The sequence below is a fragment of the Thamnophis sirtalis genome, unplaced genomic scaffold, assembly GCF_051295495.1.
Source record: "Thamnophis sirtalis isolate CommonGarterSnake01/CBP01778 unplaced genomic scaffold, rThaSir2_p1.2 scaffold_11, whole genome shotgun sequence".
Taxonomy (NCBI): domain Eukaryota; kingdom Metazoa; phylum Chordata; class Lepidosauria; order Squamata; family Natricidae; genus Thamnophis; species Thamnophis sirtalis.
Window position 1 is genome coordinate 32,205,275 of NW_028261391.1, and position 144,179 is coordinate 32,349,453.

Below are 144,179 nucleotides of genomic sequence, written 5' to 3' on the forward strand. Positions count from 1 at the left end.
TTTGGGTGGTTCCTCAGAGACTTTCCAGGACCTTCAAGGTCCCCTGAGGTAATTGTACCATCTGAACATATGTTTCTTCAAGGCAACGATCAAAATTATTGAATTCATGATCACCAAAAGGTGCTTTCAAAAGACAATTGGACATCCTTAATTTTTTTCTTGAAAACATTTCACTTTTCATCCAGAAAGCCTTTTCAGGTCTGGCTTGGTTCTACCTCTCTCTGCCTTTAGAAGATCTAAAACAAATGTGTGGTGTCCAACTTTGGCAACTTTAAGACTTGTGGACTTCAGTTCCCAAAATTCCCCAGCCAGCAGAGAAATTAATCCTGATGTTAAAAGAAGCATCACTTCAACCAAACTTTAAATATTAATGATTTTATTATTCAAGTATTAATGTATTTTTTTCATTCTGTTTCTTTGTATAATTTAAAATTGTAAGCTGCTTTGAGTTATCATTTTAAACAGAGGAGTGACATATACATCCCATAAGTAAATGCAACTGTCACTTTTTAAAGTTTTTAATCTAATTATTTTATCCACAACATTCATCTCTAAAAACTACTACAGAATTTTAGAAAACCCAGTAAAATGTAAGTATTATAACCTTTTTTACATTAAAGGAAGACAAGTCCCTTTATGATATACATAAACCTTCTGATGAAACACTGAAATGGTGTAGCAAAAGTTATAATAAAATAACACTGAAAAGCAAAGTGTATTTGACCTTGGAAAAGTTACAAGATTGAAAACCAATTCAGTTTAAAAGTAGGGCACTATCTATAGAGAATGAGATAAATGGAAGCTCAAGATCTAGAACCAAAAGTAGCAAATCTACTGGAAGGTTAACAATTCTGTGCAAAGTCAAAATAATTCTTAATTAAATGTTTTATCAAGCAGTGAGGAACAATTGAACAGTATAATTCATTGTTATATACCATTAGCTAAATTTTGCTATAATATATATAATAAGTGCCAGTTACATAGAAGTAACATTATAATGAGCATGTGGGTTTTCAGAAGCAAAATCAAAAACTATAGTTCAATAATTTCTGGCATCTCCACTGCTGGTCATAATTTGACTTCATTATGGAATCATTACATTGCCTGTGAATAAGGAGGCATACATTATGCAATAATGGTGGGACTGATCTCATGTGAGGTAGGAAGTTACAAGGTGGAAGTTAAGTCAGAAACAGGATGTGGTTTTAGAGATGCTGCTTCCATTAGAGATGCCTGTTAGCATTAGAGGTCTTGAGGTCCATTAATTATTGGGACTGTTTAAGATATGTCACTTGTTACATGTTGCACTAAATTGCAGCTTGTAAATGGCTGCATCTACTGCAATGACTACTGCAATGCGCTCTACATGGGGCAGCCCTTGAAGAGCATTCGGAGACTTCAACTTGTCCAGAATGCAGCCGCGTGAGCAACTGTGGGTGTACCTCGATACACCCACATTACACCTATCCTCCGTGAGCTGCACTGGCTTCCAATCGGTCTCTGGATACGCTTCAAGGTGCTAGTTATTACTTATAAAGCCCTTCATGGTATTGGACCTGGGTACTTGAGAGACTGCCTGCTGCCAATTACCTCCCAAAGACCCATTAGATCGCACAGGGTTGGCCTCCTCCGGGTTCCATCCACCAGCCAATGCCATCTGGCTACGACCCAGGGGAGGGCCTTCTCTGTTGCAGCTCCGGCCCTTTGGAACGAACTCCCCACGGAGATTCGGACCCTCACCTCTCTCCTGACTTTCCGAAAAGCCGTTAAGACCTGGCTATGTCGGCAGGCCTGGGGTTGATGAGCTCCCTTCCCCTCTCGACAGGTGTGGTTGTTGGTTATTTTAAATGTTTATTTTGTATTTGTATGTTTCCCTTCCCTTTGGAGTTGTTCGCCGCCCTGAGTCCCTTTTAGGGAATAGGGCAGCATATAAATAAAATAAAACTTCAAACTTCAAACTTCAAACTGCATCTGTACAACATACAAACCATGGTTTATAAACTATTCATGCAATATGTTTAATCAACCATATGGCTTTAACACCATGTGTGAACCCAATATTTGTGTAACATAAAGTTCTTATACTGATTTCCTCATATTGGGGAGGAGTACATAGAAAATACTATGACCAATAAAAGATTTTTATTCATAACTTTTTTTTTCAGACATAGCATTATGTCAGGTTTAAGACGAGCACAAATACTTGAATAAACATATTGTTCTGGTTAAGTCTGTTCTGGAGATCATCCTTCAGTAAACAGTTTCAAAATACTCTAATATGGTATAGTGTAGTGTAGTGTAGTTTAGTTTAGTTTAGTGTAGTGTAATATAATATAGAATGGAATAGAATAGAATAGAATAGAATTCTTTATTGGACACACAAGGAATTTGTCTTTGGTGCATATGCTCTCAGTGTACATAAAGAAAAAGTAAAATATATTCATCAAGAATCATAAGATACAACACTTAGTGATAGTAATAAGCAATCAAATCATACTCGGAAACAATAAAACAATATAAATTGTAAAGATACAAACAACATGGATTTAGCCCAAGTGGGAAGAGATAGGTACTAGGAAGGATCAGAAAAATAATAGTAATTCAGTCTTAGTAGCTAATTTGACAGTGTTGTGGGAATTAGTTGTTTAGTAGAGTGATGGCATTCAGTAAAACTGTCCTTGTGTCTTGTGGTTCTGGTGTGCAGTGCCATATAGTGTCATTTTGAGGGTAGAGGTTGAGGATATCCGGGATATTAGAGGTATATAGATATTTTCACAGTCCTCTTTTTGACTCCTGCAGTATACAGCAATTTTTATAGCATATATAGCAATTTGACTTCAGGGGCTTCAACTGGATTTCCCTCTGTCAGTTCTCCTTGTGGAGAGAGGGGCTGAAATTGTCCATGCAGGTCACTGGAGCCTTTTGAGTGTTTTTGTTCTCGTGGGAGAGGAAGGTCTTGAGTATAAGCAACATGTTATAGACAGGAACCTTAATTTAATCAATTGAATTTTATTTGCAATGAATACATTTAGCAATTTTATCAGTATTTCTTATTAGTCTCCCATCCAACTACTAACCAAATCCAAACCTGTTTTTTTGCTGAGATCAACTAAGGTTGACTAGAAACAAGTACACGGAAATGTATGACCCCTAACAAGCCTAACCCTTACCCACTGCACGGAAAGGAACAGCAAACTCAGAGGATAATTGCTAATGAGCTCCTGGCCAGGGAATGAACCTTAGTGCACGGCTGACATTGCAGGTCCCTGAGATTAGCTTTGATGTGGTAGAACACATACCTTGCACTCAGCATGTCCTAAATTTAATATCCGGCATTTTCAGCTAATTGTGAAAATAAGGTTCTTGAAACTCTAAAGGGGCCGGGCCACTTGAGGTAGATAAATTTGAGATGAACTAACAAAAAGGTTATAAGACAATTCCTATGTTTCTAAAAATGTAGCTATTAGCGTCACTTATTAACTTCAACATTGCAATACTGAATTAAATTGAGCCAACAAATGATTTGATATCATTTCAAAGCAACACAAATCAGCAGAGCTTCATACAACCAATATGTTGATTCTGCCATCAGGGTAACTAAACATTCTGAAATGCCTCTTTCAGTATGTTCCCAGCCCAGAGTTCCTTTACTCCCACATCAGAACAAATTTCTTTGGGGGTTTTCATGACAGTTGTTCCTGAACAATTGGCATTGATTGACTTCAGTTCCTGCTTTAAAATAGAAGAAACTCAACAATTCTGTAGTTCATCACAGCAGATGAATATCCAGTCTCTATTTCTGCTCAGTAAGGTGCAGTTTAACACAGTAAAATCACATCTTGCCAGATCTTAAATTGTCTCTTAAAATGTCAACCAAAACTCTTTTGTTGCTAATGTAAATACGGGTAGGAAAGATTGCAGGGTCTTTTTGCCAATAACATTTTTGTGCAATAGTAATTTTTCTCTGCCTTAAATTTCTTCCTTGTTCCCTTTTATACCAAAAGATTAAGCTAATGCCACCCCATTGCTGCACTTCTTGAATTTAAAGACATGCTGGCCAAGTGACTATAGAATAGGATTATGCCCTTCAATGGGGTGTTTTTCTTTAACAAAGGGGTGAACAAAGCATCCTTATAAGGCTGCTCTATGATTCATGGGGCCCTAACTTTTAACAGAAAAATGATACATTTGTTGCCTCTCTTTTTTGGGTTTACTTTTCTTCATTATTTGCAAAGGCTACATACAAGGCTCTTGCAGGGTCCCCAAACTTGGCAACTTTAAGACTTGTGGACTTCAACTCCCAGAATTTTCCAGCCAGCATAGCTCATATGAGATCATGGGAGTTGAAGTCCACAAGTCTTAAAGTTGCCAAGTTTGAAGACCTCTGCAAGTTTTAGGGCTGTTCTAAATAATGGAGGACATGGTACGGAGGCTGCAAAACATCTTCTCAAGAAGGAACACGGTTCTGCTTCATCTCAACAAAAACAAAATCAAAGTCACCTTATCCTGTATATATATGGATGCTATTTTAAAAAGTATATAAAACCAGGCCAAAAGATGGGCCTTTGTGCAGCAATGCAGAATCAGTTCCAAACATGTATCACTGCACAGCATTAACTGGGTTTGAGAGCTAAGTTGATTTTTTTCTCTGGCTCCTCATGGCTAATTTAATGCCAGAGGAAAGCTAATTTTCTCCCTTTTGCAATGTTGCAATTCTGCTGACCTTGTTGATGGCTTATTCTCCTTTGGTAGGAACTCTTGAATCACCCTGTGTCTGGGTGTCAAGGCAACCATTATCATTGGGGTTCAGGGCCCTCATTCTGGTGATTGGTGGTAGCATTGTTTCTCCCTCGGTCCTCTTTCTAGCTGCCATAGCAGTTGGCAACTATGGTTACAATACAGAGAAAAGTGCTTGATTACTAAAATGCTGACATGTTATTTTTTTCATTTGTTGCAGTTATCAAGCTCTTCATAGCAACCTTTCTGGGGAAGGGAGGCAGTGGAGTGGCTGGTTGAACGTGTCGGAAAAAATGTATGCAACATGGGTGCTGTATTTTTTGCATCTTGGAACGAAGGGAAAGGACGCGACAAACGGGTACGCAACAGCAACCTTTATTGAGAACAGAGTGACTACGATTCAACGTGGCGTGGTTCGCGCCAAACATTTATACCTCCGGGTTTGAACGAGGAGCCAATGGGGCGTCGAGTAGCTCGACCAATCAGGGCGAGGATTGAACCGGCTCCGCCCGGGAACCAATCAGAAGGGAGTCCTTTATTCCCGCGCTTGTATTTCCCGCGCTAGTATTCAACACCCCTCCCCCCCTAGTCAAAGAGTTCCCTTAGGAAGGGCAAACATAGTCTTGTAAGTAGGTGGGACGGTGACGTTCTCGTCCCGACCTTCGTGGCTCCCCGGCGGTTGTCGTCGGGGGGGGAACCGCCGGCGGAGGTGTGTCCGTGGCGGGGCGGTGAATCTGCGACGCGGCCCCGTGAGATGGCGCTGGCCCCGGGCCCCGTGCCCGATGTCCATTTGTCCGGGGTGGCGTCTCCGTGGCAACAGGAGTGTCCAACAGTGGCCCCGTGCAGTCTGGTTGGGGTGTAGGCTCAGAGTCTCGATAAGGGCTTCGAGGAAGGGAGTAGCCGGGTGAGGCGCGTTTGTCCGAAAGGTTCGCATCGGCTTGTCCCCCGTTCCCCGGGTGGAGGCGGTCCGTTGGGAGGAAGGTCATCGAGGGTGGCTCATGCTGAGAGCGGGTGTCTGAGAGGCTCGGGCCGTCTGTTTCCGCGGGGAGGCGTCGCCTTAACTGGTCCACGTGGCGCCTCCATTGTGTTCCGTCGGCCAGGCCGACCCTGAAGGAACAGGGGCCCGTCAGAGCTGTGATGGTTGCGGGAACCCACCGTGGATCCCCAGAAAAGGAGCGGGCCCATACAGGATCCCCTAACTTAAACGCGTGGGAAGGGAGGGCCCCCAGGTTGCTCGGCAGATCCCCTGCGTAAAGTGGATGGAGCCTGTCTAGGGGGGTTCGCAATCTCCTACCCATCAAGAGCTCCGCGGGGCTTTTATTAGTCGTTGGGCAGGGTATGGAGTGCTGGCTCAAGAGGTAAGCCGCCACTCTTTCTTGCCAGTCGCCCTGGTCCATGCGGCCCAAAGCTTCTTTGGCTGAGCGAACTGCGCGCTCCGCCCGGCCGTTACTAGCTGGGTGATAAGGGGCTGTGGCTGCGTGTCTGATTCCTTGTTCGGCCAGGAATTCTTGGAACGTGGTGGAGGTAAACTGGGGCCCATTATCTGAGACTATCACGTCCGGTAACCCATGGGTGGCGAACATCTTACGAAGGGCCCTCACTGTACTCTCTGCTGTGGTGGAGGTCATGATTACCAGCTCCACCCACTTGGAGTAAGCATCGACTACTATCATGAAGTTTCGGCCGTGGAAGGGGCCGGCAAAGTCAATGTGTAAACGGGACCATGGGCCTCTAGGGATTTCCCACTCACGAGGGGCGGCTGTGGGGGGATTCGGCCTAGAGTTTTGGCAGATCCTGCATCGGCCTACGTAGTCTGCAATTTCCGAATCTAGCAAGGGCCACCACACATAGCTACGGGCTAAGGCTTTCATTCGCGCTATGCCTGGGTGGTTTTTGTGGAGTGCGGGCAGGATTCGTGCCCGCAGGGCTGTGGGGATCACTACCCTATCCCCCCAGACAAGACAACCCCCGTGAAGGGCGAGTTCGGCTTGTCGTGCCTTAAATGGTCGGAATCCTTCCGCTACCTTTTCCGCGGGCCAACCCCTCAAAACCCATGAAGCTACTTGGGATAGGACGGGGTCAGCCTTTGTGCAAGCTGCGACGTCCGCGGCAGAGACGGGGAGGTCGGATTCGGCGATGGACAAAATAGAGAGAGTGGGCACGTGGGCTGTGTCCGTCTCTGGCAAAGGGCAACGGCTCAGGGCGTCTGCGTGCCCTAGCTGCTTACCCGGACGGTATAACAGCGTATACGAATACGCCGTTAGGAACTCCGTCCAGCGTGTCATGCGGGGAGACAAAATGGGGGGGGTTGGCTTGTCGCCTGCCAGTAGCCCCAGGAGCGGCTTGTGATCCGTGACAAGGGTGAAATTCCTACCATAGAGGTAGTCATGGAATCGCTTAATGCCGGACACTGCAGCCAGGGCTTCTTTATCGATTTGGCTGTAGTTCCGCTCCGTGGAGGAGAGTATCCGGGAATAGAAAGCTATGGGGGCCTCTGAGCCGTTCGGGAGGGCATGGCTCAGGACCGCCCCTATGCCATAGGGAGAGGCGTCGCAAGTCAGGACTAGGGGCATCCTATCGCTATATTGAATTAGGACTGCCGACGAGGTCAAAATGTCTTTTATAGCCGCGAACGCGTGCGCTTCACGGCTACCCCATTGCCAGGCCGCTGACCGGTCAAGCAGTCGGTGTAGCGGCTCAGCTAGCGACGCCTTGTGGGGAATAAAAGGGGCGTAGAAGTTTAAAAGCCCCAGGAACGCCTGCAATTCCGCCCTAGAGGTGGGTGCAGGTGCGTTTTTGATGGCGGCAACTTTGGAAGGAGTGGGGTGGATGCCTTGGGCATCGATGAGGAACCCCAAGAATTCTACTTTGGGAACAGCAATTTCGCATTTGCTGCGCTTTAGTTTCAGTCCTGCCTCCCTAAAACGTGTGAGAACCTCCCGCAGTATTTTCAGGAGTTCCGAGTGGCTGGGGGCTGCGACCAGGACGTCGTCGAAGTAGGGGACGACGCCTGGGAGCCCGTGGAGCAACCGCTCCATGAGGCTCTGAAAAATCCCCGGGGCAACCGAAACGCCGAATTGGAGGCGGCGGCAACGGAAGGCCCCGCGGTGGGTGACGATGGTCTGGGCTGTAGCCGCATCGTCGTCTACGGGAAGCTGCTGGTAGGCCTGTGCCATATCTAGCTTGGCGAAAATGCGGCCTTGCCCTAAGGAGTGGAGTAGGTGTTGCACTACGGGAACCGGATATGGATTTGCCTGCAGGGCCAAATTGATGGTCGACTTATAGTCGGCACATATTCTCACCGATCCGTCGGGTTTGACCGGGAGGACTATGGGGGTTTCCCAACGGGCGTGATCTACGGGCTCGATTACCCCCTGCTCTATAAGCTTATCAAGTTCGGCGTCTACCTTTGCTCTCAATGCGAAGGGGACCCTGCGTGCCTTCAGCCTAATGGGAGCGACCTGGGGATCGAGGCAGAGGGAAATGGGGGTGCCCTTATAACAGCCCAGTTTCCCATCGAACACATCTGCGAACTCATCTAGAACGCTATCTACGGTGAGGGGGACTACCCTGTGCACCCCCTCTATGGTGAGGCCCAAAGCGGGAAACCAATCCAACCCGAGGAGAGCGGGCAGATCGTTCCTGACGATTAGAACTGGGAGTTTCCCCTTAAAGTCTCCGTATTCCACCTGGATGTGGAATATTCCTGCCGTGGGAATCCCATTTCCCTGGTAGTCTAGGAGGGAGACCCCGACGGGGCGCAAATGGCTCTGGGGAACCCCGGGACAAAGGCGGGAAAACAGGGCCCAAGATAGGAGAGAACGGGAAGACCCGGAGTCCACCTCCATTCGACAAGGCTGACCTTCGAGTCGGACGGCGGTGCTGATTTTGCGATCGCCGGCGGGAACGTGGGAAGCCTGGTAGACCGCGCAGTCGGCGCTGGAGGGCTGGTAGGTTGAGTGGCAGTCCTCAGCTCGCCTCGCAGGACGTGGCTGTTGGCGGCGTTGCGGTGCCTGGCGCTGGTCGCTGGGCTGCATGAACGAAGGGGCTGGCACGAGAGCCCGGCAGACCCTGGCGAGGTGTCCTTCTCCTCGGCAGCGGCGGCAGACGGCGGAACGGAACGGGCAGGATGCGCGGCTGTGGCGGCCGCCGCATCCGCGGCAAGGTGCGTTTGAGACCGGCTGAGCGGGCGTTGGTGGTTGCTGGTGTGGCCTCCGCTTCGGCTGCGTCCTCATTTGTCCGACGGTTTCCTCCTCCTCGTCTTCAGCAGGAGAGAGGTCGTCGACGAGGTTCGTCTGGGTGGAAGGCCCCGCGGCGGTTTGCGCGGGGGTTTTCAGCTGGAGGCGTTCGATGTCGGCCGTGGATTGTTCGGAGAGCTCCGCTGCTCGCGCGGTCTCCACGGCTTGCACCAAGGTGATTTTGTGGTTCCGGAGCATGCGGCTGCGCAAATGCACGTCGCGGACCCCGCATACAAACTGCTCCACGAGGTTCTCCTCCAGGTCTGCAAAATCGCACTGGGCGGCCACTGTGCGCAAAACCTCTAGAAACTGGCTGATGGATTCGTTGGGCTTCTGCACTCGGCGGCGGAAGGTGAAGCGGCGTGCGATCAGAGAGGGTGAGGGAGCGTAGTGGTTCCTCAGCCTGGACATCAGCTCGTCCCACCCAAGTTTGTAGGCTGGCCTCGGGGCGGCCAGGGCTCTCGCAGAGGCGAACATGGAAGGCTCACAGCAGGACAAGAAGAAGCTGCATTTCTCCTCGTCGGTCTGTGCCTGGTTCTTCGATGCGATTAAGTAGCACTCGAAGCGCTCCATGAAGCCGTCCCATGATTCTCCGGCGGATCCGAATGGCGCGAAAGGAGGAAGCGCTGATGCCATCGTGGTGTGGGGCCAGAGAGGGGGAGGAAGAGGGCGGAGAAAATTTTGCGTTCGCTGCCGGAGTTCTCAGCCTGAGGATAGCGTTCGTGCTGGTTCAGACGCGGTGGCAGCTGGCTTGTTCTTCTCCATGGTCGCGGGAATCGGCATCCCACCTTCGTCGCCAGTTTTGCATCTTGGAACGAAGGGAAAGGACGCGACAAACGGGTACGCAACAGCAACCTTTATTGAGAACAGAGTGACTACGATTCAACGTGGCGTGGTTCGCGCCAAACATTTATACCTCCGGGTTTGAACGAGGAGCCAATGGGGCGTCGAGTAGCTCGACCAATCAGGGCGAGGATTGAACCAGCTCCGCCTGGGAACCAATCAGAAGGGAGTCCTTTATTCCCGCGCTTGTATTTCCTGCGCTAGTATTCAACAGTATTGAAACAAGTATTGTGGCGTGGAGGTCTTAGAGGCCTTACGTGGTTCATTTTAAGTGAACAACGATGGTTACTTGTTGCATTAATGAATTGCAACCAGCCTGGGAATCCTGTAGTTAGCAACTTTTTCCTTCTGTTTTGCATATCAGAGAAGGAATCTCAGCTTCATGCAATGTACTTTAAATTCTGCTTGGTAAGAACAAATGAAAATACAAGGTATAATTTTAGGTCTGATTTTTTTTTAAAAATGAACTCAAATAATGAGAATTTTTATTTTTTTATTTGTTGTGGGAAGCGCAACACTTCTTCAAACAGATAGAAGATGGGACGGAATTTTGCATTAAAATATAAACTGAACAAATTTCTTTCTTGTTTGTGCTAGTAAAGGATATAGAAATTAAGTCTGAAAGTGCATTTGCAATCCAACACATTTAGCAATGCGATGCAGTATGCACAGAAATGTAGAACATTTTAATTTGAAAATATTTTTCAGACGGTTACCTATTAATATTTGATTAGAAGATTAAGAATTGTAGTGGATGAAGCTAGAGTCAAAAGTGGGTAGTCTCTATTTCTTCTATGACAATCTTATTTCCCTAGTCTAGCTAAACCTGAATATCATATTATGACATATGCATGACATATGCATGACTTTGCATGTCTTAGTGTGCTGGTTTCTTTTGTTTCTGCTTAATGTGACTGCAGATGTTCCCTGTATAGCCAAACGATATTGTTCATACGCACCAGGGAAGTTTATCTCTGATCAGCCTATTTCTACTTTCACTAGGGATGTTTACCAATTGCGGAGTCAACCCAACCCAACAAAAACCTCAACAGGAAAATCTTTTTAACAGTTACTCAGGGAGACTGAGCAACTGGCCAAGTTATGCGGCTCCGGGGGAGAAAAGGGAAATCGGGAGAGGCTGGAAGAAACGGCGTATGCAAGATACGTCTTTCATCTTGGACAGGTGTAGGACATAACTACAACATTTTCTGGCTGTACGGGAGGGCCGGGGTTCAAATTTTTTTTTACTACTGGTTCTGTGGGCGTGGTTTGGTGAGCGTGGTATGGCTTGGTGGGCGTGACAGGGAAAGGATACTGTAAAATCTCCATTCCTTCCCCACTCCAGGGAAGATTACTGCAAAATCCCCATTCCCTCCCGATCAGCTGGGACTCGAGAGGCAGATAATAGATGGAGGCAGGGGCAGCCAGAGGTGGTATTTACCGGTTCTCCAAAGTACTCACAATTTCCGCTACTAGTTGTCCAGAACTAGCCAGAACCTGCTGAATACCACTTTTGCTGTAGGGCTATTAATTTAAAACGAAGGTCTTCCAACTTGTCAACTTTAAGACTTGTGGACTTCAACTCCCAGAATCCTCCAGCCAGCAGACATGGCTGGAGAATTCTGGGAATTGAAGTCCACAAGTCTTAAAGTTGACAAGTTTGGGGGGGGGGGGCTGATTTAAACCGTCATTCAGATCACTTGAGGTTTTTGTTTCTCCCTTTGGTATTTTTTTTAAAGATACGGCTGCTATCTGTTTATTTTTTTAAAAACAGATATAGTTGCTATCGGTGAAAGCAACTACAATTCTCTCTCAAGCCCACCCTGAGGCAATGAGGCAAGAATTCCGCCTGTAAGCGAAACAGAGCAGGAGCCACACCGACAGAGCTAAGTGGCTTTGGCGCCGGAGCCCGAAGACGCCCTCCTGCTTTCTCTCTTGGGTGAAGTGGGGGAGGCGGCGGCGAAGAAAGAGCCAGCGGCGACCGGGCTTTCCTGACGGGGAGGGCTGCTCGCTTGGAAAGGGATCAGGACCAGCGAGTTCCCCCTCCCTTTTTTCTCTCTCTCTCTATCTCTCTCTCTTCGTTTTCTGGCGGCTCGGAAGAAAGTGAAAGCTTGGAACGCGGCGGAGAAAGTGGAAGCGAGGAGGCGGATGTTGCGGAGAGGGGCGAGAGAGAGAGAGAGAGAGAGAGAGAGAGAAGTGGGCGCCGCCTGGTCGCTTCTGCGCGCTCTCGACCGCGGCGGGATAAATGCTGGATTCGGGGCGGCTCGCTTTAGTCGCTGAGCCGAGCGGTGGGAGGACGAGGCGGAGCTGCAGCCGTTTTTTTTCGGCCGCTTTCGAGGGGAGGTACGTCTCAAGCGGGAGCCTTTTGCCTTTCCCAGGGATGAGTTCTCCGGGGAAGCGAGTTTCCAAAGCGCGCGCCCTTTTTTCCCCCTTCTTCTCCCTTCTTTTGTTTCTCCCTCTGGTTTGAATTGGGTTTCTCTCCTCCCTTCGGCTTCTTCCATATGGACGTGATTGGCTTGCTCTCTTTCCCTTTTCTTCCTTTCCATCCCACCCTCCCTCGGGGTCTCCCCAAGCGTCCCCCCCCCCACACCCGCGCCCTCACTGCTCTTCCTTTGCCCCCGACTGCCCGCGGCTGGGAGAGAGAGGTTGGTTCAAATTCTTGCATGCCGGATGACAGCCCGGGAGTTTGTTAAGACTGGCCCGCCAGCAAATGGGCTGAAATGTAATTGCTGGGGAGAAAATTGAGTTTGCGGAACAGAAATAACTCTGGGGCTTGAAAAGTTTGTGTGTGTGTGTGTGTGTGTGTGCAGCGAAGTGTGTTTCTCACGAATTTGATGAGTTAAATTTGCAATTTTCGAACAAGGCAGTTCGCCTCCCTCTGATGGAACAGAGGATGTTGGCTACTGCGAACCGTTTGAGGATGGTAAGCAAGCAAGCGAGCGAGCAATTCTTAATTTTGGCCAAGGGTCAGGATAAAAGCAAGAATAAAAACAAAGCAAAACCGAAACGATTTAGACAGCAGCACAGAAAACGTCTATGTTCTGATTACTTTCTGCCTATGGGGGTAATGTGCTATGGTTAATTCTAAACTCAAAACAAGTAGAAGTTGAGCTAAGAATAATCTAAAAATGAAGAGTAAAATCCTGGTATTTTTTTAAAACGATCCGTATTTTTTTTAAACTGTCCCATCCATAGGCAGAGCTACATGGCAGGCGTATGGAAAATATTATCCTTGGAAGTTGTTAGTTCCTGTCTAGATTTAGTATCTGTATGGCAGAATTTAGCAGCAGCCAAAAGAAGTAGAGTTGTCTGGTCCAAGAGGAGGATTTGCATGTAAAAAGCTTCTGTGTGCCAGGAGTATTTGTTGTATCAGGATAAATAAAAGGAGCCCTGGAATCCCTGTAAAAGCTGTATGTATCTCCAGCAGCATCTACATGACAAAGACACAGTGTCCAATGGGTTCTGGGTACCTTTTTGGCAAGTTTTAAATCTAGGAATAGGAGAACTTCTTCAGACTCTATACACGAGTAGCTTCTCAGATAGATCCCTTCTCCATATAGCATTAAAATTATCTGCTAGTGACAGAGGTCAAGTCTGTGAGCAGAAATTTACCTACAATCAATAGATGAAAAGCTGAATATTTCTTTCAATCTTATTTACACCAGCCTTCTGGAGAACTATATTTGAGACACCGGGTGGAAATTTGATACTTTGTAGAACCTTAAACAGAATAGAATAGAATTCTTTATTGGCCAAGTGTGATTGGACACATAAGGAATTTGTCTATGGTGCATATGCTGTCAGTGCACATAAAAAGACAAGATACATTTATCAAGAATCATAAGGTACAACACTTAATGATAGTCATAGGGTACAAATAAGCAATCAGGAAATATCAATATAAATCGTAAGGATAACAACCAACATGTTACAATCCTGTAGGCATAAGTGGGAGGAGATGGATGATAGGAACAATGAGAAGACTAATAGTAATAGTAATATTACTATAGTAGTTTAGATAGCAGTTTTTGAGTAGTTACCATAGGGCCTAGTGGACAACCATTGAGGAGCTGAGACCACACCTGGACATAGAATAACTTTAAAGCATCAAGGATTAGTATGGCATCCCTTGATCAATAGAAAATTTGATATGGCTGCATTCTAGACTACATGGTCTGAATGAGCCCTTCTCTCATCAGAGACTTGAAAATTGATTCTAAGGTATTTTAAAATATTGGTTTCGTCAATTCTGTGATCATTTAACTAGGCACCTGTAAATTCTGGGATGTTTAGCAAATACTGGGACTTTCTCTTTTTTACACAATTATTCCTAATTCTTCGATAAATGCTTTTGGCCAGTCAAACAATTTTGTCTTCAGATGTTTGGTGTACAGATGATCCTTCTATAAATTAATTGGATGGTCATTCAATTTTCTTCCTACTGTTATAGCAAATATTACTGCTGTGCCCCAATGTTCTGGCAATTAGAAAGGGTGAGTGATACTGGGGTTTACCATTCTAAGGTCTTACAGTTCTGCTATTAGGTAATCCTTGCCTGGTGCGTTTTCTGGTTTAGGTTTCTAAGCTTAATTTTTAATTTCTGGAGTTGTTACTGGTAGCTATCGGGAAGAGGCATTCAGATCAATTTGATTTGGCTTTTATTTATGTGTTAAGAGAACTAAAATGTGCCTCTCAGATGTTAGCTGGTGTTGTAAAAGTGGGGCAAAGTGGATGTTTTAATGATAGAGTTGCCAGAGTGGAGTTGAGTTTCTGGCTTCAGTGGCTACTGTCAGAAAGCCATTTCCCTTGTCTTCCCACAAAGCAATTGCTTCTAATGCCTTCTCTGCATTCTTAAATTGCTAATAGGACATGGCTGCAGAATATTTCTGATATTTATTAAAAAGCCAAATCAAACCTTTCTTGGCTTCCAGGCAATGTACATCAAAATACCTTTTGGGACTGAGGATGATCCAAGAACAGGTTGGAGTCACTGAAGTAGATTAGAGCAGTGGCAAATAATTGACTCACCTGAACTGTTAGTTCTTATAATTTTGATTTGCTGACTCAGAATTTCAGATTTTAGTAAGTGTTTCTTCCTGTTATAATAATCCACTTAATCCAAGTAGAGCAGAGTCCATCTCATCCCATAGTTACAATTCTTAGGACAAGCAGTTTGTCAGGCACCTGCAAGATTAAAATTCCCAGGAAATGATCACCGTCAGGCCAGCTCAGTATAGAAGAGCTCTGTATGAAGGGAATTGCAGTTTGTGAAACTCCATAGTCTATTAGGAAAGGTCTCAATGCCAGTCCTGTGGGAAAATTTTGTGGGATAGTCAATAGGAGTTGAGCAAGTCATCAAGGTTAAATTCAGTTTGTAGAAAACCTAAAGCAAGCAGAGCCTACAGAATCTTTGGACTGATGAATAAGTGGAAAAACTAGAGTCAGTAATTGCTATCAATGCATCCCATTTGGCAAATGGAAAAATACATTGCTTTATTCAATTGAAAAATAAGGTAACATATGAATATAAGCAGTGCCCTGTTGGATTGGATGGCCGGCCCATCTACTCTATCTGTCTGTTCTCAGAGTGGCCAACCAATTGCACAAGGAAACCCACAAATCTCCCAGCACATGATCTTCAAAGGTAGCAACAGTGACATCAAGGCTTGCTTTCCTGTGACTTTTAGGAATTGGTCCAACTCTTTTTTTTTTTTTTTTTTTTTTTGCAGCCAGCCAGGCTTAATAGCTCTACATCTCATGGTAGCAGATTCCAAGTTTATTTATATATTGTTTTAAATGTTTTGTTCTCCCAGATTCAATTTTATTGGTTTACCTCAATTTTACTAATCCAGGAAGGGAAAATTAACTTCTCCTTTGCTATTCTATCCATACCATGCAAACTTTTGTACTTTTTAATTCTCTCATTCACTTGCTTTCTATATTAAAAAGTCTCAGATATTACACTCTTTCCTCTTATGGAGGTTGCATTAGCCCCCTGGTCATCTTTGTTGAAGTCCAAACCCACTCTAATTCAGCAAACTTCTTTAACTCTGCAAACAAATCCAATAAATAAATAAATTTCCACCACATCCTTTTTGAGACGCAGTGAAAGAACTGCCCACAATATTCCAGCTGTGACCTAACAATTCATTAGGTAGAAATTGACTGCATTCACAAGTAATGCTGAACCATAATTTGGTTAACCACTATGAAAGTATAAAAAAATGATTGTATGGATCATATAGACAGGAGCTTAAACTGTGTACCAAATCTTGGTGTTGCCATTGTATTTATTAGATGTTATCTGTATGTTTTGCCTTCTCTCAATTTGATCCTGGCATCTCTTCACTTTGCTGAGTCAGAACATTCTTGAAAATAAATACAAATTATTCATTTCTACAATAATAGCATTAACACTTAGACTTATATATCACTTCACAATGCTTTAAAGTCCTCTCTAAGCAGTTTACAGAATCAGCATATTTCCCCCAACAATCTGGGTCCTCATTTTACTGACCTTGGAAGGATGGAAGGCTGAGTCAAACCTTGAACCGGTGGGAACTGAACTCCTGGAGTGAGCAGTTAGGTAGCCTGAAGTACTGCATTCTAACCACTAGGCCAGCACGGCTTTTATTTGTAACCTCATTTTCCCATGTGTATTTACTTGCAGTGCTCTATTTTTCTTACATTTCTACTGTTGGGAAGAATTTATCCTCATCTGGTAGGAGTTTGCCTATTTTCTCATCTGAAGACTCCTATGATTTGCTGTAACTGAGGAACATGAAGGATCTATGCATGTTCATGTGGGACACAGGTTATGATTATCAGCATTCTAAAAGTCATAATTCCTAGTGCAACAATGAATCTCCCATATTGCAGCAATTTTTCCTGACTGAGGTATTGTCATGCTGCTTGCTGGTTTTTAATAGTGGTAGCAATAGCACTTAGAGTTCTATATCACAGCCTCTATACAGTGCTTTACAGCCTTCTTTAAGTGGTTTACAGTGCATATTGCCCCCAATAGTCTAGATCCTCATTTTACCCACCTCAGAAGGATGGAAGGCTGTGTCAACCTTGAGCTGGTCAGGATCGGAGGAATTGAACTCTTGGCAGTGAGCAGAATTAGCCTGCAATATAGCATTCTAACCACTGTGTTTCTCCAAATGACTCCAATTTCCAGTGGAAATCCTATTGCATACTTAAACTTGTTTTAATAAACTAATGAATAAAGCTTTTACATGGAAGACTTGGTTTATCCCAATTCCGCTAACACCACCTCTAAATACAGAGTAGTTTTCTTGGTATAGGACTTTCTTAAGACAGTTTTAGAATAAAACAGATGTTTGTAGCCTTAATATTATTATGCCTCTGGAAGTTCCTTGTGATACTTAGTATCACAGAATGAAAAATGCATTGTAATTATATAGCTTAATCAGTACATAGTTTATATAGGCATCTTTGTATAAATTTAAAACATCATAAAAAGGCATGTTAAAAATGACATGCAATGTTAAGTAATTGGGAAATTACTTGCAAATAGCTTTATTAGTTGTAGTGTTTGAGTTTGATAATAAGCATTGTATTGCTGAATTTAATATTTTATTTTATTTAGTTAGTTAAACATGTACGAGATAACAGGTATAAGTATAAACATGGACATGAGCACATGAAATGAATACAAATAAATAGGGACAGTAGTGCAGGGACGGTAGGCACGCTGGTGCACTTATGCATGCCCCCTTACAGACCTCTTAGGAATGGTGTGAGATCCACGGTAGACAGTTTAAGGTTAAAGCTATGAGGTTAGAGGAGGTAACAACGGAGTCAGGTAGAGCATTCCAGGCATTGACCACTCTATTGCTGAAGTCATATTTTCTGCAATCGAGTTTGGAGCGATTTACCTTGAGTTTGTATCTATTGTTTGCCTGTGTATTATTGAGGTTGAAGCTGAAGTAGTTGTTGACAGGTAGGATGTTGTAGCAGACAATTTTGTGTACTATGCTTAGGTCAGACTGTAGGCGACGTAGTTCAAGGTTGTCCAAGCCCAAAATTTCAAGTCTAGTGGCATAAGGTTAGGGTTATTGTGAGCAGAAGAGTATTCTTTTCATGAAATACCTCTGAACCTGCTTGATGTCCAATACACAGTATGGATTCCAGGCAGAAGAGCTGTACTCAAGGATTGGTCTGGCAAAAGTTTTGTATGCCCTAGTTAGCAGTGCAGTGTTACTGGAGAAAAATTAGGTTAACAATTCTTAATGCATTTTTGGCAATGCTGTTACAATGAACTCTGAGGCTTAGATCATTTGAGATGAGTACTCATAGGTCCTTGACAGAGTGAGGGTCATCTATGAGGTCTTATCCGCCCAGCTTGTATTTGGTGTTCTGATTTTTGTTGCCAATGTGTAAGACAGAGCATTTATTGGTTGAGATTTGGAGTTGCCAATAGTTGGAAAAATTATCTGTTGAAAAAATTATCAACTTGAGTGAACAGAAAGTAATACTTGACCTGAGGTTTGAAATATTTATTTTATTTATTTTAAATAAATAAAATAAATATTTTCTAAAAGAACATGCCAATAATTTGTGTGTGTGTTCACTTTTCACAAACAGAAAAGCACAAGCTAATTATGTTGCAGTTCACTTAAGCTTACCTAAAATGTAATACTTGAAAACAACATCCTGAAGGCACAGCAAATGCAGACACATGTCAGTATGGGTTGAATGCACTTTTCTTAAATCAGGTGTGGAATTACATTTGTGCCAAATGGAGTCACTTTTTTTCTACTTGTCTCTTTATATTCTCACCTATACTGAACTGAGTGACTTTTCTACTAGTGGAAATTTAAACAACCGGAAATGGAAGTGAACCTTTTGTTCACTCCATTCTGGAAGTGGAATGTCTATCCCAGTTAAAGCTTGCCAAAGCATTTGGCTCTCTAATGAGTAGTTGCTGACAACATCCTTTCAGAAACTGCTCAGAATGAAGAATTAGGTCAGTGGCAAAATGCATGCTCTGGAAACAGAACACCCCCCACCCCAAAGAGGTTTAGAGACTATTTGAATAATTCAAGATAATATGAACAAATGATAGGCATGGAATAAAACAAGTAAAACTTATTTACAACTTGTCCAGAACTTTGGCTGTGTATATTCTGGCCCCAAAATAAAGGTTTAAGCAAATTTGTTGAACTTTATAGATGCAATATTGTCATACCTCTTGTATTTGTGGGCAGTAACGTATTAACTTTGATAGCCTAACAGAACTCTGGGTGAATGTTTTGGAAGTTTCAGTAATGTTAAATGAGGCTCATATAAATACACTGGAATACCTTGAGAACTAAAAATGTAGCTTTCCTAAAATATAAAGTATTATGTACAGTGTTGTTCTAAGTTCTGGTTTTTACTCTGTACTCATTAATTTTTAATTAAGTATATTACATTGTAGGTAACTGTGTCTTATAAAACATAATCCTATACTCTTGATGTGCTAAACACAAAGTCCTGTAACTATTATATTAGTGATAATCAATGAATTCTCATAGGTAGCAAATAGATGACTACAGTATATTAATTAAATAAGTATGGTATTCTCACTAGTTAATTCTAAATTATCATTAACAGCTCACTGCCATTAAAACTGTATTTCATAGGATAGTACACAATTAAATAGGCGAATATATGTGTCCCAGGATAATGTTGCAGCATACATTTGGATTGGCTACCAGGACCAGAGGTTTAGTCTTCTGAGCTTTCAGACAGCCACATATAAATATCACACAGAATAGCCCAAAGCACACACTCTGCCAGAGGGAAGTTCCTGAGGATGGGCTCCAGCACAAGTCCGAAAGCTCAGAAGACTAAACCTCTGGTTCCAGCGACCAACCCAGATTGGATCCTGAAGCAATTAAACAGTATGATGATAGTGGACCATGTTTGAGGAAGTGAAGACTTAAGTGATTAATATTTCTTAATATGTAAAAGGGATATAGTTTGTGCTACAACAGCGATGCTGCACATATTCAAGTACAATTTAGGTTGGCAACTTTTTCATCTCTTCCTAAAAAAACATGTTGGGACCTCTGTATTACCTGTGACTACATGCTAACCCCATTCTGATGTTCTGCTGCATATCTTAAAAATACTGGGCCAAGTTGTCCATGATTATGCTGGCTGGGGATGATAATAGCCTTTTATTGACCCTTCTGGAGAATAGTAGAGTAGAGAAGACTGGGTTGAATGGATTTTTTTTTGTAAGAAGTAAATGAGGCCTTTAGAATATTTTGGATAAAATAATTTATCACTAATAAACCAGAACAGTGGAATTTGTTCTAATAAATGGAGAAACAATCATTTTTTTATTTTAAAAGATTCTAATCTTTAATAGGTGTCTTTATCTGCAAGTAAGTGCCCCCTCTGCTGTCTATAAATTGAATAAAAGAAGAAATCTTAGCTCTTTTGATCTGTTCTAACTTGTCTATTTCAAAGCCAATTACAATGAGAAGAGAGAAAAGCTTATGACTTCCAGGGAGAGAGGGGAGATTGTTACACCACCACCACCACCCCAAAAAACCCACAAAGACTGTAGAAAGTGTGTGTAAAGGTTTCAGGCAGCTATAAAAAAGAAAGGAAGAGGAACACAATCAGACTTGGAAGATAATGTTCCTACAGCCAGCCAAATAAAAGGAGTCTCTAGTCTCCTTTTTAAAAAATAATGAAGAATGCAAAAGTAAGATGTTTGAATATGGGACAGACTATTATTTGATATTGTCAAGAGTGAATTCTGGGGGAAAATGTTCCGGGGGAAAAAGGAAAGTAGTGAAAAAATTATTTGGACACTAGAATGACTTAAGAAAAGAAGGTGCAGGTTATACATGAAAAATATTTAAAGATAAAGTAATTTCCAAATTGAATGACAGGGTCGTAAAAAGGAAGAGATGCCAGCAGCCATGACAAAAAGGATACCATTAGCACTCTAATTCTCCCATTTACTTTGGAGACCTAGCATTTATATATATTGTGTCTTTCCCAATATTGTGTCCATTGGCTTTCTTTTTTGCAATCATTTATTAAAGTTTGTAAATGCACAGATAAAACATTAATACAAACTAAAAAAATGTAAACAGTTCAGATAGAGAAAAAGAAGATATATAAAAAAAATATTCCCCCTATTTCTACACAAGTCTACAATTTACAAGTTTACAAAGTAAACAATTTCAGTAATTTAACACCTCTAGTGTAGGTAGTCCTCAAGATAGGACAGGTCAGTTAATGACCAATGTTATGACAACTCCCCCCCCCCAACTATATACAATCATACATCATGTTTCAAAGTTAGGAGACACCCTGAAGCACCACAGTCATTTGCCCTTATAATTCCCTCTCTCTTTAGGTATTGAAAATAAATTATACCTCTGCCTTCCAATCTCGATCCTTTTTGACCATTTAATTTGTTAAGTTTTCTGCATACCTAGAAAGAGAATAACAAGATCTGTAAGTTACTTAGAGATGACTCACTGCCAGGCTGAAGATACAGGAAAGGAAGCGAGCAAGCAAGCAAAGAAAATCTTCCTGAAGCTTTTATCTTTGAGAGTCCAAGAAAAAGTTCTTTAAAAAAGAGAAGGATGCCAGGGTAGAAGTTGGGTCCTAAAGGAGTCAAGATAGGCAAGCAAATAGCTTGGAAACCTGAAACCTCTTTCCAAAGGTTTCTAAGCTTTCTGCTATCTAACTGCCTTTAGGACCCAGCTTCTGCCTTGAACGTTCGCTGCGTGTTTGTGCTTTACACGCTTATGCACTTTTTCTTCATTTCCTCCGCACACACTGCAGAAGGTTTTTCTTTGCTTGCTTGCTTCCTTTCCTCTACTCTTCAACCTGCAGTCAAGGTAAGTACAGATTCTGGCATCTTTTTCCAGACGTGGAGTAAATTTAACAAATGAGAGATAGAGATTGGAGCTCAGAGGTGGAAAGTTTACTTTTAGCACCTAATGGATGGAGGGGAGAAGTCACAGTGGTGGGATTCAAATTTTTTTACTATTGGTTCTGTGGGCGTGGCGTGACATGACTTTGTGGGTGTGGCTTTGTGGGCCTGGCAGGGGGTGGATACTGCAAAATCCCCATTCCCTCCCCACTCCTGGGGGAAGGTTTCTGCAAAATCCCCATTTTCTCCCTCCCCCACTTACCTGCTTTCCAGCTCCTTTCCACTGTTCAGAGCAACAAATGCCCAAAAGAAGATCAGTTGGGAGGCAGCGGGGGCGGGGCCAGCCTATTTGCCCATTCTCCGAACTACTCAAAATTTCTGCTACTGGTTCTCCAGAACCTATCAGAAACTGGCTGAATACCACCCCTGGGGGAAGATCAACAAGTCTATCCCTCCCAACTATTTGTTTTTCTTTATAGAAGAAATGTGGGTTTTTGAAGGAGGAAGGGGATTAAGTAAGGGAAAGGCTTTGGGAAACTTGTCCTGAACCTGATGACTTTCCATAGAGTAGGCTGGCATCACCAAAGCTAGCAAGAGCCAGGAGAGGTTTTCAATCTCCCAATGGCCAGTGGATTGGGGCTGAGGTACAGTCCACAAAAAGGGTTTCAATGTGTTGCATATTCAATATGCAAATACCAGCTGCGACCTGATTGGTTGGTCGTTTTGACAGTTGGTCTGAGTGCTAGTATAAATACCCTGACAGTTGCAGGGAACGTTTGAATCGCTTGTCACCTACTAATAAACATCTTACTCTCTGATCCATGGCTCCTGCGTCTTTCCCTCACACAACACACAATATACAACACAATGTCCAAGGATGAAGGCTTCTTTGGAAGCCTCTCTGGCATTGGAACATGGTGCTGTGCCCAAATCTATCTGAGCTCTTATTTTTGCTGTCCTGTTTTGGGGTTTGCAAAACTTTCTGCTCCTTGTCTACCTCCTTTATGGATCTATTTGGATGGTGGGCCTCCCAAGGCTTTCCTCATCCACAAGGTACCTCATATTCACTTAATGTCCCTGGGGTTAGATTTAGATTTAGATTTTAGATTTTACTTTATTTGTATGCTGCCCTTTTCCCTGAGGGGACTCAGGGTGGCTCACAATTCAAGGGAGGGGAAGAACAGACAAGTTACAAACATAACATGAAGATCATACACCGTTAAAAAGAACAACAGTCATACCATTCGAGTGGGGCTTTAGTCTTTAGCCCCAGGCCTGTCGGAACAGCCAGGTTTTAAGGGCTATGCGGAAGGCCTGGAGGGTGGTGAGGGTACGAATCTCCACGGGGAGTTCGTTCCAGAGGGTCGGAGCAGCCACCGAGAAGGCCCTCCTCCGGGTAGTTGCCAGTCGGCACTGACCGGCTGATGGAATTCGGAGGAGGCCTAGTCTATGGGATCTTATTGGTCTAGTGGAGGTAATTGGCAGTAGGCGGTCTCTCAAGTACCCAGATCCAATACCATGAAGGGCTTTGTAGGTGACAACTAGCACCTTGAAGCGCACCCGGAGATCAACAGGCAGCCAGTGCAGCTCGCGGAGGATAGGTGTTACGTGGGTGAATCGAGGTGCACCCACGATCGCTCGCGCGGCTGCATTCTGGACAAGCTGAAGTCGCCGAATGCTCTTCAAGGGGAGCCCCATGTAGAGCACGCTGCAGTACAGTCCTGTAACAGTAGTAATCAGGGAGAGCAGAGGCTGGGGATTATGAAGAAGGCTATCTCAATGATTGTCACTACTTGTAATGGCCAGGCTCCATTATCGTCATAGATTGAGGGTGACCTGTATTTCAATTTTAAAAAAATACTCTTCTTCCTATACAGTATCTCATACTTTTATCATACTTCACCATTCAGTCCTAATTAGCAAATGTGTTAATAGCTGTGAGAAATAGTAATCTGTATTTTAACCTTATTTTTTTAAAAATGAATTTTATAATCCAATTTATCACTTCCTTTAATAAATAAAGCAAGAGAAATCTCTCCCCACTTACAAACAAATCCTTAAAACCTCATCACTGTCCTGATCAAAAGGAAATCCTGCTGACAGTTATCAGAAACCACAAAATACATATACTAACCTTGATTAAGCTCATTTTGAAGACCACTTTACTTTTAAAAACCTTTGACCCATCAAAAAATATCCCACAACTGAATTTCCTAATCAATTTTCTACATTTTCATTTAGTAAGAGCAGAATAGTTTTTCTTTGTTTTCTCTCAAAAACTGTTTCCTTGATTTCACATATTCCTTTTGTAAATTCAAGATAAGAAAGCTTTCCAAGTCACTCTTCTGATTTATTATTTGTATAATTATTAAGGCACCATCTGGTTTTATCTGTAAATCTGTTTTGGCATCTTTTTCCATAGCAGTCTTATACTTGGCATTTTAAAGTCTATCTTCAGACCTTTTTTTCACGTTATTTTTGTGATTTAAACTCCAATTTGAATCCACATTCAAATCAATCTCAGTCTCCGTTTTATCCAACAAAATCTGTTATTCTTCCATGTCCTGCATTATAGTATCAGACAATCTTGTAAGTAATTTCAGTGTACATTGTTCTTCTTCTATAGTCAATAATATAGTGTTCCATTGTATTAATTGGTCTCTTCTCCTTTAATTAGAATTTAAGTATAATTGTTCCTCCCTCTAGGATAGCCTTCAAGTCTGCTCTTATCATCTGTTTATTTTTCCAATCAACAAAACTTTCCCATGGGAGAATTTCATACAATTAAATTTAGAAACTTTATAAATTATTATATAAACTTTTAAACAGCCCACAAGAAATATTCTTTCAACTTCATCTAGCCTGTTGACTTTTCAAAATCAACATTTTAATTTCCATTTTGTTGTTTCTCAAAAAAAAAGTTTTTCTTTTTAATACTTAAAGTTGTACTAAAATACTTAATACATGGTACTTCTTTCATTGGGATAAAAAGAGATTTCCACAGCAACTTAATGAAACCTGCCCTTTGAAGGTTTAATAAGCAGCTTTCTAAAATAGTTAAGAAAAAAAGTAGGTTGGAACAATTGGAGTTCTCAAACTTGCTGGTAATTTGCTGGTTCTTGACTGAATAAATAAATATTTAAACATGTTAGAAAGTGTTATTTTACTATCTCCTTGCAAGACATTATGTATGGAGCAAATTTATGGGTGATCCATAGCAATAGCAATAACAGTTAGATTTATATACCGCTTCATAGGGCTTTCAGCCCTCTCTAAGCGGTTTACAGAGTCAGCATATCGCCCTCACAGTCTGGGTCCTCGTTTCACCCACCTCGGAAGGATGGAAGGCTGAGTCAACCTTGAGCCGGTGAGATTAGAACCACCGAACTGCAGATAGCAGTCAGCTGAAGTGGCCTGCAGTACTGCACTCTAACCACTGCGCCACCTCAGCTCTCCATGACATCTCCTTAATCTGGAGATGAGTACCGAGAAGCTGATTGGCTCTTAACTTCACCAGTTGTTGGCTCTGTAAAAAGCAGAGCTGTGTCCAGTTCGCCATTGCTCTCCCTGGTAGTCCTTTCACCTTACATACATGATTGGGCCTTCTTTCTTGTTTTTTTTACATCTAGATGTACATTATTGTTATTTTAACAATTAGAATTGGTTGTATCTTCTGGGGATGAGATTTGTTGGACCAGGATTAATTTGAAAACTGCTCTGCCATTTTGTTGTTAATTGCTAATAGATTATATAACATTACTGAGCTGCAGTGGCGCAGTGGTTAAAGAGCAGTACTGCTACTTCTGCTGATCACTGGCTGCCAGCAGTTTGGCAGATCGAATCTCACCAGGCTCAAGGTTGACTCCGCCTTCCATCCTTCTGAAGTAGGTAAAATGAGGGCCCAGCATATTGGGGGCAATATGCTGACTCTATAAACTGCTTAGGGAGGGCTGTAAAGCACTATGAAGCATTATATAAGTCTAAGTGCTATTGCTATTGCTACATTCTGGTTCAAGTAGAATTCATACTTTTGTACAGGTCTGTATTACTTTAAAATATTATACAATGTTTCACAAATTTACTTCCCCTTGATGTAGGTTCATTAACAGCCATGCATAAGTACTATTTAGCCCTGCCTATTAATCGACGCTGAGGAAGAAATAGATAGAATTTTAATGAAAGCCATGTTTTATTATAAGATGTAGGAAAGTTTTCTAAAAGATACATTTTTAAGAGTAAATATTCTTGACTCTGTCCTGTTAGGTGCTTATGTGAAACAAATTGTTGCATTGCCATCTAGTCCTGGAAAGCAGCTATCCATTTATAGTCCCAAAAGGCAGCCTGTTCTAGAACCTTCTTCAGCCTGGTGCTTCAGTGTTGGATTACATTTCCCATCATTCCAGGCTGAGTGAAGGTGTTTCATTGTACATTTGAATTATTTTATTATTTTGTGTCTGTTTTATTTTAAAACTAAAAGTAATTAGGAATTTTAAAATTTTAGGATAAGAAAAACAATTCCAAGAATATTTTTATGGCTGTTACATAATTGTTTGTGAAAGGCATTTAGACATTGCTGCCTTTTTAAAAAGAAAAGCTGATCCAGGGACTTTTACGAAAGCTTAAATGTTGAAATCTTTTCTCAGTAAGCTATGGACCAATTTTATTTTTTCCAGAATGTGGACTACTGAAATTTTGTTAAAACTTCATAGTTATATCTCCCAGTAAGTTAGCTCTATGAAAGAACATAATGGGACAAATTTGATAAGGCAGGAGGAAGAGTTTGAAAATGGACCAGATCCATGTGGAGGCTGTAGAGAAAAACACTGCTTCCCCCATGCTTATATGAGAGGCGTTTGGGCAGCTGCTTAAAATGTTTGCAGCTGCTCCTTTCTAAGCCCTCCCACCTGGAAGACATGTGACTCAGATAAGACCATATGCAGCCTGCCCTCTGCTTCCCAGTGCACACTATTATGTAAATGCACAGAGAAACAACACAAAGGAAAAGAAGAAACACTACCACAGGTGCAACACATTTTCCCCTCATACAGAAGAAAGAGCAGATGCTTTTGTGGCCATTGCAGATAGAGGGATTGGAAAATGTTCTAGAAGATATGCACTATGTGCTTACCCTACTTTATTTATCTTTTCCAACCAACTGAATTCTGGGAAGAAATTATCCAAAAAGCATTAGAATGCTGTCTAACTGCCTCTATGTAGAATAGAATAGAATAGAATAGAACAACAGAGTTGGAAAGGACTTCTAGTCCAACCCCCTAAACCTAGGCAGGAAACCCTAAACCCTAAACTACTTAATATGTGGTATATTATCAGTGGAGATAATATCCTGCCATTATCTCCACTGTAAACTCCCCTTTTTAATCATATGACTCAGAAAGAACTAAACACCTTCCCCCTCCATGATTCCCAAGGTACACTTGTACAAACACACATAGATGCAACGGGAAGGCAGTGAAGGAATATATGCATATACACAGTAGCATACATATACCACCTTCACATACAAATAAGCAGGCAATGACAACATATGTGTACATCATGAATTTGCATGCTCAAACTTTTCTGTTAACTCTATTATTTTGAATGAAAACGTTTACTTCTAATGATTGTGTTATAGCCCAGCAACAGCCTGTGCTGCGTTCTAATTGGTCGGGCGAAGCACAGCCTGTGATTGGAGGTTCTAATGACAGTTGGTGACCTGAGGGTATAAATACCGGACAGTTGTAACGGATTTCTGAATCGCTTGTCATCTTGTCATCTGGTACTAATAAACATCATTATTCTCATGATCCATGGCTCCTGCGTTCCTTTCACTCAATCTTTAAAACTGGCGATGAGGATGGGATTGAATGCGATTCCGCAGAGCCTGGAAAACAACAACGAACACTAAGCCACTCGCAACGCAACCAAGCAAACGCGAATGGAAAATACTTTGAAGACCTGTCAGAGCTGCAGCAGCAGTTGCCACCGCCTCAGGTTTCGCCTCCGATAAAGCCAACCTGAGTAGATCCACAGGCACGGACTCCTTCAGTCAAAGGGACGGGCAACCTATGCTTAACCTTGGCTGGAGCCGTCGCCTCTGCTCAGGGACGAGCTACGAATCACGTGGGTTCAACCGTGGCTGAAGCTGCCTGTCTGCCTGCCTCTCTGCCACGAAGATCTACCAGACACAACTCTAGAGTCTATCCGGTCTACTGTTAGCTACTGTTACAAACGTTCGTGTTGCAATAAACGGTTACTGTTGCCTAAGAAGCCTCTGATTCTAGCATACAGCTTTCCAGCCTGCTCTACTGCCTCCCGAGAAGCCATAGACATAGACGCTGCAGTCTTTCTTTCTACAGAGCCAACCGCTGCTCCACCTGGGTTTTCCACAGCTGCCAGCCTTCCAAGGCCATTTGCATTACAAAGCTGCTTGCCTCCCAAGGAGCAACGCTAGTAACTCTGGCCACTCAAAAGCCTGCCTGCCTGCTGCCTTCCAAACGATCTCCGCTCTCTAACAGAAGCCTCCACAGCCGTTTCAGAAGCCCACAATTCTCTGCAGCAAAAGTCAGCAGAAATCCTGTCAGCTAAATCCTTCCAGCAACAGGGAACCTGCCTGCATGCCGTTCGAGCAAAGCCAATCCACAAAGCGGATAATCTCTTCATACACAAACTTACAAGTTATACTGCCTCCCTGCCGCTGCTGGCCGCTGTTAGATTCAGGAGCGAGCCAAAAAGACTTGATTGAAGGTCCTGAACCAGTTAACTGGTGGGGGGGGGGGAATGCAAATGTGTATATGTAAATTGTGTATTTGCAAATAGGATGGAGTGTCTGGTTAACTGGGGGGAAGGAGAGAACACAAATTTGTAGGTGTTGAACATAAACACAAGAACACAAAAATGCAAATAAATTGTAAATGTTAAACATGAACACAAGAACACAAAAATGCAAATAAATTGTAAATGTTGAACATGACACAAAAAAAATGCCATTAAAATTTAAAATGCAATAAATAAATAAATAGATTAAAAAAATGCAAACAAATAACACGCTAATTGACATGTATGTAAATAACTGGGGGGAAGGAGTGTTATAGCCCAGCAACAGCCTGTGCTGCGTTCTAATTGGTCGGGCGAAGCACAGCCTGTGATTGGAGGTTCTAATGACAGTTGGTGACCTGAGGGTATAAATACCGGACAGTTGTAACGGATTTCTGAATCGCTTGTCATCTTGTCATCTGGTACTAATAAACATCATTACTCTCATGATCCATGGCTCCTGCGTTCCTTTCACTCAATCTTTAAAAGATTGAACTGATAGATGCCTTCTGATTGATTGGGCATAACTGATGATAAGGTTGGAAACAGTTCTAGATGCCATGTTCTGCATACTTGAGTTTTCTTTTTTTTAACTTTGGAGAACTGGATATTGCTTTAGAAATACCCATCTGCCATCTTTTAACGAAATATTAGCATATGCACTGAAAAAGAGATAAAGCGTTATTGTTTTGCATAGCATGAGCTTGCTTTAGACAAATGTCGCTCTCCACAGGAGATGGGTAATTCAAAAATGTGAAAAGTAAATAAAATCTGAGCAGTATTTCAATAGTATAGTATTTCATTGTATTAATGGGCATAAGCTTAGTTACATTAATATTCTAAATACGTAATTATATTTGAATTGCATTTGTAAAATTATCAATCATTGTTCACTGAAATGCAAATGAAAAAGCAGGAAAGCAAGAGCTAAACTGTGAAGTCGGCACAGTTCTTCCTATTCTGCTAAAAGTATTGTGAACTAGTTAATTGAATAATTGTTCCAGCTTATTAAAAAGCTGTGATTTTTTTTCTAGATCAGTGGTTCTCAACCTTCCCAATGCCGTGACCCTTTAATACAGTTCCTCATGTTGTGGTGACCCCCAACCATAAATTTATTTTTGTTGCTACCTCAAAACTGTAATTTTGCTACTGTTATGAATCATAATGTAAATATCTGATATGCAGGATATATTTTCATTATTACAAATTTAACATAATTAAAGCATAGAGATTAAAAAGAATATGTAATTATATATTGTGAGAACTACTATTCTAGATGAATTAAAAACCTGTATTTACTGAAAAAGAATACTTTTTGTGCTATGCTAAGCCCCTTCTGATCAAATGCATTGGTGGCTTTCTAATTTCTAGGTTGCTTTATTCTTATAAAATTAAAATATAAGGATGAAAAAGTACATATTATAACTAAAGGAGGTGCTTTTTGGAACATATTAGTACCAAGAAAACTTTTCTTTTTGAAGTATTAAGACATGTTCCTTGTGAGACTTGTGCACTATGTTAAAAACTATCTCTACCTTTATTCTGATTTTTCATCGACTTCCAGGTCCTAATCAAAGTCCTAGTCCTTTAAATCCAGTACAGCACTTACATCAGGAATTTTCCCATAAAATAAATCACTCCATATATTGGATTCAATTGTCCTGAGAGTTCCTGCTTAGAAACCTTCCTTCTGTAATTAATGGGAGTTAGTCAAAACTAGTTGGCCTTGTCCATGGTAGCCTCTATACTATTGAACAAGTTTACCATAGAGATTCAAACAGTGCCCTCCATACTCACTTTCTGGAAGTTTGTAATTATTGGGATGATATTGTACAACAGTGTTTTCTCAACCTCAAAAACTTTCCCATCCAACATGCCTCTGGAGAATTCAGGGAGTTGAAGTCTACATATCTTAAAGTTGCTGAGATTGAGAAAATACTATTGTAGACTGACTGCCAGTGAAAGAAATTGCTGTGGGGAATGACCATATTTTTTGCAGTATAAGACGCACTGGAGTATAAGATGTGTCAAGATTTTGAAGAGGCAAATTTTAAAAAAAGTTTTTGCACTCTGCAGACCTCTGCAAAAACGGTCCCATTTTTTGTTCAAAAAAGGGGCATGCATAGCCTTTAGGAGGCATATAGAGTGCTCCTGGGGACTGGGGGAGGCAAAACTGAGCAGAAATGGCCCATTTTTCACTCATTTCTGCCCTTCCAGCCCTCAGCAGCACCCTAGAAGCTGCTAAGGCTATGCATGGCCATTTTGGTGAAAGCGGTGGGGTTTCGGGAGGCCAAAAATGCTGTGTTCAGTGTATAAGATGTGTCCAGATTTTCACCCTCATTTTGAAGGAAAACGTTGTGTCTTATACTCTGAAAAATATGTTACATTTCAGAGCAGCTTTGAAAATGTGGTGTTTGCCTTAACATTTCAGACAGAGGAGCTGTGTTTGCACAGCAGTTAGATTATTCGCTTATCCTATTAGAATACTCAAGGTGTTATTTCTGTTAGGATACTTATAGCAATTTTTATGCCTACTAAAGCATGATGTGAATGAATAAGTCTTTAAACAAAAGATCTTAAGTTTTTCTCCTGCTCTAAATTATTCATTTTGTTTCAATTTCTTACTGTCTCCTGTTCTGAGAACATACACAAATTGATGCCTGTCCTTGATCAGTGTTGCTTATTGACTGAAAAATAAAATTTTATCCTTTGAACAATGCCCAGAAAAGCAAGAGAAGATGATTAAAGAATGCACAGTGTTTGTGTAACCAGCATCCCCAAAGATAACCCACAGTGTTTCCAGTGCATTCAAGCTAAAGGGGTGAAAGTGCTTCAACATTTGATTTATTCTGTATCAACTTGAAGTTCAGAAGTAAAATAAGATTTTCTCAGATTTTATTCTAGGGAACAAAAAATGAATAGAATTAAGATGCAATTAAATTAATAGGCAAATTATGGCTTCAGAACTATAAACATGCTTTTCCTGTAAAAGGCTATTCTTAGAAGCAAGTATAAAAAGTTAGCAAACTTTAAAATATATTGTCATTAAAGCTGCTGCATTGCTCAGCATGGGATCATGGAGATAGTGACACAATAGCATAAATAATCATGCACTGAATCTGGATTTATTTTACTTCCATTAACAATTATCTGCAAATAACTGGAAGCTTCTCCTCTTCTGATAGTGTAGTTTATATGAGTGAGGGGTACTGATTTAAAATTTGAATCCATGAAGCTGGGTAAAGTGCTATGAGCCCTAGTAGTTAGGAGTTTTAGAAGAGGTATCTGCACACCACACTCACATGCTTCGGGTCATTTCATGTCATATACATTCTTTGTTCTCTTTCAGGTTATTCTAGATTGGAACCATGTACTGGCATTTCCCTCTCCTCTTTGCTGCCTTGACGTCCACCTATGTATGCTTTCCTCAAAACCATTTGTCATTGGAGGAATTGGGATCGGACATTGGAATCCAAGTTTTCAATCAGCTGGTCAAAACCAGAGCTGGTGATAATGTTGTGGTTTCTCCACATGGAATTGCATCGGTGCTTGGGATGCTTCAGCTAGGAGCCGACGGCAAGACAAAGAAGGAGCTGACTACAGTGATGAGATACAGTGTAAATGGTCAGTGATTTGGATCTATGATTTCAAGATTCATCCAAGCTTTTTGTATTGATTTCTGAAATAAATTCATCTGTGCCCTAATTCTTCCATAAACACACAAAGAAATCTGTAGGAAAACAGTGGTTACTGTTGCTCAGTACATTAAGCAGTTATCATGTCCTAATGCATACTAAGTAGATGACAGTGAAGCATTATCTGTCATACCAGAAGGCATTCTTGGCTCCGGTGTTTGGCACGAATGCTAAGCACAGTAAATATAACAAGAACTGATTTCTTGGTTCCAGAGTAAGCAGGATTGAATTTCATTGCCAAAAATGTGCCGAAAGCACAAAATACCACCTGCCTCTTGCTCCTGATGCAGGATGCATACATATCCGTGTGAGCATTTACATGATATTTATAAAATATTATTGTGCTTCCTGGTAATTTAATGGTATAATCTGCCTGTTGGGGAGAGGAGGAGAGCAGTTGCTATATCATTTGTTCTTGCCATATCAAACTTTATGGAGTTTTACTTTTCTAATCAGCTGAGTGCTTTTTTCAGCCCACTTCCTTGTTGTTTTTCCCATCCAGAAACTTTGCCTTTAATTGCATTGCAGCTTACCAAAAAAAATCACCAGCATGTCAGAGATTGCTTCAATGACTAGTTGAACTAGTCTTTTTGTTTACTATGGAATGCCCTTTTCAAACTTGAGGACTTTATTACCTATGAAATATGTGAGCAGGGAAATAGAACCATGGTTTAAGTAGTCAATATATGTAGGCTTGACAAAGCTTTGATTATCACATTTGCATTAGATTTTTCCTAGGTATGTTCTAGGATGTATAATCCTCAGTTAGCCTTGAAATTTCCGAAATCAGTCTTCCTGAAACAATAAATCTTCAGATGTTTTAGGACTACCACTTCTAGTATTTCTATTTCCAGCATAGCCATTGGCCCCAAGAATTCTAGATTGTATAGTATGCAACATACTAAGGCATAAGTTGGATAAGACTTTTAAAAACAATTTTTTTTGAGATAGAACCCATGGAAACTATTAGAGCTGCTTTTGTTTGTGATTTAAGGCTTTCCCCTGAAGAGAGTGCTAGTCATAATAAATAAGCCTGTAGTATGCAACAAAAACCTTTGTTTTTGTTTCAACTGACCTGTTTGAGTCTATAAAATCATGAGTGAACAGCAGCAAATTGGCATTACTGATGGATGATGAGCTATAATAGATCACGAAGAATTCCTGCTTCCTAGATTTGTTTTTAAGCATTGTCAAAACTCAGAAAGTTCTTCCATAGATTCTTAATTGGGAAGAAAGCTACCATTATCAGGTTTATAATGGTCAACTTATAGGGGAAGATGGACAGCACAAAAATGAAATAAATAAATAATAACAAATAAAATTATGATTTTATTTACTAATAAAATTTAATGTTTGAACATTTGCTTAGATGTTCCTTCATTGCTGATCCCCTTCTGATCCACTATTGGAGAATTCTAGAGTTCTAGTTTCACCTTAGGCATTAAAGCCTGCTGGATGACTTTGGTCCAATCACCTTTTTTCAGCTCAACCCACCTCACAGGGTCATTGTTGTGGGGAAAATAGAAGGAAAAAAAGATGATTATGTATGTTCACTGCCTTGAGTTATTTATAAAGTAATAAAGGTGGGATAAGCTAGATTCTGAAAACCAAGTGTGCTTACCTTTCTCTTAATTGACTTCTCTAACCCCCCCAAATTATTGGTTTTATATATCTCACTTATTAATAACTAGTTCATTTATGAAGTTAAAATAAAACCAAAACAATCAGTACAACAAAACAGATCAGGAGCGAAATCTCACATAAAGAGAAGTGAAAACTTAAGTGATATCACTGTACCACATAATCTTCTAACAAGGCTGAGCAAACGATTTATAAATGAGAAGGCCTTTTAGCCACTGAATGCTTTCAATTGTTTAAAGTGTCTATGTATATATGTGTCTACATACTCTCTTCATTTGTCTTTCAATTAGGAGTTGGTAAAGTATTGAAGAAGATAAACAAAGCTATCGTGTCAAGGAGGAATAAAGATATTGTTAAAATTGCAAACATAGTTTTTGCAAACAGCGGGCTGAAAATGGAAACACCTTTTGTTTCTAGAAACAGTGAGGTGTTTCAGTGCCCTGTTAAAAATATAAATTTCAAGGATCCAAATGCTGCTTCTGACACTATAAACCTGTGGGTCAAAAATAAAACTGAGGGTATGTGATAATTTTCTTTTTCTTACTTTCCTGTTTCTTCTCTAGTATAGTATAGCCTTTATTGCCATTGTACATCATGTTTACAACGCAATTGGTTTTAGCCTCACTGGTGCAATCCATGACAAAAATATAAACAATATAAATAGCAAAAAGAATAATCCCGATGCATGTAATTAGGAAAAAAGAAAAAAGAAAAGAAAGACTAATCATTGGTTTCCACATGTACTTGGAGTGGTTGTGTTTAAGAGTCTGACAGCCCAAGGATAGAAACTATTTTTAAACCTATCTGTTTGGCTGGCTATGCATCAATGTCTTCTGCCCAATGGTAGAAGTGCGAAGAGACACTGACCACTGACACTTCTCTACTTTAATTTCTTGTCTCTTTTCCCCAATGGCTAAAATTTTGGTTTTTGAGCATCATGTAGTGGCATACGAATATAGCTCACCATGTGATTCAGTGGTGGGATTCAAATAATTTACCAATCAGTTCTCTGCCCTAATGACCAGCTGGGTAGGCGGGGCTCGGTGGTCATGTGATCATGTGGGCGTGACCAAGTCAATGTCACTCACGTTGATGGGCACTTCGCCTTAGTTGTTACAATGGTAACAAGGGTTAATTGGAGAGGCAGTTTCTGTAAGCAGGGCAATAAAGATTAGGCTAGAAACAACACCAGAATGTTTCCTTCCTGCCTCCCGTACAGGATTAGCCCTGTAAAGGAGATTTCTTCCAACAACCAATTCTCCAAACTGCTTAGAAAGTTACCAACCGGTTCTCCCGAACAGGTGTGAACTGGCTGAATCCCACCACTGATGTGATTCCTCTTAAGTTGCTTCAGTGTTTACTTAATATAATAACATGTCAAAATACTGTATGTCCTTTATTTTCTACTTTTGAATTGAGGTTGGGTTTTGTTTTTTGTTTTTGTTTAGGTATGATTGACAGTGTCCTAACCCCAGGTGATATTGACAGTGTTCTGACCAGACTAGTAGTGATAAATGCAGTATATTTTAAGGGATTATGGAGATCCCGATTTCAACCTGAAAACACAAAAATGCGAACGTTCAATGAAGGTGATGGAAAGGCTTACCAAGTACCTATGCTGGCTCAGTTGTCAGTGTTCCGATGTGGTATGTTCAATAGCATTTTAAAATTCTGAAATTTACCCTTCTTTACAATTCTGTAGACTAAGATTAAGTAAAATATTTAGTAGAATTATGCAGATCATTTAGAAAATACTTTCATAAAGCTACCCAAGAAAGTGTTCCTCAAAAAAATCAAAGTTTGGTTTGGTTTGGTTTATTAGATTTATATGCTGCCCTTCTCCCAAGGACTCAGGGCGGTGTACAACATTAAAAGAAACACATAATACAAAAATTTAAAAAATATTGAATAGAATATCCCAAACAAACCCAATTAGAATTGACAATAACATTTTTTTAAAAAATTCAAATTCAAATTAACAATGATCAATAATTTATTTTGTTTTGTTCAAGCCAGGCTGGCTTGCTGGAAAAGCCAACATTTTAGGGCGTGTCGGAAGGACCGGAGGTCGGGGATTATACGAAGCTCCGGGGGCAGCTTATTCCAGAGGGAAGACGCTCCCACAGAGAAGGCTCTCCCCCTGGGGGTCACTAGCCGACACTGTCTGGCTGACGGCACCCTGAGGAGGCCAACTCTGTGGGATCGCACTGGACGGTGGGAGGCTAACGGTGGCAGTAGATGGTCTCGCAGGTAGCGCTTTAAAGGTCATAATTAGTACCTTGAATCGCACCCGGAAGACAACCGACAACCAGTGCAGGCCGCCTAAAAGGGGTGCAACATGGGAGCACCTAGGTGCCCCCATGATAACCCGTGCAGCCGCATTCTGGACCAGTTGAAGCCCCCGGGTGTTCTTTAAGGGCAGCCCCATGTAGAGAGTGTTACAGTAGTCCAGGCGAGAAAGGACGAGGGCATGAGTGACTGTGCACAGAGCATCCCGATCCAGGAAGGTAATCACATTCTCTTGAGGTTTACACGTCCATTCGGAGTCTTCTCTTATCTCCTCAGCATCTTTGAACATTATAAAGATACTGTCATTGCCTTTGTTATGAAACATGTATTCCTGACATCAAATCCTGTATACTTTGTAATGAAAGAATGGACAATGTATAAGTTAATATTTTTGGTAGGGGATCCAATGCTAAAGCTTTTTCCAGTTGCACAATCATATCAAACTTTTGACTAAAGTCATACTGAATATTATAGCAATACAGGTAGTCCTCAACTTACAACAGCTCATTTAGTGACTGTTCAAGGTTTATGAACATTTATGACACTTACAACCATTGCAGCATCCCTGTGGTAATGTGATCAAGATCCAGACACTTGGTAACTGAGTCATATTTATGACGGTTGCTGTGTCCTGGGGTCATGAGATTACCTTTTGTGACCTGACAAGCAAAGTCAATGGGGAACCCAGATTCACTTAACTATCCTGTTACAACTGCAATGGTTCACTTAACAACTGTGGCAAGAAAAGTGATAAATCGGGGCAAAGTTCACTTAACAAATGTCTCGCTTAGTAACAGAAATTGTGGGCTCAATTGTGGTCGTAAGTTGAAAGCTACCTGTAGTCTAATTCTGTAAATATCTGGGTTCTTCCTGGTGGTAGCTTTTGTTTCTGATCATGGAAGCAAATTTGAAGAGTAAATTGATCTTGATTAGCATAGTTCACATGTTAGTCTGTGGTGTTGAAACCAATAAATCATTCTGACATTGCTGATTTAAATGTCCCAATTAGGTTCTCTTAGGCCAGTGTTTCTCAACCTTGGCGACTTTAAGTCCTGTGGACTTCAACTCCCAGAATTCCCCAGCCAGCGCTGGCTGGGGGATTCTGGGAGTTGTAGTCCACAGGACTTAAAGTCGCCAAGGTTGAGAAACACTGTCTTAGGCTTTCTCCTCCATTCTATTCTTAGATTTTACCACCTGCATTTCATATCCATTTGATCTTGTCAAAATACGTTTTTGTACAAAAGTAGCATTTATATTGCCTCCCCCACGTGTCCACATCTGTGGGCTGACTGAGAATAACACTACATGATTCCAATCCATATGTATTTTAAAGTATTTTTATTTACTTCCTATTTTATAGGCACAACAAGCACTCCTAATGACTTGTGGTATAATACTATAGAATTGCCATATCACGGTGAAAGTATAAGCATGTTGATTGCTTTGCCTGCACAAAGTTCAACTCCCTTGTCTGCTATTATTCCTCACATTAGCACAAAAACTATACAGAGCTGGATGACAACTATGGTTCAAAAGAGGGTACAGGTCATTTTGCCCAAGTATGTAATTTTTTCTAATTTTAATGGAAAAAACCACGATTGCTAGTTTTGCAGGCATTCTCATACATTTCATATGGCTCCCCTAGGTTTACAGCAGAAGCAGAAACAGATTTAAAAGGACCTCTCAAGGAGCTTGGCATTCGAGATATGTTTCATAAATCAAAGGCAAACTTTGCAAAAATAACAAGTGAGTCACCATCTATTGCTCTTGTTTATGCCTTCGGGAATTACAGATAAATAGAACATTGATGCTTTGACTTTATGCATATTATTCTTGAATATGAATCTGAAAAGCAAAGCTGGGGTGCTACATTATTTCCCAGTACATACTGTAGGTCTCCATATATTGAACCACAGCCCTTGTTTTTATTGACTATTGGCTGTGTTGATTGGGGCTAGTGAGAATTATACTTCAACAGTCTGAAGAACATCAGGCTACATAAGACTGATGTATGGTCAAAGGTGTATGTTTTGCTATGTTCTATGTTTTGTTTTCATCAGTAATGTGAAAATACATGTATATATATATGGCACTGTGTGTGTGTGTGTGTGTGTGTGTGTAATGCCTCAAGCAATTTCAACCAAACTTAGTAAACAGATGACTTACTCTATGGAAACAAATACTGTGGGGTAAGACACTCCTAACACCTCTTGGGGTGTGGTTTCTGTTATGATACAACCTATTGAATTGGCTTAAAATGACTTCTATTGTACAGCGCAGTGGAGTTGCCATGGTAATGGCTTCACAGTACTCCACAAGAGGGCTCCCTCTGGTAAAGGGGAAAATCCAACATTTAGAAATTACGTTTGGTCCAGACATTTTCCCCCTATAAATAAATCCCAGGCAATGCCAGGTTATCACCTAATCTGATACATTAAAAAAAAATAGCAGAACATACCAGCTTTGTGTACTTGACTATTGAGACAAAAAACTAGGGAACTCCATTTTAGCCTAGTCCAGTTCTCAGATCCATATATTTTTTATTTATCTATCAAATTTGTGTAACCTCCCACCTCACCTGTGGGTGGTACATAATAATGTTGTAATTTTGAGCAAAAATAGTTTCTCAACAATGCATGAACCCAAAAAGATGGGTTGAATATGCTATGGTTGGAAAGCTGATACTGGTTTCTGCTACATGTGTATATTTCTTTAATTCTGAATTTGAATATATGTCAAAATTGTAGTCATGTAACATATTATGATAATTCTTAATGGCAATGGTAAAAAGGAGCCATGAATGTAGTATATTGCACGTTAACTCTGCCTACTGTTAGGAGTTTCATCCTGATAAAGGAGAATATTTGTAGCTCAGAGCACATGAGGGATCTCTTTACTAGCATTGATGATGTTACCTAGTTTGGGTAATGAAACATCTGCAAGAAAACAAGCAAGAGAAACACACATGGGCCCCTCAGTTCAATCCTGACTGACTCAACATTGACCCAGTCTTCTTCCAATGTAGATAAAATAAGGAGCCAGATTGTTGGAAGCAATATGCTGACTCTGTAAACTGCTCAACAAGTGCTGTAAAGCAGTGGTCCTCAATCTTTCTGGCTCCTTTTGCTAGTAATGGGGTGGTGGTGGTGGGGAGGGTGGAATGGGACAACTTGCCATAGCCAACTTGCTGTGGCCAACTCACCACAACCAACTTGCTGTAGGACAATTAGCTGTGGGATAATTTAGCAATTCTATTTAATTATTTAAAATAAATAAAATAAATATTTTAATTTTTGCAATTCACATTTAATTCTGTCCCTCCATTTCTTTAATGATTCTATTCCACGATTTCTTTGATATTAATGTAACTCTTGTCCCTCAGCAAGTTGTCCTGCAGCAAGTTGGCCATGGTGAGCTGGCCAAGGGAAGTCAGTCATGGCAAGTTGGCCATGGGAAATTTTCATAAACCCTGGGGAGGAATGGTTTTGTTAATGCTCATTTGCATTCGTTTTCCCTTTATAAAAGAATAAAAAATAAAGCTTGTGTACTGAATAATTTTGAAAAAAAAAACACAATTCATTCTGCCTGGAACTTGGATCCATTCATACAGACTTTTGGAGTGTTTGAATAAACAAATATAGTAAGTGGTTAATACCTCTTGGTCACTGTTTGCATGTAATTGCTTTGTCTTGTCCTGCAATAATTGTTTTAATTTGTACTAATTCATATCACATAAACATCATCCTTTGAACTTTTCATTACATAAGAAGATAACAATATCTGTAATGAATAAAATCAAAACAACGTAGGAAGTATTTCAATATCAATGGAAGTCACCTGTATGGAATCAGATTTTCATTAACCTCTGTTGCTCTAGGTTTTCTTATCATTGAAAATGAATTTGCTTTTTGAAGGAATGAAACAATGATACATTCACACATGTATATTATGATTGACCCCGTAGGATCAGAAAATATTCATGTATCTCAGCTCTTGCAAAAAGCAAAAATTGAAGTAACTGAAGATGGAACCAAAGCTTCTGCAGCAACAAGTAAGTATTCGTTTGATCTAAATCATTCAAAAGTATACCGAAATAGCATTAAGAATCTATATTTTAATCTATTCCAAAAAGCTCCCTTCATTTTCTTTAAAAGCCTGGTGAATTTATTCATATATAAAGAAAAAAAATTAATAAAGAGGCATTTGGAATTTGGCCTGAACAATATAACATAGCATATTATTTCCGAAATATTACAATCGGTCCAAAATACAATTTAAGGATTCCATGTTTAATGCTGCTAACAAAATAAACTTTGCTGCATCCTGGCCAACAACCCTGATTTAAACGATTCTCCACAGAGCTCTTATATAACCATGTATGCAGATCTGAGCACTTAAATATAGGAATTTAGAATTTAATACTGCATTTCATAACATTTCTACTTGTAATCCTTTTTCAAGTAATGATGTATATTGATTTAGAAAACATTTTACTGTCTAACTTGGCACATGTAACTTAATTATATGTACAAACAATATGGTTGGTATATTGTACTGAAATCTTAAATGTGACATTTTTGCTTCATATTTTAAAAAAAACATTGGTTGTGCTTACAATATAATCTTTTTAAAATATCCATTCTTAAAAGATCTGTATTCAGTATCAAAAGTATGTATGACACTGTCCTGTTTTTCCTGTTAAAATTTTCATGTTCTTCCTTGGAGCCTTTTGGAATACATGAATTTTATCCATTTATAATTAAATATTGATATTTGAATTTGAATATGGTCCTTAGAACACTGTACAAAATTAAATAAATGTGACTGGCAGGGGGAAAAACCCGTTTTTGCTAAAACTAGACCATTTGCATTATTCTCTTTGTTGTTTTTCTTCCATAATAGAAAGTTGCACATTTTTAAGATCTGTTTTAACTGAGAAAAATTCATTTATTTTTTATAAAGTATTTTTCCAACTCATCGAATGTTTTTATCTAGCGTGTAAAAAGATAAATTAAGTTCATATGGTAGCGATTCAGAGGAAAGAGCAAGTAATCATTCAAGTTTTTGTTCTGCTTTGTCTAGCTGCAATTGTAACAGCTCGGTCATCACCTCCTTGGTTTGTGGTGGATCGACCATTTTTATTCTTCATACGACACAACCCTACAGGTAATTCTATGTCAAACTTTATATAAATATATTTATGTATGTATGTATGTATGCATGCTGGATTGTTGTATTTGGGTATTTTCCCATGTAAGATTGAGATTGTCTTGGCAACATTTCGGTGAAATAGAGAAACACTCCTACAACATGAATAAACATGACGATACCTCCCACCTACCAGACATCTGGAAAACAGCCCTAGTCAACAAACGAGCCCTACCCACCACCCAGGCCGTTACAACACAAAACAACAACGGAAACACAGCCAGCACCAATCAGCACCAATCTACCAATCATGATACAACTATACAGCCAATCAATCCACTTACTGAAACAAAGCCAGCACTCCCCACTCCCCCCCCAAGATTTATAGAAAGACGGCAGCTCTGACCACGCTTTACTCACACAAACATGAAGTCGAAAATACCAGCCTAAAGATGGCGAGTGAGACCTCGCCGAAACATTGCCAAGACAATCTCAATCTTACACGGGAAAAGTCCCGAAAAAAATAATACCAGCATACCTACACCCATGAAAATCTACTAAAACATATATGTGTGTGTGTGCGTGTATGTATGTATATATGTATATATATGTATGTATGTATGTGTGTATGTGTATATATATATATAAATTCAGACAGCTTTCCTCCATAGAAAGAACTGAAGCTCAAAAACATTTCAGACTTCCTTCCGTATCTTTCAAAATAAGGTTCCCAAACTCCCTTCTTCTTTATTGTTAATAAGAAATGTCTTTTCTTGACAGCAACAGAGTAATCTGCAGCTGTGCAGGATTTAAACACTTAGGAGTTGTTGCCAGGAACAAATAGATTCTGTGTTTCATTAGTGTATTTCTTAGCTAATCTACATATTATGATGCATGCTTTGAAATAAAATGCCAACTCTTTGGAAGAGCTGAGTTCTGGCATCGATTCCCAGATATGGGCAGCTTAGGACATCAAAGGCACATTATGCAACTCTGAAGATGCACAGTGGCCAATTGTCAGCCACACATCTCAGAGCTTTGATCCATTTCTCATTGATATTCTAAACTAAACATAAGCCAGCTGGTAGGGAAGCCACCATTTTCTCCTCCAAATATGACTCGGAAGGTGATTCAAATAATGGTACATTTTAACAACCACCACAAAAAAATACATTGTTTTTTATCGTTCTTTCTTCCTCTCTACCACAAATTCATATAAAGACCAAATAAAATTAAATCTTTAAAGTAATATTTTAATTATGATATGATTAGGCATATTTAGGGGCATACTATACTTATTCAACAATGACAGAAAATTTGTGAACTCTAGTGCTATCCATGCTCATAGTGCATATTCATACCCATAATCTGATCTACAAAGCAACAAGTTTCATCTTAATTCTCTTAATAGATATAGATTTAAAAAACTGGAGTGTGATGTGTGAATTGAATGCACTAAGCCAATATCCAGTGTCGTTGTTGAAAAAAGGAAAAGGAAGTTTAAAAAAAGTTTAAAGTAAATGAGAACCACTCTGAGACCACATTGTGTAAAGCATTGTTGTTGGGTGTCTCAGTGTCACTCTATTACTTTCACAAGTTCTTTGTGATGTAGTGTTTTTAAGTGGCTAATCATAAAAGCTCTTGGATCCCTATACCATACTCTATAGGGGTGTGTGTGTGTGTGTGTGTGTGTGTGTGTGTGTATAAGAGAGAGAGAGAGAGAGAGAGAGAGAGAGAGAGAGAGAGATGAATTAGAAATTAATTAATGAGAATGAATCAATAGAGGAATTACAAATTAATTAACAGTTCCACCTTGCTTACCTTGTAGAAAAATTACTCCCCTCCTATATCTTCTGTCTTTAAGATCTAACTGTTTCTTAATATTACCTTTGTATTAATAAAGACAAATAGAAAAATACTGTTTATAAGTACAAGATAAAAGTTAATTATCCTTATTCGTATTGCCATTATCAGGATATTAAAGATGAGTTTGTAATGCTTTCAGTTCTTATTCATTCCTGTTTATTTATCACCAATTCTCGTTAATATGAATCATCCAAGTCCTTAATAAATCTGCAAAGTTTATTTATTACGAAGTTGTTGAGAAATGTAATTTGCCAGCAGGAAGGAAAGAGCATGAAGCATTAAGAATGTTTACATATGGACAAATTAGCATCATAGTACAGTTTAAAGAGTGAAGAAAGCAAAAGAGACATAACACTAAAAACTTGGATAGTAAGTTAGTGATAGTAAGATAACCAAATGGCCATATTACTACCCACAAAATGTCATACATTTGGAAAGTGAAGATACAAAAAAACAAGAGATTATAATATAATGAGTAGTCACATGCCTAGACACAGCTGTGATAGGACTGATTTTGTGCTATTAAGTCAGCTTCAACTCTCAGTAACCACATAGATTTTTCCAATGACAGTATGTCACTAACCTGGTTCCACAAGTACACCAGAACATCCTTTAGTTTATTATACAACTAAACTACTTTTCTTACCTCTTCAAGTCTAGGCTTCTGCTCTTACATTGTCACAGCGTTTGTTCTTGAATGTTTCTCTATTCATTCACAGTCATTTTTTTTTCTTGTTCCAACTGCTCCATTGTTGGAACAGATTCTCCATGACGTTGTGGCCCACCAGGGGCCTGCGGAGCTGGCAGCAGATTCGGACAGTGAGGAGGTTGGGGAGGAACATGGGCCAGTCCAGGCTCTGATGAGGGCTCTGAATTGGAGGCGGGGGGGGGGGAGGGACAGAACCGTATGCCAGTTATCAGCTGTTGTCAGAGTCAGACAGCAGTGAGGCAGACAAACAGCTGAAGCCTTTTTCCAGTGTGCGCATGTGCAGAGTTGCCAGACAAAGGGAACAACTAAAGAGCAGGGGTCAACTTGGGAGTAAGGCCAGATGATGTATGGCCCCTCCAAGAGGAAATAAAAGAGGAGTGAAAGGGGAGTGGAGTTTGCAGGAGACAGTTAGTTTGCTAATTGGTTAGTGACTCTCCGAGAGTTCTTGCCATGTTCTGCAGATATAAGCCTGTCAGCTCCCCAAGCCAGATCAGGTGTGTGACTGTAATTCCTCCTTTGAAAAACTTTGCTGGCTGTGAATGAGCAGAATTCACTGTAAATTAATAAAAGGATCTTTTGCCGGGACAAGGAGTTTGTTTCATGCTCTTGGGAAGCCTCAGTTAGAACATAGGAAGTGTCCGACCTTAACATGAAACTGAAGTGAGGCATAGCAGCCTCCTATCTGTAGTTGTGTCCTTATTTACAGACTGTTTCTTTAGCCATTTTATTATTGTGAACAAACTGAATTCCATTTGTCCACTTTGTACATTTTTCTACTAATGCTGCATGTATTCAATAAATCTTAATACAAGAACAAGGCATAGAAAAAGACTAAAAATAAAGTATCCTATTAATATAACGCTTATGCTCCAAAAAAGCCAGCTTGGTCTAGTGGTTAAGGAGCTGGGCTAGAAAGCAAGAGACCATGAGTTCAAATCCTGACTTGGCCCTGAAAACTAGCTGAGTGACCTTCGGCCAGTCACACTCTTTGTTAGCCTAACCCACATCACAGGCTTGTTGTTGTGGTGAAAATAGGAGGAAAATGTATGGGTGAATATGCTTTGAATTATTTGTACAAATAATACAGGTGGAATATATAAATAAATAATAAAGTCAAATTCAAGAAATAAATTCCTGCAGCATTAGCATAAATGGGATATTTAATAATTCTTAATCACAGTTTTGTATTCTGATAAATGTAAAATAAAGATTTATTGAATTGTGCATTTTACATTGGTTTTAGACAAATATTGATGAGATTTTCAGCAACTATGTTAATATAACAGATCTAAACATTAAAAAGATATTTGAGCCCTCAAGTAACTTATTAAAAACATCTAAACCTAGTAAGAAGTAGTGTCCTTATTTTCCATCTGCAAACTTTTATGAGAAATAAAAGATTCGTCAGCTATTTTATTAATGGTCTTTTTTTCCCCCTCTATGGTGAGCAGACACAAAAGTTAATTAATTTCCATGCCCTTGCAGAACATTTAGAAAAATATGTCCCTGAAAATATGATTTTGACATAAGCAAATTTTTAAAAAAATATCAAGTATCATTAGAAAATAGAATCTTACTGGGATATTTGTTTTTAAATAAATGTTCATTGAATTAAAAATATTTTACATGGTTTAAGGGCTTTTTAAATGAAATAAACTTAACAGTTTGAAATATTACAGTATTACAAGTATTTTATAAGTATTACAGACCGGTGGTGGCACAGTGTTAGAAGGCAGTACTGCAGGCTAACTCACTGCTCACTGCAGGAGTTCGATTCTAAGCAGCTCACGGTTGACTCAGCCTTTCATCCCTCCGAGGTCGATAAAATGAGGACCCACATGAGGACTCTGTAAACAGTTTAGAGACATCGGTAAAGCACTGTGAAGTAGTGCTTTAAATCTAAGTGCTATTGCTAATGCTGTTTGAATCTACTTACAGTCAAATTGTAACATTTCAAACACTTTGTAGACCTATGAAAATGTAACTGCTAACTGCCATCTACTATTTATATATTAATCAGTAACTTTAGAAATTACTGTTTAGATGAAAACTTTGTCTTAATGTTTTGTAATAATATTTTGTATATGTGAATTAATACAATTTCTGCAATAATATTTCTTGTTTAGGTGCTGTTTTGTTTATGGGACAAATCACCAAACCTTGAGTAAAGGAAGAGATTCTTTCCTTCTGAAGAAAACTAAAGATTGATGCCTTTGTACTGTTTAAATATTTTTGTACCTGGTTTTTCAGCTATGAACTAGCTTTGGAAATGTTGGTCACCTAGTTTTTGAAAAAGAACTTTAAGTAGCTGGAATTCTTTATGGAAGAATAAAATGCCTTTTTGAAAACATTGTAAAGTTCCTTAAAACTACTGATTAGCTCTCTGTGTTAACAACTTTTGAAAATTTGTTGTTCTATTTCATATTGTCTTTAAACCCAGTTGAAATTAAAGAGACAAGTCTGATTTTGGTTGGCTTATGCCTTTCTACTACTACAATTCAGTAGCTGGATGAGGCATTTGCCATTAGAAAGCAATTGAAAGCTTTAGCATTTTTTTTAATTTTAGATTGTGCATGTTGCTAAGATTTAAACAACTAATGTGCCAATTAATGCCTTTGCATTGGTGTAATGTAAACTTGTCATTGCTAGTATACACTTTCTGTAGATTTAAATTTTATATTTTTTGTACAAAGGAAAATAAAATCATAATGAAAAGGTGAATCTAGTGCAAGAGTCAAAATAATATTGGAGGAAAACAATTACTCACAGTTCAGAAAGTTGAAGGTAAACTGTTGCTAAGATAAAATTTCCATGTGATGAAATAATTCCTGTAAGGAACGACCTGCATTTTGGAATACTGTTAAGTAAAATTTCAAAATGTTCCATTCTGTCTGGATGTTAGTAATTCATTGTATTGTATTGGACAAGAAGGATGTGATGGGTCAGTGGTCAAAGACGCTGAACTTGTCAATTGGAAACTGACAGCCCAGGTTCAAGCTTCTAGTGCCACACAACAAAGTGAGTTCCTATACTGTTCGCAGTTCCTACCCACCTAGCCATTTGAAAGCATGCAACCGCGAGTAGATTAATAGGTACCACATCAATGGGAAGGTAACAACAACCCTGGTATTTTCTAGGGACTCAATTGAAACAAAATGATTTTTAAAAAAAAATACATTCTGCCAATTTCTCCCTGTGTTAAATTGGTAAGTTTTATCTATAGCATTAAAAAAAAATTATGTTCAGTGTAACTTTATTTTATTTAACAATATTTGTATGTCTATTGCAAGACTCTAAATGATTCACAATATCGAATAGATCATAAAACTGTTACCTTAAAATTACCATATACAAAAATTCTATATAATCACTATAGACCAAATGTAGCAGCTACAGTTCTTATCAAAGTATTATCTAGATTCCCAAGAAAGATACTGTAATGCTTTTCATCTCTTATAATACAAGGAGAGGGCAATCCCAATTTTTCCATAGGGTTAGAGCAACCAAGGGAAAAGCGAAACCATATGAGTAAAATGGGGAGCATATAAACAGGGAAGGATAATTCTACTTGAGGAGCCAATCCTGTAGAAATCAAGATCTTCAACCGTAGAGATGAAGCTGATGGTACAGATTACCATACCATATGCTTGTTTACATTAAATACAAGTATTTAATATGTTTCTGATTGTCTTTATTGATGCTTCACACTTTTCCTAATACTCATTAAACAAATGTTGGATCAGAAGGCATACAAATTAGCAAATTGTGACATGATAAAAAATTATACGGTTACTTTCAATATTTTCCTTGATCCTATTTTATGTCTATGTTGAGTGTAGTAATTGATGGAGTTATTTACACTCTGGGGTAAGGTTTGGCAATAAAAATATTTGTGAAATGGAACCTGGAAACCAAATATTGTCTACTACATTATAATTGCTGAAACAATTCCAGTTACTTTTGAAAGTGAGAATTGTACATTACAGTTAAATTTTACTTGATTAAAATGCTAACTATTTCTAAAAACACATAGAAGAGTGTGAGGAACAGCTGTGTAGTTTTATTAATTTGAGAACAAACTATAACTTGAGTTGCAGAATATTTGTCTTGGAAGGCTCAGTATTGTTATTCCTGGCAACTCTGAAAATGTACTAGTCTGCTTTTGATTTTTTGAATGCTTGCATATCTTTGCCAATAAATTTTACCAGAGGCTGATGTGCGTTCTAGTATGTTATATAAAAGAAATGTAAAAAAAGAACACCAAAGCTTGGTGCTTTTTTCAAGTGTGCAAAAATAAAGAATACCCAGAAAGAGGTAATATCTTGTGGTACACTCGCCTTAAGTCATCATTTTTTTCACCCAACGATTCTTAGGAGAATTTAAAGTGGAGTTTGCTTTAATCTTGAGCAATTAATTGGACAAGTTCTAAAAACAAAAATATATCAAATCTACATTCAGACAATTCAGCCATCAGCAGACACACAGAAATAAACAATCTCTATATAACATTCAAATTAGACAATCAAAAGAGAAACAAAAAAACCCTAAACACCTCACCAGAAATCAACACCCACATGAACAGAGTTTAATGCCAAATTAACACTAGACCAACAATCAAGAAGCAAACAATACTATCAACTCCAGACAAACAAGCTAACCGTAAATAACAGTCCAATCAAGGAACCGCCAACTCTCCTTCCACCAACAACAGAGCAAGCCATTAGTACAATGATGGCAAACCTATGGCACAGGTGCCAGAAGTGGCCAGCTGGACTTCATGCGCGCTTGCACACCAGGTGGCTGCTTTTCCATTTTCTAGCACTCCCAAGCGCTCAGGTCAGCTGTTCTTCACATGCACAAAGACCAGCTGACCAGTGCTGTTATATTAGTATATAACATGAATGCAAATCCTACTCCCTTACTGATGATGTTACCAAGTTTCGTAATGAAACATTGGCAAGATAACAGCCAAGTTCAAAGATTCCACAAAAATGTATCTAGTAATAAAATTGGTCAAAAGGATTTTATATGCCATTTCATTATTCCAATATGGCCAATTACATTGTCTTCAAAAAAAGAAATAGGGGAATTGTTGTATTAATTAATGCTTAAATTTTATATATCATCCTATCATTGTTTAGGCTAACAATTTACATTAGTATTTGGATTTAACAGAAGCTATTTAAGAAGTGTTATGACGTATCAGTATCAAGGTCATTAATTTACAATGTGGTATTCTAAAACTATCTGTTTTGCATTATTCATTTCTATTGCCTTTAACAACAAAAAAGTGTTTTAATAAAAAAAGAGCCTGACTTGTTTCTTTTACTTTTTTTGCTAAAAGCACCTTTTTTTTTGCATATGTTTGAAAATGATTGTCTTCCGCTTATAAAGTTTAAAAACCATTTCTTCAATAGGGCACAACTGTCCTAGTTTGAATAACTTGTTTTCATACAGTACTGTAAAGCCAAAATACAGCTTCAGCACCATCTTGTGGACAGATCCCTACTCTAACAATGCAAAGAAATTTACGTTGCACTATATTGTCATTTCTACTCCAGGTAATCCAGTATTTACAACCATTTGTTTAGTGACTGATCAAAGTTACAGTGGCACTGAAACAAGTGAGTTATGACATTTTTCATAACTATAATTGTTATAGCATCCTCATGGTCACGTGATCAAAATTCAGATCCTTGGCAACTGCTTCATACTAATAACAGTTGCAATGTTATCTGATCACCTTTTGCAATCTTTTGACAAGCTGAGTCAATAAGAAGCTAGATTCACTTAATAACTATGTTATTAACTTAACAACTGAAGTGATTCACTTAACAGCCACAGGAAGAAAGGTTGTAAAATGGGGCATAATTCATTTAACAACTATCTTGCTTAGAAATTTTGGACTCGATTGTGATAAGTTGAGGACTATCTGTATTGAATTAATTGCACATCATAACAAATAATTACAGAGAAAAAAGTTGATGTCTATATAAAAAAGATAAATATTTGCTGTACTTGAGCTTGCTATAATACACTGGAAAAGTTAGCACTGAAATATTGTATTTGATATTAAATGCTATCTTTTATGTACAAGTATTCTGACTGAAAACAGTGGAAAACATGATAATGAAGGAAAGGCAGTATGTTTAACTACTTTTCAAATATTTGAACGGCTGTCTCAAACATAAAACACTTCTGCCCCAGAAATAAATAAAATACAATCAAAAGAAAAGACAATTTGATTAAAGGCTAAATGAATTATCCCGTCATTTCACAAATAAGCAAGGAATGGGGATTTATTAGTGATGTCATGGATCTCCTGTATTGATAATGGCTGGCTTTAATAAGGCGAAATATAACTATCTTGCTGAAGTAAATTTGGCAATAATTAGTTGAAGACAACTCGGGAACCTGTGTATACATTGTTTTGAGTTTTTCTCATTATCACCTTACTTCCACCACCTGAAAGAACTACACAGCTAATCTTTCCCTTGGACTAAAAAAAAATCTAATCTTTGTTATACAATACAAATACAATAGTACAATGCTAATTCCTATGCAAAATAGTCTCAGGAAAATATTGATTTTCATAAATGAAAGCGAATATACATGTCCCAGAATAATATTGCTACTCTTTATCCAGTTTTCTTCTACTACTTTTTGGGGACTAGATTTTAAAATGACATTTTTTTCCTTGAAAAGATTTAGAGAAGTTCCACTCTGTAAATTTCCTTGGGAGAGCTAGGTTTGGCTCAAAGGCCTTTCTGCTCCTAGCTGACTCAGTAAACTTGGAAAGGGTTTGTCCTGTAACTTTAAAGACATTTTGCCCTCCCATTCTACAATAAAACTTTTGATGAAATCATGCCCTCTTTCCCTACTTAGATATGAATGCAACTGCTAGTCAGCAAAGAAAAATATATTTTCCTTTCTGGTAACAGGCTCACTTTCATGCATTGTTCAGCAGCTTCCTTTCCCAAGTGCAGTTCTTCAACTTCCAACTGCTTTGCAATATAAATTTAAAAAAAATGACAGCACATTTTTAAAAAATCTATACCCAATGATGGTTTTTATTAAAGGCCCACATTACATTAAAGTGCACCAATAGAAATACAATAAGTTTCAGTAATTCAAACCTATCATATTTAAATTAGGGGTGATTAGAAAAAGTTCTCAGGAAAAGTTTGTGACCCCATCGACAACATTCCTTCAGGCCTTTCTGTCTTCTACCATCCTCTGGAGGCAATTTAACTCCCCACTGCTTCAGTGACTCCATCCAGCCACCTCATTCTCTGTTGTCCCTTTCTTCTTTTGCCCTAAATTTTTCCCAGCATTAGGCTCTTCTCCAGTGAGTCCTTCCTTCTCATTTGGTCGCCAAACTGCTTGAGTTTCATCTTCAGGATCTGGCCTTCTAAAGAGCAGTCAGGGTTGATCTCCTCTAGAAGTGACTGGTTTGATCGTCTTGCAGTCCAAGGGACTCACGGGAGTCTTCTCCAGCACCATGGAGGACATATGAGGACATACAGTGGCTTAAGTATCAGGCCTTTTGCTATGCATGGCTTTATAAGTGAAAACCAACTCCTTGAATTGCAGTCAAAAGCAACCAAGGCAGCAGAAACACATGCACATATTGTGACACACCCATTGCTATCCTTGCCACTGCATTCTGGACCAGTTTTTTTTCTGGTTGGCAGCCCCATGTAGAGCACTTTGCAGCAATCCAACCGAGAGGTGGCACAGCCTGAAGAGCTGTGCATTAAAGTCCTTCAATTACTTGTCACTTTTGTTAGTAAATACCAGACTTTTCTGGGGTTTTACTCCTAAGTATCACCAGTAAAAGACTTTTCGTCTTTTGTAGGCTTGAGCTGGCCGGGGATTTCTGGGAGTTGAAGTCCACACATCTTCAAGGTGGAGAAACCTTGTTTTACACAAAAGATCTTGTCGGCCACCCACCTCATACCTAAAGACATTTGATCTATATACTTCTCATGTCTGTAACCCGATTGCGAAGTTCCGCTCACAACTCTTCAAATGAGCGACCTTCCGGCCCCGCCGGCCTTCCCCACCCATCTTATTTCCCCACCCAGCGGCCCCGCGTTGCCGCCGCTACCCCGGTCAATCTCGCCTTCCCCTCCCAACTCCGACTACTTCCGGGGGCGGCGCTACTTCGGTCATTACGGAAAATGGCTGGCCGCTGAGGCTTTCTGGGGGCGCCGCTATTCCCACGATTAGGGCCAAGCTCTCTCGCTCGCTCTCTCTTCTGGGCGGCTGCTTGGACTTGGCCGACCGCGGCCTGCTGGGCGAGATGGCGGCCGAGATTCACTCGCGGCCTCAGAGCAGCCGGCCGGTGCTGCTGAGCAAGATCGAGGGGCATCAGGACGCCGTCACCGCCGCGCTCGCGATCCCCAAAGAGGATGGCATCATTACGGCCAGCGAGGACAGGTGGGGAAGCGACGGCGGCGGAGGAAAGACGCTTCCCCGGAGAGGGTCGCGCGGGGTCGGCCGCCGCTTCTTTTCCCTCTCCGAGGAACGGGCGGGAAAGGCGCGCTGCGCTCGGGATAACCAAAACAACAAGAAGAAACCACAACTCAGTGCAATTGTTTAAGACCCCTGAGCTGTTTCGGGTCTTTGCTCCGAAGGGACCTTCCCTTTCCTGCGAAGCGGCATGCGACACACCCCCTACGGGGGTGAGCCCTTGTTTCCTTTCCATGTGGGTGGACTACCAGCCCCATCATTCCCTCCCACTGACTGGGGGGAATTGGGGTTTACCGGGCATATATAAGTATTTAGGGCAAGAGGAAAAAGCAAACAAGGGCGGTTTCTTTTCCACAGCAATTGAAAACACGTCCACACAGCCGTATTTCATTGTTCGCGCAGAGTTGGAAGCACAGAGCAATGCTGGTCTGATGGATTCCAGTGATAAGTGGGAGCGAACTAATAGAGTTGCTTCTTTGCCATCATCCCCAAAGGGGGGGGGAGCTGGACTGTAACTCTTACTATCCCCCAGACAGTGTTACTTACTTGATGGGAGTCATAAAGTGTGGTCTTTGTGCTTGCATCTATAGCAGAGGTCTTCAAACTTGGCAACTTTAAAACTTGTGGACTTCAACTTCCTAAATGGGAGTTGAAGTCCCCAAGTCTTAAAGTTGCCAAGTTTGGGGACCCCTGATCCAAGGGATGAAATTCAGCAGGTTCTGGAGAATCAGTAGGAGAAAATTTGAGTAGTTCAGACAACTGGCAAATACCACCTCTGGCTGGCCTCAGAGTGGGGTGGGAATGGAGATTTTGCAGTATCCTTCCCCTGCCACACCCACCAAGCCACGCCCACAGAACTGGTAGTAAAAAAAATTGAATTTCACCACTGTCCTGATCTATAGGATGGGAAGAGGGAGAGGAAGTTTGGAGTTAGTTATTGCTTTGCCACTGAAGTATGTTTGTAATACAATTTGCAACAAAAGTTCGAAAAACATCTGTATTGCAGAAGGGTGCATTTTGATAGTGTGTCAAGGAAAACCTTTCTCTAAAACGTTGAAAACATTCCCTATACATATTTTTTTCCTGTATTTTTTGTCTCTTTAACATTAACAGTAGGAAGAAAATACTAAGAAATAACCATGTGGTCTGGAGTAATATTTTCCAGATTACTGCAGAGTGTGGCAAACTCTGATGAAAATATACTTACAAAGCTATTCATAATACTTAGAATGATACTAACTGGAGTTCCCTTAATAATTTATAATTATCTAATAGTTATATTCCTTATTTCTGATTCTTAAATCAGAAAAGTTCTATTTTATTAGAACTCCACATAACAAAAGGATATTTAATATTTTTTTATCAACCATGATTTTATTGCACAGCTGGGTTTATTTAAGCAAAACCTTATTTTGTTTTAGTAGGGGCAGTATTATAAACAGACATGTTTTCTTGGAATGTTTGACTGCCTCTTCTGTAAGATATAGGTATCTTATAACAATATCTATTGAAACTGGTTTGGATAGCTATTAACACTCAGTAACTTGTTTAATTTGTATGCAGAATACTTTTGAGTTTACATGATCTGTAAAATTGTTCTTTAGATGTTTCTTTGAATGGTTCTTTATATGCATTTGATATTCACAATAAAGTTACAATTGTTAAGTAGCTAATAGAGTATTAGGTATTAGAGAAATTATCCTGCAGAGTTCTTAAATAATTGGATAATGATCTTGTTTCTCAGACCAAAGGGTTAATAGTTAGTAGTTTACAAGAGCCTTCAGGGAATACTACATCAATTGTATTAATTACACTGAAGCTAGGGGAATAATATGTATTTTTTTCAATGTGGATGAACTATGCTGCTCCATTGCTGTTTCTTTTTTATTCTCAGTTCTTACTTCAAATATGAATTGAAACCAGGGAAAGATTAAATTGGTTTTATTATTAATGTGCATTGTTAGGTACTACAGAAACAGGTCAAGCACTGTGAGGTATAACACAACTTAAGGGTCCCCCTCCCAACATGTATATATCATTTCATTTGTCAGCTGAATGCTGAGGTGTAATTAATCACTATGTGTAAACTCTCAGTATAGGTTAACTACTAGTTCATCTATTTACAAGCCTAGAAGTTTATCTTCCGAAACGATCTTTGTGGCTTAGCCTTTGCTGTCAAGTGAACTTTGTTTTTATTATTGCTTTGATACTTTTAATTTCTGAATGTAGTGAAAGCAGTGCGGGGGGGGGGGGAAGTAAACCTGTGGCATTCCAGAAGACAATAGGCTATAGCTCACAGCATTCCTCAACATTGTTCATGCTGGTTGACGCTATTGGGAAATCAAATCAACATTTAGAGAATCACAATTGCCAAACACTGACATCAAATATTTGGAATTGTATCTGTCTGTGCCCTTTTACTAGAGAAACAGAAGTGGCAGCTCAAATGTTCTACAACCCTGTTATCTGCCCAAACTTTGAGATAACATCATAAATAAATATATTTGATGGGCAACTGCGAGCTAGAGTAGAATTTCCTGATGTAAGCAAGAATTGATTACAAAAACACCATTTATCTCTCTTGCCCCATTGCATTCAATATGTCATGTATTATTTTGTATTATATGGATGTCTTTTAATTATATTAGTCTTTCAATTGCTTATGTGATCTATATCAATTTAAATTACTAAGAATGTGGGATTTAGCGTTTGCCATGTTCTCTCTTACTTTAAGAAGTGTTACATTTCAGGGGAAAGGGGCTGACGTCGCCACGGCACGACATGCGATCTTGGTGCTCTGAGTTCACAGTCGATATTTCTGCTGCTGGACGGTCCATTTGGATCTAAACCGTCCTGCAGAGATGGTGATTGGGGGCGGCACCTCCTGCTGATCTCAGGGACACCGCAAAGTCCCTGAAAGATCCAGGAATAGCCTTTTTTTCTGGCGACAGAAACACAGCTAATGAAGCTGTTGAAGTTGGGACAGCTCTGGAATGGGAAGAAAGTGAAAAGAGAAAGGGTGTTGAATTGATGAGGAAATTTTATTATTAGAAAAAGAGACTACCCCAAAAAATTAAATTAAATTAAAATTGAAGATAGCAGACTGTAAGCAGTAAAATTAATCTACATTAAACTTAGTGAGTTATCCTGTTTCTAATTTTTTTTTTCATGGATGGAATATTTGCAAAGGCTCCCTATTCTTTAAACTGAATGGATTAATTTTGTCTTCTTTTTCACTTTTGCTTACACCTATGAATTAAATTTTTCCTTCTTTTTTATAATGCTTGATTGGATTGTTTTTGATCTCCATTTAGGCTTTTTTTTCCTTGAGCTTGGAATATAAAGAAGATAATAAGGATTATAAAGAGAGTTGTAACAACAGGAGGAAAAGCAGTTTCACTGCCACTTAGAGGCTGGAGGCTGGATACATTGTTTTTTCTTCTTTCTTTTTGATCACTTGAGATTCAAGGTTCTTTCAGTTTGTTTACTGAGAGTGATAGCAGGAAGAGCACAAAAATGAGCAAAGAGATAAGAAATCTGTGGATACTGACAACAAAGTGAGCGTGATTGGTAATGGCTTACAAAAGAAGAAAAAAAGAAAGAAAAAAAATAAGAAAAAAGACAGTTTAAAAACACAAAACCACATGCATTCATTCTAACCGGGGCTGGACCTCAACAATGAGGTCAACAGCTCCAGGCCTGCTGGAACAGCCAGGTTTTTACAGCTTTCCTGAAGGTGATAACCAAAGATAAGCTGATGGAAAGAACAGATGCTGGGTTTCGAGCTATTATGAGATACAAAAGGAACAGCATGTTGCGAAGAGAAGTTCATACAAGATTTATTTAAAAAAGTAACTAGAATATTAATGCTACAAATGGCAAGAGATATAAGACTGCACTATTACTGGAAAGATACAGGTTGATGCAATGAAAATGTATAATAAAAACTAAGCTAAATTTAGTTTACTAGCAGTATGTATAAAATGAAATGACAATAGTTAAATAATGATTAATAATGATAACAATACGTATAGATATATTAGTTTGATAATATGAAATTTTACATAAACAACACATGGAGAATATGAGAGGAGGTTTAAAAGTTTTATCTAGAATATGTTATAAAGATGTATTGTGATTGGATGATTTTAGGATGATTTAATAGAATGTTATCATATAATCCTATTCTAGATTTTGAATATTATATATAAAAGGATGTAAAAACAATTATAGTCAAATTAAGGTTGAAATATAATAATAGTGATATACATGAATATATGTGAATTCAAAATATGTGATTTGATATGAAAAGCAGGTGATGTCTATGGAAAAGATGCATGGAAATACTGTAACCAACTGACACACTTTCTACAATTTGTAATGGAAGATAGCTTTTTTATTTTTATGTTTGTTTGTCTTTGTTCAAAAATAAATAAAAATTGTTTTAAAAAAAGAAGTGTTACATTTTAGTAACTATACACATTCAGAAGTCAAAACAATTTGGTATTAGAATAGTTTGTCCTACTGCAGATTTTTTTGGGGGGAAATCAAATAGACTGATTATTAGGATAATAATTTTCCTAATATTTCCCCCCATATTTATATTTACAGGACGATTAGAGTATGGCTGAAGAGAGACAGTGGACAGTATTGGCCCAGCATCTACCATACAATGTCGTGTAAGTGCACTTATATGCAATTAAGTTGATATCTGTCTCTAATGAATTAGAATCAGAATTTTTATGATGTCACATTTGGTTATGTAAAATCATTTCTTTGCTATTGCTTTGATAGACAGAAATTCAATTCAGTATAATACTGACTTTACAAATCAACATTTCTTTGGGCAGCTCCTTGTTCAGCTATGGCTTATCATCATGACAGCAGACGAATATTTGTAGGCCAAGATAACGGAGCCATTATGGTAAGCATTCATTTTTAATTGACTGTACATTTAAATGTTGCTAAAAATATTCACATTGCACATCAATATCCAGTATTCATCAATCCTAAGCTTTCAATGCAAATGTGCACAAGTGAACTTTGGTAATCATTGTTCAAAAACATTTTTTGAGATTCCCGCAATAACACATTATGGAATAGTGTGCTGATTTTGTATCATTAGATTTAGGGCTAATTTATATAGTCTCTATTTGATTTTCTGTTTAATGAAACATCTGTGACGTTTTCCAGTAAAATCTAGCAAGTAGTTTTCTTTGAGGTGAATGCAACTTTTAGTAATTTCATATTCAAATCTATACAGTGTGGCAAAAAAGTATTTAGTCAATTTACCAATTGTGCAAGTTCTCCCACTTAAAAAGATGAGAGAGGCATGCAATTGACATCGTAGGTAGACCCCAACTATGAGAGACAAAATGAGAAAACAAATCCAGACAATCACATTGTCTGATCTGGAAAGAATTTTTTTGCAAATTATGGTGGAAAATAAGTATTTGGTCACCTACAAACAAGCAAGATTTCTGGCTCACACAGACCTGTAACTTCTTCTTTAAGAGTCTCCTCTGTCCTCCACTCATTACCTGTATTAATGGCACTTGTTTGAACTTGTTAGCAGTATTAAAGACACCTGTCCACAACCTCAAAACAGTCACACTCCAAACTCCACTATGGTGAAGACCAAAGAGCTGTCGAAGGACACCAGAAACAAAATTGTAGACCTGCACCAGGCTGGGAAGACTGAATCTGCAATAGGAAGCAGCTTGGTGTGAAGAAATCAACTGTGGGAGCAATAATTAGAAAATGGAAGACATACAAGACCATTGATAATCTCCCTCGATCTGGGGCTCCACGCAAGATCTCACCCTGTGGGGTCAAAATGATCACAAGAACAGTGAGCAAAAATCCCAGAACCACACGGGGGGACCTAGTGAATTACGTGCATATTGCTGGGACCAACGTAACAAAGGCTACCATCAGTAACACACTACGCCGCCAGAGACTCAGATCCTGTAGTACCAGACATGTCCCCCTGCTTAAGCCAGTACATGTCCGGGCCCTCTGAAGTTTGCTAGAGAGCATTTGGATGATCCAGAGGAGGATTGGGAGAATGTCATATGGTCAGATGAAACCAAAATAGAGCTGTTTGGTAGAAACACAACTTGTCGTGTTTGGAGGAGAGAGAATGCTGAGTTGCATCCAGAGAACACCATACCTACTGTGAAGCATGGGGGTGGCAACGTCATGCTTTGGGGCTGTTTCTCTGCAAAGGGACCAGGACGACTGATCCATGTACAGGAAAGAATGAATGGGGCTGTGTATCATGAGATTTTGAGTGCAAACCTCCTTCCATCAGCAAGGGCATTGAAGATGAAACTTGGCTGGGTCTTTCAGCATGACAATGATCCCAAACACACCGCCCGGGCAACGAAGAGTGGCTTCGTAAGAAGCATTTCAAGGTCCTGGAGTGGACTAGCCATCTCCAGAGTTCAACCCCATAGAAAACCTTTGGAGGGAGTTGAAAGTCCGTGTTGCCCAGTGACAGCCCTAAAACATCACTGCTCTAGAGGAGATCTGCATGGAGGAATGGGCCAACATACCAGCAACAGTGTGTGCCAACCTTGTGAAGACTTACAGAAAACGTTTGACCTCTGTCATTGCCAACAAAGGATATATAACAAAGTATTGAGATGAACTTTTGATATTGACCAAATACTTATTTTTCACCATAATTTGCAAAAAAATTCCAAATCAGACAATGTGATTGTCTGGATTTGTTTTCCCATTTTGTCTTTCATAGTTGAGGTCTACCTATGATGTCAATTACAGGCCTCTCTCATCTTTTTAAGTGGGAGAACTTGTACAATTGGTGGCTGACTAAATACTTTTTTGCCCCACTGTATGTTAATATTGTAATAATCGTAAGGCCTGCCAGGATATTTTCTTAATTTCATAATTGAGTTTACAGCCTGATATTTGCGTTTTCCCATCTCAACACTTAACCACGTACAACCCTACTTAGTTTTGTAACCACTTTATGTCAAGTCTGTCCTATAGAAAGCAGTGTTATTTCTCACGTGTCAGTTATTGTGCTGCAGAAGGCTATTGTGAAAAGAGTTAGATTAGCATTCTTTCCAATTGGGCACCCATCTCTTTAGGAACAAAAGCTTCTACTTTCCATTGCAAGTATTTTTAATGAAACAGTATACAAATTAAATTTTAGCTCATTTTCTGGTGAGAAATATAAGGTGTATCTGCTGCTTATCTAGCATTTGTTTTAATTTGGTAAGCTATGAAAATCAGTCATATTTACAAAAACCTTAAAATTGACTTTGCAGAAGGGAAAAAAGGAAATGTTAGTATTTCAGACCAGGATAAAAACACAGTTTTTATCAGCTTTTATCATTACTTTTCTCTATACCTTTGAGGTATTTCCTGATTTTCATGGTGAAACTAACATTTGTGATTAGAAAAAATATGAAATAAGTCTGTATGGGAAATCAGAATATAGACAAGGTAATTGTACTCCAAAGCTCTGAGTTGAATACATCTACAGAGCAAAGCTGATATATTTAAAACAAGCAAAAAGTTGTAACTTAGCCTAACAGGTAGTCATTTCTTCTGCACAGATGTTTTTTTTTTTAAAGTGAAGTTTCAGCATATTATTTTAGACATGCTTTGGAAATTTGTAGGAATAGATCCCATATTAATTGAAGAACAAAAATGTTCAACTATTCCTCATTATGAAGTCACAATTTCAATGGATAAAATATTTCCTAAGCAAATTTTGTTTGTTTTAATAGCTTTTTCCTGTGTAAAGCCACATGAAACATCTTTATAGTAAAATCTTATGCACTCCTGGCTGGAATAATTTCATTGATTGCAGTGAGACTTTTCTTTATAAAAGGGTAGAGTATTTTATTCTCAAAATAAAAAAAGAATGAAATATTGCTATTTTTATATGAAGGCCTTTCAAACACATTTAGAGAGTAGAACCATAGCATCCAGATACCATAAGACACACTGTAGTCGTCTTTCCAAAGAACATCCAAGAAATTTCTAACAGAAGATCCACTCAGAACAAGTTTTTATCACAGTAGCCAAGCTCATCTCTGTTTCCTAAATGAAAGTAGTCCAAACCTTGATGTTTTAATTGCAAGCTGACAGAGGCTGTTAATCATTCAGTAGGAGTCAGTGGTTCCCACATTTCTGTTTGCTTTTGGTTGTGAAGATATTTTTTTCAGGCATCAACAGGATTTCTAGATCATGCATCTTACTGTTTGTTTATGATTTCAGGAATTTCACATCTCAGAAGACTTTAATAAGATGAATTTTGTCAAGACTTATCCAGGTAATAAGATAATGAAGTATCCCTGCACATACGAGTAGCCTTCTGTAATTATATGGAATATTGTCACATGGATTCATAAAATAAGTAATAAGCATATATATGAACCGACATTGGTTGAATGATACGAATTCTAACTGTAGAACCTAAAGAGAACAATTGTAACTTTTATAATCCTGTAAACAATTCTCATATTCTTATGAAGGAGAATTTTTGTAACACAGGGTTGGTGTTATTTAGTTTAGATAATGAAATGTCTGCAAGTAAACAGTCAAGCTTAGAGAGCATCAAGGACCCCTCAATTCTCTTACTCTATTTTCTTTCCTGTTACCAAACCTGCACAGCATAATATCCTAAACATGTGTCAGGGCAGAATTCATGCAATTCTCATTTTGGCTTCATTTGAAAAGAAATGAATTCTAGAACATTACTTTGTTTTCCCTACAAGTAGTAGTGGTGGTGATGGTGTTGGTAGTAGTAGTAGTATGTGCATGTTTGTGTGCACACATAGGCACTCACAGAGGAAACCAAAATATTAAAACAATATGTTGCTCCATTCATAAGAAGCTCTTAACTGAAATGCCAACACAAAATAAGACAATCCTGTTTGCAACTAAGCCATAGATAAGAATGTGGCATTGAAATAACCCTTATTTTAAAATAACGTGACAGCTTTTATATTAAAATTTGTTGCCTTTTTTCCAAAACAAGACTTTTCTGATTTCAAAGTAATGTTATAATGTGTCTCTTTTTCATAATGTTTTTCTCTCTTCTTGGTTTAATTTCACAATGTGGTGTAATTACACTTAGGAATTCTCATTACCTTGCATTAATGAAAGGTAATGTTTCATTTCCATTTGAAAGAAATGAGTAGTGAGGGGAAAAATTAAATGAATGAATGCCTGGCGAATATTAAAGAAAGAGAAACAAATCTAGGCTTAATAATGTGCATTCCATTTCATGTATAAATATTTTTGTCTCTGTGTTATAATTTCTTGTCTGTCTGTACAGCACACCAGAACAGAGTGTCAGCAATTACTTTTTGCTTGGAAGCAGAATGGGTAATTAGCACTGGCCATGATAAATCTGTCAGCTGGATGTGTACCAGAAGTGGAAATATGTTGGGAAGACACTATTTCACTTCCTGGGCATCTTGCCTACAGTATCCTTAAAAGTAGCTGTATCACAGCAGATGTGCAATTTCTTAAACTTTGTTTAACCAGTCTTAATATTTTGCTGCATTTGTATTTCATGCTGTTCTCTCAAGTTCTATCAAGAAACTACCGGCAATCACCTTTAAAAGTTTTTGCTATTACTGTAAATTGTAAAAATATTATAAAATGTTACTTGGAATATATTAGCATAAGGAATTTGGAATTTGAGACTCATACATTATTTGCCACTTATGCCAAATAGGCTTTCGATAAGTGGTAGGTGATACCTTTTCTCAAATGATTTTGAGTAGAAGAATGCTTTCTATTGACTTAGCAAACATTTCTTACTATTTCACATCCATTTTATTTAAATAAATGGATTGATAAGAGCAGGGAACAGCTGTTGCTGATTCTACTTAGTCATCTTTATCTTCCTTTCTCAGCCCTAGCTGTTGCAGAAAAGAGCTGAAGAAAACTGATTTTGGAAGACAAAGAAGAGTCTTCCCTTGAAATAACTAAGTAATATAACATCTAATGAAGAAAGTTGGGAACCTGTTTGCTGAGTACTACATAGTTGCTGTAGTTATTTTAATTAGTTATTTCAGTTGTATATATATATATTTATATATAAGCATAAGTTTTAGCATAATTAATATAATAATTGCCTTTTCTCTATGATATCTCAGCCTGTGAGTCCTTTTCTGCATTACCTAAAATAGTTCATAGCCAGACATTATTTTTCAGAATGATGTCAAAAGCATACTTTTTGTGAAGTCATATTATGATCTATCCAATTTTATTTGGATTTATTTTGATTCATTAAATATATTGATCGGCCTGTAATCCTTGTTTGGGGAGCCAAAAAGTTTTTAATTTTTTTCTTTTTAATAAGAATAGGGTTAGTGTGAGAAAATAAATTTTTCATATGATAGGAGATTACTTTTTCACCAAAGTTTATTAGATTTATAGACTGGGGAAAAAAGATGACTGTACAAGAGATGGTAACAAAATAAATGTATAGATTTAATTACATAATCAGTAAATATGGATTTTAGCTGACAAGAAAGACATTTCTTAGTGTAATTTCTGTTCTCTGAAACAGGGTTTCTCCTCAGTCTCATCTTCCCCCACTTAGGGTAGCTGTATGCTCACTTCTTTCAATTCTCATCATGCTGTTTTTGATAACATTCCACCTCCTGTATAGAGGGACTGCTATTATCTACAGTACATGAGTGCAATTTTATATTTCTCTCTTTGTCCTTCTTCTGTCTTGTTTACAGGGGAACATTAAGCTGGGTCTATGAAAATAAGTTCTATCAATGAAAAATATGCATGTTTTAGACTCGTTAACCGACAGTGATTTTTAGACATCCATAATATTTTATTTATTTATTTATTGCAAAATAAAAGTAGACTCGCTAATTCTTATCTGGGATTCTAAATGAACAGGTCTGGTTACAGGTTATTAACTACTTTCAAGAAAATTAAAATGGATTACTTTTTATGGTCAGTCTTTTGCCTTCTGTTGGAACTACTGAGACTTGAAAACATATTCCTTGACTTGGGATTGTATTAAGATATGACTTTGAAACCCAGCATGCCTTTATTGGAGACTACTCTGGACAGATTACTTTGTTGAAGTTAGAACAGAGCACGAGTTCAGTGATCACAACTCTCAAGGGTCATGAAGGTAACTTGTTTTTCAATTGAATGAGGCTCAAATCTTTCTTTTTTACATAAAATGAAATACTAGAGATGCAACTTGATCCTTAATGTTGGAGTGAGATATCCGCTATACTCTCTCAGTCAAATTATTGCCTCAGCTTGGAATTTTGTTTAAGTTAATGGAGGCTGATTAAAAAAAAAAGTATTTGGCAGTCATAACCCCTATATCCAGTACATTTGGTATAGGTTTGGATCAACTGTCGCATTCGGTCCATAATATGCATTCTAATATTCAAGAAAGATTATCAAAAGATGAATAATGGTGGCCATAGTTTCTCCATCTAATATGTGGATGGCATAGCTCATGCTGATCAAGGCAGTTGCGTCTTTATAATATCAAATGTTCATTCCAAATGGGTTAAATATCATTCCAGTACTTAAACATGAAAGTTTATAAAACTCTTTAAAAACTGCAGTATTTCCTCATAGTAATTATTAAAATTGTTAGTTCTAGTGGGCCGCCATGAGGAAATATAGCTTGAAATTTTAATTAAATATTTATGTTAATGTTTGATAAGTTTTTTAAAAAATATTTTAAAAGCAATAAAATAAATCTAACCAAGTCTAAAATGAGTGTTTTATTGAACAACATCAGTAAAATCCTAATATACATAAACACTTTGATATTAAAATGTTTTACATGTTTGCATAAAACAAACCAATGAAATAGATCTCCTGTTTTAGGCATACAATCTTGAGTCTTTAAAAATGTCTTACTAGATTTTATGCACTTGTTTTTCAATTTAGGCAATTAATTTTGAATTACAACTTTGAAATGAATTTTCTTTCAAATGATGGCAAATATAAGTATGCCAGAATAATGTTTCAGGATCCAACCCGAGTCGGTCATTGGGACCAGAGATTTAAGTCTTCCAACTTTCGGACTCATGCTAGACCCCATCTTCTGGTAACTTCTCTCTACGAGAAGAGTTGAGAGAAATTACCAAAACAGTAAAGGGAAGTTCCTTGACGATAGGCTCCAGCATGAATCCGAATGCTCAGAAGACTAAACCTCTGGTTCTAGTGACCAACTCACATTGGATCCTTTTTAGATACCATTGTGTCTACTTTTTAATGTGTTTATCCTATATTATTTTTATCCAGTAATTGTTAAAACAAATTCTTCAAATACATTTCTTAAATGTTGAATAATATTTTGATTACCTTTCACCCTTTGGATATCCTTCTAAACTTGAGACATGGACTATTTCACTTCATATCTGTCAAGACTACTCAAATTACATTATTCATTATTATTTTTTGCCATTAATATTCTAAAATTCATCCTGAATGTGCTTGCAACTTTGAATGTATTGTATCTTATTTCCCCTTTATCACCCATTTTCTGATCTTCAATACATTTAGCACATACTATCATTTTTAGTAGCATTTCACGCTACTAAATTTCAGGCAATTTCAAACACTCTTTTAAAACGTGGCAAAACTTTGACATGAAGGTAATGACCTCTTGGTTCTTACCAAGATGCCACTGTGTCTTGACCAATTTTTACAAGCAATCCTATGTTAGCAGTAATGAAGCCTGCATGTAATAAATGGATAAATGATGGAGATAGATCTGAATCCAGTTGCTGTCATATTACCATTATCATTTAAACTGAAACAGAATACCAAACTCATTTCTAATATTGATGTTCTCATACAAATCAAATTCAGGAAGAGATTCAACTAAGAAATTCTTTTAGAGGCAGCATAATCCCAACCAGAACTGGTCACATGTTCATTGGCTTTCTACCTACAGTACTATTATCATGCCTGAATTAAATTTAACTTTCCTAAAATTGTCTATATTTTTTCATTAGCTTCCCTGAATGTAGTAGGTAGAAACAATATTAGATGTTTATTCCCATACGGATGACACTGTAACTAAGCCTGCTATGTGATTTCATCCATTGCAAATCCATAGTAAAAACACACAACCTATGAACTTCCATCTTCTTTGTAAAGACAATGTTTTTCTTTATATAATTCATTACCATGTTATTGATCCAAGACATCTGATTGCTTATCTCATATAAAAAAGATTATTCATATGTAATTGAAAAACATTGTTTTTTCCTCAAAAACAATTCCCATATTAATTTTTATTCAGTTAACTCCATTTTATCTTTGCTAACCTAACTAAGCTTCCTCTTGCAGCTCTCTACATTTTTTTAAAATCCTTGCTAACCCACTTAGGAGTGTCCATCCAATTACGGTTTATTTTCTAACGATGTTTGTCTCTATGTGTATGTAAATCCAGCCTTAGAATATTTACTTATGTTTCCCACAATCAGAGACTTGTATCTTTCAACCATTAACTTATCAGTCTGTGGTGACTTTCTTTTATAAGTTGTACATTTTAGTGGGGTAGCAAAGTTTTCCTTGAAGCTGCAGTTCTAAGATGCAAGTAGAGCCCAGTGCCTTTATGCAATTGTTCATCCAGAAATGAACAATTCCAGAAAGGAAAAAAAAAAGTTTAATGACATGAAAGATCCTTACAGGGGCTATGCGAGCTGGAGTTAAGAAATCACATGATTCTAAGTAATGTTGGGAGGTATATGATTATTAATACAACCGCTCAAAAATTTACAAAACTAAATTTATAACAGGAATATTAATATTCTACCAGAAATATAAACCATATTTGAACTGTACATTTCAAATGTTCATTTGAAATAAAATGTTTAATTAAAAAGTTAAATGTACAAAGAAAGCCAAGACTGTTTTCCATTAATTCAGAGTATAGAACACAAAATAATGGTTTACATTACGGGAAGGCAAATTTTGGTTGAATGTCAGAAAAAATGCATTTACAGTAGGAGCAGTTTGAGGACAGAATTACCTGTTAGGAGAAGTGGTGGGATATATTCAAATGAAGCTAGATAGCATCTGTCTAGGATTCTTTACTTTGTATTCCTGCAATGAATGTTACATCTCTTCCAGTTAATTATCAGTTCATTCAAACTATTCTTGTGTTTGAACTATATAAACACTAGATGTCAGACTTTCAAGAGTTGAGTCTCAGCCAGTTTTCATGATAACTGATGTATTAATTTCCTATGTCAGCTAGTCAGCAGTTTCAGCATTGAATTCACCCAATTTTTACTGTATTATTAAATCCTAAATAAAGAGATTTGCTAATTTCTGGAGAATATTATTAAGACTATCACATAACAGAGGAAGAGATTTATAAAGGATTCAGAAAATCTTCGGCATTCTTAAAAGGATTTCTTCCTTATCTCTCCTTTAACATCCTTTCTATTGTTTTCTTTTGTTCATCTAATGTTAATCATTTTTATCAGATTTTTATTGCCACACACTGACATGTATCTTCTTAAGACAGTTAACTTTTTCTGCTCAGGTGGGTTGAAGCCACCACTTAGTACACAGAGGTTGCAGAAGACTTGACTAAGGCAATCTACCGGTAAAATGCTATTCAGACACAGCTTCTGGTGTCAAATGTTGGGGCACAACTATCCCATTCTGTGTTGCTGCACCAACTGCTTTTCCTCTAAAGAATTGACAGTGCTTTATTTGTAGTTTCCAGGTGCACTTATGTCCAGGCCCTTATTTCAGTTAAACTCTAGATGTGCAAACCAAAATCATATAATAATTTTCAAAATCCCTGGTATCTATTATATATTTTTTGAGTTGAGAGTCATGTGGAATGCTAGCATAACCACTAATATAGCTTTAACATCATCATTTAGAAAATGTAAATGCTCCCTTAATATAAGAAATCCTCTTCCCAGTTTCTGAGTTTTCCCATATACTGTATATCATAATGCTTTTATAGATGAATATACTTTTAATTGGCTTATAGACACCCAGTTTGGTTAAAATGTATTAATTGAAACGTTTGTTTGTGTGTTTGTTTTCCCCCCCATAAGGTATAAGATAGTTTATATGAGTCTCTAGTTATTAATTCTCATAACAATTCTGTAGAATCGATTAGAGCAAATTGAAATGTCTTCTGAATGAGTTCATTCTAAATCGGATAATTTAATTAACACTAAGGATTTTAATGTTGAGTTTTCTTTATTTTAATTTGGCTCTTTAACCAACACAGCACTTGGTTCATTGTCTAACATTAAAAAAAAGATAGGGGAAGGAATGAAGCTTTGATAAGGTAAGCATTGATCTTGCATATGAAGACACACTTCAACTTCTACAATTTCAATCAGTTGAAATGGATTGAGAGAAACTGTACCTTTGTGAGGTCTCCTCCTGTATTTTAGTTGGGGGGGTGGGTGTTGGATATGCATGTTGCCACAAATGAGCATTTCTGAAAGTCTATAATATTAAAAACATTCTATAATGTTTTTAACTATAGAATTTTCAGTAATTCTCATTTTACCAGGAAGTAAACAATTTTTCCCATGACTATCTTTACTTTGTAATTCAAAGGTACTAAAATAGCTTAAGTTTAGCAGCTGAAGAAGATTGAGATCTCTGTTTTCTGAGAAGAATTCATTTTAAAAATGTCCCCAAGGTAAAAATACAATTTCAACGTAGACCATTTTTTTTAATCAGGAGGAGAAAAAAAATTATCCACTTTGTGGTCTATCACATTTTCCTTTCAGCTGTTTCATTTTGCTACGATAAAAGTGTCCCTTTAAAAGACAGATTGCCAAAGGATTTCTGTTTTTATAAGTTCATCCAGCAAGTGTACATTGTCAACATTTTACCCTTCGCCTCTCTCCACCCTCACCCCATATGTATATAGGAAGTATTTCTTCTTTGTGGTGGGATCCTGTTCAGCGATTACTCTTCTCCGGAGCATCTGATAACAGCATAATTATGTGGGACATTGGTGGAAGAAGAGGTCGGACCCTGCTTCTTCAAGGTCATCAGTATGTAGCAATTTTGTTTCCTAGCGTATTGATTCTGATTAGCCTTGAGTGTTAGTCATATAGGGATAAAGGGTTTTATTTGGTTCTCTTTTCTGTCAGCCACAAATCAACTAAGAATTGTGTATAGTGCTGTTTCTAAATATGCTATTGTAGTATGCTGTTTTGAAATCTTCAAAAGCCCATGAAGTTTGAGATAAAGATTTGAAATCTGATGCTTTTAGATCCTTCTGTTTGTTTCTCAATTTTATCTAGTTGTATCTTACACCTTAATGCAGACACGTAGCCTGCTGATAGAAAAGCATGAGAGATATGCAGATAAGTTGCAGTGATCCAGAAGATTGCAGTAGATTTTTTCTGCAATTAAGACATTTGCTGGTAGATGATACGTGACAAAGACTTTTTATTATTTGTTAATTTCCCAAGTGTCAGTAGAGGTTCTTGCTTCATTAGACTCTTCTATCATTAAGGAACAGTGGAGTGCTCCCCCAAGAGACTAAATTTTGGAATTCTGTTTATGCAAAACCCTTCTTTTACAAAACACATTATCACCATATATTAAATACTTCATTTTTGCAAATGTAACAGTACATTAACAAACATTTAAGATATGCATCCACTTAATATTTTTCCTCATGTATGAATAAACCTCATCTCCATTAAACAGCAGGAAAAATAATGATTCTGTCTTGCTGAGAAAGGCAAAAATATTAAAAGATCAAAATACTTTATCAAAAATTGCAGAATTTGAGCCAATATTTGCTTCACTGGATCAGTAAAATAATTCAGCAGCTGAAATATGCACCAAGAGTTACAAAAATGTATTCCTCAAAATCTATTCTGTCCTTTACTACCTGTTTATAGTTAGCCCTTAAATATCTGGAAAGATGACAGCAATACCATTTTTAAACTGGCTTTTTCCAAGTATGTTAGACTACACTTTCCATAACTCTTGACCGTTTTGACTGGGGATCCCGGAGTTTATAGTCTGCTATTTTGGGTAGCAATATGTTTGGAAAGACAGTTGTACATGTAAAGCTACAATCCATGCAATATAAAACTGACATTCAGGTATTATATGCAAATTAATAACAATATTTTAAAAAACCATGGTAGTTTGAAAATGTTCTTAGCAAATATCCTCTCCCCCCAAACCCCACAAGATTTGAATGGTTTCAAGTCAAACATACAAAATATGAATATTTAATAAATTATCTAGATAATTATTTTGTTTTTTTACAGTGACAAGGTGCAGGCCCTCTGTTACATCCAGCTCACACGACAACTGGTTTCTTGTTCAGCAGATGGAGGGATCACAGTCTGGAATATGGATATTAGTAGAGAAGAGGTAGGAACAAAACTAAACATTGTTATTTGTTTATATCAAAAGGACAGATGAAAAGCTAATGTCTACTAATTATAACAGTCCTATATTCTGTTAGCTCACAACTAATTAATCAAATTTAGCAATTAAACAGGAGAGCATACTGTAGTGATATTTTGGAAAATAAAGTGGGAATGAGGCAAAAGACTGAAGTATAGTGTCCTTTGGAATTGGAATCACCTTGTCCTAGTTGCCAGATCATTGCCTTTTAAGAAGCTTTTACGTTTAACAAACATTTTAAATTTAAAGATAAAAGATAAAATTGAGATCGTAATGAAGTATAACATCGACATATCTCTTAGTACCTCAAATATCTAGCATGTAGGTCAATACGTAGATTGTGTATTGTAAGAAATAAAATGTACAATCCTACATATTTGTTATCTTCCCATTAATAGAAACATTTGAGAAATGTTGGTATCTGGAAATAACCTTGATTTTCTATATTAAATAAAGATTTAATCAAGAAAAAATATTAAAAGTTGCAGTGCCCTCACATTAGCCTCCAAGGCCAGAATAGTAGTGAAGATGCTGTTACAGTGAGACCACCATCGTATTAGTATATGGTAACCAAAAATTGGAAGGAACCTTATTTCAGACTAGCATATTTTATTCAAATTAATTCCCTTAAAAGCATTGTCTATATTTGATGAAATTCCTGGAATCTTACATCTTTGAATAAAATTAGTTAGATTATCAGGCATTTAAAAATACTTGCTGGCTGCACCTATAATTTCAATTGTTCAGCCCTTTTGACCAAGGCAGTTGTTAATTGATTAAATAACACTGATGGTACTTCAGAATGAGAACAAGTCATATGTAATGTCAAATTATCAGTGAAAGTAGAAGGCATAATGGTTTGGTTGCAGAAAACCTCAGCTTTTCAGTTACCCAGTACTTTTTCTTAATCATCCAAACCCTGAAAAATACAAAAGCCCTTAACCCCCTACAGGAAGTTAATTGTTGAAGTGTAGCAAAAGCATATTTCTCATTAATGTGGTGAAGTGAAAACTGCGTCATAACAAGTTAAGTGTAGGAGGCATCTGAGAGGCAGCTTTAGTGACCTCATGTGCACCATTTAAGGCTATATTCCTCTAATTAGATCTGAGAGGAAGCAAATTTTATAAAGCACTCTGAGTTTCAAGGACACTGCTGTAATAGCCTTTATCTGTGAACTGTACGTTTTATCTATTTCTAATTGTGTCTAAATAAAAAAGGTGTACTTTAATTCCATTTACATTTTTAAAGCCAGGGAGTTCTTTTTTATTTTTTTCAGAATTACATATTTAAGTATTTCTCTCAACTCTTGTTTCCAGGCCCCACAGTGGTTAGAAAGTGATTCTTGTCAGAAATGTGAACAGCCATTTTTCTGGAATATAAAGCAGATGTGGGATACAAAGACTCTTGGTCTGAGGCAGGTAAGAAGCCAGCTGTGTTTTATTTCTAACTGAAAGCTAAAGAAGTTAATAATTAGAATGTATCTTTTTGAAATAGTTCTTGACTCCCATGCATACTTCCTTCTCATCTTTCATGGCCTTTCAGAGCAACATAGTTCTTCTGGATTTTAAGTTAACCTTTCTCCAACCTAGAATTCACCAAATGTATTCAGAATTCCCAACAGGTAGGGCTTCATCATGCTAGTGAAAGCACTAAAAATTATACTCAGGAATATAATAAATTTATTTATGCATCTGAGCACAAATTAGTGGTCTGCATTAGATTTATCTAGATTAGGTTATGTACAAATCTATAATGTTCATTGCGTATTAACTGAGATTTTTATCTGGGATAGATTTAGCTTGCTGTCTTTAGGAGATTAACCAGGATAGGCCTACCGAGATAGTAGAGAAAGTTCACTGACTCCACATTTGAACTCATTTGGCTGAAAACATGAAAATTTTATTGCTTCCTCTTTAATATTTGGCTTATTTTGAAATATATTTCTGATTGCTTCTCATTTTCATTTCCATTATCCAGCATCACTGTAGGAAATGTGGTCAAGCAGTATGTGGCAAATGCAGCACGAAACGCTCCAGCTATCCCATAATGGGCTTTGAATTCCAAGTCCGGGTTTGTGACTCTTGTTTTGAGTCTATCAAAGATGAAGAGTGAGTACTATAGCTTAGAAGACTATGACTTACTGCCCTTTAGTTTTAAGTCTGAGATTTGAGGCCAAAATAGTACATATGTTAGATAAGAACTATAGATATATCCTTCCTTTCATAAGGGTTTTTTTTTATTCGTTTTCTTTAAAGTTAACATATTTAGGAAATAAAATTGGTTGCACAGTTATGTTTTACTATCTGCTAGTGCATTTCTAGTAATATATCCAATATTATTATAATACAACAAAGGAAAAATAGATTTTCTTAATTTCTTTCTAAGAACTATTATTTATTTGTAAACATAGTCCTAGAGAAATAACCGTACGCCAAATATACTATAGAAAGAGTCAACTCCATTCACAATTTCTGATCCAAAGCTGTTTGTAATAATAAAAGCCAGGTTTTAATGGCTTTCTAGACAGTTAATAGGAAGACAACCAGTTATAACAAGGAGATGGATGGGGTGGTTTCCCAAAGAATGGAAGATGTAATTGAAAAGCCTTGTCCCACAGTCTCTATAAATGAAAGTCCTTTGGGTTATAACCCATTCTCCCAGTTCTTACTGAACAGGCAAAAAACATTATGAATAGGTGATCTGAGGTTGTCTATGTCCCAAACCATGTAACAGCTTATAAATAACAACCAGCAGCTCAAACTGCTTTCAGTTCATTAATCAATTCAAATTCTGTAGAAAAATGAAGAAGTGGCTTTTTTTCTAGAAAAAGGCAGCTGATCCAATTAGATCTTAGTTTCTAGGGACAGATCCAAAATTTGACAATATATCAAATCTAATGCAGGGATTGTTAGAAACAAAATTTGTATTTTAAAAAGTAATTTCTGTCATTTCCTTTCAGCAAAAGTGAAGGGTGAGAAATTTATCAAATTCATATCATAAAATGATAATTTCTACTTCACTGAGTTTCAAATGTTTAATCTTCATCATTATTTTGAAGTTATATGTACATATTTTTCAGAATTCCATTAATTGCATTGAAGTTTGCTTTGGATGAACATACATAAATCCAAACTATTGTTCTTTCCATTTTTACAAAGGTGTTTTACCATTTAAATAGCTGTTTTGCAGTAGTACTGTGTTTTCCCAAAAATACGACAGGGTCTTATTTTCTTTTTACCTACAAAATATGGCTTGGGCTTTATTAAGGGGGGAGGGTTTATTGTTTTGGGGTTGCTGGGCGGCTGCTCTCTTGCGAGCGGGCTCCCAAAGAGCCAGGCACAGCCTCATGGGTGAATGGTTGTGTTGTGCTGTCACAGCAGCACAACACAACAGCCATGAAGTGACCACGCTCATGAGCAGCCACCCGGCAAACCCCTTTGCAGCTGGGCACAGCGCCATTCACTGACCTAGGGATATCGCCAAGGCATGTGAGCGCCTGTTCTCCGCCTCCCGTGGCTTGGCTTCTTCCAAAGGCCAGTGAATGGCGCTCTGCACGGCTGGAGAGGGGGTGGGGTTGTGCGAGTGGCTGTTCCGCTTTGCTCACCCACCTCCCAGCCTCGTGATGAATGGCCCAGCTCTCATTATAGAGCCAGGACACCTCCTCCGCTGCCATCTCAGCCTGGCTTTTTTCGTGGCTTCCAACCTGAGTTTTTCGGCAGTAGCCGCTCTGGGCGCATGCTCTATGGTTGTGGGCCAGCTGCCTGCAGAGAGTACAACCATAGAGCATGCGCCCAGAGCAGCCACTGCCGAAAAACTCGGGTTGGAAGCTGCAGAAAAAGCCAGGCTGGGATGGTGGCGGAGGTGCCCTGGCTCCATAATGAAAGCTGGACACATATCGTGAGGCTGGGAGGTGGGTAAGCGAGAGCGGAACAGCCGCTCGCGCAACCCCACCCTCTCCAGCCGTGCAGAGCGCCATTCACTGGCATTTGGAAGGCGCCAAGCTGTGGGATACGGGCGGCGACGAACAGATGCTCACGTGGGTTGGCGATAACCCTAGGTCAGTGAATACCGAGGTGGCACAGTGGTTAGAGTGCAGTACTGCAGGCTACTTCAGCTGACTGCTAGTTCGGCAGTTCGGCAGTTCAAATCTCACCGACTTAGGGTTGACTCAGCCTTCCATCCTTCCGAGGTAGGTAAAATGAGGACCCGGATTGTTGTTGGGGGCAATATGCTGACTCTGTAAACCGCTTAGAGAGGGCTGAAAGCCCTATGAAGCGGTATATAAGTCTAACTGGAAACACGGTAGCTCAAAGAAAAAGGTAAAGGAATTCACCTTTCATTAAATGTAGTTCTTCCAGTACTTTTATTGTCACATACATTGCATTTTTTTTCAGTGTGAGTCTTACATTCCAGTCCAAATCAAAATTACAGCTTTCATTGTTTCAGTCTTGCTTTTTTATCCTTTCATGCGTTGAGGTATTTGTACTGATAAGACGTATTTGTATTGATAAAACAAGCATTTTCTATATCAGGAGGGAGATATTTTTCACAAGCTCTTTATAAATTATCTGTTAAAACCTCTTGCAAGCTTCTTTTTTTTCTGGCAAGTGTCTAATCTAGGAGGAAAATAGCAGAGAAGAAATAAATAGGGGACAGAGCAGAAAGAGAGAAATGATCCAGGTTCATGGCATCATTGAAATTGCAGAAGCACTCATTATAAATATCAGTTCCCAGATTATCATTTGTTAAATAAACAGATGATGAGTCAAGAAGCTTGGCGTGCTCATTCATCAGTCAAGATGTACGTGCTATTTACTTTGCCTTGACTATCCTAGGTGTAGTTCCAAATCCTTGAGCCCTTTAATGATTTCTCATGAAATCTACACCTAGTTTATATTTAGATATGACTTGCCATTCTTTCATGGCTGGTGGCTGTGTGCCTTGCTTCCAGCCTGTTAACTTTCAAGCTAGTGATTTGGGTCTAGAGTTTAATGTAGGTTTAATTAATTACTAGGCAAAATTATGATTTGTTTTTAACTTGTTTTAAAGTTAGGTTTGACTCTGGCAACTGTTTGGACATGTTCATGCAGTTTTTGTAGCAACATTTCATAATTGGTTTTCCATTGGCTTTTTTTCTACCTCTCTTTTTCCCCCTTCTGTACAATTATGTCTAATTCGCAGAGGTGGCCTGGACAGATCCCTGCAGTTCTTTTGGAAAGATTTTTCAGAAATGGTTTGTTATTACCTCAGACTGAAAGAAAGTGACTCGTTCAATGTCACCTGGCTGGCTTCATGCTAGCTTTAACCAAATAATTGGAAGCTCTAGAATCTCTAGTAATACTTTTGCTCATATCATCTTTGGCTAGCCAGCCAGGATATTGGATGGTAGTTTTTATACAGCAATGTTTTATTTTTATTTTTTTACAAATTACATAGAATGATCTAGGGTAGTGATGGTGAACCTTTTTGGCAGCGAGTGCCCAAACCAGAGTGCACATGTGCGTGGAGCGCCGAAAACCCGAAGACCAGTTGGCCAATGCGCATGCGCCCGCTGGCCAGCTGGTCTTCATGCACACCAGAGAGCCAGAAACCCGAAGACCAGGTGGCCGGCGCACGCATGTGCACCAGCCAGCTGGTTTCTGGCACTCCAGTATGCGCGAAGACTAGCTGGCTGACTCACATACACCCACTGGAAACTGGAAGAGCAGTTGGCGACAGATGCTTGTGCCCACAGAGAGGGGTCTGTGTGCCACAGGTTCGCCATCACGGATCGAGGAGAAAACTTATATGGCTACTAAAAACCAATCCTGACTTGATGGTATAAAATCAGTCAATCAATCAATCAATCAACATAGAAGCAAAGTCCTTGTGTTCTTCTTTGTTCTGGTGCACCATTATCAATCTGAGGGAGGAATCACTTAAAAACACTCTTGCTCTGTTTGTTCTATTTTTCATGTCTAATATTTCAGTTTCACTTCTGCATTCTGTTTCTTCAGCTGCCAACCTTCCTTTGGTCTATGTAGTAGTTGAACCTTAATTGCCCAAGTGAAACTGCTCTGTACAGACTTTCCCAAACACCAGTTTGAATTCCTTATTGAGTCATACTGTCTCAATACATGTTGCCTCATTGTCAGCCTATAAGTAAATAGCCTTGAGATGTCATTAAGTGGTCTGGTTTCTCCTTTGAGACAATACTCTATAGTTTACTTCCCCTTGAGCCAGTCATCTATAGTTTTAAATCAAATTCTGAAATGTTTTGTCACACATTATCTTGGAGGTAAGGTCATCGGACCTGTTATCATTATCAAGGGAAGTATGTTACGTGACAGTTGAATATGTATACCCGTTTCCCACTAAACAGCCTTCAGGCAAATTTTGTCTTCCATTGTTAGCTTTGCCATTTGCATTTTGTTCCCTGAGTTCCTTCATACCTGTTGCCTGTAATTTTCGACATAGTTTATGTCCAAAAAAGGAATGTTTTGCCACTTCCAAAGTAGTCTGATTTTTATTTTTACCGTTGATTGCAGATATCCTTGTTTTTCCTAATCACACTGCTTGGAAAATAATGTGGGTTGGTTTTTAAAGTATGTTTATATGTATGTATGTGTGTGTGCGCGCACACACACACACACATATATACGAATATAAACTGAGAAAAAAAAATTTAAAGTGCAGGAAAATTGAAAAGAAAAATTAAAAATATGGTAAATAAAAATAAAAGAAATATATAAAGAAATGACTCCCTCCTTTATCACAGCAAGTGTCAACAATTTTTATAACTCATCACCTTCTCATAAAATACAAGTGATCTCTTTTTCCCATTCTTCCCAGAAAATAATGAAGTTCGTTGAATTAGTATTATTTTGTATCAACTAATGGATGCATAAAATAATTCAGATATAGAAACCTTGCAGTAGTAGGAAAGTACCTCTTAAATTAAAGGTTAAAAACAGTGCTGGGAGGGGAGTATGTTAACTAACCATTTTTTTCTTGCAGTATGGAAAACACTATGCTTTCCTGTCATAACATTCTTAATTTGTTAGAATTTTAATATCTGTCCAATTTAAGCGAAGAACATACCCACTTTAATTCTTTCCCATTGCTTAGGGCATTTGCTGGATTAACTGTTCTCCCTTAGCAGAATATCGAATATCTATTTCCTAAAGCAGCAGGTCAGAAGCAGCCATTCCAGAAAAAACAGAAAAATCAGTGTTAATTAGATAGATCTTCTGTGTTTGCATTATAACTTATGATGTTTTAAATTAGTTCTTGCCACTGTGTGTGTATTTGTTTGTGTATGATTGTGCACAATATTGGAAATGTTGGAACAGAGTCTTCAGCAAATATAAATGGCATGGCATGTAGATTTGTTAGTATCTTAATGTTCGGATTTGATTGTTATTTTTCTAAAGCCTTTATTACATGCTTGCATAATTCAGATTCAACATGATCTTTAGTTAACTGGCTGCTTTTTCAAATATAATTATGAGGGAGCTGGGCAGTTTCTAAATTTGATGTATAGTAAAATAATTCAAATGATTACATTGGTCATATTTGCTTTTTATTTGCTTTTAAGAAGCCTTACTTTGTATAAGTGTTTTTATATTGCTGTCTTTTCCCCCTTGAATTAAATAGATCTGAAAGGTTGCTGTTACTTAAATTCACCTTTCTCTCTCTTCCAGTCGCACTTCTTTGGCAACTTTTCATGAAGGAAAACACAACATATGCTATATGTCCATGGATATTTCAAGAGGACTTATGGTGACATGTGGAAGTGATCGTGTAGTAAAGGTGAGCTATTATTTTGATAATTACATAAAATACATTTTAGTCATTTAGTCATTTATTTGACATTTATAGGCCGCCCTTTTCCCTGAGGGGACTCAGGGCGGCTTACAATTAATGGGAAGGGAGTGTAAGACAAAACACAAGAAAGAAAAAAAATGTGAATAAAAAAATAAACCGATAAAACACAACATTCATTCAGCATTCGGGTGGGGCGAGGTTCGGGTCTTATCCCCAGGCCTGACGGGATAGCCAGATCTTGAGGGCTGTGCGGAAGGTCTGGACGGTGGTGAGGGTACGAATCTCCACGGGGAGATCGTTCCAAAGCGTCGGAGCTGCAACTGAGAAGGCTCTCCTCCGCGTAGTCGCCAGTCGGCACTGACTGGCGGATGGAATTCGGAGGAGGCCTACTCTATGCGATCTGATGGGACGAAGGGAGGTAATTGGCAGAAGGCGGTCTCTCAGATAGTCAGATCCACTACCATGGAGGGCTTTGTGAATGGTGAGTAGCACCTTGAAGCGCACCCGGAGATCAACAGGTAGCCAGCGCAGCTCACGGAGGATCGGTGTTATGTGGGCGAACCGTGGTGAGCCCACGATCACTCGCGCGGCCGCATTCTGGACTAGCTGAAGTCGCCGGATGCTCTTCAAGGGCAGCCCCATGTAGAGCACATTGCAGTATTCCAGCCTAGAGATCATAAGGGCTCGAGTGACTGTTGTGAGGGCCTCCCGATTCAGGTAGGGCCGCAACTGGCGTACCAGGCGAACCTGGGCAAATGCCCCCCTGGTCACAGCTGACAAATGGTGGTCAAAAGTCAGCTGTGGGTCCAGGAGGACTCCCAAGTTGCGGACCCTGTCTAAGGGGTATAAATTTTGACCCCCCAGCCTGAGTGATGGAACATTAGCCAAATTGTTGGGAGGGAAGCACAACAGCCACTCGATCTTGTCCGGGTTGAGTACCAGTTTGTTAGCTCTCATCCAGTCCTTAACGGCCTCAAGACCCCGGTTCATCATGTCCACCGCTTCATTGAGTTGGCACAGGGAGGACAGATACAACTGTGTATCGTCCGCGTATTGATGGTATTTTATCCCGTGCCTCCGAATGATCTCGCCCAGCGGTTTCATGTATATGTTGAATAGTAGGGGGGATAAGACCGAGCCCTGCGGCACCCCATAAGTTAGGGGCCTCGGGGACGATCTCTGTCCCCCCACCAACACCAACTGCGACCTGTCCGAGAGGTAGGAGGAGAACCACTGCAAGACAGTGCCTCCCACTCCCACCTCCCGCAGTCGTCGCAGAAGGATACCATGGTCGATGGTATCGAAAGCTGCTGAGAGGTCAAGGAACATTTCATATTAGCTGTGCGTTATCGTCCTCCAGTGTTCTTTATCTTAATTTTTAAGAAGAACAAATCAAAGGAAGGAAAGAGGGAAAATAATCTTTATATTTAGGTTAGAAGGTTACCTATGTTCTCAAGTTGAAGCCAGGTTTATTTGGTCATTTCTAAATCCAACCACTTTCAGGCTACACACTGGAAGAAAACAATTGTAAAATCTCATTTTACAACATTTGTATAGATTAAGTACCGGTATATATTTGTATACATTAAGAATGCACTCATTGAGTGGCATGGTGGCCTAGACATGACGATACTTGCTCACACTCGGGATGCTGACAGTTCAATCCTAGGCAGCAACAGATGTTTCTTTATCAGGGTACAGAGTACATATGTACTGTTAACTCCACATAGGCATCAGGAAGGGCATCTAGCCAGTAAACATCAGGTCTATTCAGTTGCCACGAATCTATTCTGATAAAAGGATTTTCAGGGTCGTAAAAAGAAAAAGAATAATGCACTTTATTTGATTATTATAAATCAAATAAAATGTCTATTGTGATTCAATTCCATTAGAGTATTTTTTTTTGGGGGGGAGAGAAAATCCTAAGAAGCACAAAAGAGGAGCAAAACTGCTAGATCCAGAAACAGCAAGTAGCTATGCCAGGTTAAATAGGGAAGTTCAGGGATTGTTTGCATCATAACCAGTTACCCTTGACTAACCTGTTCTCTTTTAAATATTAATTTATTCATAATAACTTTCCTATCTGTCAAGATCATCATTCAAGTATATTGACTTTTCTGAAGTAACCTGTTTTCCCTTCTTAAAAATAATAATGAAGAGAAAAAAAGCCCCTATGATTTACTTCTAGTAGACTATGATGTATGGGGCCAATATGGATCCCAAACCTGAGCACCTTACTGACGTGGCAGAAAAATAACCACAGCAGTAGCAAAATAAACTCTGAACCTGAGTTTTGATCCTGTGATTTTCAGAATGTGTCCCTAAAAATCCTCAAAATCAATTTTAATAAAAATTAAAAAAGGAAACTGTTTCTGTTCGGCTTAAGGTAATCATATCAAAAGCCATTAATGTTATAAGGAGTAAAAATGCTAAACTCTCTAGACTCAAAAGGATTTACACAGCAACAATATAAGATCATGGGAAGAGCCCAAGGAAGTAGGGATCAGTAAATAATTTGGGAAATACCATAGTACAGTTAAATCAAGTTGAGAAAACTGAAATCAGGAATCTTAAAACCTAGCACAACTACAGCAAGTAAACATTTACCTGTCTTTAACCAAGTAACAATTCCACGAATCAGCAGTTTCTATCCCAACTTTATTTGTACTTCCTTTCTGTTTTCTGAAAATAACCAGATTTAATCTGAAAAAAAGGAAAATAATTTTCCTTCTCACTACCCAGGATGTATATTTATTTCTCCTGGAGCATTTTTCCCCCCTCACTTTCAATAGAACAGATACTTTTTTACATACATGGTTTGAAGACAAGCTCATTTTTCGTGAATGGGAACATGTTTCAGAAAAAAACGTTGATTGTCTGTTTTGAGAAATTTGCCAGGAAGAGGTTGGAAGGGACACTTGTGCTCTCAAAATCATAGTTGAATTAAATCTTTATTAAAAGAATAAAATGGAAGATAATGCAAGTTTATTGGGTTCCTAGAACCATTGCTTAGATATTACTTTAAAAAACAAGGAAGAAAGAAAATAAAACAAAAGCTTTAAATATTAACTAAATGTAGCAGCCTATGAATTTTATTGCTTATATATACTCTTAAAACAGTGCAGTAAAACATGGACTTTTGACTTTTTTTTGGTAGTAGGTGAATATGGTTGTTATATATTTTTTATAATATGAACTGCCTGCCTGCATTTGGTAAATGATATTAAATTTCTAATAATTAAAAGTCTTCCAAGCTTTTATAAATAGGGGAGGAAGTAGAGAAAGATTCATTCAAACACATCTTGTTGGCAATTGGGGAGGGACTGCATTTATGTGGCAGCATAGTGAAGCTGATGAGCATTAGTGATTCTCCTGTCTGCTGTCACCATCAATTTCATGGTGTTGGGGAATGTCAGGATTATAGATGGGCGGATTGTTCCATATTTTTCTCATTTACTCTATCTTCTTTCCCTATTTAGATATTTTATGAACATTGGGGGAAACAGAGCTGTTTTAAGACATAGCATTTTATGCTTTTATGCTATGAAACACCACATTTTCTACACAACCTGGGATTGAGATTTGAATTTATGTTCCACAATCAGAGTCAGTACAGATTGTCTTACAAATGAAGGCAAATACATGTATTCCAGGATAATGTTGCAGGATCCAATCTGAGTTGGATCCTGCAACTGGAATCAGAGGTTTAGTCTTCTAAGTTTTTGTACTTGTGGTGGAGCCCACATATTCTGGTAAGAGAAGTTCCCTGAGGATGGGCTCCAGCAAGAGTTTAAAAGCTCTGAAAATTAAACTTCTGGTCCCGGTGACCAACCCAGTTTGGATTCTGCAACAGATTGCATTTTTCTTTATTAATCATAGTTTGGCTATATACATTGCATATTGCATATTTGCTGAAATGTTCTATTTCCTATTTTATTCTACTATAATGTACTACCTCGACTCCCTTCTAGAAGTCTACACATGAGAGAAAGTAAGATTTAAAAGTTTCAAAGTGGCAAAGTTGCCTTGACTACACTTACATAATGTAGCTATCACCATGCAAATATATAATTAACATTTAGAAATTTTAAAAATGCTTCTTCAGGATGTGGATCATGTGTCTTTTTTTATATCTCATTTTTCAGATTTGGGACCTGACACCAGTAGTCGGTTGTAGCCTTGCAACTGGATATACTTCCCGTTGATCTGCCTTTTTCAGAATAGTATACTGTATGCATCAAATGGATATATTCCCTCTCATATCCCTGCCACACATGCCGGCCGCTTGACTTTGAGAATATCATTTTCCTAAGATGGACATTTTTGTTTTGTGGGACAGAATCCTTGTTTAGAGCTTATGAGGAATGATGGAAGGCACCAGATACAAGTTGATGGCCTGTGGAATGAACAATAGGAAGATTTACATAATATACAAAATATCCGGCCTAGGAAGACCACTCATAGCTTGATTTACTTGTAGCATTCAGTGTGCTTTCTCTGCTGAAATGATATTGTACTGTGGCTAAGGGTTAAAATGAGTACAGTATACTGTAGTGACAAAAAAACATGTTCAAAATAGCAGTAATGTATTCTTTGTAAACTGTCCCTGTAGACTAGTTTTGTCTTATGAATAGTCACTGTGAATAATGGTTCACAGACTTTGAATATAACTTTGCTAGCAGGAGGGGAAAAAATTCTTTCCCAGCAGCGTTGCAATAGGAGTGTTTTGGACTGTTTTGTTTCTCTGTTACATTTAATGTTGTTCCAGTTTTAAATTGTCTACTGAGGAGTGGGTGGGTAGATCCTTGGCAAAACACTAAAAGTGGTTTCAATAATGGCTGAAGCTAAATGAGGGATTGGAATCGTACTTTTTGTATGTAGTAAAATGGTACAGTTGAGACTTGGTGAAATGGACAGTAAAGGTTTGTTGAACAGAAGCCCAATTTGTGAGGTAAAGGTATCAAGTTTCTCTAAAGGCAGTTCCAAATCAGATTTTTAATTCAATTTCAGCAATAACTAGCATTGTACCAGAAAAGCTTGCATGTGGACTGCTGCAAGTACAAATGGTAGGAATAGGTAAATTTAATAAATAGATAAATAAGTAAATAAGTAAGTAAGTAAAATAATAGGGGGATGTGTACATTAAAATTTGTCATTACTTTTAAAAATGAAAGTACCTTGCTATAGTACAGAATTTTAAAGAGAAATTTCAGGTTGCTGCTCTTTTCATGTTGAAGGTTAAATTGTGTGACTAAACGTAGCTTTATAAAATCTGATGTAGAATCATCAACATCAATGAAGTTAAATAATTGCTAATTAAAACCGATGGGAAACATTCATTTCAAAGTGCTGCACAGATAAACTGTTCAAACTACCTTCCAATTAAAACAATTTTTTTGTATGCAAATAGTGTAATCAGACACTTTTTTAGGGGATATTTAAAAGTAAGTGAAGAAAAAATGACACTCCATCTTTCTCAAGGAAAGTTGTTTTAGATTAATCATGAAGCTATACCATCATGTTAAAATGTAAGCCTCAAAGAATCCTTTAAAAAAGTCTTCCTTAGGGCAATACATATGAGGAAGGGAATTATATAACCTGTGGATTATATAACCTGAGGGATCAGTGTTGGAAAGTCATAAAATGGGTATAATCAATGCTATTGTTATGGAATTATTGCTTCTAAACCTCTTATATGAAACTAATTTTCAGGGAGGAACAGAGATAAAAAAGAAAGGAAGAACCAAACATTTCAGCAATATCACTATAAAATAAGGTAAATCATTAAAAAAATGGTTTTGTTAGTGTGGTTAGAGTATTTACTTACCTGCCTTATTATGTTGTATAAAAAGGAGTTTAACTTGTTTGAGTTAAACCAGAATTAATAATTTCACCTCAGTGTCCTACCAACAATGAAACATACATCTGGGTTAAGAAAAGCATCACCTTACACAAAAGCATTTGTAGTTTTCCTCCCCAACCCTCTTAATATCCCCTTAAACTTGGGATAGCCTGCTGTCGCCAGAGAACAATATTCTCAGGTGTCAATATTTTTACATAGAGAAGGCCACCTACTGTTTTCACTTACTGTACAAATTGCACAAAAAATACCTTGAAAGATTTGGCAGGTCCACTCAAAATGATCCATCATTTTGCCAAATTTGTTCCAGGACTGAAGAATATTTTTCCTGGTTTGATATAGGTAGATAGCAAATATTATTAATATTAAAGTGGATGGTTCAAATAGATACACAAAGAAATGTTGGCAAAACACTATATTGTTTCTATATCCAATGTTGAAGTTCTTCTGATATATAGACCTGTAAAAACTCTACTGCTTGCTTTGGAAATAAAATGCTTTTGTGCGTTTAAGAATAAGAATAGAATAAGAATCATGTTGTACATGGTAACAAAATTGGTCCTGTACTTTAAGTGTGCAATCATTCAGATTTGACTTATTTACTATGTTTCTCCTCTCCCCCTCCCCGAATCCTTTCTTTATGGGGGAACCAGAAGGACTAATGTATTTTTGTCTGATGACCGTATTCTCGTGAAACATTGTATCTTTCATTATCTGAGAAACTGTTATTACTGTCCGTTCTCTTTTTTGTCTTAAAAAATGAAAAAAAAATATTTGACTATTATATAATAAAAATATTTCCTGTAAATTTTGCTTATTTATTTAGAAGCAACATTGGAGACTTTTCACTGTACAGTATGTGCATCATGTGTTCTAGCGAATGAGTAATGGAAAAAATTGAAATTGAATGGAAGAAATTCAGAAATTATAAAAATTTCCTAATTTAAGGAACTTGTGTTACTCTGGAATTTGGATGAGACTTGAAAGTTGTATGATTAAGCAATGGCAGAAATCAAGCCCTTCAAGCTATTGGCTGACATCTGGCATACTGGGATGTACTGGGATGCTAGGCAATAGGAATAGCAAGTATATGTATGCTGGAGGTTCCATATAACAATGAAAAAAAGGAGCTGATGAGGAAGAAAAATCTATAGGGGACATAATAAATGGCAGCCACAAAGGAGAACTTGGGAGACAAACAAATTGAAACGTGACAAGTCTAAAAGCACACAACCATTATAATAAACATTTGTTAGATTTATAAGATTACCAACCAGAGAGACAAAACAGCTAGATGATATTCCTTCAAACAGGGAATTTGCAATAGTTCTTCATTCCTATTTTTACCATACCTTCACAGTTTTCCTATCTACCCTAATCTGATCTCACAAGAACTTTGGAGGAATTGTCAAGTCCCCCTAAGGCTTTGTGAGACCATATGCAGTCCTGTGCTTAGACTGCATTCATCCTAATTTAAACTGACTCATTCTCTAAATGAACAGCTGAATAGGAGTAGGTGGGAGTTTTTATACAAATTGAAACAAGCATTTTCATTTGTTTTGGGATTAAATGGGACTATTTTCTTCCAGATAAAAATGGTTTGAGGAGAAGAAAGGGAAAAATGTAAAGAATATAAGTGACTGAAGGAAAGGCCCTGGGTAGATCAAGGCAGCTGTTCAGAGGGTAAGGTCTATTGGGCCTTTGATAGTGGCCCTATCCTTGGACTGCAAGACGATCAAACTGGTCAGTCATAGAGGAGATCAACCCTGACTGCTCTTTAGAAGGCCAGATCCTCAAGATGAAACTCAAGTACTTTGGCCACTTAATGAGAAGGAAGGACTCACTGGAGAAGAGCCTAATGATGGGAAAGACTGAGGGCAAAAGAAGAAGGGGCAACAGAGAATGAAGTGGCTGGATGGAGTAACTGAAGCAGTAGGCGTGAGCTTAAATGGACTCCAGAGGATGATAGAGGATAGGAAGGCCTGGACGAACGTTGTTCATGGGGTTGCAATGGGTTGGACAAGACTTCCCAAGTAACAACAACAAGGACAGGGTGGAAAGAGAAGGCTTTTGGAAGATGGGGGTGGATTCATGGGAGTTGCCCTGCTGGAGCATGGACAGTGATGACAGCTGGGAAGGTGGGAGGGAAAGTAATGGGATGCTTCACTGGGAGATGTTGAGGGAACTCCAAATTATCCATGGCAAGATTTTTTTTCCCCATTCCAAACCTATATCAGCAAACATTCCATGTTTGAGTTCTGCAAAACTCAAAGTAACCAAACAGACTAAAAACAACAGAATCTATAGCTATGATTTTGTTTCAGGATATAAGCAAAGTATTTCCCCCATTAGGTGCAGTTCCCTAATAGATACTTCCTTTTAGATTACTACATGGTATGTAAGGAGTGGTTGGAATTATGGACTGAATGACCCTCCCCCCTTCAACTATTTGATTATGAGTCTAAGTAAATAGAAAATTTGACTGCCAGCTCAAAGAAGCACCAGCTCCTTTTTATTTTTCAGAATGAATTTGGGCCCCAGAATTATCACAGGCATTCTAAAACAAAAATAAAGCTGGTGGTTGAAATTCCAAGCTTTGTCTGAAAATGGGTGCAACTAACTGAAAAGTATGCAGAGAGGGGTGGGGAGATAAGCTAAGATAGCTGTGCACATTCTGTGAAATGGAGTAATCTGACAAGCTTGTGTGCTTTGTATTAAGTAGCAGCTATTTTATTTAACCTCTCAAAAGTTTCAAACATGCCCACCAGCCAAAAGGTTGCTTAGTAATGCGGTATAGTTTCAGCTATTTTTAAAATGAAAGGAATGAAAAAGAACACTTTCAAGAAGGAAATCCAGTTCAACTAGAATATCTGGATTTATGACCAGTTTGTGGCATGGCTTTAAAAGCATAACATTTAATTTAAAGCAAAGCCTTTTACCTTAACAGGCCTGGCCACATGGCATAAGCCCAAATAAAATATAGTTGCTATTTTGCACTTATCAGAAGAATTATGCTAAAACCACACACAAACTGAACTGGCAAACCACTGACTTTTTATGTTACATAGAGTCATAACAGACCTTTTTGCATTTGGTAATATGTTTTTAGAATACACTGTAACTAGACTCCCAATCGCAACAGTAATAAATATAATAGAGTCATTCACTTAGGATGTTTATCCTCACAAAATATATGTTTATCCTCACAAAATAAAATATAAATATATTTCAGTTTCTGTCACTTCAGCCAGTAAAGGTAATTATCAAGGGACTACAAGAATTGTAATCAGTGGTGGGATTCAAATTTTTTTTACTACTGGTTCTGTGGGTGTGGCTTAGTGGGCATAGTGTAGCTTGGTGGGCATGGCTTGGTGGGTATGGCAGGCGAAGGATACTGTAAAATCTCAATTTCCTCCAGATTAGCTGAGACTCGGGAGGCAGGGAATAGATGGGGCAGAGCCAGCCAGAAGTGGTATTTGTCAGTTCTTCCAAACTACTCAAAATTTCCGCTACCAGTTCTCCAGAACTGATTAGAACCTGCTGAATACCATCCCTGCTTATGTAACTGCTTATAATTGTAATTGCTAGATTCCTTACTCCTATCATTTAATAATTAAATTTCAGATTTAAACCAACAATATTCAAGTGTCCATAATATATTATAATTCTTTACTGGCAAAATCTGGACTTTTGAAATAATCCAAATATTTGTAGTATTGCAGGTAGAAATTTCCCAGTTATGTGCCCCACTCTTTTTCTCTGAACCTGCTTCCAGAAATACTCATCTCCCCTTAAAAAAAAAGGCCCCATCTCTGGAATTTGCCTTCCTAACTTTTTTGACTATAACCTATATTGCTGGATTGGGCCCTTGTCCCACCAGGCTCAAAGTCTGCTGTGATATGGCCAGCCAACAGCACAAGGACGCCCACCAGTCCAGCAGATTACCTTCAGAAACGTTCACAAAGCCCTAAAATCAAATAGCTGTTGATCCCCATTGCCTCCAGGAAGTCACCCGGCTCTTTTATGAAGCTAGAACCCGTGTAGGTAAACTCAAGGTAAACCTCACCAAACTCAATTGCAGAAAATATGACTTCAGCAACAGAGTGGTCAACGCCTGGAATGCTCTACCTGACTCTTGTTACATTCTCAAACCCCCATAACTTTAACCTTAAACTTTCTACTGTTGACCTCACCCCATTCCTAAGAGGTCAGTAGGGTTGTGCATAAGCGTAGTCCCTGTCCTACCGTCTCCATTTATTTGAACCCATTTCCTGTGTTCTTATTCATGTTTATTCTTATTCCTGTTATCTTGTGACATGAGTGACAAACTAAATAAATAAAATAAAAAAATAAACAAACTACCAACAAGAAACTCAGGTATCAGTCTTTAAACGTTAAAGCAAACGTGCATTCGTATCAGGAAAAGACATCTTCCCAATTTCTGGAGCGGGTCAGTCATCCGCAAGGTACTTGCCCTTGCATTTCTCTCTTCCAAGGCTTATCCACGCCCTGGAGCTAAATGGAGCCTATAAGTTCCTCCGGTCCGAGGACGTCCTTACATTTACGTTCCGCTGTACAGCGCCCTGAGAGAGAGAAAGTGAAAACCGGCCCCACGGGCACTTTGGGATTCTTTCGGGGAAACTCGGCTTGCAATAGCAGCAATAGCAGTAGACTTATATACCGCTTCATAGGGCTTTCAGCCCTCTCTAAGCGGCTTACAGAGAGTCAGCATATTGCCCCCAACAATCTGGGTCCTCATTTTACCCACCTCGGAAGGATGGAAGGCTGAGTCAACCCTGAGCCGGTGAGATTTGAACCGCTGAACTGCTGATCTAGCAGTAGCCTGCAGTGCTGCATTTAACCACTGCGCCACCTTGGCTCTTTGCGAACGGTGGCAGGCAGGCGTCGCTCGTAAATTTTCCATTCACCGATTCGGGAGAGCGCCCTCTCCCGCGTGCCCCCGAAGTGCCCGTGGGGCGGTTGCCCGAGTTGCACGGGAGGCCAGGCGGAGGAGGGGAGGAGGAGTCAAGAACTTTCAGTTTAGGGCATGATGGGAAAGCGGAGCGAGCGACTGGAAATTCACCTGTGGCGCCGGGGGGAGGGGGGAGACCCGCATCGGGCGGGCGGGGGGGAACGAACCTCCGGGGAAGCGGGTCTGCGGCAGCCATGGTGAGTGGTGGGGAGCGACTGGTGGGAGAGGGGGGGAAGAGAACCTGCGCGGGAACTCTGGGGACAGAGGAAGGATCTCACCTGTTGAAGTCAGGTGAAGCCGCAACCTTCCGAACGGAGCGGCGGGCGGGTAGGGCTCGAGGCTTACCTTTAACGTCCCGCAAACTCAGCAAGTTCTAGGGGCTGTTCCGTTCGAGTGGGCTCGCTGGGCTGGGGTAGCGATGGATCGCATGGGAGGAATAAGACACATTTTAGGGAACTTGATTCTCCCATTGGCCGCTCCGATTGCTTTTCATTGCCCTTCCTGTTCCTGCTTCTTCGTAGCGCGAAGGTTAATTCAATTCCCATTCTGTGCCCTGCAGCAAAAATCAATAGAAGAGAAGGACGGGGCAAAGATAAGTCGCTTATCTTTGAAAAGTCTCTCCTTGCCTGTTGCTTAGTCAATATCAGGCTGGAAGGAGTGGGGTGGGTGGGAAAAGAAATCGTAGCCGACCTCCTTTGGTTTTAATTTCTTAAATCAACCACTGGCAGTATTTGCTAAGTGCAAATACTATATTTAGCTAAGCTAAATCATACTACATTAAATTTACTGGATTGGCTGAGCTGCATCATTCATGGCACAAAGCCAGAATTGGTGGATTGGTTGGTGAGTTGGTTGCAGATTATGAAAGTTATATAGCAAAGGACATCAAAAGTTTAGAAGTACAGTAGGTATGGGAAAGATTAACTCTACTTTGAGTCAGCAAGTGATGAGCAGGTATTTAGCTGAGCCATTCATCAACTCTAGCATTAGGGAGGGGGAAAATCAAGAATGTAAAAAATACCTGTTACAAGGTTGTGCCTGGGTTCACAACTAGGCTAAAAAAAAAACACCATTGTCTGTGGTTCACTGTATTTTGTGAACCCAACCCAACTCTGTTTTTGATGTCATTCAATCTAAATTTATCTCCTCTTTTGAAAACGTTGTTAGTATAATAGATGATTGATATGCTGCAGACATAATATACCAAGACTTTCAAATAGTCTGGCTTTCAAAAAATGGTAAAGTAAGAGCCAAATGACACTATTGTTAGAAGATTTGCAGTTGGCTGAATGACCACACTCTAAGAATGATCCTAATGGTTTCCTCTTAGTTGTGGAGTTCCACAGAGCTCTGTCTTGTGTCTTGTTACATTTTTATCAGTCTCTTGGATGAGGAAGCTAAATAAATGCTAAGTAGACTTAAAGGTAGGATGGCTAATAATTAAGAGGAGAGAAGGAATTAGAAACAAAAAAAAAAAACTAGACAAGTGTGCTGAAATAAATAAGAGGGAACTTAGTTGAGAAACATAAACTTCTGCAACTGGATAGGCAAAAGTAAGAGATGGGGAGACTTCGCAGCAATTTATGTGAAAAGAATCTGATTCTTGTTGATCACAAATTCAATGTGTATCACCAGGGTGAAATAGATGCTACAAAGGCAAATGACACTTTAAGGTACATTTGCAAGACCTAATGTTCACGTCATGGGAAATAACTGTCCCAATTCTACTCTTCCATGATTAGATCCTACTTGGAATACTGAGTCCTGTTCTGGTAACAAATAAGTTTGGTCTAGTGGTTAAGGCACCGGGCTAGAAAGCAAGACACTGTGAATCTAAGACTCGCCTTAGCCATGAAGGCCAGCTGGATGACAGTCCAGTGGGTTCCTACCAGTTTGATCCGGTTCAGCGAACAAGTAGTGGTATGCCAGCCTGGGTCGCCGCTGTCACCACCGCCATTTTTTTTTAGTTCTGCGCATGCACAGAACAATTTCCATTGAATTGTGCATGTGTGTGCATGAGCCGTGCGCATGAACGAACCAGCAGTAACACCGACTGAAACCCACCCCTGGGCCAGTCACTCTCTCTCACTCCATCTCACCTCACAGGTATTGTTGTGGGAAAAACAGGAGGAGGAGGGTGTTTTTAATATGTTCACTGCCTTATGTTTGGAAAAATAATAAAGGTAGAATATAAATAAAAAGAACAATTATAAATGGGAGCAAATTTAGAAGAGTAGTATCACAATGGTGATTCATCTGAAAACCAAGCTATATATATAAAAAACAGATTATAGATATGTATAACATATAGAAGAGATGCCCGAAGAAAGATAATAGTTTTCAGCTGTGTGAAGGGCTGTCATTTGGAAGAACATGGGATTTATTTTCTATTGACCCAGTGGACAGAACCAGAATCAATGATACAAGGAAGTATATTCAGGCTACAGATTACTTGATTTACAAGCTCTTGGTTAGTGGAATAGATTGATACAGATAGTGCTAGTTTTTCTTCACTGGAAATTTTTGAATACATATTGTTTGACCATCTGTCATACAGGCTGTAATGGATTCTTCACTGAGTTGGGGGTTGAACTTGATGCTATCATCCACTTGTGAAGAGGAGAATGTCAATAAGCAATGGTTTGAGATACTCAAAATGCCCTTATAATGTCAGCTCTGACCCTACCACAAGGGGAGGGAGGATTTTTTTTCCCAGCAGGTGAGGCTTGCCTTGACATAGTTCTGTTCATTCTATACTTTTGCTAGAGTTTTGTGTTATGGGATTCATATATGAAGAAGTCCAGGAATTTGAACTTCCTTAACTGATTTTATGATGTTTGTTTGGTAATAGTAAAGCAAAGGTTAATTTTGCTTCCCCAGAATGGGGATAGGAAAATTGATAAGACTAAGTATGAAAGCAGTCAAGAAGAGAGAAGGGGGAAAAGGAATGTTGAGCAAATGAAGAGGTGATCAAGTGATTAGGATGATTGACTACATTCTAAGCTCAACTCTGGCCAATGGTCTCAGCTCTTTGTCCAACTCTTGATTAAATTTAGTTCAACTCTTCAACTAAGTCTACTCAATTGGAGCAGGTTTGCCTCAAGGACAGGAAATGATAGATTTTGACCTTTGATTTGGATGTTGTAAATGTTTTTATTTGCCCTTTTGTGTAAGATGACCAGATTTTCAGATTGGTAAAGAGGGACACCTTTGACCGGGGGGGGGGGGGAAGGGGGCTTGATTAAAATTTTTATACGGAGCAACAAAATTTTTCATACAATGCAAAAATAGTATTGTAATTTTTTTTATTTCAACATAACTACAATTTACAAATATAAATTGTAACTGTTGCCAAAATCAAAATTTTGATCACGTGACCATGAGGATGCTGCAATGGTCGCTAAGTGTGAAAATGGTCGCTAAGTGTGAAAAATGGTCATCAGTCACTTTTTTTCTTTTTCTTTTTCTTTTAACTTTTTTCAATGCCATTGTAACTTTGGTCCATACCACCTTTCTTGCCACAGTTCTTAAGTGAATAACTGCAGCTGATAAGTTAGTAACATAAGTGAATCTGGTTTCCACATTTGACTTTGTCAAAAGGTGATTATATGACCCCAGAACACTGAAACCATCATAAATACGAATCTGTTGCCAAACATCAAAATTTTGATCATGTGATCATGAGGATGCTGCAACGGTTGCTAAGTGTGAAAATGGTCGCTAAGTGTGAAAAATGGTCATCAGTCACTTTTTTCAATGCCATTGTAACTTTAGTCACTATACCACCTTTCTTGCCACAGTTCTTAAGTGAATAACTGCAGCTGGTATTTTGTATTTTGGATAGAATCTTTTTTAAAATAGTCTAAGACGGTTTAAAAAAAGAATCCACACAGAATAAATTGAAGTAAAACATTTCAAAGTATTGTGCATATAATTTTTAAAAATGGTTTCACTTAAATTTATTTTGGATAGAATCTTTTTTTAAATAGTCTAAGACAATTTAAAAAAAGAATCCACACAGAATAACACTAATTTAAAAAATCCTATGCACAATAAATAAAATATTATTTTAAAATACATTAAAAAATAAAAGAAAAAAACCCAGCTTACTCACCAGCAGGCACAAGTGAGCATTCCAAGTCAATCCAGAATGATGTAGATGTTAATACAAAGAACTGAGCAAATTTAAATGGTGAAATTAGTCAGGGAAATATTTTTGAAAGAAACTTTGCCACTATTTTTTCCACACGAGGAGACCTCCAACCTCCGTGCCCCTCCCCTCCGGAAAATCCAGGAAGTAACACTTGCGGCTTCTCTAGCCAAGTATTTCCTGGAGCTCTATGGTACTTGGTCATTTTTTCTTATAAAATGAGGTAAAAGGGGCGCGGGGGGTCGTTTTCTTGCTTTAATGTTTTAATTATATCTTCAATGAAAGTACTGAGACAGAGAGAGAGAGGTTAGTCTTTTGTCTTGCCCTGGTTAGGATTTCTTAAGCAAATCCACTGGGCTTTCAACATGAAGCCAGAAAATCAGGACTTTTTAAAAAACGGCCCAGGACTCGGGACAAATTGTTATAAAGCGTGACTGTCCCGCTGAAATCAGGACGTGTGGTCACCTTACTTTTGTGTATTGAACTTGTTATATACAGTAGGGTTCACATACTTTGTACAATTAAAAAGCCCAACTCTGTCTTTTTCTGAGATGTTACAGCAGTTATGAAGAACAAACACAAGAGCCTAGGAAAAGACACAGCGGCTGTAAGCTGTTCCACATGCATCTCATTTTATATTTTTCTCTTCAAATTTCATTTTCTGCATAGCCTTAATAATTTTATTCTTCTTTGGTCATTTTTGGGGGAGGAGGACAAAAACGTATTTGAAAGTTATATACACAAACATAAATGAGTTGAACAAAACATTACTCAGATTTAAAGCTTGGGAAGAAATGAATGGCACTTACACATTGTTCAAAGGATATCTGTCAAAAGTGTTTCGGTTCTTTCCAATGAACAGTAAAAGCTGTGAATAGGAGCCACCTATACTGGATCCAGGGAGAGGCCTGCTCAACCAGCTTGCTGATTTTTTCAGTGTGGCAATTAAATCTGGGGGAAAAAAGCAGTTTCACCAGAGCCAATTTTTCAGTTCTAATTATATGTGTGAGAATGAGTTTTTAAGAAAGGGAACTGCTGACTTAAGATTTACTTAGATTTATTTATTAGTGTCCCACATAGCATCTGGCACCTAAGCAAATATTTCATCTATTAAGTGTTTTTCCTTCTAAACTAAGAATACAAGAGTTGTCTTGATGAATCAGATAAAACCCTGTAGATTGGTTTTTTTTATTTTAATCAGGAACTGGCCAGGTTCTGCCTGAAAGTGTTTGCTTTTTCTCCCAATTGAAACCCATAGCAATTTTCCTCAACCTGATCCCCTCCTGATATGATTGGCGACAACATGCATTGGGGGATATTGGAAAGATTATGGCTGCAAGTTAACACTTCTGGAACATTTCTTCAAAGCGTGTTATAATTTGAAAGTAAAATATTTTGGAATACAGAATTTCAGGGAAAGGCTGGAGAAAAAAAAATTTTTGATTCACCACAGGCTATTAGGCATGTTATTTCTCCTTTTGCATATCACAGTCTGCCTTTTGATTATTAAAACAAATTCAAATTGACTAGATTTCAAAGTCCTTAACTCCAGGGGACATATAATCTCTGTAGAAGGCTAACAGAATAAACGGCATGCCATATCTGTGGGTAAAGAGGCACAGCTAATGCTAGCTGAATAAAAGAAGCAAGGCTTGATGCTCCTAGATGTAATAATCCAAAGGAAATCCCTAGATTTGCGTCTTCTATTATTTGATCCCATTTATCATATGAAACAGCTGATTATCTGAATTCTTTCTCTTGTGCCCATCAAGAGTTTTCTATCCATCTATAAGAACATACGTTTGCAGAAAAGTTATTTTTTCCTTTCCTACTCATTAGTCTTATCAACAGTATAGTTCTTCCTCTTCTTTGATGCTGGGGTTGCTTTTGTTTAAGGCACTTTCCTTAAAAACTTTTAATACTTAATATTTTATTAGTGAACCTATCTTTTTAAGATGGATTACTTAATGAAAGAATAGTTGTAGCTTGGGGTTAGATGGTTGGGTCCCTGGTGCTCTCTGAGTTTGGTGATTTTCTTGCAGGTGTTTGATAAGGTTTCACTAGGTAAATCATCATTGTGAGCAAGTCTGCAAGAAAACTAAGCTCTAAAAGCACCAAGGACTCCACATGGATTACTTAATCAGTCAAAAATAGTGGGAGAACCTGGCAACAAAGATCAGCTAATTTTGGTATGGATAATGCTTATCTGTGTATTAAGGAGGCACTGTTCTACTTAGCATCTTCTCAGGTATAAAATATAGCATGGCAACTCTAGTAGCAAAAAAAGGAAAAAATATTGTTGAAGGCACATTATAATTTCATTACTTCCTTCAAAATGCAGTATTCTGAAATTTAAACAAGACAAATTTGCCTCTCCATATTCCTCCCAGTGATCACTTACTTAAATCTGTGAAGGGTTAAATCAGTGGTTTCCAATCTTTTTTGGCCATGCTCCACTTAACCATCTAAGAGCCAAGGTGGCGCAGTGGTTAAATGCAGCACTGCAGGCTACTGCTAGATCAGCAGGTCAGCGGTTCAAATCTCACCGGCTCAGGGTTGACTCAGCCTTCCATCCTTCCGAGGTGGGTAAAATGAGGACCCAGATTGTTGGGGGCAATATGCTGACTCTCTGTAAACCGCTTAGAGAGGCCTGAAAGGCCTATGAAGCGGTATATAAGTCTACTGCTATTGCTATCTCTAAAATCCTGGTGCCACCCCCCCCCCCAAGGTGACATATAATTCATACTTTACTCAAAAAGTGAACTCTACTCACGCAGAGGAATCCTAAAAGGCCATTTACTTGGTTTAAACAAGGTTCAAATTGCTCCCTCCCCCCCCCCATGGGGCAGGGGCCCCATGTTGGAAACCACTGGGTTAGATACCCCTTTTAGAGGTTCAAGAGTTTCTAATGTTGATGTTCTTCTATTTAGTTTTTCGTCTGTGTCTCCCTTTCTTCCTGCCAACTGCTCGTATCCTATCCCATCAAGGTGAAATTTTTGTCTCTGTTCCAGTTTTTCTTTCCTTCACTTATGCTTCTGTCAATTCTTTTTCATACATTTATGAACCCAAATTTGTACCTTCTGTGTATAATTTGCTGTACCTTGCATATGATATACATTTATCTTGTTTCCTGGTATCATAGCTTGATTTATTAACTAAACCTGCTTTGTACAAAGAAACACAAATTGATCTGAGGTCCTTTGAAGAGATTCCATTGTTTTCAGACTCAAAATTGAAAACAATTTTGAACTGAATCTGAACTCTTTGAAAGCCTTGTGAGTAATTCGGTAATTCAGAAGGCTAGAGAAAGGTCAATGCAAAATCAAATAGTCACATTCCTTTTTATTTTCCATACAGAGAAACTGAGTTACTGGTAGGATAATCTTCTAATAGAAGCAAGAGATCTCTAACTAGAATGGATAGAGAGAATGATGCTGAGTCATGTATTATGTCCCCCCTCTTCTCTGTTCCTTGTTATCTTCTTCTAATCTACACAAGAACCCTTGAAGAGTTTGAAAGAAGCCAATCAAAGAAAGGGTTATTGTTTATGACAAATGTCCTGCTGATATAACAATTCTTTGTCCCTCAAAAATTGTGAAGTATCCAGCATTTCTTACTAGGAAAAATACTTTGAAGAAGGCATATCAACTCCACTCTGATTCTGTAGTTCTTGGTAATCATGCAATTCTTGGCTGCCATGAATGCTTTTTCGTTCGCTTTTGTAAAAATAATAAGGCCAGTAGACACAATATTATGTTCTATTTTAGAAAAAGCAGATCTTTTTTTTACCAAAATGAATCCTCTACAGTTAAACTTATCATAAATTAATATTCATCTTTGTGTCAATTATGGTTTCATTAAATTGCTGGTTTTCTCTCTTATCCCCCTTCCTTTACTTTCAAGGTAGTTTGCATTCTTGTTTTCAGTTGCATCTAATTCAAAAGTCTTCATTATAATTCAAAATATTGGCTACAATTGACACCAAAAAACAGAAGCTTGGCAAACTTGATATTTAAACAGCAAGGATGTTACAAACATTTTAAAAACTGGATTGACACGAATACCGGCTCAGCCACCTTCATTACATCCTTTATATTTAAATGAAGGTTGGGTATATCAGATGGATTTTGTAAATTGAATTTCACTGACAGCCACAAGGAGGGAAAATGAAATTTCATTTGTGCTCTCAACTCAATTGATAGTACTTACCACACAAATGAGCAATATAACACATGCTTTTCTTTTTGTCATGTGGCCTTTTTCCAAACAAGGGGCATCTCAACATTATGAGCTATTTTTATCATTGCATAAAACAAATAGGATCTTATCTGTCACCAAACAGAACAATTATACAAAATTTTTATTCTTTTAAAAATGCTTAAAAGTGTTATGAAATATGTAGTGAAAAAGAAAATCTACTTTTTAAAAGCTATTGTAGTTATAGTTTTATTATAGCTATTATAGCATTAATTGTGTCTTTTCTTTTATCTACGTATAGCATCAAAATGTTGTCCATAATCAGTTCTCTTTCAATGCTGATAATCTAAATCTATTGGCCAGAAACCTCATTGAGGTACAAGAGCCCAAATCAATTGATCAGAGGGTTACAGTCCCTCTCTTGATTATGTCATTGCCATAGAAAGACACAGAGAGAAAGGCACAGTCTGTTCTCCAATTACATGTTTGAACTTTCATATTGGCCCTTGATATATACAAACTGAACAATATTATCACTCAGGCACTAAAAGGTCTTGTTGAAATGGGAGAGCCCTAAAATGACTCACTACTTAAATCAATAACACACCTTGTTTCAAAACCAGTAAAAAGAGGCCCAGAACACAAGGCAAGGATAAAATTACTAAAGTTTTACTTGTTTGTTGATTAAAAAAATCTCATTTAGTTATATTTTATGCTCACCTAGTAAATGCTAAAAGAAATGAGATAGGAAGAATTGTTGTAAGCCACAGAAATTCAGATGATACTTCCTCTATTTTTAATTGGCTTAATAGGCATAGGGAAAGAATCGTAGCATCATGGGGGGAATACAGGTCAGTTCTTGAAAATAGATTTACTGATTCCAATTCTCCATTTTTTGTCAATTGCCCCTTGTGAAAATATAAGATCACTATATGTGAAATATGAATGTTATTGTTGCTGTTGTTAAATTATTTTTAAAAATATAACTGTTTTTTATTCTAAAATAATGGGGCAGTGTCCTAAAGACAGACTTGAAAGTATCCAGAAATCTGAAAAATTAATATGTTCTAAATGATATATAAGCTTTCACACATACATCTTTCAGATATGTGGATTTCAGTTTCTAGAATTCTTAGCAATTGTCATGCTAATTATCTGAAAGTTGAACTCACATTATTTAAAGGATCCATAGGTTAGGGAAAGAAGTTTCTATAACATGAAAAATAAATACATAAATAAAATATCGAGAAAAAATCATCCATAAAAATAAGGATAGAAACAAAAATTATCTAGCACCATGGCAGATAAAGTTTTCTTCCCTTGCTGACACTAAAATGTTTGAGAAGGGCTCCCTAGCAGAATTAGGATATTTATGGGTCTGATACATAGAAAAAACATCCTTTGGTGTTATCTAGTTAATATTTTCAGGGTTAAAGCCCATTTTGAATTAGCCTGAAACCAAATAAGTGATCACATCATTAGTGTAATTTCACCTGGCTGTATCTGCTAAACTTCTAATACCTACACTCTGACTTGGTTGAAAGCCCCAGGTCATTTTCAGAGACATCCATAAGAACAGTATTCTGTAATAATAAAGCTGGGAATGTACTTGAGGAAGCACTAATAACATCAGACATCTTAACCCAAATCACATGTAGCTCAAGCCAGTCATAACTGGTGAAAGGCACTTCTGGCCACTAACAGACAAACTGGATCAAGCACTACCTTAATCAGCTCTTGCTGTTTCATAGCACTGATATTTGGTAATGATTCAATTTCAATATCTGGGAATTATGACTCAATAGTTTATCTCATTGAGATTCATCATCCATTTATAGATCCAAATTATTACTGAATCCATAAATGATATCTTCATCTTTTCAGTTTCACTTATGTCAAGGAGAAAGAAAAATTAGAATTAAAGTAATCCACACATTGGGAAAAACTTACAATAAATCAATACATTGTTGTTGTTGTTAGTTGCAAAGTCATGTCTGACCCATCATGACCCCGTGGACAATGTTTCTCCAGGCCTTCCTGTCTTCTACCATTTTCTGGAGTCTATTTAAGCTCATGCCTACTGCTTCGGTGACTCCATCCAGTCACCTCATTCTCTGTCTTCTCCCTTCTTCTTTTGCCCTCAATCTTTCCCAGGTTTAGGTTCTTCTCCAGTGAGTCCTTCCTTCTCATTAGGTGGCCAAAGTATTTGAGTTTCATCTTCAGGATCTCGTATTGATTTGGCCTCTACATAGCTATCCTAATTAATTCTTTGGTTCCATGATTCAAGGACTGGCTCTAATTTTGTCATTTTTCAATGTAGTTGCATCCACTTATGTACTAAATAATTATTTATAACTCAACACTTCTACTCTATAAATATAAAATACATAAAACCTAGTGACAAGGGTGCTAAACCTGGAGTGGCAAGTACTGTTTTCATGAAGTTGTGAAATATATTGGGTGAACTGAAGCTCAGCCACTGAATCAAAAAGGTTTTATAATTATAAGCTTGCAATTGGGCAATCTGCTTATAGGGTTACCATCTAGTTGGAGAGAGGGGGATTAAAATGGGAATTCAAATAAATTGGAAGAATTTTTCACATTACAATATCATAATGGCAGGCATCATTTAAAAAAACAGATTTAAGGGAAGGTGTTCTAATATTAATGATAGAAATAGCATTCTTCATCTCGTGAAGAATGAAATGATGTTCAGACCCTCTTGAACCCCCAAACTTGTGGTTTTTAATAGTTTACCTAGATGATGAATGATAGATTTTAAAATATTGAGTTTGCAAGTTGGCAAAGGGTTCATTGGAACTAGCAAAATGTGTATTTTGTTAGTAACTAGTTTACATTGCATTGGTGTGTGCATTTTTCAGTGGGGTTATTTGATATGAATTCATTGTCATGGCAGAAGTCCAATTTATGGCAGAAAATGCTAGAAAATTAAAAAGATCTTTTGAAAGGTTTTCTGTGTGACTCAAAGTGGAAACAACCAAAAGTAAATGAAACCCTGCTATCAGGTTACACCTTTGTTTTATTCAAATGTTGAAGACAGCTAGTTGGATTTGGTTAAAGTTTACAGAAACTAAATTAGTTTAGAATTCAAACATAGGTAAAATGTGTTTTGTACTTGCTTTAGGTCTGATATTTTGTATATATTTTTGTTTAATTTGATTGTTGATGCTTTGCCTTTACTGCATATTTGCACATCGATGTTATGATAATACACACGCCAGTGTTGTGCTGTCATTCCTTCCATTGCTTTTCTTTGGAAGCTCAGTTCTTTTTTCAAAGGTCATAGCGGCAGTAAAAGGGCTGACCATCTCAGATAGAAATTGTAGATGTTGAAGATATAGATATTTGAAGACTATCATGCCAGGGAAAAGAGGGTAAGTAGCAAAATGTACCCCCCCCTTTTTTTTTACACTTTTGATTAGTAACAAGCAAGATTCTCCGTGGATATATCTGCCCTGGTAACAAGCTGACTTTAGAAGAAAAGAAAAACTTGTGGCACTTTCTACACTTCTGTCCCTATAAGCAACTTGTTTTTTTTTAATTCTAGATACATTTTATCCTGCTGTTCAGCCGACAAGGGAAATTAAGACTTCAGAAATGGTTTATTACACTTCCTGAAAAGGAAAAGAAAAAAATCACCCGAGAAATTGTGCAGATTATTCTGGCTCGGAATCAAAAAATGAGCAGCTTTGTTGACTGGAAAGATCTCAAGCTTGTTTACAAAAGGTGTGGGAAGTTTTACAAATCATCTTTTTATATACTGCAGGTCATTTCCATGTGTGATAAAAAGGGAAGTACATGCTCTGTAAGTCAAGTCTAGAGTGCTGATAAATAGCAATTCACTAGACTGAAGAACAACCACATGAGTTCAGTTTCATCTTCTTTAAAAATTTATTGTTTCTTGTGGAAAGAGAAAATTTAAAGGAACTGTATCAGCATACTGAAGAAAAATCGACATTCAGGGATTCCTGTTAGCTGAAGGAAGGGCTGGATAACCTTTTCAAGTCAGTGACAATACCCAAACAACCTTGTACAGTGTTTCTCAACAGCAACATGCTTAAGATGCATGGACTTCAACTGTGGTTGAAGAGCTGGTTGTGGAATTCTGGAAGCTGGAGTTGCTGAGACTGAGAAACAATGACCTGGCCAGCAGACATTTTATTTTCAACCTTAACCCTTGCTGATATGATGAAAAATATTGGCTTTCACAATCATTCGAGGGCTTTTATGTGTGACAGTTTTTTCTCTTATATCAATGGTGGGATTCAATTTTTTTTACTACCAGTTCTGTGGGCGTGGCTTTGTAGGAATGGTGTGGCTTTGTGTGAGCATGGCAGCGGAAAGATATTGCAAAATTCCCATTCCCTTCCCACTCCTGGTGGAAAGTTACTGCAAAATCCCCATTCCCTCCCCACTTCACTAACCTGCTTTCCAGCTCTGTTCTCCTGTTCAGGCCAACAAAAGAAGATCAGATGGGATGATCACCCTATTTGCCAGTTCTCTGAACTATTCCAAATTTCCGCTGCCGGTTCATGGTTTTTAATTTGTACTTTCCTAGTAAATTCTGCTGTTAAACTTGTGCGATAAAATCTCAGGATGTCCTGGAACTGCCCCATGGAATACTCAAGAGCAAACTCTGGGCTAATTAGGAAGATATTTAGACTTAGACTTAGAATAACTTTATTGTCACTTTGAATGTAAACTAAATGGCATACATTAAAATGTAATTTCATTGCATACAGCTCTCAAAGGGTCTCCACCACTAATATACAGTACATCAACATGACAAAATAAATAAATAAATACATACATACAAAATTATGCATATACCCACATATATTATATGACATCAATAAACATGGATTGCTCTAACTTACCTTAAAGCAGTCCATTTATTCAAGGTCAGAAAACAGCATGTAATTTTCATCATGACCTTGAAAGAGCCGAATAAAAGCGTACTGGGATATGAATGTGGGATTTTTTTTAAAGAGATAATTTCCCTTTCTTTTAATGAAGTAAATTGTTTTCCTAAAAACTATACCAATATGAAAATATTTAAAATATTATTTGGGACTGATATTCATAAAGCATTAAGATATATGGAGCTATGTTAAAAAGTAAAAAAATAGGTTGGTATACCTCAGATCTTAGAGAAAAAGGTGAGATTTTTTGACAGATTATTGTGCTGAGTTCTAGACTTACTTCATATCTACATAATTGATATGGCACCTCTTGTTTTCATAATCACTGATAAACACTTTTCAGAATGCTTTTAAGACGAATTATTTTATGATGTACTGTGCAAGGCAAATTGAAGAAAGAACAAAACTGATAATTTAATATATACTAATGGTCATGTTTATTTCTCCTCATTTTATAATTTAGGTATGCTAGTTTGTATTTCTGTTGTGCAGTAGAAGAAGAAGATAATGAACTCCTGACCCTAGAAGTTGTCCATCGTTATGTAGAGCTATTGGACAGATATTTTGGCAACGTAAGCTTATTTCTTTATTCTTGCTCCATAAATAACTTTCTTTCAATCTATTCTGATAACAAGTTTAACATGATTGTTCTTTGCAAATGGTGGTTTGTGATTTAAAATATGGCTAAAATCTAACCAATCAGGATTTATTCCACAAGCCTATAAGTGAATCCAGTCATGCTATGATTTTTTTTCTTTAGTGGAAAGTAGCTATGCAGGAAGGGACATGGTCTAAATGTAGCTATGCAGGCAGTGTCTAAAATGCTGACTTGTCGATCAGAAGGTCGGCAGTCAGCGGTTCGAAACCATAGTACTGCGCAACCGAGTAAGTCCCATTACTTGTCCCAGCTTCTGCCAACCTAGCAGTTTGAAAGCATGTAAAATGCAAGTAGAAAAATAGGGACCACATTGGTAGGAAGGTAACAGCGTTCCATGTGCCTTAAGCGTTTAGTCATGCCGGCCACATGACCACGGAGATGTCTTCTGACAGCGCTGGCTCTTCAGCTTTGAAACAAGGATGAGCACCGCCCCCTAGAATCAGATGTGGATAGGGGAACCTTTACCTTTTACCTTTAGGTATGGAGGCATAGAAACACTGAGTACTTTGAAATTGTTTTAATTCTGAGGTTTTGACAAGATAGAAATACTTTTGGTGCACAATCTGTCCATTTGGAGAGATAGTTTAGCTTATTTGCAATTTATTATATTTTAATTATATATTTCTAAGACTTATTAGTTGTCCACTGGTCAGGACAGTATAGCAAAAAGATATCTCACATAAAATATATAAAAATCAAGTTAAAATTAATGGACAATCATTTGTTTCCTGAAGGATTATATGTGAACTTTTTTTATCCAAGGTTTCATAATGTCAGTAGTATAGAGTATATTTGACCAAATGAAATTCATAAGCCTGCCTTCCTAGTAAGAGAATACTGCACCTGGTTGCAATAATTTTTCATGCTCTTAAGAATAGACAATTGGAATGTGTAATTTCTGAGGCAACTTGAAAATTATTTAGGAACTTCAACTAGTTCACAATACAGCTGGTAAAAATCTTGCTAGCAAATATCTGCAGAAAAACATATAGATAATTATTATATATTAGTTATTGGTTTATCTTCTAAGGCAGTTTCATATACCTGGCTTCTCCATTTTTTATTGCTGGAAAAATGTTAAAATATTACGGAGAAGATGAAGTCTAAGTGAAGACCTTCCTCGTATTTCCATCTTAGAAAATGATGTCATTTTATAGTATATTGCCAGTGGACTAATCACCTGTCATAAAAATTAAAGCTTTTTATAGCATATTGTACAGCCAATAGTTTCACACTGTAACAGCATTACGGAAGACTATTTAACCAAGGCTTCAAAAGAACACCACTTCTAATCAACCTGCTTGTGTATCTGGAAGTATATTGTATCCTATCTTTTTCCTGGATAAGGGAGAACTGCTCATTTACACATGTGATTATTTTGTGCACCTCAGTTCTTAATACAATATTCTTCTCTATAAACACTCAATATATAATGTCCGAATATTGAAGGGCTAACTTGTTTAAAGCTCTCTCCCTCCAGAAATTAATTTCTGTATACATTTCCAATTCATGCTAAAACAAATACATTGCATAATATGTTTCCTTTTCATTTGGTTTATTATGCCAGCATATTACAGTACCCATGAATGAATTTGAAGAAAGGTCAGCTTGTCTATAAAAAAGACAGAAATAATAGGCAGTGCATTTCCCTTAGAAGGCCTTTGATAAAACCAAACTCTAGGATTTTATTTCTAGAAAAGTGTGAAAAGGATTGCAGTCTCTCAACAGTTAGGGACATAAAATGATCTTGAAATGTCACATAGTCCCTAATTATTTCAACTTGAAACCACCAAGGTACATTTAATTTTATATACCCTTTGTTCCCTGGAAATGCATTTATAAACAAAACAGAGTTTTGATGGGTCTGAGCAATGGTGAAATTCAGCCGGTTCTATCTGGTTCGGGTGAACCAGTAGTGGCAGTGGCAAGATGCTCTGCCCACCCACCCGGATGTCATTATGTCCCTTTTTGATGTTCTGCGCATGCGGTGAAGGTCCTGCGCATGTGCGGTAGCATGCACACTGACATTTGCAAACTGGTAGCGAAGGTAAGTTGATTTAACATATTCAGTAGACTCTAAATATTTATTTCTCTAATCCTTAACAGGTATGTGAACTGGATATTATTTTCAATTTTGAGAAAGCATATTTTATACTTGATGAATTTCTACTGGGCGGGGAAGTTCAAGAGACATCCAAAAAATCTGCGGTGAAAGCCATAGAAGATGGTGATATGTTACAAGAGGTAAGGCAGAAGACAGAGGAAAACAAATCCCTCCCTTTCTCTCCTTTTAAAAGAATATTATTGTCCTACTTATTATTACAACAGTAAAGATGAAAACAAAACAAAAACTATGGAAAAATAAAAATAGTCTTTCAAAAGTTTTCCTAACTCAGAAGGAGGTTCCAGCTTTGAATTTTGGCATGCTAAAAATGCCAATGGATGGTGAGAATTCTTTCAAAGAAGATCAAACAAAGGTGGAAGCGGTATTCTGAAAGTCTGTACACTATAAGTGTCAGCCTCCACAAGATATTCTCTACATTTATAAAAACCACTAATACTGGAAATTAGGTCAGTTATTTATTATCCAGTTTGAAGGCTATAGGAGTTGATGAAATATCCATAGAAATATGGCAAGCAACAGAAGAATCTATAAAATTTCTAACCAAAGGCCAGCTAATCAGGAGAAAGACCTAGTGGCCAGAAGATTAAAAGAAGTGAGACTGCATATCAATACTAAACAGAAAAGACTTCACAGAATGAGCAAATATTCACACAATATACTTAATTATACATGCTAGAAAAATAATGCTTTGGACCATCCAAAACAGATATACGGAAGCAGAGATGCCAGATATTTGACTGGCTCTAGAAAAGCCCAAGGAATAAGAGAATTATTGCTGTTGCCAGCTAGATAATCAAGAAAATCAAATAATAATAATAAAAGTTCTACAAGTGCTTGATTGATCATAGAAAGGCCAATCATATGTGTCAATATGGAATGTACAAAACACACACACAATTCTGTAATGGATCCCTAATGGTCAGTTCAAACACTAAAATGCATAGCCTACTCTTTAATTTATCTAGTGTTTTCAAATACTTGCTTTCATGGCCAGAATTGAGTAAAAAGGGATTAAAAGAGGCAGGACTATTTTTTCCAATCTGTTAAAGAGAGGTAGGACTCTTTTTCCCAACATGATAATTATAATTACTATCAGCTGTATAACTTAATACTTAGATACCCTACTTATCCATAATAGCATGTACCTATAATGTTATGGAAAAACAAGGTATAATGTGTGAAACAATCTTCTCATTTGTTCCGCAATTCAGCTGAATATGTAACATAGTAAAATTAGTCTCAATGGGACACAAGCACACCATTGAGACTGATTTGTTCACAAGTAATGCTAGATTTTTTTTAAAGTATTGGGAATGACTGTTGTGGTAGTAAATTACTAAATGCTTCCATAGAAGCATCTAAAACGAACCCAGATCAAACCAGGTCAGAACAAACAAATTTTGTTGACTAAATGCTAAATATGCTGATAATCCATTTTTAATCTAGAGACAAGATTGTATCTTGAGACTCTCAGTGTTTTAAAAAATGCTTAAGTTGCCAGGCTGCATAGAAACATAGAAAACTGTTCTGACCCCCTCCTCCGTCCAGTAATGAAAGCTAAGACAAGCTTAACTGGAATGTACTTTTAATAGCAAGAAGCCAAAATCTCGGTGGCTGAAAGCCAAGCAAACAAACAGATAAGGACCTTGGCAGCAAGTCAGACAAACCTTGGCAGCAATCCAGCCTGCCAAGTTAGTTACGTTCTCTTTAGTCAATGCGCTGACTTCTGCAAGAGGGGTGTGTCACAAGCAGTCTTTTTTATAGTCTGGAGAGGAGCCTAATGACCACCAGCTGAGCACAATTACCTCCTGTAATTGCGTAATTGTTCCTAACGCAGAGTAGCTCTTCGATGGCATGCATCCAGGAACAACTCACTGCTGGCTTCTGGATCACTCTCCCTTGTCTCCTCCCCACTGGTCCAAGGCTCAGGCGCCACCTGGTGGCCAACCAGTCCCTCTGCGCCCTGCTCGGAGTCGGAACCCTGTCCAGGGTCCTTCATATCCTCCAGGGCCAACTCATAGGGCTCCTCGCTGTTGGAGTCTGGTGGCAGCTCCAACGGCTCCTGCTGGGCCACAACAGAAAACTGACAGCAGAAAAAGACCTAATGGTTCATCGATTCTGCCTTTTGAACGTTTTTTTTCATTTTGTGTTTAATTTATTCATTTTTTAAATTATATTTTAATTTTTGTCAGATGATGGACATGTATTTATCTCAAGCATGATTGTAGTTTGGTGAAAGAAAACATTAGAATCATTTGATTGAAAGATTATGGATTTTATTAACAAAATGTTTCATGTTCATAAGATTCATGATTTCAAAACTACTTATTTTACTTTTGTACTGAAAGTGAATAATTTTAACATTCAGAATTAGTCTAGAGAAGATTAAGCTAGTGAGAACAGAATGAGTCTATTAATAATGTGATTTTTTTTTAGCTTAGCAAATTAGTTTCAGTTATCTGGTTTTGAATGGTTGATTGTTCTTACGTTATGAATTCTATGTGTAACTTCTGATAACTGAGTTTTTTTCTTGACTATTCTTTGTTGCAGACAATGGAAGAATATATGAGCAAGCCTGCCTTTTAAATCAAAACAACAGAACCAGCTAAAGGGATCATGTAACATGGCATAACATCTCTTAAGTGCCAGATTTTGTTTAAAATACACATGTCCCAAAATTCTAAAAGTGATATGTTATCTATGCAACTGTCAAGATGAAGGTCAGCCACATGCTGTCAGTAAAGCAGCACATGTATATTATACTTCACATGAGTTTATTTTAATTTAATCTTTCTTGGCTGTCTAGATTGAAAGTTTTATGGAAACTCTTACTATCGATTTTTTTACTTCTAAGAAATTGATACTAGAATCTTTGAAGGATATATTTATGACTCTGGACCAATTTCTGATCAATTCAATATAATTTTGTAAAAACAAAATTGTTATGTGATCATTTCTTCTATATTAATAATAATACTTTTACAAAACATATGGTGTTGATAGATTTAATTTTTAACTTGTTTTGACAGCAAGTGTCCTGGACTGTAGATAATTTAATACATTATAGTCCTTTGTGTTGGGGTAAATCAATTTCTTACAAGATTGAATACAAATTTTTGCCAAGCATTCCTTAATCAGCATTTCTGCAAGCTGAAAGAGAGCAATTATATCCCAATTTAGATAATTTTTTATCCTGGCTTTGAGCTTCTTCAGTGAAGCAATAAATTGGAATGGCTGAATTTTATCCTTACAGCTGTAGACCTACAAACATATAAGTGCAGTTGTACAATGGCTAGAGGCTTCCTTGAATTATTAGTCAATTTACTGCATCAAGGCCTTTTATAGATTTGGGAGGGATGGGGATGTCATCTTATTAGAGACTCCATTTTTCTAAGGTTTCCCATGATAAAAAGTTGTCATGGAATATAACTACCAGTCAGATTGAACTTCTTTGAATACTGTAATCAAATTAGCTGGAGTGTACTATAGTCTGAAGAGATGGGTGGCATATAAATTTAACAAAACAAACAAAGAAACATTTTCCAAGAACTTCTCCCTTCAACCCTGGACAATGAAGAGTGAAAAGCAACGCCTCTCAGATTATCATCAGATTCTGATGGTGAAAGCCTAGAAAATACAAAACTGAACAAATTGTTACAAAATTCTTGAGCATATGAGGAGCACTCCTGTAGGTATGCAGTCATGCACATGATGTAAGAACTGTTTACTAAGATTCATTTTTAAAGGCAACAGTCCTCTAATTATGAGAAATAACTTGTTTGAGAAAAGAGAAACATAGGAGACCAAGGTTATGTAAAAAATTAAATTAAATGAAAAATCCCTAGTAATGCCACTAGCAACATCTGATCAGAGAGAGAGGGGAGCGAGGGAGGGAGAGGGAGAGGGAGGAAAAGAGAGAAAACAGGATGAAGGTTTCAGCAGAAAAGGATGTTCTGAATTTCTGTTTTGTCTTTCAATTGGTTTTTTTGGAGAGGACAGATACAGATAAATCAATAACAAAAAAGAATAACAACAGAGTCAGAAGACATGCAGAAGAAGTTCTGCATGGTTGCAGAACTTCTGGAGAATAACTTCAGTTGGTATTTCAAAGCAAACAGATTTGATCTGCATCTATTCAACTACTCCCAGGATGAGAAGGCAGTGATTCCACATATTTTTTTCACATTGATGCTGTTAGCTAAGAAAAATGCCTCAAGAGGCACATAAAACTCTGTGTTTTAGGATTCAGCCCATTTAGAAATGTGTGCTCTGAGGCAAAATGCCTTTTAAAAGGTGTCCTGGTGTATGTATTGTGTGTGCATGTGTGTCTCTGTGTGTGCGTGTGTAGCAAGAAATACCCCCTTCCCCACAACACACAAATATTTATAAGAATGAGTGTCGGTACTTATTTTTCTTAAAATGGAAACAAAATGAAAGAAAAGAGTGAAGTGCTGACTGAACACATATAGAACTGATCAGAAGAGGAAACAGGAAGTCATCTATTATCCTTTCAAGCATACATTTATTGGCCTTCACTCAGTGGTGGGATTCAAATAATTTAACAACCAGTTCTCTGCCCTAATGACTATCTGGGTAGGTGGGGCTCGGTGGTCATGTGACTGGGTGGGCTTGGCCAACTCAAGGTCACTCAGGTCGATGGGCGCTTCACCTAACTGTTACAATGTAAAAAGGGTTAACCGGAGAGGCAGTTTCTGTAAGCAGGTCAATAAAGATTAGGCTAGAAACAACACTAGAATGTTTCCTTCCTGCCTTCCTTACAGGATTAGCCCTGTAAAGTGGAAAAAAACAAAAGGAGATTTCTTTCAACAATCGGTTCTCTGAACTACTTAGAAAGTTACCAACCGGTTCTCCCGAATAGGTGCGAACTGGCTGAATCCCACCACTGCCGTCACTCTTCCCATCATTGGCCTCTCAAATCCCTTTCTTCTGAAACCTTCGATATACATAAAAATATATTAGTGGGATAATTTGTCTCTTAAAAATTATGCATTGATACAGATTTAATCACATTTTGTACATTTTCTATCTGGTTCACGTGCATACATGTATGTGTCATAGCCAAGAATACCAGATGTATACAGTATTTGATGATAGATGTGTTTGCTGTATCAATTTCAACTATTATCTTGTCCAGGATTCTGTTTTCATAACAGCTAATGAAAATGAAAACAAATAATGACTATGAAAAAATCACAAGCAGAATATGGCAGTGACTCCATTCTTTGGGTTTCTCAACAGTTATTCTTCAAGAAATACCTCTAAGCATTAGACGTAAAACATGACAACTTGAAGTAATGTCACTGATAATTTGACCCATGAATTTAGATAACCCCTCTTTTATAGCCAGATAATTTGACATCCTGTTGTAACAAAAGTCAGAATTTTACTCTGCTTTTTATGAAGTGCTTTTTGGGTGTTATTGTCATTCAATTTAATTAGCTCAATATGAGTTTTCTCTTTTCTTTCTTTTTCTTTCTTTCATTCATTTTTTATTTTTTATTATCTATTTTTATCTATCTATCATCTATCATCTATCTATCTATCTATCTAGTATCAGATTAGTATTGAATTTTATTATTAGTATTCAATTTCAAATTTCCATTCATTCATGATCCATTTCACAGAATTGTCAAGAGGATAAAAATACTATGAAACACAATGCATATTATTTGATTTGCTAGGTCAAGAATTGACAAGTAGCTTTATGCGGTGCTAAATCTAATTTAGCAAAGTTATTTGTAAGTAGCTGTTCAGAGTTCTGCAAGGATAATCTGCCTCTTTCCTGATAATCTTCTTTGTGGAGAGGAAAGATTGGCAACCATCAAAAAAATGTTTTTTAGAAGAAGACAAAATAGGATTTCAGATCCACTAATGGAAGATAAATAAGTGACTTTGAAAGGGATTGAAAATGCCTTTCACAGAAGCCTGGGTCACACCTTAAGCCAATAGGGAACAAACTGAGACTCCAGAGGTCCTGCTATCACTTTTTGAAGTGCCTTCTCACTCCAAATGTCAAAAATCTGTCTGTTATTTCCTGACATTTTAGATGGAAAATACAGTGTAGCATAAGCTTTTAAATAGCACAATATTGTTTTAAAGAGGGAAGAAACATTGCATCAAAAATTTTGCAAAACCCAATGGGAGGGAATTGCCTCTTTCTATTCTGCATCCTCATCCCACCCAGTATGATCCTGGTCCTTTCCAAAATTATGGAATATATGGATATTGTCATAAATTATACACTAATGACTTAATGGATTTGATTTGGCAATGTCGTGTTATGTAACTATAGCCATTGCTACCTAAATATACCACTTAAATCGAATGTACCTCTTTGCATGCTGGGTGAATCTAGGGAATTATAGCTTATTCAATAGCTTCGTTAAGAAACTTGGCTTACAGCAATATATAGACCCATTATTATTTGAGTGACAGTTTTACTTTGGACCACTCACTTTCTCTCAGTCTGTCTCACAGATGTGATGTTGTGGGGAAAAGAGGTGGAAGCATTGGGTATGTACATTTCGTTGGATTAACAAAAAAGTAAAGGCAGGGTGAATCAAAGAAAAAAAAATAGAAAAGGATAGAAACACACTGGGCTTGGCTTGATTTGTTTTGCTTTGAAAAATAGTTGTAAATGCCCAGTTTCCTGGTGCATGCATCTCCATGGGACCAACATGCTTGCTAATTGCCTGAAGTAAATCAGGTTTTTTGGCTAGGCTTATTCAAATGTTGGAGGGAAGGGGGGGATATTCAAAATCTTACACAACTGATCTTAGCTTGAAAGCAAATGTAGTAGTAGTAGTTGTAGTTGAGTTTATTTATAGGCCGCCCTTTTCCCTGAGGGGACTCAGGGCGGCTAACAACTTGTATGGGAGGGGGAAACATACGATGACATATAAACACAATATATAATTAAAATCGAGCAACATTCATTCAACATTCGGGTGGGGGCGGATTATACTCTTTACCCCCAGGCCTGACAGGATAGCCAGATCTTGAGGGCTGTGCGGAAGGTCTGAAGGGTGGTGAGGGTACAAATCTCCACGAATCTCCATGTATTCTGGAAGAATCCTTATCTCTTCTCTATGAAGCTGCAACACTGACCTCTTACTAGCTATGGCCAAGCATCTACCCCTCACCATTGGGAAGGCAATTCATTAGTTCCCAGGTAGCAAGAAAACAGCTTTCCTTAAAGGAATTATCCCACGCTGCAACAGGCAAACTGGTGTCAAGTTTTATATTCTTTCTAACCTATACAACATTGTACTTGAAGTATAGAAATATAATTTGCAGGGCATGGGAATTTTTTTTTACTCCTTTAGTTTTGTTATCTTTTCCTGATGCTTCCTGGAACAGCTTTGTTAAGAGTAGAGGTGTCAAACTGGATTTCTTCAAGGGCCTTATCAGCATTGTAGTTCTCTGTGGGCTGGCCAGGGGGAGATGGGGCATTTTCACAGCCGGTTTTCAGCCTGGACAGCTCCTGCAGAACTTTGCAGGCCAAAACAGGCTGAAAACAGGCCACATGGGGGCCTCATATGCCACTTGTGCCCTGTTTTGGTTGCCAGAGGAACCGTGGGCCAGTCCTTTGCTATTTCCAGATCTGGTCCATGGGTCTTGTGTTCAACACCCCTGGTTTAGAGTATATGTTCAGTAGCTATTGTGTCCTTTTACTTGAACCATTTTTTTATGTTGAATTCATGAATTTAATCTATGAACAAATCCTGCTGTCCATCTAGTCTGAGCATCTAAACTTAAATATGCTAGGGCTAGAGAATAAAAAGTTATAGTCAGATCTAAGGTCTGTATTGTAGCAAGAAAATTGTTCTGGAAATAAAGACAATGAGGATTTTATAAAAAAAAAAGTTTATTCACATGAAATTTCATTTCATCTTTCATTACATAATTGGAGATTTGGAAGGGGTTTTTATGTGTTGTGTAAAATATAAGGCTGAATACAAAAACAAAACCTTGACCAGGTTTAACAATTAGAAGATAGAAAGGAGCCCAATGTTGGAATAAATGTTTTACAATGTCTCCAAATTAAGTCACTAGTAACTCCAGTTAGAAAGTTCAGAAAAAAGATATTGTACAAAGTCAAAGTCATAAAGTCTGCTGAAGAGTTTGCTTTGATATAAAATAGATTCCTATGGTCATCAAAACTAAATGGCTCATTTTAAAGACAACAGTTTCAGTAACAAAAATTAGTAGCTTTTTTAAAAATAAAATTTTAAGTAGAGAGTATTGAAAAAGCATTTCTCTTGACCTTTATTTAGCAAATAGATCCTACTATACATAATATTTGCAGCTATTTTTGCATGTGTCTAAAGATCTCAACCTTTACTATATTTTTCAATTAGCAACCACTCTAGGCTGTATGAGCCATAATTGCTCTCTAAAATACAGTGCTGTCCAGATTCTGACCGTGAGCGTGAAGGCAATAAACTGATATAATTGCTCTCATTGGATCCACATTCCACATTAATCCCTAATGGAATTAATCTGATTTTTGCTTAGGGTGCTGAATGTAACCAGCCACTATGATGTATTCAGTAAAGAATGATTAAATAAACAGTGTGCAAAACCACTGAAAGAAACACATCTGCCTTTATCAAATCTTTTCTGTCAATCTTTCAGTTTGAGCTACAAAATGCCCAGGCCACATTGCTGTTAGTTTTGCCTTCTCCACTATCTTTGATTGCATATTTTCCTGGGTTGAATTTTCAGCAATGACTTCACCAACCTCAGGTCCAGTTGAACTTCTCTTCCCATTTCAAAAGTAGACTGAACCATTAAAAAAACAAAGCCTGAAAAAAGGAAAGCAAAATCAGACAGCCAATTCAAGTAGGAATTTTCGATTTCTGGTAGTGCACTCTTTCTCTGAATCTTTGTCTAACTTTCCAAACTGTAAATAACATTCAACATTAGTGATCAACTAAGTTTCTGACATTGATTTTTGAAGTTTTCTTCCATGCAAGCTTTATTTAAAAAAAAATGCTACAAGCAGCCTGAAGGGAAAGTTAGCAAATCTACTCTGGACTGTCTTTGGCTTCATGCAATTTTAAACAGATTTTTTCCCCCCGAATTTATCTACTTACCATTTTAACTTTGGGTGGAGAGCAGTAGAAGGAGCTATGTCTTTGATTTTCAAAAGCATTTTTATGTGTTGCCTTTTCTCATCCATCAGCAGCTATTTGGGCAGTTCCTGTGAAAAGAAAAGATGTAGTAGTAAATTTTGCTTCTATCAGAAATAAAAAATGTTTATCCTTATAAAATCACTATCTGCAAACTACAGGTTGCAGAATAAAGTTGCATTGTATCTTGGTGAGAAAGAAAGGCAAAAGGCTCTATGTGAAGTACTGCCTAAGGGAAATGTTGTTTGTTTTGTTATTTATATAACAAATAACCTAGTTAATTATTTTTCAAAGAATAAAAAAGAAATTTGAATGGAACATTTATTTAGTTGTGTATAATTTTATATCATTGATCATCATAACTGTCAGTCAGATATTTAGTTATTTTATTCTGGTTTTCATATAATCAGAAAGATTCTTAATTTACTTTGGGATGTTTTACTATTGGCATCTATATTACAAGTAGTACATCACTTGCCAATCACAACTGAGACCAGAATGTTCACTGCTAAGTGAATCATGTGGTCATTAAAAAAAAATTAAAATGGCTTCCTCCATTGACTTTGCTTGTTTGGAGCCAACAAATGGCAATCACATGATCCCAGGACACGGCAACTATTGTATAAACATGCCAAATGTGCAAATGTTGATCATGCGACCCTGGGAAGGTGGGAATGGCTGTAAGTATGAGGACTGGTTGTACATCACATTTTCAGTGCCATTTTAACTTTGTATAGTCACTAAACAATTGATTGTAAGTCAAGGACTACCTATACATATTTCAATACTCTCTAATGTGATTATTGATTACAATTAATCACATGAAATGTATCTGAAGGAACTAAGTAATTTATTCTGTCAATTTTTTATATCAAACTCAATGGAATTAAGATCAAGAGTGGCATGGTGGCCTAGAGATAGAGCCGTCACCTCACAATCAGGAGGTTGTGAGTTCAATCCCACCAGGGGTGGGTTCCTGCCAGTTCTAACCTCTTCTATAGAAGAGGTTCCATAAATCTACAGTGCTGTTTAGAACCAGTTCCAGGTCTCTCCCCCCGCCCATTCGAACATCATCAAGATGAAGAGTGAGAGGAGGAATTCTGGGAGTTGAAGTCCACAAGTCTTAAAGCTGTCAAGTTTGAACACCCCTGGGTTTTTTTTCCCTAAAGGGTTAGGGTGCAAGGGTCTTGTAACTTGACAGCTTTAAGACTTGCGTGCTTCAAATGCCAGAGTTTCTGAGCCAACATTTTGGTTGCTAAGCAAGAGCGTTTTTAAGTGAGTTTCATCACATTTTACAAGTTGACCACACCCACCCAGTCACATGCCTGGCAAGCCACTCCCAGTCACATGGCCCGCAAGCCACTCCCACCAGGTCACATGGCCAGCAAGCTACTCCCACAAAGCAGGCCACACCTACAGAAGAGGTTCTAAAAAATTTTGAAACCCCACCACTGAATCCCACATAGCAACAGATATTTTTCTCCCTCTCATGCAAAGAGTAAATATCTGCTGTGAACTCAATGTAGGCATCAAGAAGGGCATCCAGTCAATAAACACTCAGCTCCGTTTAGTTGCCCAGACTTTATACAGTCATTATAAAAGAAAAAAAAGTGGAATTAAGACCAAAGTATTGGCAACTATGGTAAGTTCTGGTTAAAAATTATACATACTATTGTAAACATCCTTATTGTTTTAGATCCTGGCTTGGGAGGAGTCCCTAAACCAGATTTTTCCAGTTCAATCTTCACAGAAGATTATAGATGAATGAACAAGGATACTAACATCAAAGCAGGCATTTCCTGTTAATTTTCAGGAAGCATATTCCTCTACTTTCAGCCATTTTAGGTCAGAAAACAGACACTACAAGAAATACTGGAACTCTGTTGATATTGGCTATAGTATAATAGCTTGAAAATACTGCAGCATCTTTTCTTTCCTTATATCAAAGAGAGTCAAGTTTTTTCCCCCCTTTTCTTTGTCTTTTCCTAGGCTACATTCATTTTTGCTAAATATTAACACTTCATTCTTTCTCCAAGGCCATCTTTTATTTTTCTTTTGAGACAAGGTTTAATTTGGTTTTTTTAGATTCTTTTGAACTACATAACTATTACATAGAAATTGCTAGACAATGGAAATAATTTGTATGCTCTTAACAGAGTTCTGTAATCCTTTAACATTGGAAATGTCAATTTATGATTCCAAATGTTCAGTAGATTGAAGTTCTAAAGTTACTTGTGGTTTATTTTTAAAAAAATGCTTAGAAATGAATATGTATGGATGATTAAAACATCTGGTCTTGTATTAAAGTAGTTGTGTAATATTTCATACATTTATATACACACATGAGAATCCATTCTTGTTATATTGCTTTTTACATTTCTTTCTATTGTTTTGTTCTTCTGTTTTGTTAGTTTTTTGGTAGTTTTGGTTCTGTTTAAAAGGCTTTTAAAATGGAACATATACTTTTGATTTCTTAAATTCTTATATGAAATTAATGAAAAATTGCTAGTGATCTTCTACCATTGCACTATAGAAAATATCTTAACTTACTATACCTATATATGGTTTGCTAATTGCCCAGTGGCAGATAGGATATTGCTTCAGAGGGTTAACACCATTGCCCAGAAGATGATTGGTTGTCCTGTCCCCTCCTTGAAAGAGTTTTATAGTTCCTGTTACCTTAAGAAAGTTCAAAACGTTCTTAAAGATCCATCCTGGGCACCCTTTTTTTGAACTATTGCCATTTGGTGGCAATAGTGGTACAGGATAATAAAAACAAGGACAAATAGGCTGAAAAACAGGCTCTATCCCAAGGCAGTAACTATATTGAATCCTACGTATAGTGCAATATTAATGAAGTATCAGGGGTTTTGAATTCAGTTGTGTAGATTGTGTAGGATGTTTGTTTTTGTTTTATTTTTTTATAGTTTTATTATGTATGATGTACACTGAAGAGGGCATTTAATTTCATTGTACAAGGTACAATGACAATAAAGTAAAGTTAAACTTAAACCTCCTACCCGCACCGGTCATTTTCTGAATCTTCAGCTAACCCAAAAATTGGGCAAACCAGCATACTCAGTATGGTACTTTTTAGAATTTGGGAGAGGACTAATACTGGATCTTAGACCAATGTTTCTCAACCTGGTCAACTTTAATGTGTATGGTTTTTAATTTCTCAGAATTCTGGGAGCTAAAGCCCACGTGTATTAATTTTTAAAATTCGTATTGTATGTTTAAATACATATAATACATACAATTAAGTATATAAATACAATTCTGTAATTTTTGCTGCTGAGTTAAGAATAATTTCATATTGCAACAGGTATAATTCAAGCTTGTGGTTGCACTTCATTAACTGGTATTTCACTCAAAAGAGAATCACAGTCTTCTCTACTCTGTAGTAATACAATGCAACGACATCCATATCTCTCAGACAAAAGAAAATCTCAGTAATAGCCCTAATCTAAAAACTATCCAAATCATAGTCAACAGAACTTGTCTGTATAGCCACTCTCCAATCTCACTGTCCCTTCACTGTGCATTTCCCTCTAATGCATTTTAAAAGAAGGCAGTAAGGCTGAGGTGGCTTTCCAGAAGTTCTAGCAAGAAAGTGTCCCTGTTCTTTCTATCTATCGCAATATTAGACATTTAACAACAACAACAACAACACAACAACAACAACAACAAGCAGAAACAGGCTGCTCTGCTTTCTTCTCTGCTTTTCTCAATTTTTCTTCCATGCACAGATTTGGAAAGGTGAGTCCCATCATATCCAAAAAGGTCTCACTGTTTATCATTGGTTGAGAGCCACTGAACTAACATCTAGGCCAGCATTTTGGAAAGGATTGCATTGTGTAGAATGGGTACATCTGAATTGATAAAGAGATTCCTATGTTCCAATCTATACAAAGTCACCCATAGAGCAAATACTGTCGGCCTGTCATGTAGTCACCATGGTATACAGTCTGCATTTGTGGTGAAAACCTGAGGCTGGGAAAAGAGCTGGAGGCAAAGAAAACACCAATTAGGGCTTCACAATTACACAGAGTCTCTCAGCTGGACAAGAGCTAAGCAGCTACAGGAAGTTGTTACTGTTGGATTTGGGCAGAGAAAAGTAGGGATAAATGATTGAGATTGAATGCTGAAGAGATGCAAGTTGCAGGGTGATTCAAAATCAATGAAAAGTGAGAGGAGGAAAATGATGCAATGCAGACTTGTCTACTTGGTTGGACATTCAGAGGGAAAATATGATCCAAAATTTCTGAAAACAGAGATAGGGATGTCCCAAAGGTGCTTTTTCAAGAGGCAATGAACTTTTAGCTTTTTCTCTGAAGACATTTTGCTTCTCATCCAAGAAGCTTCTTCAGCTCTGACTGGATGGAAGAGATAGGGATTGTTAAGATGTTAAGATGATATTGCAACAGAAGAAGGAACAGAACACTGAAATACTAGAGCAGAGACATAGATAAGGTTATAAGGTTATAAGGTTTATTGCACTTGTATGCTGCCCTATTCCCGAAGGGACTCAGGGTGGCTAACAAACCAAAGGGAAAGGGATAATACAAACAAGAACAAAAGGCAAACAAACAAAATAAAAAAAACAATTTAAAAGCAACCAACAGCCACACAAATTCGAGAGGGGGTGGGAACTCATCAACCCCAGGCCTGTCGGAACAGCCAGGTTTTGACGGCTTTGCGGAAAGCCTGAAGGGTGGTGAGGGTCTGGATCTCCACGGGGAGGTCATTCCAGAGGGCCGGAGCAGCCACAGAGAAGGCCCTCTTCCAGGTAGTCGACAAACGGCATTGGCCGGCGGATGGAATTCGGAGGAGGCCTAGTCTGTGGGATCTAATAGGTCTTTGGGAGGTGATTGGCAGCAGGCGGTCTCTCAAGTACCCAGGTCCAATACCATGAAGGGCTATGTAAGTGATGAATAGCACCTTGAAGTGTATCCGGAGACCAATAGGCAGCCAGTGCAGCTCGCGGAGGATAGGTGTAATGTGGGTGTACCGAGGTGCACCCACAATCGCTCACGCGGCTGCATTCTGAACAAGCTGAAGTCTCCGAATGCTCTTCAAGGGCTGCCCCATGTAGAGCGCATTGTAGAGCCCTCTTCAAGGGCTGCCCCATGTAGAGCGCATTGCAGTAGTCAGTAGATACACTCTGAATTATCAAACAGGCTGTAAATTAATTTGCAACATTCCAATGAATGAAGAATTCAGAAAAGAGGGGGAGACTGGCTCTGTCTTTATATGTATTGGCTGGATGTAATTAATGCACTCAGGAAGTGACACCATTATAATTAACGTGTCTCCATCTCTTTTTTCTTTTTTTAGTTCTGGTTTTCTAGCTCTGTTACTAATTATATAATAGTTTAAGGTAATTATTATTTATTTTATGATTTTATTGAGCTGTATGTGTAGGATGAGTGAATAAATAAATTTGATTAATAAAAGTAATAAGTAAATTCATATTTTGCTGAAAGAATCAATACGTAATATCTTCTTTGTTCTGCTGCCAAAAAGAAAATCAAAATGATTGATATGAAAGATCTTGCTCGCTGTATTTTGTCTAATCAATTCCTGAAAACTCATAACGTATCTGAGGGGGGGGGGATTTTTATTTTTCCTCTAACTTTATATTGTGCACTAGAGAAATGTACTGGATATTGATAGAAAAGCTATTAGGTGAAGAAGTAAAACAGGCTTCAAAAGTATGATTAAGATTTTGCACCATTAGCTTAAGTCAACTGGAAACAACCTTAAATTTACAGAAACACATTGCCAAACATTAATACTAAAAAACTAAATGTATGCTATTAATTTCATGAATTTTTACCTTGTTATGGGAGTTCTCGCAGAGAAAAATACAAGAGTCACTCATGTCTTCACACCAGAAAGAGATGACTGGAGTTTTCCATCACCAATTTTCCAACCAGCCAAACTTCTGCTCATGCTATAGCAGATGCTGAGATTTTTGGACCATGATATTTGGTTTTAAATTCTCTTTTCTTTTCACAGCTTTGACGTCATGCCAAAATGAGTCACCGCTCTTAATAGGGCAGCAAAAAGAAGCTCCTAGCTTGTTTGCAGCATCTGCTCTGTTAGTCATTCATGAAAACCTTGAATAAAGCTCGGATGAAAAAACAATTACGTTTCTATTTTCATCATAGATATTTTATTTAGGTGCAAAGCTGAATATGGACAGAGGAATTACCAAGAGTAAGTGCCTTTGCACTATTATAAATAACTTTCAAGAATGGCATATGGCATGACACAACATTACATAACTTAGAAAAGTTGTGGTTCAATCTAATCGATCTATTCATTTGATGCTTTTCCACAAGCATAACTAGGCTCAATGCCCAAGCCTTTCTCACCTGAATCCTCCAATTTATGCTGACTTTTATCTTCCATAAACTCAAGCCAATGAAGTCAATGGAAATTGAAGTAAAAAACAATTGGAAAGTATCAAACGTAGGAAAAATCCCTGAAGAATTTTAAAGAAACAGGGAAGCAGTTCAGCCAAATCTTAAAGTTTATAGCCAGAACTCCCAAGTTCTGTATCTCAATCTTTATAACAACAAATGCAAATTAAATTATATAAAACAAATCACTAACATATATGCAATTCAACTGAATTTATACATATCATTGATGGAGTTTACATAATTACTATTACGCTAAAATTGACAGAAAAATGTTAATTTTTCAGAACCTAATTATTAAAAGTAGCCATCAAAAGTTCAATTTGTTCCATTTATTAACTTTGAATATATGGTGTCCTAATTACCATTTATATGCTAATAGTATCAGTTCAGTGAGTTTAAGCAATAATTGCTCAGTCTTCTTATGAAATCAGTGGATCTTGTATACATTTCACTGGTTATTTGTCAAATAAATACTTAAGAATGGTTGTTATGAGGAAAAGCTTAAATTCATGCCTCAAGCAATGTTCCCTCTAAGCTGCGCGGCTGCGCAGCCGCGCATGTGACAAGAAAACACCGCACAGCAGTTTCCAACTGCTGTGCAGTGATTTTTAATGTCATAGCGTGATGTGGGGACAGCTGCTGCTCTGCATGGTTTTCCTTTTTCACCCATCTTAAATCCTAACCTAGAATGTCCTAGCTGAACTCGTTGTTGTTGTTGTTTCCCCACTGTTCATTTTTCTTGGCCCATTTCCCTAATATTTTTGAAGCCTTCTGCGCACTCTTCCCTCATTTCCATTCACACTGCCTTCCCTGAGTTAGATTCAACTCTCAGAACACCCACATGACGTGCTGGAAAATGTAGTTCCTGGAGTCCCACCCTCAAGCGTTTACTTCTGGAGAAGAACCGGAGGGGGCACCCACCTCTTCTAACCAAGAGGCATGCTGGGAAGCATAGTTGATTTTTTTTTTGCTGAGCTGGGGTCTTGCTTTAAATCTAAAATAATTTAGAAGTCCCTTTAAGTGGTTCCACACCAACAAATTATGTTTAACAGTTGATGTTTCCTTTATCTTCTTTTTCTTTTCACTCCTCCTTACACTTCTGTTTAATTGTTTTTACTTGTAATTATTTAAAGAGAGATGAGTGTGAGTTTAGGGTTTAATGTTGAAAATTTACCAAAAACTTACCAAAAGGATTAAAAATAAATAATTATTATATAACACTTTTAATTAAGTGGGTTCTTTGAATAAACATAACTTTGAGTTTCAAATAACACTGATTTTGTTGATGTCTTGGATGACATCTGTGAAAAAATTTCAGGTGCTCAGGCATGAAAATGGGCCACTCAAACACTATACTTTTCCGCACACACTGAAAAAAAATTAGAGGGAACATTGGCCTCAAGGTCTCATAGGTATAATATTACTACTCTAATTTACATTAAACCAAAAGAAGAAAGAAGACTTTTTGGATTGCTTTTTACTCCATATGGACTAAAGGGAACTTAAGATACTTTGGGGACAAAGGAAGAGACAAAGACCCCATGGTCCTCCCATTGTTGTTAGACTGCAGCTACCTTCACCTTAAAAATTCCCCATGTAAACTGGATATTATGAAGTTCAACAATCCTGGAAAACTGATAAATTTTCTTATTTAGGCTATATATATATTTAAAATTAAATCTGTGTTAAATGTTTTTGTATAGGTCAGGAGTGTCAAATTTGATTTCACTGAGGGCCGCGTCAGGGTTGTGTTTGACCTTGGGGGTGTGTGTGTGTGGCCAGGGTGGGCATGGCCAGCTCAACATCACTCATGTCAGGAGTGCCTGTCATCACAATTTTTCCCAAGTGCTCTGCCACCAAAAATGGGCTCCAAGGTCCATTTTCACCTGTGATGGTCTTCCACAACCTTCTGCCAGTAAAAATGGAACTTGTGAGGGCCACTCGCAGCCATCACGAGCTCCATTTTGCTGGAAGAGGCACCACAGGCCAGTCCTTCACTGTCTCCAGGGCAGTTGGCTCTAAGCACCCCATGGGCCGGATCTGTCCCCTGGGCCTTGAGTTTGACACCCCTGGTATATGTTATAGCCTGTTTCAGTTAAAACGTTTTCTAGAGATTGATTAGATGAGTTTTGTGGCTCTGTAATTTCTCTATTTCCCTGCATGGCATAATATCTGAGACTATAGGCTGTATTTTCTGAGTGGCCTGTGTTAGAAGCCAAAGATACTATCTTAGTTAGAAAGATGTGCTGAACTATAAATTATCAAACTACATCTTACCATTTTGAAAACATAGCCTGCATGGTAAGTTTATGGTTCAATGTGTTGTGGAAACTCAGGAAATTGAATTAACTGAATGAATCTTGAGTGTCCTAATAAGGGGCTCACCAATGACTATTATTTTTCTTCTCTCCATTCTTGTTGGCAGTTTTCTTAGAATTGCTCTCATCTTTTGCTTGGTCTTTTTTTGATATTCTCTTTATTCATATCCCACTTTCCCTCCAAAGGCAATAAATGTCATCAGAAATAGTCCATCCGTAGAAGGGTCCCACTTGACCAAAAAAAGCTGCACAGAAACAGCTGTGCAGCACCATTTTACAGTAATTTTCATCTTTTCTTAAAGCTAAATTTCATTATTTAGAATGCAATCAAAATGGAATCTTGTTACTTAGGCTTTTAAACTAAGAGGGTAAATGCATTTTGAAGCACTCAAACTTAAATGACTCATTTCCTTCAGCAAGATTGAGTCAGAACTTTACAACCACAGGGAAATGAACTTGTCCCTTCAATGGGAATATTTCAAATAATTTTTGTGCTCTTTATTTCATCTTCAGTTGCATTGAGAGAACTGAACTACCCTTCTGAACAAAAGGTAGTTGAGATACATTTGCTTCATGTTGAGGCACTAGTTTAAAATTGATCTTTACTCATCTAGGAAAAGAAACGTCATTGAGTGGATAAGAGGAATAAAAACATATTTATTCCTGTTTTTCATAAAGTAAGTATTTTAAAGTTTAAGAAAACATTAAACCTCAACATTAAAGTGGTACTTGATATTTGATAGTAATTATTTCTTGTTTCACTAGATGATAATTCTATCTAAAACCTAAGTTATCTAACAGTTATCTTATAGTTTCCCCACTAGACTCAGTTGTTAGAAAACAGAGTCTATATGATATGAGAGAGAGAGAGAGAGAGAGGCAGAGACAGAGATAGAGACAGAGGCAGAGAGAGACAGAGACAGACAGAGACTGAGACAGAGAGAGACAGAGAGACTTCTTGGTTTTAATACAGAGCCTTCTTTGGTTTTAACTAAAATTGTATTTTAGTTACAAAATAGTCTCTGGGGTTTTAAAATGCTCTGTCTTTCATAATACAATTATTTTTGTGCTTATCTGTATTCTCCCAGGCTTCCCACTTTTTCATTAATTCCCAGGAGTTTCTCTTGTGGACTATTTCATAATATAAAGTATGAACAGTCAAGGAGACTACAGTAGGTTGAAAAGATTCTTAACAGAAAAAGTCAACAATAACCTTCTGTTTTTAATGGACAATCTGAAAAATGAGATAGAAAAACAGATGGCCTTTGCAATGTAGGTGAATCTTTTTCTGAATAAGGACTAGATTCTAAAGTGGGGAGATCTTGAGAGTGTCTTTTAAAAGTGGTCCACAGAAGAAAAATAAGGAAAATCTCATTTCCCCCCAAAGAATTTGGATGACTAGCACCAATTCAAAATGTATAAGAGAATATCTGTGGCTCAGAGTTGAACTATGGATTTCTTGGTGCATTCTGAGCTTGGCTGTTTGCTTGCAGAGGGTTCAATACTCAATTAGGTATAGCATCATGCCCCGACTAATCACGTTACCTAGTTGAGTAATATCTGCAAACAAGCTCGGAGAGCGCCAAGGATTTCTAGCTTTAAACAAACCACAATATTAGATTTTGCATGTTTTCCCCATTTGAAGCAAGTGATGGACCAGCAATTCCATAAGGCAATATTCTGCCAGATTTCTGGACAAGGTCTGAGCACAACTAATGTCAAGTGAGTCCTCAGCCCTGGAAGTTCACTGCATTACTTAGGACCACTCACCTACTCTAACCCAACCTACCTCAAAGGGTTTTGTTGTAGGAAGAAATTGAAGGAAGAAATGCTGCATCCTCCACCTTGGCCTCCTGGAGGAAGGGCAGAAAATAAAAGTAATAAAATAAGCAAGCAAGCAAATCTATGTTTAGTTGTTTAGCTTTGGATAATACACTGTACATGGCAAGAAGCAGACCCGAGCAGCACTAATTCACTTTATCCTCAGAGATTTCTGTTGCCAAGCAATTTCTGCATTGCTTTTCCACAGGTGCCTCATAAGCTGACACATTTGATTTAAAGAGCATAAAATATTCAACCATATTAAATGTGACTTTGGGGGTCACAGAACTCACAGCCCTCCCCCAAAGTGCAATCAATTATAATTGCTGTCATGAAGTAGTAAAGCTGCTTTAAAAATTACAGAAATAGATTTTGACTGGGAGATCTCCTCATCCTTTATTATATAAATATCATATATAGGTTTCTGGAGTCCCACCATTCAGTGTTCATTGTTCTCCTCTACTATTTCAATTCTGCCCCACAGTATTTATCAAATGAAGGTATTTACTTGATTAATTTCCCTTTCATTATTCTACCAAGGTAATATGCCCTGAACAAAGCCACTGGTAGGTTACATTATCATATCATAGCTAGATGGGAAATTGGATCTGAAAATTAGTTAGAGGGAGGAGATAACCTCCCTAAATGAAGTAAAAGACATGTATATTTCTATGAGGCAGAGGATATTACTTCCCATGTAAGCAGAGATGGGTTCCTACTGGTTCAGACCAGCTGCACCGGTTCAGCCAAACCAGTTCCCTGGTCCCCTCCGTCACTGCCACCATCTTGTTTTTTAGTTCTGTGCATGCATAGAACAATTTTAATTGAATTGTGCATGCGCGCGCAGCGCACATCCAGTGTGTGCACGAGCAAACTGGCAGTAAAGCTGGCCAGAACCCACCCCTGCATGTAAGTATGATTGCTTCCTCTTAGTAGGGCAAACCATGTATCCCATCCCAAATCAAGTTGGAGGATCCTTTATAATAATCATTAAGACAATTATAATTTTTCAGGGAACATAAACATGTGCAATAAAATGAGCTGTGCTGGATCTGGATCAAAATTAGGGTGAATTTTCCGTTCAAGCAATTAATTCCCAGATTGAGGATCAATGTAAATGAATTCCTATACATATGTACGAAAATGTAAGAGTAAGTTTATTAAGACTTGGTTAAGTATTGAAGGCTTACATACTGCAGGTTTTCAAGCAGAACAAATAAGGTAGATTGACCTGTCCTTTGGGAAAAATAATCTTTCAGCCATCTTCATTTCAGAAAGCTGAAATTCAAATGCTCAGTTGTATCAATCAGGGTATTTGCATTAGAGATATGTTACAATTGTATGCATATTGTACTACAATGGAGTATGCACATACTCACACATCCAACAATTTGGAAATTATAACATTACAGGTTATCTGACATTTAAGCGATGATGAGTGGCTAAGACACCAAGTTTGTCAATCAGAAAGGTCAGCAATTTGACGGTTCGAATACCTAGTACAGGTATCCTGTGTGAGCAGGGAATTGGACTAAATGACCTCCAAGATCCCTTTCAACTCTGTTACTGTTATATGTTGCCTTGCTGAAGTACCAAAATCATAGTTTCTTAATAGTTACTGATATTTGCGAAAAATGTGACAATTTAAAGCTGTGTATTTTCCATCTCTCTTGCTAATGGAAGTGCTGTAATGGTAATAAAATTAGAGGAAATTATAGGATAGAAACAAAGTTTGGGAGGCTCTATTCTGCCTGTTTCATTTACACAGGTATTACCTACATGATTAAACAGTGGGTCCATGTCTACTTGGGAAGCATAGAGTTTTCCATTGTGATCTGTTCACAGAAGCAACAAGAAAGAATGCCAGGATGACAGGTACTGTATTTTTACAACATGCCCTGTATTGAGGAAGAAACTTCAGCCAAGGTCCCCTCTGCTGAATTTCCCTTTTCTGCATTATTCCTAAGAAAAACTGTCATATTGCTTCAGTGGTTTTGATCTCTTTGGATAAATCTTATATGACCTTTTTTTTGGAGGGGGAAAACAAATAAGAGAAATAAAACATACAGCCAGTTCTTGATATCTTTAGAAAGTGTTATCAAATAAACTTTCTAAGACTAATAAGAACTATTATTTTTGATTTCTAGGACATTCTTGATATGTGAAGCACTTTTTATTCCTATTATTCATTTTCACAATACCCATTCAGGTAGTCCAATTTGAAGTTGACAGAGGCAAAGGAGAGGACAAAGGGAAACAAGTACAAGGCTATAGAAAGAGTCATTTGTCCTTCCTGTGGAATTTCACTTTACAGAAGGGCTTATAAAGAACATTGGAATCCTTTCACAAAACAGAGGGAGCGGAAAACCCAGGGAAAGGGAAAGGAGAATATTTCACTGACCTCTTTGAAAGAACAGCATTATAATGATAAGTGTACCAACACATAAAAATAATGTATTATTTATAAATTGTATTTATAATAAAGAGTATGACTAAATTGTATTTTAATAACCCATGGAGATTATTTTTTCTAAAGAAGGAAGTGAATCATGCAAGGTAGATAAGTCATCATCTAATAAGATAAAACTGGAAAGGTTTGAGGTAATTTCACTGAATGTCAGCAAAGTTTGTTGACTTAACCAATTAAAATAGAATGAAAATGTCATATAAACCATTCATCCTTGTGTAGGTTTATTATGTATGTATGTATGCATGCATGCATGTATGTATGTATATCTCTACGTTATCTCCAGCACATTAAGAATAAATGTTTCTATGTCATACAATTTAAACAAATTATAAATATTGTAAAGCAGCTAAATATATTCAAGAAGCTCATCTATATTACATAATCAACAGATGGTCCAAACTAACACAAGCTGATAAGTAATTCACTTAAAACACCAGATGAAGTCTCAAGGTAATACACTTCATATGTTGCTTTCTTGATTGACTGCAAGTTCAACTTCAACTGCTGTTCTCTAAGAACACAATAGCAAATGATATCCAGGATAATATATGCATTGTATTCCCAATGAGTTTGGCAACAATTTACCTCTATTTGTTTGTCAAAACATCTAATTTTTATTTTTATAATTATTTGATGGGATTCCATCTGTTTCTTGTTTCTAACCTTGTTATTGTGATCAGTTTTGGGGACTACAAAGACATTCTTCAAGGCTTAAATAAAGATGGTGTTTATTAAAAATGTTTGTTTTATCATAAAAGGTCTTCAAATAATCTGGAACACTATTTTACTCCAACATATTTACTCATCTACTAACCTAAACTATTGATGTCAAGAGACATCAACCCACTCCTCAGCTTCCCATATTAGTGCACTACATGCTCCCTGCTGGATGAGCAGTCTATCTCTTAACTCTCACCTCTGGGTAGTTCTTTTTCTCTCTCTTCCATCTCATACTCCATGGGGAGAGGAATCACTCATTCCTCTTATAACCTTTCTCAGACACCATCCTCCCATCACAAATGGTGCACACTTGGTCTCTGGTATCTCCCACCTGCTGCTCTCCTCCAGTTAAGCCTTGTACATTCCTATTTCTTCTCTTCTTTTCTGCTTTCTTATATATAGGACTTTTTTCCTAGAATATCCAAATATACTTTGGATTGTATTAGATAGATCAGACCAGAAATTCAACTCCACAAGAAGGCTAAATCTACTTTTATTGGAAACTGCTACATTAACAGAAGCTTGTAAGACTGATTGTGCTGCACACCTTCCCTTTTTAAACTACAGTGATTCAGGACAGCAACTGCATGCCTGAGGTATTTCCAAATGTTATCTTCCTGTTCTAGGCTTAAAAGGCACTTTAGACACTTTTGTTCATGCAACCACTCTTGCATCTTTCTGTCAAACTCATTTTTTGTGTTCTCTACAATTATGAAAAGTGGTTCCTCACCAGTAACCATCTTTATGACCTTTATGTATAATGGCAGATAATGTCCTAATAGATCCACAGCTACGGAAAATATGCCCCCACAATTATTGCCTTCCAACCTAAACAATTGTCATGCCACCTAAAAAACAATTTGGCACAAGAGCCATTATCAGCAAACATTATCTTGCTGTTTCACTAATTCGTTTCAACTTGCAAGCAGTTAAATATTCTTCATATTTTCTGTTTCCCCGCTTCAAAAACCATTCTACTGCATTCAACTTCATACTCCACTATTTCATTTATCAACTGTAATCATTGTCTTCCACATCTCTTCCACACTTCAAAATCAACCCCCACCCAAATGTATATAACACAAATACTATACTAACTTTGGCATGGTTTCAAATACAATGAATCTGAGCCAGAAACAAGTCAGTTCCATTGTATATCACTGCTGATATTATATAATCAAAGGCATCTGTAATTGTTTTCAAACTGCTGCAAAATCATATAAAGAAAGGTTTAGGCAAGCTCTTCCCAAATGATGTTCTTTAGATGTTTTAGATTTAAATTTCCAGTATTCCAAGTCTTTCAGTATATAGGAAAATACATTGAGCAACTGGAAAGAATTTTGTAAACGTACATTGGAATGTGAGCATTTCAGCTTTAAGTGTAAGGCAGATTTTAGAACTGAAGGAACCAGTACAAATATTGACTCTTTTGATGAAGAAAACTTCAAGAATTGCAATCAGGAGACCAAGTCAATTTTCTACAAATTGGGTCAATCTATTTTCCAAAGCACCTGAAGGCAAGACAAGAAACAATTGCTGGAAATAAATCAAGGAGAGATCCAACCTAGAACTAAGAAGAAATTTCCTGTCAGTGAGAACAATCAACTAGTCAATCAATAGCTTTCCCTCAGAAATTGTGGTTCCTCCATCACTGTAGGCTTTTAAGAAGAGACTAGATGATCACTTGTCAGAAATGGTATAGAGCCGTGATGGCGAACCTATGGCATGAGTGCCGCAGGTGGAACACGGAGCCACTTCTGTGATGTACACAAGACATTGCCCTGTCAGCTCCAGCCCTTGATTTTTGACTGTTTTTTCACCCAACAAAAATCACCCAACGCGCAAACTGGAAGTTCGGGAATGGACTTCCAGTTTGTGTGTTGGGCTGTTTTTCGCCTTCCGGAGGTTTCAGGAGGGTGAAAAACTGCCCAATGTGCAAACTGGAAGTTTTGAAACTAAAAAGCCTCTGGAGCCTGGGGAGGGCAAAAACAGACCTAAAGGCCCCACCGGAAGTCAGAAAATGGGCCATTTCTGGCCTCCAGGTGGGCCTCCGGGATGGAGGCCATTTTCACCTCTCCAGGCTCTAATAAAGCCATGCACACATGCATGGAACAGCAGGGGGGGTCATACATGCATGTGCAGAAGGCACAGCATCGGGGGCATTAAGTTATGGGTGTGGGCACATGAGCACCACAATAGTGACACACACATGCTTATGGTACCTGAGGCGAAAAGGTTCACCCTCACTGATATAGAGTTTCCTGTGGGAGCAGGGGATTGAACTAGAAGATCTCTAACAACCCTTCTAACTCTGTTATTCTGTTATTTCTTTTCTGTTATAACTTCCATTATCTTAGTTATCATCTAAATAGGTGCCAGACTGCCAGACAGAACAGATGACTAGAAGCAGGAAAAGTCTTTTTACACTTAAAAATGAAAACAAAGAGGCAAAAGCAGTTGAACTGATTCTGAAAATAGTCCCCACTTGCTTTCTAGTTTTAAATTCTGTTCAAAACAAATAATCAAATGAGTACTCAGGGCAAACCTTCTGTTTCTTTGAGGCTTTCCTGACACCAACAGTTTGGCTACATTCCTTTCTATGCAAAGAAAACAAAATCAGCATATGTTCTCTTATTTTGCAAATGCTGCAAAGATTTTTTCCTTCTTTTTATTAGTCAAAAAAGGATGCTTAAACCATATTGCAAATCTCTGAGAAGATTTTATTGAATATACAGTACATGCCTTCCATTTCTGAATAAGCCATGGACATCTCTCTTTAGCTGAAGCCATCGATCATTAATTTCCTTTCCTAAATGCAAAGATCATTTGTAAAGAGAACAAATTTCTGGGGAAATCTAGAAAAGTTTCCAAGACCCTTCCAATATAAAATGTAGTCCTTCCCCCTATTTCCAGAAAAGCACTATAATATTCAGACTGGATAAAAGAAATGCATGATATAGCATGTAAATGTACAACTCAATAAGGAAGATTTACTAGTCCTTTACAGTGCACATATATTCTCTCAATGGGAAAATGGATAAATGACCTCCCTTCCTGAAATAGGACACCAGCTTTTATAGGGGCGCCATAGTGGTGCAGTGGTTAGAATGCAGTATTACAGGCTACTTCTACTGACTGCCAATTGCCAGCAGTTTGGCAGTTCAAATCTCACCCGCTCAAGGTTCACTCAGCCTTTCATCCTTCCAAGGTCAATAAAATGAGGACCCAGATTGTTGGGGGCAATATACTGACTCTGTAAACCTCTGGGAAAGGACTGTAAAGTACTGTGAAGCAATATGTAAGTCTAAGTTCTATTGCTATTTTATAGTTAATAATTGTGTCATTATTCTTGATATATTTATTTATTTATTTATTATTAATTAGACTTATATACCGCTTCATAGGGCTTTCAGCCCTCTCTAAGCAGTTTACAAATTTTTTAGCAAATTGAGTCAGCAACTTGCCCCCACAGTCTGGGTCCTCATTTCACCCACCTCGGAAGGATGGAAGGCTGAGTCGACCTTGAGCCGGTGAGATTTGAACCGCTGAACTAGAGATCACAGCCAGCTGAAGTGGCCTGCAGTACTGCACCCTAACCACTATCAAAGTATTCCTCTCACAAAACCTGTTCATAGATCCTTAATTAAAAAAAGGAGAAGTAATAATTGGGCATATGCAATTTTCTAATGTTAAACTCATTGATATTCTTGTATCTATATAAATTAAATAGAATCTGGTTCTTATTTTCATTGATAGGAAAATAAGCAACTTTAAAAAAATAATATCAATAAATCAATTTGTATATTGCTTCAATCACAACCTAATTATATGTGACTTACATTACTTCTAAAAATGCAAAAGCAGCAAAAATAAGAAAACCAGACAATAATATATAGCACAGTGGGAAGCATAATATAATATAAAAAACCAGGAATAAACTAGGGAGTAAATCATTACACCATATCCCAGGGCATGCACGCAAAAGCAACCTCAGGGCCATGCAACCACATAGGGATATTGTTCTCCAGATGAGGTATACAGAGTGTCTCCTTTGGCCCTCAAGCTCAGTGTTTTACAGTGGAATCTGGACTGTGCCAACTCTTCCAGATTTTACTCGTTGGGCAGAAATCATGATAGAATGATGGTCTCATATGTAACAAAGTCCTAATTCATATGAGATTTTAATGAGAAAGCCAACACCTAGAATTACACATGGAATCTGATTGATAGACAATGCAGCTTGCAAAATAGATAGATCTGTGTAGAGATATGCTAGTATCATATTATCATTTTCTTGATTTTCTGGAGACAGAAATGAAAGGCAACATAGAATGTAACACAATAATAACCATATAACAATAGCAGCAGGTTGCTACCATTATATTTTCTTTTCCTTTGTGCTTTCTTAAGTATTCATTTTTCCTTGCCAGATGCTATGGGCAAACTTAAGGTTTACTGCTTCAACATATGGGCAGCAGACTGAGTGATTATCAGGAAGGATGGTTTGTGTTGTTCTTTGTATATACACTTGGGTTCACTAGGTTGCAACCTGGTAACCCTACCAAAATGGGTTAAAAAAAAGTATGCATGTCCTCTGCTCCAAGTATTACTCCCTGACTTCATTGAGTATTTCAGGAGTTTCCATTAAGCTGAAATTACTTCTATTCTACTGTGCATCCCTTTCAAACTCAAAGCTTCCTTTTCCTGAAGAGATTACACACTGAATAATAAAACAGTTCTACCTAGCAATTCATTTTAATTCATGTTGGAAAATAATTTAAATTGAAAAGAATAACTTTCACATTGGATGACATTCTGTTTGTACTAATTAAGCAAAGTTGGAATGGAGTGATATGTTCTTTAATTTCATGTCACTGGCTCATACTGATAATTGTCATTCTGTGAAACAATATTTATAATTAGATAATAAGTGTAAAAGAAAATTGTTTTTGCCCCACTGTCAGAGTGAGGGATAAATACACAGATTCTTTGGATAGAGAGATAAGCTTAGCAAATTTTCATATATAGAAAGCCTAACCAGTTTTCTTCTTATCATCTACAAAGCAAAATTTTATATTTGAAGAATAAGACTGGTTGAAACACTCTGAAATAAATGTGGTGGAAGTGTATCTCTTTTGACCCCATGCTGCTAATCAAAAGGTGTCAGCCTCCGCTTTGCTACTGCTTCGGCTGCCATTGAAACGGGGAGGGGGGGTATGGTATTTGGGAGGGGAATCATTGTTGTGCTGGAGGAAGTTTCTAGACTCTGAACTGACCACCTTACTGCGCATGTGGAGGAGGAGTGTTTTCCACCAAGGCCAACGGTCCAGCATTCCATCCTGGTGATGCCTTTCGAAGTTATCTCACACCTGACATTTGGGAGAATTATGATTGGACTGTGCACAGGATGCCAAGGGGAGGGGAATGAATTATACAATATATTATTCGCTTTCGCGCCTAATTAACCAGACTTAGCTTAGCTTTGCAACTGTTCATTTATAATTAGTAAAAGTACACTTGATTTCAACAAATGGATTCCAGTGATTTTTTTTCCTGATTACTGAATGAAGAAATGCTGACAAAAGGATAAGAACATAAGGCCCAAAATCCAAAGGGTGAGCAATGAGTTTAAAACACACTGTTACATTAGTCATGCATATGCAAATAAGTGCAAGAAGCCATTTTTGTATTCAACAATACTGGACCCTATTTTATCCAGTCTCCAACCCTTGTCGTAAGGTTGCTGAAAAGGAGTTTGGTCTGTAGCTTCAGGGGCTCTGGATAAAGTATTATCCATAGTCCATGAAGACCCCTTTCAGTTGGGTTTCAGGCTGGAATATAATACAGAGACAGCATTGATCATATTTGTTGATGAGTAGAGCTAGAAGTGGTTCTTGAATATAGCAGCAGGTTTCAATACCATTGATCATAGCATACTTTTGACCATGATCCTTCTAATCCAATAATCCATATAACTGTGGTATAGTGGTATTTTTCAACTTTCTTTAGGGTGGCTTTCAGTCAGTGAGCACAGGAGCACAGGTTGAATCAAAAAGTCTTGATTTGTGGAGTGTCACAGAACAAGTAAGCAGGGTTACAACTTGTAGGAAGGGAAAGATAGCTGATTTGATTTACTTTCTAGGCTACTTCAGCCAATATAGGGTGGCTTCACAGATTTAAAAATAATAGTAGCATATGATGAATACACAAATACACAGATATATTTATAAATTAATGAAACCTTTTTTAAAGGTCTATCTCCGTTCCAAAATAATTATTTTCTAAATTGAATGAATGAAATATCATTCACCTAGTAATAATTCCATTATTATGTCTCTTATCATAAATTAATACAAATTAAAAATATGATGATGAGTCTCATGGAAGCACAGTGTATGGATTATAATATGTCCAGATGGTCCAGAAATGGATATTTTTAAAAATACATAAAATTATATTGTTATACAGTAGTTTACATTGTATCCCAGGATATTATACACATTTTATAGCTTCCAGATTGCCCAATTAGAGATTTATTCATTAGCCTTTAGGCAGAAGTTAAATTAATATGAGAAAGCTTCTACTTCCACAATTTGAAACCAGAAAGTGTAATCCTATTTCATCTTGGAACTGATCTAAAGATTCTGCTGATTGCTGTTATTTCATTCTTATCCACTGATAGAAGGTGCAGTTTACATGCATAATAGCCCAATTTCTGACCCTAATATCTTGATTTAGAATTGGGAAAATGCCTAGCTGGACTTCTGGAGAGCTGTTGCGAGTCCAGGTGAACAAAAAGTGACATATATGGACAAAGATTTAAATGGTTAAGTTTCCTACAAAATACTAGGAATTTGATAGGAGTACTAGTGAAGTTAAAACCAGGGTATAAAGAATTTGGACGCATAGTAGGAAATCACCATATAGGTCAAGAATAAGAGCCTGTAAACAGGTGGAGTTTATGAAGAAAATAAAATAGCCTGTGTTAGGCATCTTAAGTCAATGAAGGAAACTAATAATAGTGACCTCCAGACAAAGGACATGTCATCACATGAAATAAAATGCAGTGGTATCTGCTGGTTCTTGCTGCATTTTGGTCATGGTAAAAATAGGAGTGAGTTTTGTACTGTAATGCCACAAAACCTCTTGCATTCCCATAATCCCTTTGGCTTCTATAAATGCTACTGATGGAGAAATAACAACGAAACTCTGAGGAATTGGAAAAATAAAAAAGCAGTAGAAATAGGTGCAAGAAAGGAACAGGAAAAAGAAAGAAGTTGAACAGAAAAAAAAGTTACTCCGGTTCAAGGGTTAGAAGAGAGAAGAGAGAAAGTAGGTTATTTTAAGGAGTGACTGTTTAAGAGCTAAGAACAAAGGATGGTAGAAAAATTACTCATGAAGGTTTTTCTCTCTCCCTCTACCCAGCCACTTCCTGTTAACAGGAAGAAATGCAGCTTGGGTGTACAAGGTAATAAGAAATGTTAGTTGGCAATATAGGTAGTCCTGGACTTATGATCACAATTGAGCCCAAAATTCCTGTTGCTAAGTAACGCATTTGTTAAGTGAGTTTTGCTCCATTTTATGACCTTTCTTGCCAAAGTTATTAAGTGCATGACTGCAGTTGCTAAATTAGTAACACAGTTGTGTTATGGTGTGTGACTTTCAGGATGCTGCAACAGTCGTAAATGTGAAAATGGTCATGAGTCCATTTTTTCAGCACCATTGTAACTTCAAATGGTTGCTAAGCAAACTGTTGTAAATTGAGGACTATCTGTACTCAGTCAATGGATTAAAGGAAAGGGAGTCTGACAGTTTTACTAATGAAGAAGCTGCCTGGTGAACTGGCTGGAGTTGGATCAAGCCCCGAAGAGCTAAAAGAAAAAGTTGAGTGGATCAGATGGCTTGAGTAGAGAATATCCAATCCAGGAAGAGGTAATCAGGTAAGCAGAAGAAAGTGAGCAGTGAGAAAAACTGCAATAAACCTAGCTGTTTCCAGAAGAGACTAACAATGTGCACAATGATTCACAACACAAATCACATGATGCACATATTTGCACCTGATATTGGAAGGCAAGTACGAAAGGTCCGATGCGCCTCAAGATATAAAAACACACATTTTGACATTTTCATACCATCATGCTTAATGTTGGACATTTATAATTACAAGAGACTTTTGCAGTTCCAACTATTGTTTTGGGCATTTTGCAAGGGAGGAGAAAAGTGTTTATTTAAGTAGGTGCTTACCTTTGAAAAGTACTGCACCATTTTATATATATATATATATATATATATATATATATATATATATATATATATATATATATATATATATATATATATATATATATATATATATATATATATATATATATATATATATATATATATATATATATTTAAAGTTCTTTTATTTTTTCATTTTCATAACATATAGCCACATGTATACTATTGCATAACCAATATCGTATTATATTATTAACTGTTTACATCAATTCGTCTTACCATTAACTCCCAAAAACAATTATTGGCTCTTCTGCTCTCCGTACACCATATTTGTACCTTATCCATCACTTTCTTGTCCTCTCTCCTCCCGCTCCCTACCTCCTTTCTTCCCTCTGTTGTCCTTCTCTTCTCTACTTTCCTTTTCTCTCTCCTTTTCCTCTCTCCCCTTTCCATTCCTTCTTTCTTTCATCCTCTCCCCCCCTCTCTCCTCTCCCTCTCCTCCCCTTACCTCTCTCCTCTACTTCACACTCTTCATCTCATTTATTTGGTGTATTTCAGCCTCTGAGCAAGCTCCATTTTATGTTGATGGTATTTATAATTCCTTTTCAATATACATATTTAATTTGGATATACTTTATATCTTCCTCTTTCTTTTTTAAAAGCAAAGAAATAAGCATACATATATAGTAATTGTATTTTTAACCTCCCACCCCCACCCCAGCCTATTTTTGGGCAATTTGTAGATCTGGTTACAATTCCCAGCTATTCTCATCATTATATTTATATAATTATGCATCCTTACATGCCCCAAATTTGTGATTCTATCTTTGCAATCTCAATAGTTTCCCATTGTAGGTATATTTCATGTTTCCTTTCCATTTTTCCATATCTTTGCTTAAGTTACCCTTAATTGTATTTAAATAATAATCCTTACTGTTCAATGTTCATTACAATTCCCTTAATCTACTATATAGAATAACAAGTGATACACATCTCACTTTGTTCATCATCTTAGGAGTTCTATATGTATCCATGTTTCATATATTTTGACCCATACTTAATTGTTCTTCCATTAACATATTCAATCAATTAGCAACTCAGTTTAATTATCATGCATAAAAGTGAATCACATACCAAAACAGTTTCATATTTGTCCATATTCCATATATTTTAACCTTTATTTAATTATCTTTCCATCATCATTTTCAGTTAGCAACTCAATTTTGTTATCGTGTATAGGAGTTAACCACATATCTCAGCTTTATATTTCCCCATATAACAGTTTCTAATTATCTGAATTTTTCCTAGTAAGTATTTTGTCCCACTTCTCTATTACTTCTTCTCCCTTTTCTTTGTTTTGGCATGTCCACCCTTGTCAATTTTTCCCAAGCCACTGTCAAACACAGTGCAATCTTTTGTATTTCCCTTCATTGGGGCATAACCCCACTGTACAGTTTTCCCTATGCCATTGTCAACCTCAATAAAATCTTTTGTTTGCTTTTTATTTCCTTTTGTTGGGACACATCCCCACTTTTCAATTTTCCCTATACCACTGTCAAACCCAATGAAGTTTTTTGTCTGCTTTTTATTTCCCACCATTTCTACCCCTTCATTATCCCTCCCCTCTTCTTCCTTCACTTCTTCCTTCTGTTCCTGCTTCTCTGAGTTCAAAATTCTATTTAGACTTGATTTTAATGATTTATGCATATTTTTATAATTTCATGTAGTTCTTCAAATTCCCACCTTTTCATAATGTCCAGTTCCAAAGTTACAGTTAGTTATACAGTTCTTATTTCAGAGATCTGGTCCACCTTAAATATAGCTAGTCAGCTGATGTGGAGAGGAAGAAAGACGGGAGCCATCTTAATCTTTTATTCTTCCTTAATGTCCAGTTCCAAAATTGCAGTTAATTATACAGTTCTTATTTCAAAGTTCTGTTCCACCTTAAATTTAGCTAATTCAGCTAATGTAAAAAGGAAGAGAAGTGGGAGCCATTTTGATCTTCTGCAGAGAAAAAACTTCATATTTTCCTGGTTCTTGATTTTATTATTTTTTCCCTTTTTATCTTCCACCTCTCGTTGGTTATAGTTGCTCAAAATATATTAATTGGAACAAACTTGCATAGAGCCAAATTCCGGTATGTTTCTCTTTGCCTCCTGCTTTTCCAAGTTCTGATTTATGGCAATTGGTTAATTAAACTTTCCTGCTCAGGATTTCGTATTTCATTTGCTGCATGGGTAAGATTAGGTTATCAGTGAGAAAATAGTGCTTTTTCTTGATTTTTTATCCCTTGTTACATTCCACCTCTCATTAATTGGAGTTGCTTGAGATATGTTAGTTAGAAGAAAATCGAATGAAGCAAATCTCCTCAGTATGTTTTGATTTTCATTTCAACCGCCTAGTCTCTTTTAAAAACACAATCTTTTCAAATCCAAAACCAAATTTAGAGTTTGTATTTGAGTGGGTTTGTTACTTCTCTACTTTCTCCTTTTCTGTCCAGATTTCTGTCCACACGCATTTCAAGCAAATGGCTCTTTTGGGGCTAGTGGTTCAACCCTCCATTTTCCCCCTTCTTTCTTTCTTTTTGCCAAAATCCAAATCTGTCCATTAATATTATTTATACTCTCAAGGTTCTTTGCCTTTTCCAAGTTCTGATTTATGACTGTGAGTTAATTAGATCTTCTTACTGGGCTTTCATCTCATCCTGGACACTCCTGCTCAGTTGCTTTGGCTAGAAGCCAGCTTCTTGTGCAACCATATTGCCATGCTGCTGCCCTGACTCTGATTCAGAGAGTAAATGAGCCGAGGTGGCGCAGTGGTTAGGGTGCAGTACTGCAGGCCACTTCAGCTGACTGTTATCTGCAGTTCAGCGGTTCAAATCTCACCGCCTCAAGGTTGACTCAGCCTTCCATCCTTCCGAGGTCGGTAAAATGAGGACCCGGATTGTTGTTGGGGGCAATATGCTGACACTGTAAACCGCTTAGAGAGGGCTGAAAGCCCTATGAAGCGGTATATAAGTCTAACTGCTATTGCTATTGCTATTGCTAAATCTCCGACCTACGAGGGACCTGTTGCACTCCTTCTGGATCTGATGAGACACTGCCCCTTCTTCACCCCCCCATGGGGGGTTCTGATCCAAAAAGGATCTTGGAATTGGTTTGTCAGACAGAGTTCATGTGAGACTCTTCAGAGCTCACACACCCCTCGTCTGTCCACCTGGAGAACTTCCGGTCGCTAAAAGAGTACTGCACCATTTTAAAAAGATAGATTTCTAGTTTTTCAATAAGCCATCTTTAAAGAACATAAGAAAGTTAATCATGATGAGTTCAGTGAATTACATGATAGTTGGAAACCCAGTGCAATGTTTTTTTTAAGTAACTTAACAAAGAGTTGGAAAGATTCCTACTTAGCTATCTCAAGGTTTCTTGAACCTACGAAAACATTTGTGCTAAAACAATAGCTTTATTAGGTTTTGGTTGGATATAGAAACTTAAGAAATTATTGTATTATTCAATTCATAAAAATTACATACTTTTATTGATAATTATTTGGTTACATTGCTATTCATGAAACATCAAACAAAACATGTCAGATAAAATTCCTGTGGTTTCATCAGATCCTCAGTGGGTTATATTCACCAATCCAGGATGTTTTTAGCATTCAACTCTCACACAGTTTATCTGTGTGAAAGTGATATTCCTTAATTGTCACTGTTACCATGTATCTCATCTACATAGATTTCCACCTTTTTCCTCAGTCAGTCAACCAGTTTTTGAATCAAATGCATAGCTTTCCCATCCCCAATTATCCTCAAAATATGACAAACTCCTCAAATTAGGATAACCACAGAAAGGTATTCGTCTAGGTTATTTATTTCTACTATAACTGACAGTGTTCTTCAAGTGTCTTATAGCTGTAATGTTATAAAAAACCATAAATACTTTTCTACTATATATGAATGCAGGGAATTTACAGAAAAGTGCCCCATTATATTCATCAGATGCTATTGAAGTAGCAGTCGCTTAACCTTATTCTAACTCTTATCAAATAAAAAGTGAAGATGAAAGATTGAGATCCCACATTTCTACACTACCTACTTTAGTGAGTCTAAACTTACTACTATAGCCTCACTACTTACTTATTAATACAGCCTCACTACTTACTGTATGTTTATCAGGTTTTCTCCATGCAATCTGGTACTACGGCAAGAATGTTTTTGCTTCTATGAAGAAGATAAAATGGGTATAAATCAAGCAGAAGCAAAGAGATGGACTCTACCGAAACTGATTTCAAGTCTCCATGACTTGATTGGTTGATTTGCAAGGCTATAAATCAGATTGATTTGTGGTATCTGACAGAAGTGCAGTGGGCAGGCTTGAAACACAACTACCTGTCATTCTGACACTGTAAGGTTTGATGGATACCATAGCACTGAAGGTTATGAATTAATGAAGTTTTCTCTAAAGAAACAAGAAGTGCACAAAAACATCCTAACAATACAAATGCCTTATATTAATCTGAATCATCTTGTACATCTAAAAGTAATTGAACAAATAAAGTGCATTCTTACCACTTCATTTTGGATTACTGATTTTGAAGTTATTTGTAAGCATTCAATTGTGCAGAATCATAACTCATATTCAGATTAAGCATTGTAACTTGTCTCAATAAAATAAACAGATGAATGAGAAATTTAAAAAGACAGCTGTATTTGGCATATTATTTCTGTCAACCAAGACTATTGAGCTTGATCTAATCCATATTATATTTTCTCAAGGCCTCTTGTCAGTGCCAATCATCCATGTTAGTGCTGATTCCTGTATTTCATCCTCCAAATAACTATGCACATAGATTTTTTTGTTATTTTTCTGGTATGTATTCATCTAAGTTATTGTCTGGTTATATGTACAGTATCTGCCAATTGGTTGTATGTCAGTCTGGACCAATAGAGTTATTTTTCCAATGTTTAACATGATTCTAAGCAACAAATTCCCCATTAAAGAACAATGAGAACTTCCTTTGTAGTATCTTCCAAAGCTTTATCTCTGTTTTTTAAATATAGTAACTTTTATGAGCAGCTTTTTCTTAAATTTGAATGCAATAAAGTTGCTTTTTTTATAATTAGAAGAATTAAATGTTTTAAAGAGATCCATTCATCTCTGCAATGGAGTCACATAGAAAATGCTATGCTATACATCTTACTAAGATATTCCACCATTAACAAGAGATCCTATTGTGCCTGGTAGAAGGGATCTAGTAGGATGAGAAGAAAAGCAAAAACTGCTCTGCTGGTGATGACTTTACACCTTCTAATCAATTGTTTGGACACTTTTTTGTTGAGGAATGAGATTACTTGGCCAACCTAGTCTAACATGAGTTAGAATGTGTGTGTGTACGTGTCCACATGCGCCCATAGATGCATGCGTGTATGTGTATATGTATATATGTATATGAATGATAGTGTATATGTATGAAATCTAAATGTAAGTAACATTAAACTAGGTTGTCCATATGTATGTATGGTCAATACTTCCATTCTCTGTCCTTCGGCTCGTCACAAGAGACCATCCAGACAGAAACCCAATATTTTTTACTGTTGCCTTTTTGTTACATTTATTATATTTGTGCTGATAAATAAAAATAAATTTGGGCATACCAGGGGTTGTGACTTTAAATATATACCTCTCACCCTGGCCTGGCTGATAAGGAGTCGAGCTCTGTAGCTCAGTGGTTAACACATCTGCCTAAGAGGCAATACAGCACAGGTTCGATTCCCCGTAAGGGTAAGGCTAGCTGATGAGAGCTAAATAGCTTGAAATAGATCTATACTAGTCTCCCTTTATTTATTTATCAGCACAAATATAACAAATGTAACAAAAAGGCAACAGTAAAAAATATTGGGTTTCTGTCTGGATGGTCTCTTGTGACGAGCCGAAGGACAGAGAATGGAAGTAGTGATCTTCCTCCCATATTTGGGCATACCAGGGGTTGTGACTTTAAATATATACCTTTCACCCTGGCCTGGCTGATAAGGAGTCAAGCTCTGTAGCTCAGTGGTTAACACATCTGCCTAAGAGGCAATACAGCACAGGTTCGATTCCCCGTAAGGGTAAGGCTAGCTGATGAGAGCTAAATAGCTTGAAATAGATCTATACTAGTCTCCCTTTATTTATTTATCAGCACAAATATAACATACATACATACATACATACATACATACATACATACATACATACACACACACACACACACACATATATATATACATACATACATACACACAGACACACATATACACATACATACAGTATCTAACATAAGTTAGTGTTCTGACCCCCCTCATTCCACACCAAAGCACACTCCGAGCCAGAGATAAATTACGGCATTTAATTAACAGACCAACAGGTCCTTGGCAGCAACCCAGCACAGACAAGCTTGGGCAGCAATAAACACAGATAAGGCTTGGCAGTAATCCAGCCTGCCAAGCTCACACAAAGTTCTCCGACAATTGATTCTGTATTGACTTCTGCAAAGAGGGGCATGTGCACAAGTAGCTTTTTATAGTCTGGAGAGGAACCTAATGACCACCAGCTGAGCGCAATTACCTCCTGTAATTGAGTAATTGTTCTTGATGCCTAGTAGCTCTTCGATGGCGTGCATCCAGGAACAACTCACTACTGGCCTCTGCTTCACTCTCCCTTGTCTCCTCCCCACTGGTCCAAGGCTCAGGTGCCTCCTGGTGGCCAACCAGCCTCTCTGCACCCTGCTCGGAGTCGGAACCTTGTCCAGGGTCCTCCACATCCTCCAGAGGCGACTCCTAGGGCCCCTCGCTGTCGGAGTCTGATGGCAGCTCCAACGGCTCCTGCTGGGCCACAACATGTTAGTATATCCCCTCACATTTTGTAAATATTTAAGTATATCTTTTCATGTGTCCCCTCAAAATAACACAACACACAAACATTAATGTCTAAACTTCTGGCAACAAAAGCGAGTACAACAGTTAGACATTAATGGCTGTGTGTTGTGTTATTTTGAGGGGACAGCACAATTACACTGTTATACAAGCTGTATACTCATTACTTTACATTGGAGCCAAGTGTCATTTCTTCAGTGTTATCACAAAGATATATTTAAATATTTGCAAAATGTGAGGGGGTGTACTAACTACTGTGAAGTGTGTGTGTGAGAGAGAGGGGGGAGGGAGGGAGGGAGAGAGAGAGGGAGGGAGAGAGAGAGGGAGGGAGAGAGATCATATTAAAGTATTATTCAGTAACCATAATTCAACCCAGCATTCACATTGATGCGAGGCTGGCAACAAATGGATGCACATAACTAGATAGCCCCAGTTGATTCATGGAAGTTGAATACATCAGAAAAGCCAAAATTTAATAACTACTCTAGCTCTTTGAAACAGTTCTTTTGTTATTCACAAGTACTTCTCAAATGTCTCCTAAAATGTTAAAAGTGATTAAGTGGCAAATTAAGTATGTGAACATATGTGCACCTATCTATAGCTATATAATTACATATATCAATCTAACATTATAAGGGGTTTTCTTTTCCAATTCTGAAATACTAAAAATAAATGTTATTTGGATATGAAGAAATGACAGCACAAAACCGTTCCTCCTTTCATTCACATTTACTGCCTTACTTTATTCCCTATATTCTCTCTACAGTATGACTCAGACTTTCTCATTATCTTTTTTCACACACACACACACAGCACACATACAGAGAGACTCAAACACTGCTGTCTGACTCAGAGCTGCCACTGAAATCCTAATTCCTTGATCCAGTAAGAAGACTTCTGCAATTCTTATGGGAGATACATAACATTTGTTCAAAACAGATTTGCAAAGTCTATATTAGTAGTTTTGTATTTGGGAACTTATTTTGCTATCATCTTGCAAAAAAAAAATCAAACTAGATTAAAATTAAAGGTTGGGAAAATGACATGTTCAAAAACACAAATTTTAAAAAGAGAACAGCTCCAAGATGGTTTATGTTGCTATCAAATTGAAGTAGCTGACTTTGTACCTCAAATACCTTATCTAGTAGAGCTCTGTTTTTATATACTGAAAATACTAATACTTAGGATGTTAATGCGCCTTTTACTATGGCCATCAATTTTAAAAATCTTTTTTTAAAGAAAAAAGAGTGACCATATCTCAGAGGTATAACACAAATGACTTGTAACTCTGGAGAATTTCTAAAAGTCAATGTAGACTACAGTATTTTCCCCAACTGGGCCACACTCTGGTTGTGTTAGATTTCAGTTCCAATAATTTCCTACCAGTATGTGCTTTGAATTTTCATTGTTTTATTATTCTTCATTTTGAAGACAAAATGGAGGCGTATCCATGACTATATACTGTAGCAGCAAGAGAACTGGTTTTTGTTTTTATTTTATTATTTTAGCAAAAAAAAAAGGAATCCTAATAAAAGGGCTACAGCTATTGCCATTTTAAAATCTCAACCCTTCTAAAAAAAATCCCAAAATAATGGATCACATGTTTGTTCTACTCGTATCATGTAATC

At 37.8% G+C, this 144,179-nt stretch overlaps 3 protein-coding genes across 4 annotated transcripts; all 3 read left to right on the forward strand.

The window, feature by feature from the left end:
* Positions 1-10,898: 10,898 nt before the first annotated feature.
* Positions 10,899-46,779, forward strand: SERPINE2 (serpin family E member 2). Of its 2 annotated transcripts, none has more exons than XM_087725483.1 (9): positions 10,899-11,001; positions 31,898-32,172; positions 34,175-34,402; positions 35,333-35,530; positions 37,534-37,732; positions 37,819-37,919; positions 40,138-40,224; positions 41,256-41,339; positions 46,023-46,779. In XM_087725483.1, the coding sequence occupies exons 2-9, from the start codon at positions 31,917-31,919 to the stop codon at positions 46,058-46,060; spliced, it is 1,191 nt and encodes a 396-aa protein (XP_087581609.1). In that variant the 5' UTR covers positions 10,899-11,001; positions 31,898-31,916; the 3' UTR covers positions 46,061-46,779. The 2 variants fall into 2 exon arrangements, with proteins under 2 accessions (XP_087581609.1, XP_087581608.1); XM_087725482.1 differs by lacking the exon at positions 10,899-11,001 and adding an exon at positions 11,977-12,161.
* A 5,264-nt stretch (positions 46,780-52,043) lies between these two features.
* WDFY1 (WD repeat and FYVE domain containing 1) lies at positions 52,044-84,263 on the forward strand. Its single transcript, XM_087725484.1, has 12 exons — positions 52,044-52,338; positions 56,983-57,050; positions 57,222-57,295; positions 60,625-60,679; positions 61,688-61,838; positions 63,408-63,520; positions 68,282-68,408; positions 69,648-69,753; positions 71,106-71,207; positions 71,767-71,897; positions 77,472-77,580; positions 81,741-84,263. Exons 1-12 carry the CDS (start codon positions 52,202-52,204, stop codon positions 81,798-81,800), a joined length of 1,233 nt encoding a protein of 410 aa, XP_087581610.1. The 5' UTR covers positions 52,044-52,201; the 3' UTR covers positions 81,801-84,263.
* Positions 84,264-90,002: 5,739 nt separating this feature from the next.
* AP1S3 (adaptor related protein complex 1 subunit sigma 3) lies at positions 90,003-107,487 on the forward strand. Its single transcript, XM_087725485.1, has 5 exons — positions 90,003-90,533; positions 100,343-100,521; positions 102,181-102,289; positions 104,482-104,619; positions 107,051-107,487. The coding sequence occupies exons 1-5, from the start codon at positions 90,456-90,458 to the stop codon at positions 107,084-107,086; spliced, it is 540 nt and encodes a 179-aa protein (XP_087581611.1). The 5' UTR covers positions 90,003-90,455; the 3' UTR covers positions 107,087-107,487.
* The last annotated feature ends 36,692 nt before the right edge of the window (positions 107,488-144,179 follow it).

What these genes read in the sequence shown, in the direction of transcription:
- SERPINE2 (XM_087725483.1), top strand. Translation starts at nt 31,917, where the DNA reads ATGTACTGGCATTTCCCTCTCCTCTTTGCTGCCTTGACGTCCACCTAT. An exon ending in AAACTTTGCAAAAATAACAA is followed by an intron (nt 37,920 to 40,137) that starts GTGAGTCACCAT and finishes TTGACCCCGTAG; the next exon opens with GATCAGAAAATATTCATGTA. An exon ending in CAAAGCTTCTGCAGCAACAA is followed by an intron (nt 40,225 to 41,255) that starts GTAAGTATTCGT and finishes TGCTTTGTCTAG; the next exon opens with CTGCAATTGTAACAGCTCGG.
- WDFY1 (XM_087725484.1), top strand. Translation starts at nt 52,202, where the DNA reads ATGGCGGCCGAGATTCACTCGCGGCCTCAGAGCAGCCGGCCGGTGCTG. An exon ending in ATTACGGCCAGCGAGGACAG is followed by an intron (nt 52,339 to 56,982) that starts GTGGGGAAGCGA and finishes TTATATTTACAG; the next exon opens with GACGATTAGAGTATGGCTGA. An exon ending in GAGTCTATCAAAGATGAAGA is followed by an intron (nt 71,898 to 77,471) that starts GTGAGTACTATA and finishes TCTCTCTTCCAG; the next exon opens with TCGCACTTCTTTGGCAACTT.
- AP1S3 (XM_087725485.1), top strand. Translation starts at nt 90,456, where the DNA reads ATGAACGAACCAGCAGTAACACCGACTGAAACCCACCCCTGGGCCAGT. An exon ending in CACTCCATCTCACCTCACAG is followed by an intron (nt 90,534 to 100,342) that starts GTATTGTTGTGG and finishes TTTTAATTCTAG; the next exon opens with ATACATTTTATCCTGCTGTT. An exon ending in TGGACAGATATTTTGGCAAC is followed by an intron (nt 102,290 to 104,481) that starts GTAAGCTTATTT and finishes AATCCTTAACAG; the next exon opens with GTATGTGAACTGGATATTAT.